General features: G+C 34.1%; 7 protein-coding genes and 2 pseudogenes across 7 annotated transcripts; 2 read left to right on the forward strand and 7 right to left on the reverse strand.

Annotated features, from left to right (window-relative positions):
• Window positions 1-7,330: 7,330 nt before the first annotated feature.
• Window positions 7,331-8,367, reverse strand: LOC125874610 (actin-depolymerizing factor 7). The gene is made up of 3 exons (XM_049555525.1): window positions 8,319-8,367; window positions 7,823-8,082; window positions 7,331-7,741 (listed from the first exon to the last, which is right to left on the reverse strand). The coding sequence occupies exons 1-3, from the start codon at window positions 8,319-8,321 to the stop codon at window positions 7,591-7,593; spliced, it is 414 nt and encodes a 137-aa protein (XP_049411482.1). The 5' UTR covers window positions 8,322-8,367; the 3' UTR covers window positions 7,331-7,590.
• Window positions 8,368-14,500: 6,133 nt separating this feature from the next.
• On the forward strand, window positions 14,501-17,377 carry LOC125874607 (tubulin beta-1 chain-like). The gene is made up of 3 exons (XM_049555522.1): window positions 14,501-14,987; window positions 15,836-16,105; window positions 16,565-17,377. Exons 1-3 carry the CDS (start codon window positions 14,594-14,596, stop codon window positions 17,242-17,244), a joined length of 1,344 nt encoding a protein of 447 aa, XP_049411479.1. The 5' UTR covers window positions 14,501-14,593; the 3' UTR covers window positions 17,245-17,377.
• A 297-nt stretch (window positions 17,378-17,674) lies between these two features.
• On the reverse strand, window positions 17,675-21,965 carry LOC125874605 (probable CoA ligase CCL9). The gene is made up of 5 exons (XM_049555521.1): window positions 21,424-21,965; window positions 20,872-21,328; window positions 20,178-20,768; window positions 18,134-18,237; window positions 17,675-18,020 (listed from the first exon to the last, which is right to left on the reverse strand). The coding sequence occupies exons 1-5, from the start codon at window positions 21,625-21,627 to the stop codon at window positions 17,802-17,804; spliced, it is 1,575 nt and encodes a 524-aa protein (XP_049411478.1). The 5' UTR covers window positions 21,628-21,965; the 3' UTR covers window positions 17,675-17,801.
• Window positions 21,966-36,983: 15,018 nt separating this feature from the next.
• On the reverse strand, window positions 36,984-48,815 carry LOC125873608 (homeobox-leucine zipper protein HDG1-like; annotated as a pseudogene).
• A 5,857-nt stretch (window positions 48,816-54,672) lies between these two features.
• Window positions 54,673-57,067, reverse strand: LOC125873609 (cytochrome P450 71D7-like; annotated as a pseudogene).
• Window positions 57,068-69,367: 12,300 nt separating this feature from the next.
• On the reverse strand, window positions 69,368-73,503 carry LOC125873610 (homeobox-leucine zipper protein ANTHOCYANINLESS 2-like). The gene is made up of 8 exons (XM_049554502.1): window positions 73,301-73,503; window positions 73,094-73,211; window positions 72,337-72,999; window positions 71,936-72,037; window positions 71,631-71,843; window positions 70,326-70,488; window positions 69,875-70,233; window positions 69,368-69,781 (listed from the first exon to the last, which is right to left on the reverse strand). The coding sequence occupies exons 1-8, from the start codon at window positions 73,501-73,503 to the stop codon at window positions 69,401-69,403; spliced, it is 2,202 nt and encodes a 733-aa protein (XP_049410459.1). The 3' UTR covers window positions 69,368-69,400.
• Window positions 73,504-105,121: 31,618 nt separating this feature from the next.
• On the reverse strand, window positions 105,122-106,379 carry LOC125873611 (uncharacterized). The gene is made up of 2 exons (XM_049554503.1): window positions 106,181-106,379; window positions 105,122-106,074 (listed from the first exon to the last, which is right to left on the reverse strand). Exons 1-2 carry the CDS (start codon window positions 106,377-106,379, stop codon window positions 105,122-105,124), a joined length of 1,152 nt encoding a protein of 383 aa, XP_049410460.1.
• A 4,277-nt stretch (window positions 106,380-110,656) lies between these two features.
• Window positions 110,657-115,546, forward strand: LOC125874624 (remorin-like). Its single transcript, XM_049555588.1, has 5 exons — window positions 110,657-110,928; window positions 114,307-114,348; window positions 114,441-114,528; window positions 114,907-114,988; window positions 115,183-115,546. The coding sequence occupies exons 1-5, from the start codon at window positions 110,781-110,783 to the stop codon at window positions 115,378-115,380; spliced, it is 558 nt and encodes a 185-aa protein (XP_049411545.1). The 5' UTR covers window positions 110,657-110,780; the 3' UTR covers window positions 115,381-115,546.
• A 2,053-nt stretch (window positions 115,547-117,599) lies between these two features.
• Window positions 117,600-123,693, reverse strand: LOC125873612 (homeobox-leucine zipper protein ANTHOCYANINLESS 2-like). Its single transcript, XM_049554504.1, has 6 exons — window positions 123,436-123,693; window positions 123,188-123,289; window positions 122,875-123,087; window positions 118,550-118,712; window positions 118,096-118,457; window positions 117,600-117,992 (listed from the first exon to the last, which is right to left on the reverse strand). The coding sequence occupies exons 1-6, from the start codon at window positions 123,691-123,693 to the stop codon at window positions 117,600-117,602; spliced, it is 1,491 nt and encodes a 496-aa protein (XP_049410461.1).
• Between the last annotated feature and the right edge of the window lie 4,266 nt (window positions 123,694-127,959).

Genomic DNA, 127,959 nt, shown 5'->3' on the forward strand with positions numbered 1-127,959 from the left:
AAATGTGAGCTTGAGGTGCATTACTCCTCGTGTTACTCTAAGAACAATCAAGTTCACCTTACCAAATTAACATCATAGCCTGCTTTAGTGAAGTACTTTTTTGCCTTGAATTTTTTTATATTTTCATTTATGTAGGATGACAACTAACCAAACACCTAAGGTTAGAAAACCATACACCAAATGGAGTGAAGTTCAAGATGACCACTTCATTTACTTTATTGATGAACAAGTTAAGTTGGAAAGAACGCAACCAGGAGGCTTAACCACATAAAGATGGGATAGTGTAGAAAAAGAAATGAACAAGCTATATGGGGATAAATTAGATAAGACTAAAATGAAAAATAGGATGAGGACTTTGAAGAAGATATATGCAACTATGAAGAGAATGTCACAACACAGTGAATTTGGGTGGAATGAAGAAACTCGAAAAGTTGATGTTGAAGATGATGTCTGGGAGTCATACCTTGCAGTGAGTTATATATATTGTTATTTTTTTTCCCGATATAGTTTAAATTTATGTTATTTATTTTTCTAATTTAAGACTATTGATAATATAATAGGCACACCCAAAAGATTCTAAGTATAGGACGAAGACGTTGCCAGACAATAATACTTTGGCCTTAATTTTTGGAGATATTGTCGCTGATGGTAGGAATGGGTGTGAAATTAATGATGTTGAAGATTTTCAAAGTGAATTCACCGACGATGATATAGCTGCTGAAAAAGTTACCACACCTGCTCCTGAAGATACACAATTTGTTGACCAGGACGATGGATATTTTGTTCAGAACATGAACTTTACTAGTCCTGAAATAACTCAATCCTCTAATCAAGAAAAGAGAGCAGGAAAAAGGCATTTAGATGAGCAACCAACTCTGACATCACGTCCCAAGAGAATTAAGAATTCTATTGGAAACAGCTTGGCCAAATCTGTTGATAGATGGACAGCAATAGCTAAAGAACAAATAAGGCTACAATATGAATCAAAAACCACTTCTGCTAAAAAATTAATGCCTTTGATATTGGAATTGGACTTCGATGATGAATGGACTATGCAAACTGTTGACCTCCTTGCAGATAAGAGAAATACTGAATTTTTTGTTGCTATGCATGGCTCCAGAGCTTAGAAAGAAATGGGTTTTGCGCAAACTTGGTTTATATTGAGTGATGTCATTTAAAAGCATATTTTGTTGTTTGAATGATGTTTTGGGCTAGTATCTTATTTACTTCCAGATTATCTATTCTAGAATTAAGCCGAAGACTTATCTTATGTTTTGTTGAATTTGTATATGATATTATTATTTATCTCTTCTTTGTTTTTAAATTACGTTACATATTTGTTCCAAATTGTCATCATAAGAATATTCCGCTCTTTCTTATGCCATTACAGTTTTAAAATTAATTCATTTTACTTGTCAAATATGATGGCAAAGGAAGATCACATCATGGTGTTTCTGGCAAAATGTGTACTTTTAATTAGTATCATTGCAAATTATTTTGGTGTTGGATAAAAAAAAAAGAGTGCACAGATCAATTTTAACTGGAGCGGAGTTTATCAAATATTTGATTGAAGGACATCCTCATGGATGCTATGACCTACTACGTATGAATGTTGGATGTTTCTTGCAACTTGCAGATGAGATGAAAACAAGAGGTCTATTAACTAATTCAAGAATGGTTAGAGTTGAAGAACAATTGGCTATATTTTTATTTACATTAGCTCATAATGAAAGGAATAGAGTTGTGCAAAATCGTTTTCAACATTCAGGAGAAACAATTAGTCGTTATTTTAACAAGTGCTTGAAAGCTTGTCTTCGATTAGGGAAACACTATGTGAAGCAGGCAGGAAAAGATATCTCACAAGAAATATCCTCTAATCCATTTTTTTATCCTTGGTTCAAGGTTAGTTTTTAGCATTACATTTTACTTTTACTAGTTAAAACTTTGTAATTGTTTTGGGTCATATCTCAAAATTTATTGTAAGCTTTTTGAAGGATTGCGTTGGAGCTATAGATGGAACTCATATTCCTGCACTAATACCTATAGAAGAACAATCGAGATATAGAAATCGAAAAGGAGTTCTTTCTCAAAATGTCCTTGCTGTTGTAGATTTTGATATGAACTTTCAATACGTGCTTAGTGGTTGGGAAGGCTCTGCTTCCGATTCTAGAGTGTTAAGAAATGTTGTTTGGGAAAGATCAGAAAATAGATTGAAAATTCCGAATGATAATTTACTAATAATTCAGATATTGATATTGTTTATTTTTCTAAAGAGTTCAAGTTGATACTTGTAATTTTGTAGGAAAATATTACATTGTTGATGCAGGCTATGCAAAAACTCCAAAATGTCGTAGAGAGGACATTTGTTGTTTTGAAAAAAAGATTTCCTATATTAACGACTCCTCATCCATATTTCATAAAAAACAAGGTTGGATTGTGCTCTCATTGTCACGCCCCAAACTCGAGGGGTGCAACTGGCTTCTAATGCCAAAACTTAGGCCCGAGCTGACCCTGCTGAACCATTTGCTACTAGCGCATGGCAACCACACACAATCAAGAAAACAAACAAGTATATCTCGGCTTAAAACTAATCCCTCAGCTGGCAAGACCCTGTCAACTGATCTATAAAAGAAACAACTACTCCCAGGAGATCATATAAATAAATAGCCAACTAGCACAGAAGTCTTGATTGGGCCGTCGAGGCCACCATGATATCTATACCAAAACTAAAAGCAGGTATATATCCATACAATACATCAAACAGCTCACAAGCTTCAACAAACCAACAACATAGGCCAGTATGGCCATAACGTAGCTATACACCCCACACACTAGTCTGCAAGCCTCTAAGAGTAGTAAAGATTAGCGGGACAGGGCCCCAGCCTACCCATAAAGATATATACAACAAAAGGTAACAAACCTCCCAACTCTGACAACTCCGGATAAAAGTCAATCCTGCTGATGAGGAGGTCTACTCGGTCGTCTGTCAGGACTTGCATGCATGAATGCAGCGCCCCCAAGGCAATGGGGCGTCAGTACAAAATAATGTACAAAGTATGAAAGACAATAGACTATGAAGAGGTATCCTGATATACTGAAATAATCTGATAAATAAATCAAGGATAAGATAAGTGTACTGACCTACTCCTAAATCTAAACTTATCAAAATAATAAAACAACAACCTACCCAAGCCCACATAAGCTCGGCAGGTACAAACAACACACAATACCACCTACTCAAGCCCCCATAAGCCCGAAAGGTGTCAATCAACCTATATACCCCTATCGGTAGTCCCCTAGCCCTGTAGGCAGTCACATAGCCCTCTTAGGCATTAATATAGCCCCGTAGGCAGCACATAACTCTCTTAGGCATCAATATAGCTTATAGACAACTCATAGCCCTCTTAGGCAACAACATGGCTCTGTAGGAAGCACATAGCTTTCTTAGGTGTTAATATAGCCTTGTAGGCAACTCATAGCCCTTCTAGGCATCAATATGGCCCCGTAGGCAACTTATAGCCCTTTTAGGCATCCATATAACGCTGTAGGCAAAACATAGCCCTTCTAGGCATAGATCACATTCCTGCAGCTAACCACAATAGCCCCAAGGGTAACAATAACAATACAATCGCTAAAAGCGAGCAATTTAGTTATAAGCAACCTATACAAATAGCCTCTAAGTCGTGTCCAACATAGGGACGCTACTAACTGAATAAGAATCCTGATAAAAGAGGATTATATCAACTCGAGCAGCCAACAATCAACGATAATGGCTACAAGTGTAACAAGGATAACAACCCAATTACATTGCTCCTAAGCTTTAAGGAAACATGCCGTAAGTAGGGAATATCATTAACATACCTTTCCAATGAACGCTCGAAAGACTGTAGTTCCTTCACGAAAGTTATTCTTTATGTCCTAAGCTTCGCAAACACTATATATACACAACTGGTACACACCTATAAACAGTTCATAATTAATCTTAAATCGGCAGATTTGTCATATTGCCCCAACTTGTCGAAACATCTGTAGAAATTTATTAAAACAACCATAAAGGGTCCCGAAATGATTACCTTAGTTAACCAAGTGTAAACCTTGAAGAAACACCAATAACTACAAATTTATATCTTCAAAAACCAGCTCCAAACGCAGCTAATAGAAGGAAAAAACGATTGCCAAGTGTAGGGATTACGTTTCTAGGCACGAAGGTAATGTTTAATGGTAGAAATCGTCAAAAACTAACCTTCATCATGCTAGAACTCCATAGGAACTCTCTCTTAAGCTTTCTCTCTGGTTTGGAACTGAAATGTAATGTTTTCATGGCTTAAAACGTTAAATAAGCCGACATACCATATTTTTGACCCGACCCGGATTCTGCCTCGACAGTCCGTAGTAAAACACTCATAATTTTTTGCTCTGATGTCTGTTTGATACGGAGTTTTGTGCATTGCAAACTAGACTTGTAGAACTTCAATTTAATGGGTCATAGGACTTCTAACTCTTTATATATTGGGAGAAAACATCCAAGACATTTGACCCAAATTTTAGACAAATCTTTAAAAAGGAACTTACTATAACTTTCACCAACTTTTATTTTGACACTTACTTAACTTCAAAACATGAGATACAACTCTTGAACACTTAAAATATGACATACCACATCATTTTTAATTTATTACTCACCCTCCTTGTCTTTCCACGAAAATACGAGTTAATTTAGACGTTTTGGAAAGTTGGGGTGTTACACTCATGTTGCATACTTCATAATTTCATCCGTAAATGGAATTGACAGGATTCATATTTTGAAGAACACATGAAAGAGGAAATAGAAGATTCTCACGATTTGAATGATATTGACTCTGATTCTGATGAAGAAGACCTTGGACGAGGGCCGACAGATGCTGATAAACAATTTATGTGCAATATGAGAGATGAAATAGCTCAACAAATGTGCAATGCTAGAGCAATTAGGTGAATATTATATACAAAATGACTCTCTTAGTTTTGTTGTGACTTGACTGGATAAGAAGGGTTGTTGTAGCAAAAAAATATACTTCTAACTATGTATATGCCGTATAGATCAAGGATGTTAATCATGTGCAATACAAGTTGCCAACATTGTAAGGAATTGCCTCTTGTCAATTATCCTAGTCGCTGGACGGATTATGTTCTACGGAATCATGGTTATGCATTTATATTCATGATGATTTTGTCAAACAATTAGATAATTATGAATATCAATTTGATAAGATTCCAATGCTCGAGTCCGATGAAATAAAGTGTTTTGGTTATACGGAATCATGGTTATACAAAGATGGCATGATAAGTTCAATAATATTCTTAGCATGATAAGTTTCATTATTTTGTTTGTCATTGTGGCTAGAAGAAAACTTTGTATTCATTAATTAATTAAGTCGTAATATTATTTATTCAAAATATGATCTATTTTAAAATTTAACTGTGTAATTACATTCGTCCAACCAAACAGGACAAAGGAAATTACACTGTAATTACACTGTGACAACCAAACAGGTCAATGTAATTACTAGACTGTGTAATTACTACCCTAGTAATACACCAATTCCAATTATCATGTGGCTTTCCAAACAGATCCTAAGGGTTCTTACCCTAGTGGTAAAACATTTGATTGCAAATCAAGAGGTCATCAGTTTGATCCTGGTTGGGCCCTTTTTAATGTTCGCTTTCTCTTTTTCTAGTTTGCACATTAAACTCGTGTTTGGACATGCCATATAAAGTCATAATTCACCATCAACGTTGGACACATGTAATTTGGGATCATAATTTCAAATTTCAAAATTCTAAAAAAAACATGATTTGGAATACCAAATCATAATTTCAATCATGATTAGAGTCGTATATGATTGCATTGCATGAATTATAAGGGAGGGTGGGGTGGTGAATGCGATTGAACTACATGAATTATTAGTCTAAATTACAGATCTAATTGGACCCTTTTTAATGTTGATATATATATATATGCGCGCGTTAATCCGTAAATATATATGATATTGAATAATATAGACCATATACATTGTCGTAGCTATGTTTTAGAGGTCGATCTTAAGTTTGAATTTTGATTCCAAACCAGTCCAAAGCACCTCCAATTTGATTTTGTATATAGCTTTGTCCAAGTGTTTCCGACGAATTTCAACCACGCCCACTCAAAAACCAACTTCTAAATATGATTAAAGGCTAGTCATTGGTAAATATTTCGTAATTGTTGTATATTTACAAAACTTTCCGTTGGTGTAATATACCATAAATATAATAAATTGCGGTTAAAAATAAAATAACAAAAATAAATAAATAATATTAAAATGCTCAAATCACCAACAATTTCAAACATATTAATTTGAAAGCTAAAAAAGGGGTCTTAATTTGTGTATTTCATTTGGGAGTTTTTTTGTACTTTTTCTTCAAAGAACTTGGAAGTATACCTGCTAAACGTTGGTAGCTGCATGACCCTGCTGGTTGTACAAACTAGTTAAGGAGATCTTATCAGAGGTTAATCTAGCGGGGTAGGAGGGTTGTTCACCCGAACCATCTCAGCAAAAAAAAAAAATACACACTATATATAAGGTAGATTTTATGTGTTTATGTACGTATACAAATTTTGAATCTCTTGAACAACATGTAAAAGGTTAGCTCAGTGGTCCAGGGCATTCAAAATGCACCTCAACATCCCAAGTTTCATTATTAGGAATGTGAAAATCCTGATTCCGCAACTGAATCTAATGGTGTTTGAACCTTACTCTCTTCCATGGGTGGAATCATTTATCTTGCAGCTTCAGTTTGTTGCTAGAATATGGTTGGTACCAAGAGCTATATATTACTTTCTATGATTGTGATCACATTTCTTACACAACTCATTTAAAGGGAAAGAAGAATAATGGAGTTAATATCTTATATGGTCACTCAACTAATACTTCTTTTCACAGAAAGTGACTTTGTAGGTTAAATATTCATAGTTGAGTGACTTTGAAGTTATAAAAGAAAATTGAATGACTTTCTAGGAAAAGAACTATTAGTTGAGTGACTTTTTGTGAGAAAAATCCATAGTTGAGTGACTTGAGCTTATAAATGAAAGTTGAGTGACTTTCTGTGAAAAGAAATATAAGTTGAGTGACCATTTGAGATATTAACTCAATAACAATGCAAACGAAATGAAGTATTCATTTTCACATTCTCAGTTATTCTTTCATTGCATCTATTCAGTAATTATAATTTGTAATGAAAATTGGAAAGCTTGTCTTCAGACGTGCTGGCAAATGCTGTTGGTACACCGCGTCAAGGTAATAGAACAGGACAGTTTGAATTGTGAAATGAAGAAAAATTCTCTATGCATCTCTTACGCGCAAGTTATACAAAAGAAATTGAAATGAATGAGATCACAATCTGATGTTTCATTTAGGGGGGGAAAAACAAAAGAATATCCAGAAATGATCAGGCTGCTGAAAATGGAAGTAACACAGAGATAAGCTTATGACTAGGAACATAATCAAATAGGGAAAACACTAAAATACAAACAGCATAGCGCATCGGCTTGGAGACGGACGGATATGATGAGATTCAAAGTGCTCGCGATTTTATAATGTCAAGGCTCATTTCACTAGGATCTGTTGCTTGCAATTCAACTTGAATTCCATCTATTTCTCTCTTGAATCTGTCCTTTGAACTCGCGTACACCATCTTCATCCTCACCTTTGATGTGTCGGGAGACCTACAATTAATCCATGTCAGTATACAACATAACATTGGTAATCAATTGATGTAACTTAAATTCATAAATAGTGTAGTGTACCAGGCAATGAAGAAAATCTTGCTTTTCTGGCAATTTTCATTAGTAACGAAGTCGAAATCAAAGACAGCATATCGGCATTCATCTGCAGGGAGAGCGTTAGTGAAATCTTCGTAGGTTTCTTCGGGGTTTCCAAGCTTCTCCACGACCACTTGTTGGGCGTCAATTTTGAAAATGATGAACCTGTAGATTCTCTTTGCTTTTAGTTCCAAAAATTTCAGCTTACATTCGTCATGCACAGCCATTCCAGATGCAGCATTCGCCTGCATTCATTCATTAATATGTCAAAACAGAAAAGGGAGAGTCACCACCAATATGTCAAAATTACACTATTTATACATGATAAACGAATTTCGTATATGACTTTTCCCCTGTTTATAAGTATTCTCTTAATTTACATGAAGGATTCCCAAGAGCAAGCACCAAAAATGTATGATATAATATGAAATCGAAATTAATTAATTAAGCTAAGTAGTGAGATTGAGTGAAAGATATATACCATGATGTGGTGTTGCAGGCAGGAGAGATCCTTGAATCTGTAAGAGAGATAGAGGAGACTGATTTGCATATGCATGTTTTTTCAATGTATATAAAAAGGAAGAGAATATTGAATAAAGGGTTGACAATTTTGGCATGTCATGTCCACCACGTCTAACTCTGTTCTTCCTTCCCTCATGTCATGCCATCACACTTCCAAACGATCGTGCCACGGACTCCCCCCACCCACTCTCACATCCAATCACTCATTTTTCCATCCAATGATTTTCATTCTAGGACCTAATGCTATTGTCTCAAGTAGCCTCTTGATGAATAGGGAGTGAACATTCCTTTTATGTGATCAGTGACTCCATTCCTGATTCCACCAAGTCATTTATCGAAAGTAACATACTCTAAGCTATAACTAAAGACAAAATTTGAAGTTTTTAGGGAAAATGGTCTGAAATTTTTTTCAACTTTGGCCGAAATTGTTGTTACGATACCAAATTTTATGGAGGACATTTTACCTCCTGCACTATTTAATAGCGTATTTTAAAGGTGTATATATGCCCACGTGGACCACGTGGGCACATATATACTTTTAAAATACACTAGTAAATAGTGCAGGGATAAAAGGTCCTCCATAAAGTTTGATATCGTAACATCAATTTCAGCCAAAGTTGAAGTATTTTTCAAACCCTTTTCCCAAGTTTTTAAGTTTAAAATTAATTTGTAATCAAATTATAGCTCATTTTAGTTACTAAGTTATAACAAATTTTCTAATATAAATACAAAATTTAAGCAAAAGCTACTAAATTGATTCAAACTCATTCCTAGTACTATAACTTCTCCTCTTCGCCTTTTCATATTAACTTCTATATTACTCCTACTTTTCTTTTTCTTGTATAAAATTTTAAAGGATTTCTTTGGTTTCATTTTAAGGACACCTTTGTTATTCGATTGAAATTGGAAAAAAATATATAATTAAAGTTGAAGTTGAGAAAAAGTATTGAAAGTCAAAATTATATTTAGGCATTAATTTCAGGCAAAAAAAAAACATTTCACTTGAAACAATCAAACCAATTTCAAATCAATATATATTTTAAATTAGTTGAAATATAATTAGTCTCGGAACACTTCCAATCTATCAAAATCATACTCTACACATGAGTACAAGTCCATTAATACTCATATCTTAGTATAGAAGTTTGGATCAAAAAGTCAATCGTAAGAATCGGGTGACGAATATAAAAATTCTTTCGAAATTATTTTACCCGTTAGATAAGGAACTCACATATAAAATTTCTTCATAAACGGAATTCAAATTTGATCTCAAATCATCGATTTATTTCTTAAAACTTTGGGGGAAAAGTTCCAAAAAAATTCATTTTTTACCCGCGATAATTTGATGAAATTAACGAAGAATCATTGGGCAATTACCAAAAGAAGGGTTAGACACTTACCCCTACAAAGAATCTTTGTATATCCCATAAAATTCATCTAAATCTAAGCTTTAGAACTCCCAAATTTCATTGCAAACGTGAAGGGTGTCTTGCGATGGCGTAGAAGGGTGTTTGGCACAAATATCAGCAATTTCAAACTCAACCAAAAACCCAAAACGGACCCCGAAACTCATTTGGAACCCCCTAATATAAATCAATTGTGCAAATCAATCGTAAAACACCCTTTGGACATGTTGGAATTGTCAAAATACATTCCAAGATTGTTCAAATCAAAAGTTGACCGAGGTCAACTCAAGAATTCAAAAAAATTAAAAATCCAACCAAATAACCAGAACACCCCTGAAAGCCTCGAAAATTGAGCCAAACTTCCACTTAGGCCAAATATCACAAGGTGTACCTAGTGAAACAATCAAAACTCGGATCCAACCTCACCAACATCAAATATTGACTTTGGTCAAACTTTCTAAGTTCTAAACTTCCAAATCTCAAAAACTCCAAAAAAAAAAAAACTCATTCAATCACCTCAAGAATCAAACCACTCATTTCCACAAGTAATAAATACCAATTCAAAGCTATGGAGAGGGTCACACTAGAAAAAATAAGTAAAAAATATGAAACCACCTTGAGGGTCGTTACATTTAACCTACTTGTCTCCTAACCAACATTAAACTAGGTGAACAAAATTTGATGAGTTGGAGTTTGTCTATGAGGTTAGAAGGTTATAATTTTTTCATTTGATTGGGTTAATTTGTATATCATGCATGATGATCATGAAGTATACTATATATTTGATGCTGTAAGTTGCTAAAAGACCTAATTGTTAGTATCAATCAAAGTGGTGTCACTCCCTAGGCTTGATTTATTGAGATAAATTTTATATTTTCTTGAGGACGAGCAAAAATCAAAGTGTGATCCACTTAAGTAATTCAAAATTGTAATCATGAACACAATAACAAACCTATACATTTTGATTTTACAATACATCCCCGATTGCTAAGCTCAATTATAGAATCTTACAATACTATCCCCAAGTTTCACTTACACAACGAATTCTACAACATTGTCATGAAATTTCAATTACAAAACTATCTTGACAAATATATATATCTTCAATTCAATTTGTTCAAACATGACGTTTTGGACGCATTGCAATTTGAAGTACAAAACTTGATGGCCTTAACTAAAAACAATATACGAGGAAAGTAAGTTAATTAATATCAACTTTACAAATCACCAAATTCCAACCTAAAAACACTAGTAGACAATTTCAACCTCTTTTAGAACAGACTAAATATGGGCAATCAATATTCTCACCACATATGGGAAAAACACACGGTTCGTGATTTAATCAATTTTGTGGAGATAAGATGTCAACATCTAAGCATTATTGATAGGACAATGCAATAGGAGCAAATAAAATAGGAAGACAATTGTAGGTAATCATCAAGTATATATAAAAGGAGGCAGCTACTACAAGAAAATAATTAAAATGATGTATATGAAATGTCCCTTTATGATCTCAAGGGTCGTTTTATTCGTGGATCATTAATGAAAAAATAATTTTCACTCCTAATTTACGTGACACAATTGAAATTTAAACATATAAATTTTAAGATTTTTTGAAGTAAAATTTATATATTTAAAAACTATATAAATTTTTATTTTTATAAATCACAATAATTAACAATTTAAAAAGAATATAATGAAAATTTCGATTAAAAAAATTGAATTGACTCTCAAAATTTTTACGGTGACGCGTAAATAGAAACAGAAGAAGTAGTATACAATTATATATGAATTATTCTATAAAGATCAATTCATCCATACTTTATCCATTATTATATAAAATAATACGTAGATTAATGTACAAGTTACTAAAAATTAATGGATTAATTGGTTTGTGAGATTAAAAAAAATCAGAAATAAAATGTAAGATTATTTTATTTCATATTTGGTTAAACTTTTGGTTTCTAAAGTAGCAATCTCGGGATTGTTAGACCACAATTGTGGTATTATTATGTTTATACAAGAATCAATGTTATATAATAAACTTGGGATAAAACATCAAAATGATAAATATGACTTTCTCCAATTCTCTCCCAAAATCTTAGAGGAAAAAATCAAGGTTGAAATTGAAAATAATTTTTCATATCTCACCTTATTCCGTGTATAAAATCAGACATATATTTTATATTATACCAGCCTATATCCTATGTAATCCACTGAACCAAACATTTATGAAAAATAAAATTATATTTACTAAATAATCTCGTCATTATATAATTTCCATTTATAAACATGACATTATAATATTTGTGTAATCTGTTCACCAACCAAAGTATTTTAAGTTATATTGAAAACGAAAATGCAAACCAAACGAAGGATAAAAACTATCAAATTATATATATGATTATTTTCTAATACCTCCGACCAAGTGACTCTTAATAAACTATTAAAAAGTGGAAAATTTATTAGGTTTCTAATTTATATTTATATGTGCCTTCGATCTTCATTGATTAAGAACATGGAGACGTTTTATTGATAGGTGATGGTGGGACTCTAACTAGTGAACTCGACAAGCTAGCTTTAATACTATATTAAGTAATTATGCAAATCATCATTATCCAAAAGTTTAAAATAATATAACCATTAACCACCTCTACATAACATTTTATTGACGAAATGTTTCTTTAAGTAGTACATGAATTCTTCCTCCAAGAAGTTATGTAGAAATTAAAGTTGTCTCATAAACTATTTTCTAATTATCTATTGAAAAATATTGGATAAGCGATAAACTAATAGTTTGATTGGTAACCAATCAACTATAAAGATAAATTGATAATGAGTTAATTTTTTGAAACACATGACTTTTTGGAAAGTAACTAACAACTAACTAATCATAAAACCAACCAAGTAAACAGTTGTAACAATATAAAAAATTATTATATATATACAAAAAGGAATTTTTTGAAGAAAGAGAGTACAAATAATGTTTTTTGATTTCTGAAAAAGATTAGAAGAGAATAAATCAATACTCCTCCCCCTCCTATTAAAAAAGAATGATTTATTTTTCTTTTAAGCCTGTTTACAAAAAAAAAATTCAGTTATTCACGTGACATAATTTTAATTTAGGACCACAATTTTTTTTTAAAACTCCCTGCTAAATCAAACTAGATTTTTTTTTTTACACAAAGAGAACATATAACAAAATGTCATACTGTTTATAACACTTAATTTGTTCTTGATAAATTTTGGGAGACATACTGACCTACCATAGAGTCTGCCCTGATATTTTACGCACTCATATTTGGAGGATAAGGTGTGTAATAAAAAGGAAGCGTGGAGTGGTTTTGTTGTGTATATAATATGCATAAGAATTATTATTAGCCAGAAGTTTGGAGTTCAAATCTCCTGAATACATTATCGTTTTTATTAAAAAACACTTTATCTTTTCATATAAGGCTTCTCACATAAATCTAAATTTAATCGGGTATGAAAAAAAAATTATGCAAATGAGAGAAAATAATTTAATTTATTGCTTAAATAAGGGGTTACCAAATTAGGAGAGAGAATTGTTTGCTTCATGACAAATGTTTAATGATGGATGAGCCTTTTTTTTGGTTTTTCACCCGGTGTTTGGAGTCCACATTGGAGCTTCGACTAAATTCAAATCGCGCTCTGTAGGGCCCATTTGGGGGTGGAACTCCCAATAAAATTTTCTCCATAGCCAGGGTTCGAACTCGAGACCTCTAATTAAGGGTGAATCACTCACACCAATATACCACAACCCATGTTGGTGATGAATGGGCCCTAGTTGATTACTCCTTGTCATCTCTCTATGAGAGTTGGCATTGCAACAAGCAACATGGGGATTGTTCTGACAAAAGTCCTTTTCATTTTCCAGTTGTTAAGAGTGAAAACCAAGTTTGGGATCTATATATGTAGGCCACCCTCTCCACAGTCCACATGGTTACGTCAAACGCCGTCACTCACAATACCCCTAATATAAAATGACAATTCTCAAAGCCATTATGCATAAGAATAATGTCATGTGTACCCAAATCTTATTTTATATTGAAGAGTGATTTCGATAGATCTTTGATTCAATTAAAATAATACAATATAATCTTGAAGAAAAAAATAACGAGAGTAAAAAATGAAGACAAAATTATTGAAAGCATAACAACGCAAGCTAAAGTTACTACAACTACTATGATATGAAAAATCAACCCTTAAACTAAATATAAAATAATAATAATCTCTATAAGGTAGTAGTATTTGTTTCGATCCCTAAATATCTGCGTACTATGGAAAAATAGATTTTTATTTAAAAGTATATGACATATTTCCTAATCACATGCCATCTTTCACGTTATAAATTACTGCGTACATACAACACCTATACAAGCGCCATGATTCTGATATCCCAGCTTCTTTATTTTTAAACAAATACTCTTAGACACGAAATTAAGTAAAAAAAATATTCAAGGTTTTAAATTAAAGTTATATTCAATATATTAAAATATATTTTAATTTTGTGATGTTAAAAATATCACGATAAAAAGGTGAAATTGAAATACTGCAAAAAAAAAAAAAGAAGATTATTCTTTTTTAAAATAGACTAAAATAAAATATGATATAATATCCCCTAAAACAAAAAATTTCTGACATGGTTACAGTTAACGGCGAAGAAGCTCCGTTTACTCGCGACTCTCCAATATATATACTCTCCCTCTTCTGTGTGGCATTTCCCCAAAAATCAAATTCTCTCTTCACCAGTTAAACCCTATACTCTCTCTCCTACAAAAAGTCACTCCAAAGTTCATCAGCAAGAATGCGTGAGATTTTGCACATTCAAGGAGGTCAATGTGGAAACCAAATCGGAGCTAAGTTCTGGGAAGTTATCTGTGCCGAGCACGGCATTGATTCCAGCGGAAGGTATCAAGGAGACAGTGATCTTCAATTGGAGCGACTGAACGTGTACTACAATGAAGCAAGCTGTGGAAGGTTTGTTCCACGCGCCGTCCTCATGGATTTGGAGCCGGGAACTATGGATAGTGTCAGATCTGGACCTTATGGTCAGATTTTCAGGCCTGATAACTTCGTTTTTGGCCAGTCAGGTGCTGGTAACAACTGGGCGAAGGGACATTATACTGAGGGAGCGGAGCTTATCGACTCGGTGCTTGATGTTGTGAGGAAGGAGGCTGAGAATTGTGACTGTTTACAAGGTACTTGACAAGTCTACGCAAGTCTAGTAGAGTCAATTCCCTTGATCTAACAATTTCACTGTTTAGTTTTTTTTATACATGTTTCAGTCGTTATGTTTTATGTGTCCTCTTTGATTTCTTAAATTTCTGGTAGGATTAGTGTTTATTAAAGTCATCGCGTTTGAATTCGATTTTACTAAATCAATCCGCTGCTTATAGTGAACAATTGAGTGAAATGTCACAGAACACTTTCATTCTGGTGGTGTTTTGTTATTATGTATATTTATCTCTAGTAATTTGAAATAGATTGTTTATTGTGCTTCAGGAGTGCATTTTCTTGGAGTTTAGAGATACAGTATCTCTTTGAATGAGCGCTTTGATGTGAACTTAGGGTTCTTTGTTTGCGCGTATGAAGGACAATGTGTTTTAGTTCAATTTTTTACTAAAACAACTTTCATTCAGCAAAGAAAATTTGTGTCTATTTGGCAAATATGCTAGTTTATTGAAAATAATTGAGTTATATGGTACTTAACAATGTATTCAGGTTGAATATTGTTTCTCCTAATGGCTATATGATCATGGTTGCTGCAATTGCTTGAAATCTCTTTGCTTGGTTTATCTCTTATTTTTGGTCCATAACAAAGTACATGAATGCAATTTGAAGTTTAGCAACTCAGACCCTGCTTGAATGAGAGTCCATGATCTAAATTTGATTTGTTCTGGTACCCTCTAAATGAGTAAAAGATTGGGCTGGCTACCTTTTTCTTACATCTTGTGAAAGCATTTTGAGCTCAATGTAAAATACCTTTTCAACTTGTTAGTAATCTGATATGTTAAGCAAATGAATATGGATTTTGTTTTGGTTTCAGGTTTCCAGGTTGCTCACTCTTTAGGAGGTGGAACTGGATCAGGAATGGGAACACTCCTTATATCTAAGATCAGGGAGGAGTACCCAGATAGAATGATGCTTACTTTCTCTGTGTTCCCTTCCCCCAAAGTTTCAGACACAGTTGTTGAGCCCTATAATGCTACTCTTTCTGTTCACCAGCTTGTTGAGAATGCAGATGAGTGTATGGTGTTGGATAATGAAGCTCTTTATGACATTTGCTTCCGAACTCTCAAACTTACTACTCCGAGCTGTAAGTTGCACCTCTTCTCAGTTAGCTGTTTTTTTCTTACTAAATGCATCCTGATAGTTGTGTGTTAAATTTTCATGTTGTGTTAGTTTTATCATCTATTCTTGACTTAAACTAATTAAATTGCAATAAGCTGAGGGAGGATGAGGTGACATTCTTTTATTTATGTGTTGGAATTTTTATATGTATTACTGTTCAGTTGATTCAACTACTTATTTTAGAATATTTGCATTTCTTTACAGTCAATATCATGTCCAAAAACTTTTTGATTGTGTATGATTGTGTTTTATTATCACTACGTAATAGTGCTTGTCCTTTTTTGCCCTTTAGTTGGTTTGGAAATCACACTCAGTCCTATATTGGGGCATGAAAATGAGTTCTATTACATGAATCATTATCATTAATATACTTGCTATAATGGATTTTGTTGATTTATTTACTGATGGATGATGTTTGCCTCAGTTGGGGACCTAAACCATTTGATTTCTGCCACCATGAGTGGTGTAACTTGCTGTCTCCGTTTCCCTGGTCAACTCAACTCTGATCTCCGCAAGCTTGCTGTTAACCTCATCCCATTCCCTCGGTTGCATTTCTTCATGGTTGGATTCGCTCCGCTCACTTCTCGTGGGTCGCAGCAATATCGAGCATTGACTGTTCCTGAGCTAACACAGCAGATGTGGGATGCAAAGAATATGATGTGTGCTGCTGATCCTCGTCATGGTCGATATTTGACTGCTTCAGCTATGTTCCGTGGAAAGATGAGCACCAAGGAAGTCGATGAACAGATGATTAATGTGCAGAACAAGAACTCTTCCTATTTTGTTGAGTGGATCCCTAACAATGTAAAGTCAACAGTCTGTGACATCCCTCCTACTGGTCTGAAGATGGCCTCAACTTTCATTGGTAACTCCACCTCTATTCAGGAGATGTTCCGTAGGGTCAGTGAGCAGTTTACAGCTATGTTCCGAAGAAAGGCTTTCTTGCATTGGTACACTGGAGAAGGTATGGATGAGATGGAGTTTACTGAGGCTGAAAGCAACATGAACGATTTAGTTTCTGAGTACCAGCAATATCAAGATGCAACAGCTGAAGAGGAAGGTTATGACTATGAAGATGAGGATGATGAACCACTAGAATCTTAATGAGTTCAGGCTGTGGAGAATTTTGAGTGCAGTTATATAGTAGTGATGTTAAGCTTTCTATTTTTGTTTTGTGGTTTGGAACTTTGTGCTGTTTGGCTACCTTGGTGGCACAATTATTGATTCCTTTGCATTTTAGTTGGTAATGCTTCATATACCTGCAATATTGAAATCTAATGGATGCTTTCTTTTGATCCCTATTCTAGTTCTAGATGAAATACTTCAGAATGGGTAAATGGTTTTATTTCTTGAGCAACATACCATTTTTACTTTGATTATAACTGTCCAGTGTTAATCATCTTTGTGGTCAAATTGGAAATTGCAACAAGCTCAGGTAAAAGCTATAGAAAGCAGCTCAAGTTGCAGGATATGTTGTAAAGTTTATTACTACTGTCTGCTATAGACAGCTTTCTTACATTTTAAATTGTACAAGTCTTAACAAAAATTCATTGTAAAAATAAGAGTGTTTAACAACTTTTAATGTGCCTACAAAAAATAATATTGCCAGCAACAATCATATGTTAATAATAATAATTATTTGAGAGATGATAGTATTATTTTCAAGCTCCGAACTTAGGCACTTTAGCAGTTGAGATCTGTGCAAGGAAGTGCTCTGCAACAAGTCGTCGTTGAATTTTTCCAGTTGCAGTTTTTGGAAGAGAATCAGTCATGAACACCTTTTTGGGGACCTTAAAGGCTGCTAAATTTTTCTTGCAAAATCCCAACACATCTCCTTCGTCTATCTTTGACCCTTCGCGTGGAATGACAGCACAGTTTATCTGTGAAACATGAAGGGTATCTGAATTAGACTATATATTATGCATGGCAGAAAATGAAGTTTTCTTCAATAGGTGATTTGCTTTTCCCCCAGAAATTGAGGTCATTTTGTTACCTCTTCACCATACTTGTCATCAGGAACTCCGAAAGCAACAGCCTGAGCAATCTCCGGATGAGAAACAAGGACTGCATCCACTTCAATTGGAGATATCTTTTCCCCTGAAAATTGTAAGATGGAAAATTGCAGATCAGAAACTGTTCATGAGGTGGTCGAAAGGGTTTAAGCAAGCGTTTAGACATGTAACATGAACGCAGTTAATTATGATAATATAGTTTATACTTTTCAACATTTTCCTAATTTCATTTTTGTATTATTCTGCTGAGACCTTAGGGTCTACTTAATTTTCAAGGCAGGCTGGCGGAAGCTATGTTTAGATTTTGGAAAAAGACATTATGGAATAGTTGAAAGAGGAGATGTCGATATCACAAACCAAATATTGGGCAAATAATGAAAATTACGATGGAGAAAGGCTCTAAGTAAGCTGTTACATCCTACCTAATAATAAAAGGGCGATGCAAGCCAAGTTTGATGGCAACCACACATTTGCCTAAAAACAGTCAATAAAAATAAAATAAAATACTATACTACTAATAGATAGACGGTCCATTCTAATGTCCTACTAGAATATTCTCCAGAATTTTAAAAAAAAGTTTAAAAAGAGAAGTCAATAATGCATTTCATTTCTTATGCACAATTGGGACATTGACCTTTAAATATTTTCAAATAAAATTTACTATGGAAACAACTTTTTCTATCAAATAGATCAATTTATTAACTATGTCTTAATGCCTATATTTGTCCACCTTACATCTATGAATCTTTGGTATTTATTCCTTTCTATTTGAGTTTATTTCATTCCAATACATCTTTATGAATAAAACTTTTAAAATATATTTGGAAAGCCTTAGCTGTAAAACCACTATTTAACTCCCTTTGTTTTAATTTTTTGATTTTATTTTGACTTGACATAAAGTTTAAGAAAATAATTATTTTTAATCTTGTGATCATAAATTAAAGATACTCCATCAAATGTATCAAAATACCATTTAATTTAGTGGTCTTAAACATATCATGTAAAAAAATTAGAACTAAAGAGTTGCTAAAAGAAGAAAGAGACGTTCTTTTTTAAATGGATTAAAAAAAACCAAGACAAACAAATTAAAATGGAGAAACTAGTTTTTCTTAAAGTACAAAGAGTTTGAACTTGAAATCCAAAGGAGTAATACATAAACGTGTCATCTAACTTGAGTATGCATATAGGATGCTCAAAGTTGGCCTTAGACACTTACCATATAACTTGCCTTTATACAAAGTTGAACAAGTAGACACACATGTTTTATGTGACATAATACATGTAGGACCTAAGTTGTTCAAACTCTTCACTTTTGATGCCGCACCCGTGTCGACAAGATGTGGGTGTCGGTGTGTGATCCGTACCTGATTTGGTCAACCAATTTTGGATACTTTGACCAAATTCAAGGGAATTTTTTAGGATAGATTTAATGATTTCTGTAATCAAAACTTTCCTTTTATATATAAATTGAAATTGATGAAAACGAAAAACCTTGTATATATAAATTTCTATTGCCACTACCTTTCCTTTTATCTCCTTCCAAGATTCTCCTCTTAACATTATTTTCTCCTCGAGTTCTCTACATAATATCTCATGATTTATGTTTTATAACTCTATTTTTAGCCAAATCCCAGCACTCGTATGCCCAAGTCTGAAAATTTAGGTCATAGAGGATCCGATCTCTAGATCCACACCCATATCGGACATCGCCACCCGAGTCCAAGCAACTTAGGGTAGGACGGCGGGATGCTACATAGGATGTGAATTGCCACATTGGATGCAACATTTGGCATGTATGTTTGTTTATTCAAGTTTATACAAGTTTAAGCATATACTCAAAGTTGAAGGGTATAGATATCAGCTAAAATTAAGTTACATGACACTTCTGTGGCTTATGTAACTAGGAAAAGCATGTTCATACTTCACATCAATACTAACATCATGCATTCAAAAGAAGCACTTTGATAGACAATCAAAATCACATTGAATATTAACAAGAACTTTATAAAGTTGAAATCGACATACCTCCACGGTTGATCAACTCCTTGATCCTTCCAACCAAATGCAAATATCCATCAGAGTCCAAATATCCCACATCTCCAGTATGAAACCAACCAAATTGAAAAGCAGATTTATTAGCCTCAGGATTATTCTTATACCCTTTTGTAACATTTGGACCCCTAATGCAAATTTCTCCCTTTTCATCAGCCCCTTGTACCACACCATTCTCATTCAATATCCCCAATTCTTGTCCCACTGGCTTCCCTACTGATCCTGGCAAGTGTGGACCATTTTCTGGTAATGGATTTGAACACATCAAATGTGTTGCTTCTGTCATTGCATATGCCTCTAAAACAGACGCACCAAATGCTTCCTCTAACCGTGCCAATACGGATGGTGCAAGAGCAGCACTGCAACTCCTAATGAACCGGAGTCTCGGGTAAGAAGACTCTGGGTTGCTGAAATGACGGTCCAATAGGATCTGGTGAATGGTAGGCACCGCGGTGTACCATGTGGCGTTGGACTTGATCATGTCAGACCAGAAAGATGAAGCAGAGAATCTACCGGAAGCAGGGAGCGTTACGGATCCTCCAGCACCAAGCGAGCTTAGTAATCCTGCAATTAGACGGTCAAATTAATAAAATGTTCAAAAATTTGCTAAGGTCAAAATGAATTGGATGAATTACGAGTACTAATTGATTGATTTGGTCATATTTACCTGCAATCAATCCATGAACATGAAAGAGTGGCAACACGATCACTGTAGAGTCCGATTCAGTGAGTTTGTAAACCGATTTAATATTGTTCACTGATGATGCTAAATTGTGCTGTGTTAGGGGAACGCCTTTTGGTCTGCTGGTGGTGCCTGATGTATGTAGAAAAAGTGCAACATCGGATGGATCATTCACAATTTCTGAAACCAAATCACAATCTGATAGTGGACTACTCGGGCTGAGAGACACATCGGAATCAGAATTGGGCAGAGTCACCTTAATCCGAGGAATATTGAGCTTTGCAGCCGCTGCTTCAGCTGCCTCATTTCCTTCTTTTGCAATTAACAACAGTTTAGACTCGGAATCTGATAAATAAAACTCGAACTCTTCGGGCATATACGCTGAATTCAGTGGCGCTGCTGTGGCTCGAACTCGAATCACAGCTAAAAACATAATCACAAACTGAAAAAAAAAAACACATATTTGTTATATGTTATAAAATTAGGACATACAAGAGCGCATCATTTAATTTATATATACTAACAGTGCAAATATACCTCGATAGTATTGGGAAATGTGAGAGCGACCACATCACCGGGCTGAATACCAGCAGCAACGAGTTGGGACGCGGCTTGTTCAATAAGTTGTTGTAGCCTTTCATGCGTGACAATGAATTTTCCCGAAACAGATAATGCGTTGCGGGTAGGGAATTTTTCAGCAACATGTTTCAATAACCTTGTGAGCGTCAAATTAGTTGCCATTTTTTCCAACAAATAAAACAATAGAAGAAGATTAATTAGTTGTAAGACAAAAAATTGAGATGAAAATAGAGTTGTGATTGGCAAGGCATATATAAAGAGTATAGAGTAAAAAGTGGCGGCCAATATAAATGCAAAGAAGTAGGACGGAAGGGAGGATCTAATATCAAGTAAAGACGAGGAAAGGTAGGTATGGCAAATTACAAGTGGCAAATTCTTGGAGAGTGCATATTTCCTCAATTCGCTCGCGTCCGTTAGACGCTCAATCCATAATACTAGAAGAAAGATTGTGAGAAGGAGTCTAGGGAGATATTACGAGTTAGGCTGAATTTAATAACTTTAATTTAAATATTTGTATTTTTATTAAATAATATATTAAACATGTATAAAAATTATAATCAGAATTCAACTCTTAATATTAAATATTCTTCTTGTTCCTAATTATTTGTTCTCTTTTGATTGATACACCTATTAAGAAAACAATGATTAACATAGTGAATTGACCATTTTATCCATATTAATTATGAAGTGAATAAATTAAATTTTAAGATTTTCAAGAAGTAATTAATTGAGGGTATAATAGGTTAAAAAAATTGTCTTTTCCTGATTTGTCAAAATGAACAAGTAAAAAGGGACAAATAAAATAGGTAAATTTGAACAAGTAACTAGGGATAGAGGGAGTAAGAAAGAAGTATTCAAAACACTCATGAACTTGATGCAAATTATTAGTTTCGTTCCCAAACTATTGATAACCTTAAAAACACTCTTTACTTGAATAACTAAACTTAGATACACCATGATCACTTTTGATGTGTCACATAATATAGCAAGTTGTCTCAAACTCTTGTATGAATATAGGGCTTTTAATCAAAATCCGAGAGAAGTGTTAGTATCACCCCTAAATTTGATGAAAATTTAGGGTGTATTTCACTTATATTGTAAAATTAGGATTGTATTTAAATTCAGTTAGTCAACTAAATAAATATTTTTAAGTTATCAATAATTTAAGGATGAAAGTAATAATTCACGTCTAGTTTAACCATATTTTCATTACTTTTCACATTAAAATAAATATCTTCCAAACATTTTAAAATAACACAAAATTCAAATTCTAATTCCGCCATCATAAAATAAGTTGTGCCAAGAAAATTGGGTCAAAGTGATTGGGTGAATATGAAAGGGAAAGGGGCTTAGAAAAGTTTGATCCGTCAAAAGGCCCCTTGAAAAGACCAACTTTGAATTGGCTTCATTAGTGTTGCAAGTTGAAACTTGTTTTGTCTTGTCTTTAGAGTAAGAGAAAGGACGAGGATTCCACCAAACAGCCTCGCACCACGGAACTATCCCAACTTTATTTTTCCATGTGGAGCTCAAGATATCACATTTTTTAAAAAATAGTTAAGTTTATTACTTTCTGTCTTTAATTACTTGTTCACTTTTAAATTGACATACTTATTAAGAAAACAATTATTAACATAGTGAATTAATTATTTTATCCCTATTAATTATGAAGTGAATAAATTAAAAATTTACGATTTTCAAGAAGTTCAACCTTTTTCAAAATTAATTAATTGAGAGTATAATGTGTAATTTTTTTTTATCCTTTCTTAATTTGTCAAAATAGATAGGTGAAAAAAGAAAAATTGAACAAATAATTAGGGAGAGAGTAATTCATTTAAACTCTTTCATTCTATCGCAACAATAGAAGTTGAATTTTAATTTGAATGAGATTTGAGTGGTGAAATTATATCCACCATGAATAATGAAGCATTTGGATTTTAATTTTTATTGATCGGATAGATAGATTAAAAGAGTTTAAATGAATTAATAGATTTAATTGAAAAAATGTGACATGTGGGCTCCACATAGAAAAATAAAGGCGAAGCATGGAGATTTAACGAACTAAAAGTGTAAATATGACTTTTTTGTGAAGAAGGAGACAAAAATGATCCTAAAGTTAGAAGAAAAAGACAAATATGTTTAAAAAGTATAATGAGTGACAAATATAACTTATTTGTGAGAGTACAAGTTTAAATATGATCCTTTTTTATTATATACTCACAAAAAATAGTAAATAAAGTTCATCTTTTATCATGATATCTATATTAATTGACATATACTCTTTAATAAATTTTTGAGATATACTCCCTCCGTCTATATTTACTTGTCAAATGTTTATTAATTTAATTTTCACTTTTAATTGTCATTTTTGACAAATCAAGAAAGGACAATTATCTGTTTCCTATTTTACCCTAAATTTATTAAGAGTGACTTAATGTCTTTGAAGGTGTAGTGATAAGTCTGTTTGAGATCCTATCAATTAATAGGGTTAAAATGAGAAACTTACTGTACCAATTATTATTTTATTAAGGGTAATGCTAAATGACCAGAAAATTTGACCAGAAATTTAAAAAGTATATATATATATATATATTTTTTTTTTATTTTTTTATTTTTTATTTTTATTTTTTATTTTATTTATTTATTTTTTTTAAAATTTAAAATAAACTGATTTTTTTTCATTTTTTTAAATTAAAAGGTATTAAAGTTAAAAGGGTAAAAATGTTCAAAAAGGTAATAGTGTGAAATATGTTATTTTACCATTCTGGCCAAAAGGATTTTTCCTTTTATTAATGGGTAAAGGGTCAAATATGCCCTAACCTATTCAAAAAGGTCTAGATATACCCTCCGTTTACAGTTTGGCTCACTCATGCCCTCGCCGTCCAACTTTTGGTCTAAATATGCCCTTATGGACGTTAGTTGGCCTGCTGGACATATCCAACTCATTTTCCATATCTTTAAATGCCGCATGGAATTGTCATGTCATTTTGACTTTACCACATGACATTTATATGAAAATGGAAAGAGATCAATTATGCCCCTAAAAAATTCTAACCCATAAACACCTAATCCGACCCATAAATCAACCCCCCTTTTAAATAAACTAACCGACCCGTTGTCAACAATTTTGTTTAAATTTTTATTTTTTTTCGATAAATCCCGAATATTAGTAATTGATTAATAAAAAATAGGAAAAATATAAAATTAACGCCAAAAATTCACAAATAAATATTGTAACCTTAAATTCAACAATTTCAACAATTTTTTTAAATTTTTATTTTTTTCGGTAAATCCCGAAAATGAGTAATTGATTAATAAAAAATATGAAAAACATGACAAAAAATATAAAATTAACGCCAAAAAATCACAAACAAATATAGTAACCTTAAATTCAAAAATTTCAACACTTTTTTTTAATTTTTATTTTTTTCGGCAAATTTCGAAAATGAGTAATTTATTAAAAAAAATAAAAATTAAAAAAATTGTTGAAATTTTTGAATTTAAGGTTACTATATTTATTTGTGATTTTTTGGCGTTAATTTTATAATTTTTTCATATTTTTTATTAATCAATTACTCATTTTCAGGATTTATCGAAAAAAAATAAAAATTAAAAAAAATTGTCGAAATTGTTGAATTTAAGGTTACAATAACTATTTGTGAATTTTTTGCGTTAATTTTATATTTTTTTAAAAAATATTTTTCCTATTTTTTATTAATCAATTTCTAATTTTCGGGATTTACCCAAAAAAATAAAAATTTAAACAAAATTATTGAAAACAGGTTGGGTAGTTTATTTAAAGGGGGGGGGGGTTGATTTATGGGTCGGATTAGGTGTTTATGGGTGCGAATTTTTTAGGGGCATAATTGATCTCTTTCCATTTTCATATAAATGTCATGTCGTAAAGTTAAAATGACATGACAATTCCATGTGACATTTAAAGAAATGGAAAATGAGTTGGATATGTCCAGCAGACAAACTAACGCCCATAAGAGCATATTTAGACCAAAAGTTGGACGGCGAGGGCATGAGTGAGCCAAACTTTAAACGGAAAGTATATCTAGACCTTTTCGAATAGTTTAGGGACATATTTGACCCTTTACCCTTTATTAATAGGTGTGTCAAGTCAAAATTTGACGAAATACTATTTGGAAGGAGTAATTAATGCAAAAAGCAAAATAGGAAAAATTTATTGTCCTTTCTTGATATGCTAACGTGAAGAGTTTTTGACTAAAAACATTCTTGAACTATACTCTAAACTTAAAGCATATTTTTTTTATATCAATAGTTAACAGAAAAACATCCTTCAAATATCTAAACATTAACAAATTCCATCCATTAGGTAAAGACCGTTAAAAATCTAATGGAATGGGTGAAATTCACTTAAAACTCCGCAGATTTGAGTACTTCACATTCTGTTTGGTTCTTTATTTTTATTCTCCACTAAAACATGAAATACTTTCCCATCTCAATTTGGTTCTTTATTTTTAGCAATCAAAATTTAGCTAAGAGCTAACAGCTTATTGTTATTATGCTAATGTATATGTATATATGCTCTGGAAAAATAAATCGTAGAAGTGTCAGAAATGTCAATCCAACATCTTGTGCATATTTCATCTAGTAATGCTGCTAACATATTTCTCGTTGCATTCGCATTATAATACCTATTTACGAACTCTCTTATTTTCCATCTATCATTTTGTTTTTGCTCTTTGACTACTATGAGCACTCAACGGCGTCATTAGAAAGACGAAGTGCTAATATTTAGAGATGATCGATGTTGATTCTACCGGTTAACTAGTTTAAGGAGGAAGAAGATTGACTATGATTAAAAAAAGAACCTAGTTCCAAATGGAGGAACTATAGTGGTGTCACATGTGTTTCAAAATGCTCTGTTAGATTTCTAGTAGTTCTTGACAGAAGTGAAAATTGCTAGATTTTCAATTGTCGAAGGATGTTCCTTGTTCACTATCATATTACAAGGATGTACTTTAAGTTTGGTGTATAGTTGAAGGATATTTTTAGCCAAAAACTCCTAACGTGGACAAGTAAAAATAAATTTTTTTTTTTTTTAATAAAATGGATATTTTAAAAATGAATGGGAGGAGTATTTCATGTATTTCACTCTAGCTATGACATTCTCTTTTATCTTTTATACTAGATACAAGAGTATGCTATTATTCATTCTATCTCAATATACGTGATACAAATGAAATTTGAAGAGTCTTTTAAATCTTATATGATCTTAAAATATTTTAAGTTACTATTCATTATGATTTATAATACTTTTTACGTAATTTTCAAATAATACATATTACATCTTTATGACACATATAATTTCAAGAGTCAACAAATTTTTTCAGATGGTTTTTTTAAAAAATATTTCAAGTTGTTAGTTATTGGAATTTATAGTACTTTTTACATCATTTTCAAATAATACATGTTATTTCATCTGTCCAATTTATGTGACACGAATAGAATTTGAAGAGTCAACTGACTTCTTATGTCTTCTAAATATTTTAAGTTGTTAATTATTGCAATTTATAATAATTTTAGCGTAATTTTCAAATATATAAAAGCTAAAAAAAGATAAGATAAATAAATTAAAACAAAGAAGTACCCTACTTTATCTACATTAATATGTACGCGTGCAAAGAGGGATTGACACAAATATACAACTGCTACATATAATTGGCAACATATAGCCCAATATAAATTAGCAATTAACAGACAAATAAAATACTGGCACATATTAGCCCAACAGTAATATATCGGTATTTAAAAAAAAATTAAAATAATAAAAGATATTTTGTCACGATCCAAAAGTCGAGGTCATGATGACACACACCCTGAGAACCCCAAAAGGGTATGTAAGCCGAAATAAATAACACATCCAAGACTTTCAAAGGGAAGTCAAGCCACAAGTGATAGGAAAACAACAAAAAGTTTCCAAAACCAAGTAGTATAAATATAAAAAGCATCTAATTGATTTCTAGATTCTGAAATACATCTCAGGTCTTCAATAGGAAATTAAACACCGTAAATGATAGATGGAAACCAATAACGATCGGGAAAGCAGGGTCTCACCACAACTCCGAAAAAAAGAAACCACTAGATCCGATTAGCCGCTATGAAGATCACCCTGACTAGGATCTGCATCAAAATGATAACAGAAGTATGGGTGAGTAAAATCCACATGTACGCAGTAGGTTAGACCGACTGTGTATAAGCAACTAATTAGACTTAAGAAATAAACTATGAAACGCTTCCACACAAAGAAGTCCCATTCTAGCATCGGTACTGCCGCCAATATATATATATATATATATATATATATAATGACGGTGCGAATAAAGTAAACATAAAATGATACATATAATACTCAAATAAACATTTAAGAAAGTTACACAACACAATGAGCTAGCCAATGAGATGCAATGAGATGATGTGGTCGACCCAAGGTCATCGCATAACCTGTCACATTCACCTTGCCGAGATTTAGCTTCCAGACAAGGACCCATGAGGGACTTGCAGTCTATATAACAATCTCATGATCTCAATATCTCATCAACTTGCCACCTAGCTCATGGTCAAGTATATAAGTAAGGAACCTCATTTTCTTTCTAAAAAACAATATTTCTCCACTTTCTCATATTTCCATGATCAATGATATGCTGAATGAGGATGAATGCATTTGTAACACCTCAAAATTTGGTAAAGTCGAGTTGAAAGGAAAAGGTGCAGAAAATTTATTGATGATGTGATCTAGTCCTATCTACGAACCGTAGGAAGTCCTATCCGCTCCTGCATAAAACTCCATAAATGAGAGGTGAATTGGTGACTTCTATCAGACATGATAGAAATGGGAACTACATGCAACCGAATAATCTCACGAATGTAGATCCTAACCAAATGCTCCACATTATAGTTAGTCTTCACTGGGATAAAATGAACCGACTTGGTCAACCTATCCACAATAATGCAAACAGAATCAAACTTACCCAAAGTCGAGGGTAATTCAGTCACAAAGTCCATAGAAATGTGCTCCCACTTTCACCCAGGGATGGATATCCTTTGCATCATACCACCCAGTCTTTGATGCTCTTACTTCACTTGATGACAATTCAAACACTTGGCCACAAAGTACACAATATATCTCTTCATACCACACGACTAATAGTGTTGCTTCAAATCATGGTACATTTTAGCTACCCCTGGGTGAATAACGTATTTAGAATAATGAGCCTCATCCAATATCATACACACCAAACCATCCACTAGTTTAGGAACACAAATGTGGCCACAAATTCTCAAAACCCCCTTTGGATCAAGAGACACCGACTTAGATTCACCTTTCAATACTTTGTTCTGAATTATTCTCAACTTGTCATCCTCAAACTAGTGGGCACAAATCTGATCCATCAATATAGACCTCGCCTCAACGAAGGCTAAGCACACTGAGGTGCAAAAATATCGAGTCGAACCAACTATCTAAATAATGATTGAACCTCTAAAGCCAAATGTCACTCCTCTGCCTGAAGAAAGTCTAGGCTACCCATACTAGGTGCCTTCCGACTCAAAGCATTTGCTACCATGTTTACCTTGCCTGAATGATAAAGAATGGTGATGTCATATTCCTTCAACAATTCCGACTATCTATGCTGATTTATGTTCAGATTCGGCTGAGAAAAGAGATACTTAAGGCTACGATGATCAATAGACTTCACAATGCACACCATAGAGATAATGCCTCCATAGTTTCAAGACAAATGAGAAACATATTTCTCTTCATGTACCTTTAGCTGTCAAAAACATAGGCTATGACTCTTCCCTTTTGCATCAATACACCACCTAGACCAACACTCGAAATATCGTAGATGTCACAACCCAAAGCACACCCTAGGTGTGACATTGCGTATAAGACCCCGAGAGGCCTTACACAAGACAATTGACATGCATATACACAACATAATAGAGAAAATCAAGAAATCTTATATGAATAAAATAGTTTGACATTTATGCAGAAATCTAACATAGCCTTGACAAGCCATCTAGTACATCAAATGAAGTGGTCGGAACGTAACCCATACACTACATACAACATCTGAAACATAAATACATGAGAAAGCAATAAAGGCGCGCGACATCATCCTCGAAGTATGAGGGCTCACCAAGTCTTCAAATCTCTAAGTGATCAACTAGCCACAAATGGAGAGAAAGAAATTGTCAAGCGCTACATTAGTGAAATAATGTAGGTACAAGTATGCTTTATTACATGGAATATACTAAGTATGAGGGAAATGCAATAAAACATGAAGCGTGATCATAAAATGATATAATTGAAAACATGATATGCACGATCAAACTAAGCACATTAAAACCTTTAAAGAATAACATATATATCATGACATGGTCAATGCATATTAAAATTATGAGTAAATCTTCATAAAATCCTTACAGACAACTTAATTTATTTTGTGGGATATTAACTTTAACCGACAATAGACCATGCGAGCTATACATTGAAATCGATGTAACTCCCATATCGAGAAGAAATAGTCTACTTGTCAATGTAGAACTCTGTATCATGTCATGTTCTATATGTGGATCCACTAGCTAGGACATTGAGGAAACCTACGGGGGCACGTAGTTTGGAACTAGAGGTTGCTACTAGAGACTACCCTATTTGAGCCTCCACCTCAAAATTCTCTCGGTGGTAAGTTAAATCCCAACGAAATAGTCACACACATATATATATATATATATCATCCATGGAAAAGCACAACTAATTTACTAATCCAAGTCAAAAATATTATAGAGTAGCTCATTAAATCTTGAATCAAGCATAAGTGAGAAAACCTTTCACAAAGCCATGATCCCTTAATATGTGAGAAAATCCTTTCACAATTTCATTTATGCTCTTCTTAAAGCTACCTAGATCATAAAACCTTTCTTTTCATAAATCATGCATAAGTTCGTGGAAACACCATTCATAGATTTATATTTTTTCTTCCAATTGATGCAAATTAGGGTTCATAGTCAAAATTATGATCAATTCATGAGTTCATCTGGAATTGATTGGAAAACATGTAATTGAGTCTAGATAATCATAATATAATCAAAGTCACATAATTTAAATTCAGACAAATAGAACCCATGAGGAAATGAATGAAAACCTAATCAATTTGATTGAAATTGAATTGGAGAAATAGAGAAAACCTTGAGACTTAATGGGTTAATGAAACCCATTGATGAACTCCCTACATACCTTGATCTCGAAGCTCTAAGAAACTGATGAATGAAGGAGACTTGAACTTGAAGAACCCTAGAATCCCTTGAAAGCTTTAGATAGAAAACCTTGGAAAAAAATTGGGCGTTTAATTGAATGAGAGAGTTACAAGAACTTTTGGGGTAAAAGGGTAGTTATAGGTTTTAGAGATAGGGGTAAAACGACGTAGTATATGAATTAGGTGCATAGGAAAACACCCAAATACCTTTTAAAATAACTGTCAGTAGACCCTACGGTTGCGACCTACAGACCGTAGAAATTCCTATGGATCGTATTGATCAATCGTAGGTCGAGTAACTGGGGCCTGAATTTTGTGCAAATCCTACGACTCATTTCTACGGATATTCAAACTTTATACGGTCCGTAGACCTCAACTTCAAACTCAAAATTTCATTACGTCTGAGACTTTTTTACGAGACCTTCCTACGATCCGTAGTAACGGATCGTCCTAGTCAATTTAGATCAAACTTCAAAAACTTAATTTTTCAAAATTTCTTCCAGGTGCTATGATTTTATTCCTATGGATCATTGGAATTTCTGCGATCCGCAATCTATCTTTTAGACTACTGCTTTAGAGAATTTCTGCACTTTTCTTTCCTTTCTAATTTTTTCAACTTCTGAGGTGTTAAAATAGAATACAACAAATGCCACACCCTCTTCATGTAATGCTAAAATAGGTACTGAGGTCAATATCTCCTTGAGCTTTTGAAAGCTAGCCTTTCACTTATTGCTCTACATAAATTCCTTAGTCTTTTGAGTCAACTTAGTCAATGGAGGTGCGATGGAAGAGAAACTCTGAACAAATCGATGATAATAGTCCTGTAACCCTATGAAGGTCCAAATCTCGATAGGTGAAGTAGGTTTCACTTAATAATGAACTACCACGACCTTAACTGGGTCAACCATAAACCTTCTTTGGTCACCATATGACCCAAGAAACCCAGAGACTCAAGCCAAAAATCACACTTGGAGAATTTTGCATACAACTTCTACTCTCTGAATCTCTAAAGTACAGTCCTCAAGTGACGAACATCATCGACCTCATTCTTAGAATAAACTAAGATATCATCAACAAATACAATCACAAAAGAATCCAAATAAGGCCGAAATACTTGGTTCATCAACTTCATAAAGACGGATGGGGCATTAGTCAGCCCGAATGACATGACTACAAAATTATAATGCCCATAACAAGTCTTGAAAGCCATCTTCGGGATATTAGAATCCCAAACTCTCAACTGATGGTAGCCTGACCTCAAGTCAATCTTGGAGAACACTGACGCAACCTGAAGTTGATCAAACAAATCATCGATACAAAAATGAGGATATTTCTTCTTGACTGTGGCCTTGTTAAACTGTCAATAATCAATACACATCCTCCTTCTACCATTCTTCTTCTTCACAAATAAAATTGGTGTGCCCCACAGTGGTACACTAGGTCGAATAAATCATTTTTGCAAGAATTCCTCTAATTAAGCCTTCATTTCCTTCAACTTCATCAGAGCCATCTGGTAAGTAGAGATGGAAATGGGCTTGGTGCCCGACTCCAGGTCAATCACAAAATAAATATCACGGTCTGGAGAAATACTGGTAGGTCGATATGAAATACTTTTATGAACTCTCTCATCATTCTCGTGGTTTCTAAATGAGATGGATCTTTGCTAAGATCACGAACATGGGCCAAATTAGATAAACATCCCTTCTCCATCATACGAGGGGCACAAAGAAAATATATCACTCATTTTGAATACGAACTTGGAGCACTTTTTCACAAATGTCGAGGTAAACCAATGTAAGCTAAGGTCATGATCTTTGCATAACAATCTAAGATCATATTATATGGAGATAACTAATCCTTACCTAATATCACATCAAAATCAAGCATATCATGTAAAATCAGGTCTGCCTGAGTCTAAGTATCAAAAAACACTACACCCCCGGTACACCTAATCCACCACTAAGGAATCACCTATCGGGGTAAGGACACTACTATGTATAGAAAAAACAAACACACATCATTAATACCCGCAAGAAAATAAGTAGAACATAAGAATAGGTCGACCTGGAATCAAATAATATTGTAGTAGAATGATGAATGACTAGGACGGTACATGTGATCACTACATGTGAGGCCTTTGCCTCAAATTTACTTGATGGGCTAACATCCACCTTACGGGTTCGCTACTGTCTCCTCTCCTCATCTAGTATAGACTGCCTCTTAGTTGCCTTCAATTGCTGGTGCTCCTTCTTCTTCAAACATCGAGCCTCCACAGTTTTGAAAGTGTGGTCGGAGCGGGGGCGCTTCCCAGCAGCACGGGAAGAGTCTGGTGGTGGCATAGTATCGCCAAATAAAGAATTCATCACCACCTCATCCTCCGGTGCCGCAAGTGCAAACTTTGGTACCTCCTCAACAAGGCATAATAGGGAAGCAACATTAGCATGAAGGCTAGACAACTCTGTTTGGAACGCGGTCATATATGGTAGGGGCGGGCCTCTCTAGGACTCTCAACTTGAAAGCATCTAGACACTTATGAACGACCTGAATCTTCCAATCCATTATCTGCTCCATCCTCACCTCAGATTCGCAATAGAATGCTGCATCCATGGCTTCATATGCTGAAGCATAGTGGCCATCTGTATCTCCAGTTTTTGGACTCGGGCTAGATGAATGACATGGAGCCTAAATAGGGGTGGCTCGGGAGGAGATCGAGGCCTGGCTAGTGACAGTAGATGGTGGGGCCTGTGAATCAGTAGGGGCTGGAGTAGTGGAGTCATCAAATTGGACCTGCTCCACATCAACGAAAAGATCAACACCCAAAGGCGGTACGTCAACTTGTGGCTCCCTTCGTGGTGCAATAAGGTTGACATCATCCCAAATGAAGATGATATCTACAGTCCTGTTCACCTTGAGAAACCTATCACAGTGCCAGATAGGTACAGAAGACTCCCTACAGAGATAGAATATCAAACACGGGAAATTAAGAGTGGTGGTGGTCTTGGAAGCCCTCTCGTGGATCTCCAAAATCAAGATGTAGGCAAAATCAATCTCCAACCCTGCCATAATGGCTGCTAGCAACAAGACTCGGTCCCATGTAACCTCATTGTCTGCCTAAGTAGGGGACAGTCGAGTCCGAACCAATAACGAGAAGAACTTCACAGCAAGGCTCAGAGTCGCCTTCTTAATAACCATAGTAGGAGTCCGTATTCACTTAGTGCGCTCCCCATCCACATTAATATGATGTGCCAGTTGCCTCAAAAGTGTCACCCTCTGATCAATATCTCTCAGGAAAGAGCCACTCTACATAATGCCCATATTATAGTCATAGTCTGTCGTATTAATGGGCAGAGTGTGGGCTGGTCCATATATATACCAGCGAATGGTGGCCTCTGAGATGTCAACTGGGAACCCTGCACCAAAGTGGACTGAAGTGGAGGTTGAGCTGCAGGCTTGGCCCATTTAGAGATGGAATTTCGGACGGTGGCATCATAAGAGGCATAGATCCCTCTTGTCATCTCCTCACTGTAGGTCCCGAGGCTCCATGCCAGCCACTCACATATATGCCTCCTGAAGAGTTCCTCAATAGCTGGTGCAGTGTGGAGGCTGCATGTAAGAACTTGAAGCTACTCTGTAATGTGCCTGACCATCTTCTGATGCTCATTTAGCATGCAGGCATCAGAGTATATTTGGTATTGGTCCTCCACACGCCATCTATTCGGCTCTGTAGCAATAGGTGCCAGCTGTGAACTCGAAGGTACTGGGATACCCCCCATGCTATCAGCATCGAAAGATGAAACGGCACTGCCGCTAGAACTGGAGCTGGACTGCGACTCTAAGCCAGACTGTGACTCTCCGACCTGTGTGACCCCTTCCTCAGACTATGGGGCGGTTACCTCATCAATTGTGGAAACTATCTTCTAGGACTGTCTCCTAGTGGTTCGTGGTGCGGTGTGGGAACCCCTGGTGGTCGCTGGAATGTACTTATCATCACTGGATTGCACGACCATGCAACGGGAAGGAGCGACACATTTGGACTTGCCTTTTGTAGAGTATTTCGGTGCTTGTTTAGGAGCCATGGTACCTGTGGAAGACTAGTTAGTACCCAAACAAGGCAAGAAGACTCATGGAATAATTTTAGAATAAGATTCAGACCTAGACGAAAACTCAAAAAAATTTCAGATAGAAGCTAAACCTGTGACCCACGGTGGGTACCTATAGTCCGTCGATGGAACGACAACCCGTGGTCCCCTCCGTAGGTCAGAGTACCCCAAGTTGGGTCTCATATTTGGGAACCACAGATGTGCAGAACCGTAGTCCACACCGTGGTTCTACACTTAAGCAATTTTGTGTGTGCCACTGGTCCACAGAGCTTGACCTACGGTCCGTGGGTTGAAGTCGTGGGTCAGTTCTGTGCCAGGTTATCCTCAACTTTTAGTCAATGCATAATTTTATCAAGTAATGACTCAATTTAAGTAACAAGCACATCCTTGAGTTAAATAAGAATACCAGATCACCAGGAGCAAATTCGCGCTTTTCAGTCTTTTGATCATGGTGCTTTTCCTCCTTGCACAAGGCTGAATTACCATATGCTTTTAGGTGAAATTTATCAAGCTCGTCCATGTCACCAACACCTAACTTCTCCTTAATAAATACTTTGAAATCTTGTTCCAATATATAATTTACCACTGCTACCGACTTAAGATCACTTTCCTGCTTCAGAGACCTACATATGTTAAAAGTCACCTCCTCCTTATTTAATCAGAACTTCATCTGCCATTTCTCCATGTCAACCAAGGCACGCCTAGTAGCAAGAAATGGTCTCCCTAGGATGATGGGAACCTTAAAGTCAACCTCACAATCAAGTATCACAAAGTCCGCTGAAAAAATGAACGACCCTACTTTCACACGGACAACTTTGGAGCTCTCCAATGGGCCTCTTCATAGTTCTAGCAGTCATAAGTAAACGCATCGCAATCGGTTTTGGAGCCCCTAAACCTAACTTCTTATAAATGGACAATGACATCAAATTAAGTTGGCACCTAAATCACACAAAGCCTTCAAAAAGTGCATCTTACCGATGGGTAAGGAATAGTAAAAGCTCCAGGATCCTCTTTCTTTTGCACTAGTGACCTCATAGAAATCGCACTACAATGCTGCAACCTCTCATTATTCTCAAAACTGATGACCCTCTTTTTGGTCACCTAGTCCTTCATGAACTTTGCATACCTAGACATTTGCTCCAAAGCTTCTATCAACGAGACATGATGGAAAGTTGTTTTAACATATTTATGAATTTGCGATATTTTCCGTTTTCAGTATTTTGCACTAACCTCTGTGGGAAGGGAGGTGGAGGTCTAGACATGGGGACAAGTTTCTGGGTTAACTCAGCCTCTTTTTTATGTAGCATCTTTCGACTCTCCAGTCACCTCAATCTCATCCGTATCTTTTTTTATCGCTTTTTCAACCTCAGATGGCATGGGGGGTCAATAGCCTGTTTTACTCCGCGAGTAATGATTGCCATACAATACCTATCATTTTATGGATTTTGGACGGTGTTGATAGGAAGTGTGCTAAGTTGGCGTGGATTCACAGTAGCGGACAACTGACTAAACTGCTGCTTAAGTTGCTTGATCGACACTGCATAGGCATTAACTTTTTGACCTATCCCGAACAACTCATTACGCATCTCTTTCACGTTTTCATCTGTCGCAACAAACCTTTTCATGATCTTCTGCATCATATCCTCAATGCGAGTCATACTACTACCATTCTCTCTATTACCAGATTCTCTACCAGGTGGAACATATGGCCCAACTCGATCGTTCCTATTTCCATAGTTGTTTCTATTGTAGTTGTTATCACGATTGAAGTTCCCATCCCGAACATAGTTTCCCTCGCGGTTGTAGTTGCCATAGTTTCAACCTTGGTTTTCTTGACCTTGGTACCAATTGTTCGAGTTGGGACCTTGGGTGATGGTTTGGAAACCCCCCGTCTGATAATTAACCAAATATGCATCCTCCTCGTGGTAACATTCCTCAACTGGTGGTGGTGGAGTTCTAGTTAAATAGTTGACCACATTTACCTTTTCTGCACTTTCAGTCACATACTTCAATACCAAGCCCAGTTCTGTTCTTGTTTGAGCAATATCTTCACTCATATCATCATTAACTGACTAGGTGCAGTTTGGACTGCATATGTTTTCCTTCCAGTATTAGCCTTTCGAGTGCTCTATGCCTAATTGTTTTGGGAAGTCTTCTCTAGTTTTTTAGTGATCTCCTTAAAAGTGCACTCACCATATGATCCTCCCGCAATAGTATCAAGCACAACCTTCGCATTGTCATCCTGACCTCTGTAGAAGTACTCCTTCAATGACTCATCATCTATGCGGTAATTTGGAACACTTCTTATGAATGCACTGAGCCTATCCCATGAATTGCTTACAGACTCTCTAGGTAGTGCTACAAAATTGTTCAATTTATCCTTGCGATTTAGCTTCTTAGACACCGGAAAATACTTCGCCATGAACACCTTGTGCAATTGGTCCCATGTTTGAATTGAATTAAATATAAGCTCTGAAAACCACACTACAACATCACCGGTCAATGACATAGGGAAGACTCTCAACCCTATAAAATCCATATCCAATTTCGGTCGCCCCATATAACTCTTACAGACACTTCTCAATTTAGCCATGTGAACATGCAGATCTTTCGAAGCTAGACCAGAAAACGATTCTCGTGCTGTAAGCATTTGCATCAAACTGCTGGTTACCACAAATGTATGCCCTGGAGGTAGAACTATAGGCCCTTCAGATTCAACTGTATTGTAGTCAACCCTGTAGTTATTAGGAAGCCTCGGTGCTGACTGATTCTGCATCTTCTCTGCATATCTGAGTAAATTACCACCATGTCCCTGAGCGTTCAAATTACACCTGTATTAAAGAAGTATAAGCAATTGTTGTCAAATAAAGAACCCAACTTGTAGGTTAGGGTCGATCCCACGAGGAATATGGTTCAGACTTAAACTTAACTCACTATTATATCCATTTAGTCAAACTCTTTCCGAGAAAAGTAAACAAAGGGGGGGGGGGGGAGTAAGTAAGTAACAAATTTGAAAGCTTAAGTAACAAGTAGACAAGATTCAAACTTTGAGTTATCAATAAGAGAGAGAAACAGGGTATATGTGTTCCCCATAAGCTTTTAACGCAATAATCCTAATAATAGTAATCCTTTCCTAGTGTTTAACATGCAAAGTTGGTAAGTTGGGTATCCCTAAGTGATTGGTCCTCCAAATAGGGAATTTCACCACGCACCTTGGTCCGGCTACGGGTGTATACTTTACTAACCCTTACCTTTACCTCAGATTAGCCATCACAATAATGTATGGCTTAGTTTTCACTCTCACTCCAATTGACATTAGACTATTAGAAAGCATCTTAAATCTCTGTTGTTTAATCCTTTTCTCGTTCATTACCTTCTTTGTCCGACAAGTAGGAATGAGGCGAGTTCTAACGCGTGCACTCATTAAAAAGACTTCTAAACAAAATGATTAACAATACAACAATACATGAATAAACACTATTCAAGAATTATCTAATTATTATTCATACTTTGTTAATTGTTCATGTTCCCACAACCCTTGTTGTGGATTTAACTACTCTTGCTTGAAAGATCACAATTCATAATTGGGTAAAAAGAATTCATGAACTTACAAGAAGAATTGATGAAACCTGAAATCCTCAATTGAAATTTAAAGAGAAAATTGTATAAAATGAATTCCGGAAAGTTAATTGCAAAGAGTTTGCAAATTAATTCCCAAAGACCAAGAACGAAGAGTTTGCAGTAATGTCTAACCCCCAAAAATGAGGTTTACAACTCCTATTTATAGAAAACAAGTCCTAAATAAAACAGAAAACAAAATAAAGAAATAAACTGCTGGAACACGACTTCTGTTGATGGCACGACTTACAGACCGGGGGTCGACTTACGGTTCATAGGTCACCCTCCGTGGTTTAACACTTAGAAACTTTCATCATGTATTGGAACCTTCAACTCTTAGATCATCAATGACGGACGTGCATGGCGAATCGTGGGTCGACCTACGGTTCGTCGTCTGCTTCGTGGGTTCACCCTTGGTTAGACTTCCCTAATGTCCACCTACTGTCCGTCCTGCCATTATGTGGACTGACTACTGGAACTTCAACCCCTAGACCAAGACCTACGATTGCCCATCCACGGTCCATCGAAGGGCCTACGGTCCGTGGGTGGCTACTTTTGCACTTTTCAGTTCACATTTTTATCAACCACATCCAAGCCTATTTCTTGCAAAAATTACACATAAAACATTATTCCTAATAACAAAATAGCTCAAGACGCACACAAATTCTAAGTGAAACGTATCAAAAATACCATAAACACATGGTATATCAATAAACAACTAATCAGACTGAAGAAATAACTATTAAACGCTTCTACTTGCCCACAGAAAAGTTCCATTCTGGCAACGGTGCCATCAATTTATATAGAATGACGCCAATAAAGTAAACACTTAGAGTTCAAATAATAATTAAATCATCACATGAGATTATGTAGTTGTACCAAGGTCGTCGTAAAACTTGTAGTATACATCTTCTCGAGCCTCTAATTTCTAGAAAAGGACCCATGGGGGAATCATAGTCTATCTACCAATCTCAATATCTCATCAACTTGCCACCTCAATGTGGTTAAGAATATAAGTAAGGTATCACATTTTCTTTCTCAAAAATAGTATTTTCCCACTTTTTCATATTCACATGAACGATAGAGTAATGAATGAGGATGAATGCACATAACACATTAACACAAAGTCTTAATTAATTCATTAAGGATTTTGAATCACATAAGTTCCCAAACTTAACAAGTTATGAAACACGTCTCAAATGATAGGGATAGTGGAGAAATCCATTTAAAATTAGTCTTTACCACTTAGAAAAACATTTCTTTCATTTTTAAGATGTTTCAAAAATATACTCAATCCCCTAACTCGGGCATCTCATTGTCAAATATAAGGATAAGCCACACAACCTCTCGCTTGAGTAACTACTCACATATCACAAATTTTCAGTAATAATTACCAATTTCACCCGAGCTTCCACACAGGGTAAACATCACAAATATACATCACACTGACTAAACAAGAATGTCAACACTTAACAACCTCTAAAACACATACTACAACTCATTTAACAGTTGACTCCCTAACAAAGATCACGTACTCATCTCAGTCTAAAAGAGGGATAGCCAGACCTACCTCGAAGGTCGAAACTTCACTTGAACAACTCTATCAAAGTACTTCCTTAACCACACGATCACCGACATGATCCTCAACTATCAAGAATGGATAGAGTTCATCAAAAGAAGCTCAATGATACCCATATTGATAGGATTGGAAATTGGAGGAAAAATAATCTAAAAATCACTTCGAAAATCAAAAGGTTAAAATTATATTTTAGTTGAAAATCAAATTCTACAAGTCAAGAGGAGTTCGTGTTTGAAAAACCCATTGAAAACAAACAATAATTGAGCTCCAAATCTAGAATTTGCTACTTTTCCAACTTTGGGAGAAAACCTCCCCATATTTGAAATGCGGTTAAAAATGAGAAATTTTGGGAAAGCTTTGTCAAAATCAGTTTACCCACAATACATGGACCTTAAATCCTGAAAATCAATGAATACCCATTCCATATCGACCGTTAAATCAATAATTTTTTATTTCTCTACTTTGGGGTTTAAAATCTCTATTTTGTGGATAGAAATTATGTAATATGAAAGGGATATTCCTAGGGAAAGAGCGAAATAGAAATAGCATACCCAATGATTATGAAAGAAAAACGCATAAAAAATCACCCCAAACCAACCTTTTTAGCTGCCAAAATGTTAAAAATACGAAATAGGTTCAAATATATATATTTAACTCAGTAATTTTTTTCACTAAAACCCTTTTTCCGTCGCTAAAGTTCTATTTGTTCGTCGCTAAAAGTGTGCACAAACAAGCTTTAAACATTCTTTGATCCTCGAAACTCATCCGGAACCGTATAAACACGAATACAAAATAGCATGCCCCCATATTGAAACAAACAATTTTGTCCTTATTAGCAATGGTCTAGCTATCAATTGGCGGTGCTTAATCAAAGATTCTGCTAGACTATTTTGAGTGTGAGCGTGAGCAACCATACGTTCAATTGTTATCCAGTGGTCAAACAATAATCATTAAAGGCATGTGATGTAAACTCACCAGCATTATCAAGATGAATTGTCTGTATTGCATAATCTGAAAATTGTACTCTTAACATTATTATTTGGGTCAACAACCTCGTAAATTCATATTGCGAGCTGATAATAAGCACACATGTGACCCACTTGGAGATGCAACTATCAAGATCATGTGATGTTTAAATGGTCTACATGAACTTGTCACTTTACGGGAAGAATTAAAATTATGTAATTAAAAAGAATTTCTAGAATACATACCATAAATAATGAAAAGTAAAATTAAGAGAATATATTCATAAAATTCCTAAAAAAAAAATATATCTTTTAAAAAAAGACAAGAAACTAATTTTAGTTGCAGGATCATTGATCTCAAGACTCTAGTATGAAAATTATGAACTAAAATAATATGATAATTTCAAAGATTTTCTATTTTGAATATTGAGTATTTGGTACCGATCCAATAAAATTTTCTATATATATATTTTGAAATATTAAATCCTAATAATCATATAAAAATGTTAGTTAAAACGCATTTGGCTACTAGTTTCACAAGTAATTTTAACTCACGAGAAATTAATTTTGTTCCAATCATAGTATGATTATTAGCGAAAATTGGGAATGATAATTATCATTGAGAGTTTTGGTAATGAAAGGTTTAACATATAAATTTAGAGATTCAAACTTGTTGATACAATGGAAAGTTGTCACGTCCCGAGCCTACACCTTGGACGCGACAGACACTCGAGAACTATTTTTGACCCCAGGTGAACCCTTGGTCTGGCTCAACTCTCAGCGGAAGACTTTCTCAATAATAGATAAACTCAAAAGTAGAAATTTTACTCATAGTCTTAAAATAGATCACTCATAAATGTATTAAAACATTCACTGGCCAAAAGAGACAACTCAAGTCTAGAACATTAACAAATGAAAATAAACAAACTTCTGAAAACTCTACTATCTATGAAGCGTCTACTAACTTAGATGGATGTCGGGACAAGACTTACGACATCCTAATAAGCAAAAACGGAAATGTAAACTCAATGTGAAACCCTCTGGAAAGCAAGGAGGCTCACCAAATCTAGTTGGAACTCGAATGGATCAACGGAGTGCCGATTGATGATCCTGATTACCTGTATTTGCATCATAAAATGATGCAGACCAAATGACATCAATACATTGAATATACGAGCATGTATGGGGAATACTGAACATAACATAAAAGCTTGAACTTGAAAAGAAGGAAATATACTCACCTTGACTCTACTCAACTTATGGATACTCAACTCAAAGTAGTATAAAAACAACAATAAAGATGCAGTTTATATAAAACATTCAAAACACTAGATAACGACTCAATGTATTCAAATATACAATAATAACTCAGTTTGTATGTAAAAATACAAACTAACTCTATTTGGGAGATTCTCTAACCGACAACCATCACTATGAGCTATGTGATGATAGAGCGTCTCGCCCACGCTGCCAAAACTGTCCTATACCTTCTCGGAGTATAGAACTCCTCAACTATGTGGATCTACTAAGATATCTTTGAAAAACAATAAGGATTCATCTAAAAAGTATGACCCTTTCTACCCACATTGGCTACATGGTTTATGAGGACTTTGAGTTATTTGAACTCGTCCCCATATAGGTGCTCAATAGTACTCCCAAAATATAACTTAGCTCATATATTTAAAAAACTTTCCTCATCCTCAACTTTGAGATTATTACTCAAAAGATTTCTCCTAAAAGTGATAGTACTCAAAACTCCTCATGAAACTCCTTTGGAAATCAGTGTTTCCCCTAATTTTAATTATAAAAACATTTACTTTTGGGAATACTTAGTTAAAAAATAAACTCAACTCTCCTCATCCTCAAACTCAAGTACTCATCAAGTCTTAAAACAAGTTTTAAAAGATTGTAAACGACTTCTCGAAAAGACTTGAAAGAACTCTCAAGACTTAGCTCTTAACTCTACCTTGAATTTGAATTATGAATTCAAGGGTTATGAGTCATGTTATGAATGATCTCTCGATGTTTAGATGTAGTTTAGATTAGTTAGAACTAATAGGGAATAAAGGTACACTTTAAAAGGACTTAGACAAAGCAAACAGTGGAAAAATGGTGGGAGGCACGCGATCCTGGCGCACTGTTGGCGCCAACCCCTAAACTTCAGAGGATCGTTTGTGGTGCACTGCTTAGGCGCCTCCCCAGACACCCCAGTGTATCTGGGGGGCACTGCTCCTGGCCTCCCTTAGAACATTGCGATGATTTTTTCTTCTCATTTTCTGACCCTAATTTGTCTAGAATCAATTGTTTTCCTCAAATTTTCCTTAGATTTAATGTCCCAATACAAGTACACAAGAATCTACTCAAAAGTAACCCTCAAACTCATAACATTTATCTCATGAACTCATCAAACCCTCCTAATTCAAGAAAGAAAACAACACTTCAAGAACACTTATCAAGAACTTAAATCTTTCAATCTTTATGGATGAATTCAAATATGTAAATCATGATTGACGTGTGAGTGAACGAACCCAACACTATGAAAACTTACCAACCTCAATTTGGCGAAACAAATCCTTGATTCGCAGAAACCTCGATCGTTCTTCCTTTTCTCCTCTTTTCTCTTCTTGAACGCCCTTCTAAAACCCTAAGCGTAAATTAGGATTATTAAACTGAACAAAATCAGTTTTGACCCCTAAAATATTATTAAAATCATTTTAAGCTGATGGGGTAAGGAAAAAACAAAATACACTTCATTAATTCGGGTAACTTTCCTTAACTGGACAGACTAACTTCAAACGGGAATATATCCCTCATCTGAACTCAAAATTTAGCAAACTCGGTGGTGTTGGAAAGAGGATTCCAAGATATTTAATTCGATATCTTATGGGGCACTTAACTCACATGTACTAAAAGTTATGGTCATTTGAAGTTGACCCCAAATTCACAACTTAAGCATAACTTGCAAAATTCTCAACTTAGCTATTTCCAATTTAGCGCTTTCTAAATTTAGCTCTTTCTAAGGCGGGATGTTACAAAAGTATCTTTTTTCATCTTAAAATTCATCAGTTTTAATTATTTTATATTACAAGAATATTTTTACACCAAAAGCTACTTAATTTACTTTTTTTTTTGGTGAGGATAAGTTGTTTTACTTTACAACAATTTCAATTCATTTCAATTGTTTTAATATTCAAAATGTCAACCTTAAAACTATTATAATTCTGAAGACATCTCTTGCAAATGTTAGTACTTACCATTTAATGTGGGATTCATACCATTGTTGATTTCACTCATTTTATTATCAAGTAAGCTTGAAATTAAGACTATTCATAGGCAGAAAAATAATAATCAAACAAGCAATAAATCATCAAAAAGATACTCCCTACATAAACTCAATATAGCGTAATACAATAGTGTCATATATACTATTATTGACATTAAAAACATTGTAATGTTATTCAAGACTCTAGACAAAAAAAGAAGAATGATTCAATAATATCTCATTATTCGAAAAAAAAAAACATAACAAATAGGAATCAAGAGCTAGCTCTTAATCTTCAAGAAAACAAAGTTGAAACTAAACTATTACTTATTTATTTGTTATGTAGTTTCACACACAAGTTTGATACTTAATATCCCTCTTCTATGAATCAAAATACGAAAAAAATTAAAAAGAGACAAAAAGAATTAATGGCTTATAAATGGATAACAATTCATCTTAGAAGAATCACTTGCATTTGAGAGCAGTTGTGATCTTATGAATTGTATGGGAGATGATGTCATTTGCGTCTATGATTGACTTCTCTAGAAGATCTACTGTGGAAAGATTGTCCACCAACATTTGAAACCTGATAGTCACCAGTGATCCACTACAAAATTCATTATTATTTCCACTGTTGTTAGCATTAGCAGAATAATCTTGAGATAAATCAGGAACTATCAAAATTCCATTGGGCAAGAGTTCCACACAAGAAGAGTCTCCCTCTTTCATCACCGTGTTCATTTTGAAGAATCAACTATTGCATAGACTAAAAGAGAACCTGTTGCATCCGTGCAAGTGTCTTGAAAGATCAACATGTTATTTTGATTAGCAATGATGTCATCCCCCTACATTTTCAAATTAAAAGAAAATATTATTAATAAATCAACAATAAGATATAAGAACAAACTCTGTCATGTTTCTAAAATAAGTAATAATTGATTACTCACATTAGCACATAACAGAGAGACGCTACTCTCAAGATTTTGACCCTTAATAATATGGATAATATTTTTCATGGGACCACTGTTGGATAATATATCCCATTGGCTTCTCATATTTTTATTAGTGAAGAATTCAAATAAATATTGTGGTTTTATCGGTAATTGAATTGTCTTTATGGCACTTAAATCACACCGATAGGTTCACCAAGGTCACTAATATTCTTCCTCATCATCAAATTTGCATCTTGTCCCTTTTCTATTTGAATTGTTTTCCACTTGTTAGAGGTTGCACAAATTCCCGCACAAAAATTGCGTGTTATGCGTTGAGCCAATATTCCCATACCTATCTCACCCTTTGAATCAACTGCTTAAAATAAAAATTTATCAAAATTCAATTTTTTAATTGGTATTCAAATGTGTATGGACTTGGCGAAATAATAAAATATTCTTGATTACCTGTGGAATCAACAAATGACGCCATCACTCTCAAGAACTCAAAATGCTTTTGCAAAGAGGACATCCACCTTTGTGCGCCAAATCCTAGACCGGTTCTGATCAAAGGGCGATGCAAATGATGAACAAAAATTTCATCATATTCCACATGCTTGATCCAAATAATCTGAAAATATTATATCAATATTAAGCCACTAAATAAAAAAATATGAACTTGTATGAAATATTAATCTAATTACCAATTAAAGTAAAATAATTATTGTGTTGGACAACTTAGAAAACTCAGCAACCAAATCATGGATTCAATCACAAGGATTGTATCCTTCAAAAGATTCATGATGGTGTTACAAATAAATATTATAGAAGGGGGCGTGCACAATATTTTTGTCTTACATGTTGGCCTTGGCCTGACACAAGATCTAAAGTGTAGAGGAAGATTGTAGGCAATTTTTTGCAAAAGAAAGTAACATATTTGTGTATCTAAATATATTAATTCAAACAAACCTGAAAGCAACAATAACAAAATTGAACAATGAGAGCTTCATTATAAGGTTAGAAGGTCAAGCATTAAAACAATTCTTTTTAAAGAGGATAGAATACACTCCATACAATTTCAAAATGGTTGGAGTTATCAATGTTAGAAGAAAACCAACCTTTTTCCTTTTGAATAAAATAAAGTATAAGGAAGATAAGGTAATAAAAAATAGAATAACTATATGTTGATCATGAAAAATAATGCATAGAAAATATTACCCTATTAATAATGTTTGGGATTATAATCATCTGCTATTGAGGTGGGAGAAAGATACTTCAGTATGTAGCTCATATATCAAACATGAAAAATATAGAAGTTTTACCTTCATTTATAGGTCATAAATTTATGATTAAAAGATATAAAATATGCTCAATAATATCATTTCTAATTAAAAGTAGACTAATTAGGAAAACACAAAATATATAGCTATAAAATTAGATAATACTATAATTTCACGAATATATCACTTGTATATTAATGGTGATAATATAGAAGTTCTACCTTCATTCATAGATTATAAATTTATAATTAAAAGATATAGAATATTCTCAATGATCTCATTTCTAATTAAAAGTTTACTAAATATGAAAACACAAAATATATAGTTATGAATTTGATGATAGTGTAATTTCATGAATTACAAAAGCATCTTAAAACATAAGGTTCAAAACTAAGATACAACTTTCAGTGGACTCAACTGATTCTATATAAGAAACTGTTAACAAAAATAAAAGCTAGAAGCAAATGTCAAGAGAATAATTTTTAGAAAATGCTCAATATAGAATGAACAAGCAACACAATCATTAAAAAAAATTTAAAATTATGAAGACCTGCATGGGACGCAAATGCAAAAAACAATTTAAGTTGAGTTACCTTAGAGTAACCATTAGACATATCTTGAATAATGCAACCTGAAGGGAGCCTTCGACATTTTTCAATTTTATATTGTTGTGAGCCTTCTTTGATTGTGTGGACAGACACATTCACAATAATCCAAGTACCTTCAACATGTTTTTGACAAAAACGTAGAAATTGTATTTTGCGGACATGAACCACATGTACTCTTGCTTTCACCTATGCCAGTAGAAATAACATCAAAAGTATTGACCTTATAATGCATGGAAACATGTCTACCCATTGACTCTGAAAATATAAAAGACAATAATTTAAAAAAAGAGAGAATATAACAGGTAAACATATTCTTATGTTTATGACTTCAAAGTTAAACTTAATTGAAAAAAAAATGTAATAATTTGTTGAAGAACCATTAATTAAACAAATATGTTAAATATAATAAAAGTAAGAATAATACTAAACATAAAAGAAAAACATGAAGCAATAATTTTTCACACCAAATAGGGGGTATAAGTGGTTAACAACTGAATGTTCTTAATGAATTTACGTGAGAAGGAAATTGGGAAGAAAAACCAAAGTACCACATTCATCAACATCTCTACCAATGTCAGACTATTTTCAGCCACTGTACCAAATGACCTTGTGGCTTCTGTTGTGAAATGGCTAGGTTTTATGCCAATAATTGGAATAAATGATCTAGCATGTTCTTCCATATTTAATATTTCCCTACCTCCATCTAAGCTTCTAACCCAGAAAGGTTCATCACTCATTGCCAACTTAAGCAACTCATTCAAGCCATTCAAAGTGAGATTTAGTAACATTGATTTATCAAGTGTTAAATATTTGTTAACTTAGTTTGTGGATAGAGGACTTGATAAATATTTTCCAAAATCAACCCCGTTTAATGATAAATCATCCAGAACATTTATATCACTAGTTTCATCTCTTTCCGTAAGTAATTCTAACCCAAAATTTTTCGTCATGGAAGTTAATGATCCTTCTAAGAATGTAGAAGGACCCAAAAATTTATCTGCATGGATAGCAATCCTCGTAAGTTCATTTTTCAGGCGGGAATGCTCATTCAATATTTCCTTATCATCAATACTTTTGTTCCTTATAGTATCTTTATTATGACACGGATCACAAATTGAATTTTTCATGACTTCCTTCATTGCGGCATACTCTATACAAAGTTTGTCATTTTCTTGTTGCAACACTCACTTATCATGTCGTTCCAATTGAGTCTAAATAAACAACATAATTCACTTTCATTATACACAAAAAATTACACAAGGTTAACATGAATGAAGAAAAAGACGACATATGACCATCACCTTGAATATGGATCTTTTATTTTGGAACCAAAATTGCACTTGTTTTTTGCCCACAGACAAATTTGTTGCTAGTTCTAGTCTGTTTTTTCGTCAGGATGTGAATTTTCTTTGAATACACTGATACCAGCAGGGCAATAAATTAAAAAAAAATAATGTTAATTAGCATAAACATATTGATAAATGTAATACAATTTGGAATGATACACGTACACTTCAAGTTCTCGAATTTGATTTGCACTGTATTTCTTCCTCTTTAATGATGTACCAAGTGACAAATTCAATTCATCCACAATTCATCCCTAGATGCACCACCATCTGTATTGTTAGTAACAAAGTTGTCCTCATTTTCATCCTCTCTAGGTCCTCCTATCATAACATTAACCAAACTTTCTCTTCTCTCACTCGTATCACTATGATCTTCCATTGCTGACTTCTGCACTAATTTATGATATATCAATTCAATCGAATATCACATGTGACAATAGAAACACCAATATTTATACACTTTTTAGATTGATAAAAGTTATGAAAATCAAAATTAAATGATTTTTGAGTTATCCAAAGAGACCCCCAATATCTCTAATTAAGGTAAAATAAAATAAAATAATTCACTGATCTTATTAAATCTACATACCTAAATTTTGTAGAATATATTAGATAGCACGAAGTCACAAACTAATAAAGAACTAATTTCAGAAAGAATTGAAAACATAGAATTCCAACTCATTGACTTATATAATTAATTAGATTCACATTTTATAAGCTTATAAAATGATAAAACGTTATTAAATCGAAAGATTCTTTACTCTTGAGTCTTAAATTCATGTTACACTTTTATCATTATATCAAATGTTTTCTCAAAATACCTCATATATTTCTAATTAATTAATTTATTTATAAAATTCTATGATCTCACAAAAGCTACATCGATAGCTTTGCAGGGTCTTTAATTATAGCAGAAAGTCATAAATTAATTTTTTTTTTAGAGAAAACAACCATGTTGATTTTCACAAAATTAATTATTTTCTACTTTTTCATACTGCTAAATTCTAATAAAAAAAATTATGTACAATTGAAAAAAGACATCACCTTTTTAATTTGATAAATTTCAAATGCTATAATAGGAAGTAAAAAAAGAAAAGAAATAGAAAATTTACTTGATCGATAACTTACTTACAAATTTCCTGATCCAAATGGATCCTTCTTTGGCTGTGTTTGGAGAAATTTAAGGGCAATCTCAAGAAACAATTAGTCATTTTTATTTAGATTAAGAAGTAACTTTAGAATGGTAATAAAAAATGTATTAGTAATAGCTATTTATACTACAACTTTATATTTGATAGACTTGAAAAAATGGGCCCACTTTGAGTTGTTTCCTACTCAGTTGGAAAAAAAGAAAATGACCAAGATTCTTATCTAGGATTCATTTGATTTTAAAAGTCAAACTATCAGTAACTGTTATTTAAATTCTATATATGTATTAGAAAATAAGGGTTAAAATTAACTCACTAAAGTAACTTTAGAATGGTAATAAAAATATATTATCAATAGTTATATATAGTACAACTTAATTTTTGATAGACCAAAGAAAATTGGCCCACTTTAAAGTCAAATTATCAAGTAATTATTATTTATATTTTATATTTGTATTAGAAAATCATGATAAAGATAAATAGATTTTCTATTTGTATTAAAAACATCAGGATGAAGATCTAGCATCTTAGACGGGTTCAACAGAAGTCAATAATTTTGATGCAGTTCTATAATTGTGTTAAAATGTAGCATGATAATTTTGACACAAAACTCAATAATTTTGACGAAGATCTAGAATCTAGCATCTAGCATCTACATGATAATTAAGATACTTTTATTTCGATATAGTTTTATACCTTTAGCATGTTTCCACTTAAAAATTTCTATTAATTTCAAATGGTTTTTATGATTAGTCAAAAAAATTGAAAAAATAAAAGCAAAATCATTCTAAACATCAAGTATGATACAATGTTTTTTTGGATGCGAAGTACATTATATTTCTCTATTTAAAAAACGTTAAATATGAACGTTCTTGTTGATTGTGAAATAGTTTCAAAAACTAGTTTCAATTTGATAAACATATAAAATCAGTAATAATAAATTTAATATTACCATATGGTAGTGAGTGTCAACTAGCTCCAAGTGACGGCATAGAGGGAGATGGGTGGGAGTTCAAAATGGAAAGCCCTACTTCTTAGGGATGATATATAAAAGAAGGTGGCTCTTTTGGACTGGGCCTGTTTGTTGCTTTTAATTTTGTTATATTTCTTTTTGGGTTCACTTGGCCCATTCTGTATAGATTTAAGATATGAAAAATTACATAAATACACAACTTAAGATATCATAATCTCTAAAATTTCTTACCATTTATAAAATTACAAAAATCTCCCCTCGGTTATATCCCTATCCCCCTCAGATACATCTCTATCCCCTCTCAGATGCATTCCTCTTATTAAGTAATATACCTTTTGCAATATATCAAACAACCAATAAATGTATCCGAGAACAATGAAATATCTGGGATTTTTATTATTGGGGAAACTTCCAGAATAAAATGTAATTAACCCCATATGTATGAGATTTATGTAAGTTATACTTTGAGATATGAATAAAATGGAGTGTTTAGCTCCACAATTTTATTTTATTCTTGAAAGAGTCCACTATATTGATAGAAATGGTAAAGTAATAATCAAATCAACAAACTAAGATCAAAATAATCTATGTGGATTTTGAAAATAGGATATTACTCCTTTTTCAAATATAAATTAATAATATTATATATTAAATTATAACACGCCGTTATTTTGTTATGTGTTTTAAAAAATGAGTATACGATTGATGAGCGAAGTTATCATATTTCGTGTAACAGTCGAGGAGATGTTAGGTGATTATTGTCACATCCCAAACTACCCCTTAGACGTGACTGGCACTCGTTAACACCACCTGTCGGGAGTACCAAAAATCCATACACTTACCAAATCATTTAAGAACAAAGATAAAATATGTGCAACTCCAAAACTCATCAATACTCATTAAAACAAAATAATGATCCAAATAAAATCATATATCGATTTATGAAAGAAAAATATTACTTAAAGAATATATTTCTAGCCCAAATCCCACAATAAGACCATGAAACATCTATTAGAGTTACATGAGTTCAACTATCGGGCATGCAAACCCCATGAAAAGAATTCATAAGCAATAATTAGATAGAACTGAAGCATTAGCCTCCATGAACAATGCAAATGTAACACCCCAAAAATTTCTAAGTTAAGACTCGAACCATTCTTCATTTGTGAATAAGATTGTACTGAGTGATTTTAAATTTTCTTAGGTGTTAAGGTCAATTCTTGAGTGTGAGAATGATTCTGGATACAAATTAAGGTCATTAGAATCCCCTGGCATAAAGTCGAGTTGAAAGCTTTCTTACCGATTGAGTTTCAATATGAGATTTTACTTGGGTCAACTTCAAATGATCATAACTCTTAGCAGATAAATAATTAGGTGGCCCATGACCTATCAAATTAAAGGTCTTTGAGTCCTCTTTTTAACGCCGCCAAGTTTACTTCATTTCGAGATCGAAATAAAAATATATGTTTGTTTTACTGCAGCCTTCTTTTTAAGGCTCCTAAATCGTTTCTAGAGGGGTAGTTTTCTCTTTTCCCATTCTTTCTAAGACTAAGCCACGTTTTTTTTTATCACCCAATTAAGGTTTGATCACGGTTAGAACTATTTTTCATGTTCTTTAACACTTAGAAGAAAGTTCTAAGAGGAGAAAAAACTAGGGTTCAAGCGTTCTTCAAGTTTCTATCGATTTCGCCAAGAACATTTATTCTTTCCAGGTACGTAAGGCTTTTCACAGTGATGGACTTGTTCTTCCTCATGCCCTACATCTCAATTTAGTCAAGAAATCGTTAGATCTAAAAGATCCATTCCTAGTTATTGATAATGAGTTCAATTTTTTAAGAATGGAGGTTTTGATTCTTTTGTTTTGTGAATCTTTGGTGAAGTTATGTTTCCAAAGAAATTGTATTAAAGTTCTCATGTATTTGTGTTGGGTTTGATAATCGGAAAGAGTTTAGGAGAAATTTTCCCAATTCTAAACTAGTTGGGGGTCCTTATTTTAGCTTGAAAATTTATCCGGTTGCTGGACAGGGGTGTGGGGAGGCGCGTCATGAAGGCGCTAGAGCTAGCTCCCAGAAGTTTGGGGCATGGGGCCCTACACCAGCAGTGCACCCCAAACCTGGGGCTAAATTTTTATGCCTGGCTCTCCGCGCTAGCAGTGCGCTAGGGTCGCCTGGCTGATCCCTTCCATGTTTCATCCGGATGTGTTCCTTTGAGTTGTGGCTACGTTTTCCTTCTTCGTATTAGCGCCTATACGCTCCATATACCTTCGAGAATTCCTGCATGTTCTAATCACATGTCTTATGCACATTCAAAACTAAAGTGAGTTTAAGAGAAAAGTTCAAAAGATTTTATTAAGGTGATTTTGAGTCCTTGAGTTCCTGATTCTTTTTGAAATTCTATTCCTAATGATTGAAGTGTTATATGTTATGCATAAGATCCTTGAGTTGGTTCATTCATGTCTATATTTCAGCATGAATACTATGAATCGAGTATTCTTGAGATGAGTAGTATCGTTGAGTTCTGAGTTCTTGAGTTATGAGTATTGAGTTTTATTTACTGTTATTGATATCCTTGAGTTGATTCATTTATGTCTATATTTTAGCTTGAACCCTATTTGAGTTATGACTTTTGAGAATCTTTTAAAGTCAGTATTTGTGTTTAAACGGAGTTTTGAAGAAGTAAAGACGAGTTTGAGAAAGAGTATATGGGAATTAAGTATTTCCCAAATGTTTCATTTTTATGAAGAAAGAGAGTATTATTTTGAGAAAAGAGAAACTTTGATTTCTAAACGAGTCTACGAGTTCAGAGATATTATAGAGCAGTTACCTCTTTTAAGAGGATATTTTGAGCAATTATCTCAAACTAGAGAAAGAGTATGTTTTATACATTTGAGCATGATTTTATATATTATTGGGAGTAGTATTGAGCACTGATATGAGATGAGTTCAAACAACTCAAAATCCTCATAAACCATCTATGCCAACATGGATAAAGGATCATACTTTTCAGATGAATCCTTAGTGCCATCAGACAGAGCTTAGTAGATCCACTTAGTTGAGGTGTTCTATACCTTGGCAAGGTATATGACAGTTCTAGCAGTGTGGGCGAGACGTTGTATCATCATGTAGCTCTAGTGATGGTTGTCGATTATAGAATCTCCCAAATTGAGTTAAAAGTATTTTATTATATCACTTAATATGTTGGGTTCATAGATGAGTAAGTAATTTTTGTAAAGTTTTAATGATTTAATTTCTTTAATTCTTTACATTTAGAGTTGTATCATCATGTAGCTCATAGTAATATGTTTGTTTTGATTTATTCTAAGGGCTGAGCAGCGCCAAAGAGATAACCATCATTTTTTTTTTCAAATTACACAACAGACCAACATATTGAGATAATGTTGCTCCATGTAATTCAAGCGTCTATGCAAATTACGTTCATTATTTTTGAATCATCAAACTAGATCTGCTACATTTTGAGTCTCAACAAAATAGATTTAAACTAAATATGAACCACTATAAAAACTGGAAGACGTGCCTCCATTTACTACCAGAATACCTCTCCTTCCTCAAAAGACCTCCAACATTTATGTGCTTCAATTTCAGAAAAATCTAGAGACAACGTCAGTCCCTCATTTTCTTTGGGTCAATTTTTGACTTTTTTTTTTGTAGTATATACATATACTACTGATACATTATTTATATATTTGGATTTGTGAGGGGATGACTATTGGTTCTTCATCCTTTCTATATTTAGATTTTTTGTTCTTTTATTTTTTTGGTTGTTGGAACTTGTTTCTCTTTATTTTCAACTTAGCCACAATAATAGTTACAAGAGTAGCAGGTGTGAAGTTATGGTGAGTTCTAGCAATTGAAATTAATTATATCGAGGATTAGCCCTTAATATAATAGTATTAGTAGCTAATTCAGAATTAACCCAATAACCAGGAGATTTAATAACCTAGAGTTTTATCAAATGGAAATTCTTTCAACAATCATAGTAAATTAAGGAATAAATTATTTGGTAACCAACTTTAATGCATAAATGGATCTTTTTCTTTGGGCATTTTCATATGATGAAGGATTGTGTAGACGTGCTCAGAATTCTTCATATTATTTTCATGATCTGGCAACTAAATACAGATCATTTTGTTTCGCTCCACTTAATCCATGTGTTTCCGTCATATCCAAATCTTTTGGATTCATTCCATATGGTAGTTCCCATTCTAAATGGTAGAGTAACTGAGCCAGAGGAAGTTTAACATTAAATAAACCAAATAGAATTCTTGGACAAATCCTTCTTCCAGCACCAAATGGAATAAACTCAAAACGATTTCCCATAAAATCAATTGAAGAATTCTCAAATCTCTCTGGTATAAAACTTTCAGGATCATGCCAACTTTCTGGATCTCTCGCAAGTGCCCATGCATTGACCAGTATCCTAGTTTTAAGAGGTATGGTGCATCTATCAATATCTGTTTGCTCCCTCCATTCTCTAGGTGGTAGAAGAGGAACTGGTGTATGTAACCTTAATGTCTCCTTAATCACTAAGTTTAGGTATGTCAATTTTTCTAGATTTTCTTCATCATCATATTTTTCTTTCCACTAAAGACTCGTCTCACTTCCTTTTGAGCCTTCGGCATAATATTTGGATTTTCCATCATTTCTGATAGTACCCAAATAGAAATTGCAGCTAAAGTTTCACTTCCAGCAACAAAAATGTCCTACATCAACATTAAGTAAATAAAATTAAATTCATACATAAGGTAAAATATAACTTGATGAATTTGGGAACTAAATTATTAAGGAGAAATTTTTGAAGGAGTCTCGAGCTATGAACTTCTAACTTTGATATATTAGCAGTAAACCTTTGAGAGACACCGAACACATATTGAACTTGTCCCGAAAAGTATATCAATTTCACATTTAAACTAATTGAGCAACTTATTATATACCCTCTGTAATGGTACAGAAGTTCCTTCGTACTGATCAGGTTTGGAAAGCGAAGAAAAATAAAGGTTACAAAGTTTTCTAATACAGATCGTGGATGTGTTTATGGGTCGTGGATAGGCCTCGTAGATAATGTCCTGAAACCTCAGAACCCAAGACTTTCTTTTATAAGCCAACAATATAAGTCCTTGAGTGACTTTCTATGTAAACTACTTTAAGTTGAGTGACTTTCTAAATAAACTATTTTATGTCGAGTGACTTTGGGTTATAAACAAAAGTTGAGTGACTTTCTAAGTGAACTATTCAAAATTAAGTGACCATATGAGATATTAACTCCTGGTGATGCCGATGTTAGAGTGACATTAGTTCCACAAAATAAAGGGATAACATAGATCACCCAATTAGTTTGAGTAAAATCGACTTTTTAGAACAAGTTCAAAATACATTTGACGTCTTTTCTCAATGTTTTTGGTTAATGATTATCTTTTGAATATTTATGTTCGGCTTGCAAAAATAACCCAATTAGCCTGTAAAATTCAATCTACTTCGTTATTAAATAGATAGAATTTAGTAAACCAGGTTATTTATCGTGAGCAAGAAAAAAAGAAGAAGCTAAAGCAAGAATTAAAACAAATCGGAGGGAAGGAGATTATGAGATGGTAGCAAACTTACAAGAATCATAGCTTTAATATGGTCGTTTGTGATTGGAGATTCAAGTTCAGCGTCCTCCATAACCCTAAGTAAAACATCAACCAAATCTTCACCTCCGAATTCACCAATTCCCTGGTTCCTAGTTGCTTTATTTTCAAGATGCTCCTTTAAGATGTCTTCCATAATTTCATCGACTTTTTTATGGACATTCATCAATCTAGATTCAACACCACTAAGTTTGTGAAGTAACTTCCAAGAAGGGAACAAATCAGCCACATCAAATCCTGACACTAATATGAATATATCCTTCAATAATTTTATAAACTCATCTCGATCTTTGAACATTTTCCCAAAGGCTGCGCTACAAGTGACAGATTTGGTAAACCAAAAGATCTTTTCTGTCATGTTAATTAGAGAACCCCCTCGTGGAACGAATTGATGAAACCAGATTTGAAATCTCATCTTTTCTAATCGCACAAAAGGACTTGACCATCTTTGCACTAAGAAGTTGTACATTACAAATTTTACGCATTTGTTTCCAGTAATTATCATGTGGACAAAATGCAATGTCTTTATTATTGTAAAATATGATGTTTGTGGACGTAGATTGTGGTCTATCAGAAAAAGCGAGATCGTGAGTTGTTAGAAGTTCTTTTGCAATAGTAGGTGATGATATGATCACTACAGGAATTTCCCCGAGTTGTAAGTACATAACACCTCCATACCTGTGTACTAAATTTCTAAGAGTGCGATGCAATAGTCCTCTTCCGATTAAATGATGCAAACTTCCAATAAAGGGAAGTCTCCATGGACCTGGAGGCAACTTTATTTGTTTTTTGCTTTTACTAACTAGAATAACAAGGAAGGAGAAGAAGAGAAGCAAAGAAACTATGGTAACAAGAGAAAAGTACATTTCTTTTTATGAATGTTGCTTCAACTAATTTTAGCTTTTTTTTTTATAATTTTAACTCTTTAAAGTTATTACAATAATATGGAAGACTTCCAGAGCCAGCAACTTTTTATACATGAGTTTAAGCTCCAATAAATTTCACCCATGGTCCATCCAACATTAAGTTTATCATTCAAAAGTCACTTCTTTTTATTTCATTTATTTGGTACAGTTTGAATTTCAAGAGTTAGCTAATTAAATTTAACCATGCAGATTAATTTAGGCATGGAGGGTTAAATTTAACCATGAAGGTTTTTGAAATTCCATTGTTATATTTGCTAACTAATTTTTGGTGGCTTACAATATTACATTTATATTTTTCTTTTTTTTATTTTCATAGCAAGGTTGACATGCCCTCCTATAAAATCATAGACATGTTGGTGGGTTTGTCAATTCACGTCCGATTGTTATTTTCTTTTAGGTTTCTCGCTCGACTCTCAGTGTTCAATTTCCACATTAGAGATCGATTATTTTGGATTATTTCAAATTTGTATCGTGTAGGTGCCTATTGGGGTGAACTACTCCCTACCAAGGATTTTCATACCAGAAACTTGAATTTGGAGAGGAGCAACCTCATCCTATATCATATCCTTTTGTGGTCCAATTGTTATTTTTAATTCCCCACATGTCTAATCTTATGCATTTTCTATGTGTGCAAGTGATTTCAAGGATGCATTTGTGGTTGTAAGAGCTTCCTCAAATTACGGATACTAAATTGCTTGAACACATTTGTAATGATCCGATTGGTCATTTTTAGAAATTTTCATAAAATTACCATTTTGCCTCTCCCGATATTGGCCCTGAGTTATTTTTACTTGAGTTTTGGAAGTTGGTTTCAATTTTTGAGTAAAAAGGTTGTGAATTTTGTAAGTATTGAGTTTGAAACTTGAAAGACTAAAGTTGTTAAAAATGAGTTTTTGGTGTCTTTTGGAGTTTCGTGTATCGGAATGAAATTCCGTTGATTCCATCCATTTTGGAATGTGAAAATTGGTCTATGAGAGTTATCGGTTTCAGATTCAGAGTCGTTTTGAGGAATTAAGGTTCTAAGTTGGAATTTGTGAAATTTTAGCCTCTGGGTTGACTTTGGTCAACCTTCGAGGTTCAGACGCTCGGATCAAAATTCCGAAAGTTTCATTGGATTTGGAGGGGGGTGGTTTTAGGCCTATATGAGGTCTTGGTTGAATTTTCAGAGGTCCCGAGCTTTATTTTGCCTTTTTAGGCGTTATGTTGGTTTCTTGTGACTATCATGAATTTCAGGTCAAGGAGATATCAGATTTGTGTTTTGATATTTTCATTGAGTCTGGAACGTAGAGTATAGTCAACTTTCTTATATGGGTTATGTGTACCGGACTCCGAACGAATTTCGAGGATCCTTTCGATATTATGAGTGTTTGTTGGTTTTCTGATGTTGGTATGCTTCGCTTTCGCGAAAGGTACCTCATGATGGTAAGGATCACCACGAAAGCGAGATCCTGGCGAAAGTGAAGGCCTTCTTTTAGGCGGGGTTCGCTTAAGCGAACTATGGGTGACGATCGTGATGGTCGCAAAAGCAAGACCCAGTCGGGGTTCTCTTTTGTGACCTGTAACGGCCCAGCCCGCTAGTGATATTGTCCGCTTTGGGCCTAGGTCCGCACGACTTTAAAATGCATCACTAGTTGGTAAGGTCTGCTTACTTATATACCCAACATCTCTCCTGTGTTTTGCCGATGTGAGACTTCTAATCTTAAGCTGGGGGGTCACATACACCTCCTCTATGGACTCAGCGTCCTCGCTTAGGTTTGCCCCACCGAATGGGATTTGCCTAGACTCAGCATTGAGGTTTGCCCCGCCTTATCAGAATTTTCCTAAACTCAGTTGAACTTTGACCCATATAAACAAGGCTGACACAGGAGTGACTCTAATACCATTTGTAACTATCCAGCCCGTTAGTGATATTATCCGCTTTGGGCCTAGGCCCGCACGGCTTTAAAATGTGTCATTAGTTGATAATGCCTGCTTACTTATATACCTAACATCTCTCCTGTGTTTTGTCATGTGGGATTTCTAGTCTTAATTTGGGGCGTCACAGAACCGAGGGTCGCTTTTGAAACATCTGAGACCCCTTTTGCCTGCCATTTTTGGGGTTTTAGCCATTTCCCCCCATTTTAAGCTTTGTAAAATTCTTGGAGGCGATTTCGAAGAGATTTCTTGTGCTAAATCATTTGAGTAAGCTTTAGTGACCCTAAACTTCTTTTCCATTCGATTATTTATTGATTTTAAAATCAAAACCTGAGATTTTGATTGGCAAATGACAAGATTTTTCAACAACTTGAGTTCTAAACTAAAATGATGATTGTGAACTGATTGATACCAAAAACCACTTTTAACTAACTTAAACCTTTCAAAACTTCAAAACTTCTAAAACCCACGACTTTTCAATCAAATTTCAAAACCATCTCCACAAATTGATTAGAAAAGACTCGGGGCATGAAAGGGGTAAAACATTAATTTTATGAAATTTTCTGAAATAACCTTTCGAATCATTACAAAAACTAGATAGCCAATTATTAACTAGAATTTATACATAAAATAAAATTTCAATTCAAAATCATAATTCTAACAACTGCCTTAAAAAAGGGAAGATGAAAGACGTCCATGAAATTTATATTACATATATATCATTCAAGGTGTAATTATTTAGGAAATTTTAAACCATAAAACATCATGAACGTCCTTTTAAGTTAATTCTTAATAGGAATTCTTTACACCTTCCTGAGAAAATCAAAAGCCTGTAAGTTGTAACATACAACGATTTTAATTGTTTTGAAATGGGTTCCACATTTATTTAAGTATATTTCTTATTTTAAACAATTCTTTTATATTTATTAGAATTCTCGAATTTTTATATTTCTATACAAAAAAATCCTATTGCAATAGTGTTCGAGTGATAGTTGTATGTGTCATAATATCTTAGCTTTTCTTGAAAAAATGGATTAGGATTCCATAAAAGAAATTTTCATAAAATCAAGGTGCTAACCCTTCTTTAATAGATTTGATTAGGAATGAGTTGAAAACACATGTCATAATTAGCTATTCTTATCTAATTACTCGTATGGTTGTAGGAACATCATATTGAGATAGATTCTTTAACTCTTGAGAAAGATTAAGTGATACTTTAGGGATTGAGTTCATATTTAGAAACCAAATTATTTATAATTGCATTAAAACCAGAGAAAGGTGCATTTTATTATAGAGACATAATCTTGCTTTAATCATATATTTTACATCTCAAAGTTATTACCGCAATCTTTATTCTTTACACTATGTTATAGGAACTTTGTTGAAATACGTGGTAATTGATGGATTGAATCCACAAGTGCGGTAGTGTACTATTGTAAATAAAATTGGAGTTTATGCTTTCCTAAGATATCTATGTTGGAATGTATGCGTCCACTTAAGTCGATGGGATCAGGTCCTCAACACAGTTACAATATTTGACAGTAGAGAACAAATGCTCAAAGTAAAGATTAACAAGAGAGTTTATGTGGAAACCTCCTTGCTCAAGGGAGTAAAACCACGACCTGGCCTGCCAGGACTTTTAGAACTGCTTTTCACTAATTTTCTCCAAGCAAAAGTAAAAGCCAGTTACAAACTGAGATTTGCCTGCTAATCCCAACTCTAAGTAACACTTCCTCTTACTTAGACGAGCTAGAGTTCAGATTAATATAGACTTTTAGAGTAAGAGCCTAAGTTATCCTTAACCTAGTTCTTACAATGAATCAAATAGGTTGAAATGTTTCTTATCACAACGAAACGAATTCTACAATGTAAGCACTATTACAAGCAAACAAAATACGACTGCTACAGAAAGTAAATCGCAACACTTCTATCAAGTCCCTTGCGGGTTTTAAGCTTGAAAGTATCTCTCTTTGAATGAATAAGTAATATTGTTGTTTGTTGTTGAATATATTAGACAAGAAGAATTATTGTCCAATGAACTAGCAACCTCGTCGCTTCTGATTGGTGGAGTACTCTACAGCTTCACCAACTTTCTGACGCAGTCAACTTTCCAGTTGTACAACACTTTNATTGTTGTTTGTTGTTGAATATATTAGACAAGAAGAATTATTGTCCAATGAACTAGCAACCTCGTCGCTTCTGATTGGTGGAGTACTTTACAGCTTCACCAACTTTCTGATGCAGTTAACTTTCCAGTTGTACAACACTTTGACCACTGGACGAGTATTCATACTCTGCAGAGGACCAGGTCCTTGCACTTGTGAGGAGATTATCAAAACATCTAGGAACATAAGCACTTTAGGGATACAGATACATATTTGCTATGAGGATTTTAAGGGGGTTCTATTAGTCTGCGTCATTGAAACTTTGATTGGACAGATTAGAGAGTATCTTAGAGGAGTCAGTCCATTTTAGGGAGTGACTTAACTCCTCCTTGACCTTACTCAGATCCTTTCTCAGTTGAGAATTTGTTTCAACAGAAGCAACTAGCTTAGACTCAGAAATTTTTAGTTTTTCTTCCAGTTCTTCCTCAAGAATGCTAAGCTTTCTCTTTCCTCCTACTGAGGTGCCAGGGTCCTTCTCAGGTGTTATGTTACTAGCCTCTAGAGTACCTATCCTTTCACTTATTTTAGCAACTTGAGACATAAGAGCAGAGTTCTTATCTTCACATAAACTTAATTTTTTATTCAACATTAAGTTTTCAGTGATTCGTTCATCAACACAGTCAATAAGCAGGGCAATAAGTTTCCTTAGGTTTTCAATAGGCAGATTATCTAGATCATCCTTAAGATAAGAAAGAGTTACCTCGTCTGAATCCTCTTCATCATCATAATTTGCCATCAAGGAGAAAATAGAGTTGAAAATGCTTTCATCATCTTCAATGACCATCATTGAAACATCCTCATGACATTCTACATCTTCTTCTGATTCATTTGAGTCATTTCCGCACACATCAAAGGCTTTCCTCACTAGCTGATCAACATGCGCCTTTCTTCGAGCATGGTCTGGGACGATGTCCCTCTCGTGAGGTCTGGTGTCATGAGTTTCGTGCTTTTGACTAGGGCAGGTCCTCATGAAGTGACCAGCCTTGCCACACTTATGGCAAAGATCATTTGCAGTAGCAGTTCTGCTGGCAAGGGTTTTCTTTTGGAAGCCTCCATGCTTCTTTTAGATCTTCTGAAATCTTCTAGTGACATATGCCATCTCATCCTCCTCTTCAGTCACATCACTTTGAGATGTTTTCAATGCAATGGACTTCTCCTTATTTCCTTCCTTCACAGTCATCCCCTGTTTCTTGTTCATCTGGTAGGTCTGTAGATTCCCAATCAGTTCATCCTTGGGAAGCGTCATTAGATCTTTGGCTTCTGTTATGGCATCCACCTTGCTATCCCAAGATTTCGGAAGCACCTTAAGGATCTTGCGAATTTGCTTACGGACAGGAATAGGTTCACCCAAACCTCTCAGCTCGTTGGTGATAGAGGTGAATCTTGAGTTCATCTCAAAGATGGTTTCCCCTTCCTTCATAATGAAATTTTCATACTGAGTGGTAGGCATATCAACCTTAGACTCTTTTACTCGCTGAGTTCCTTCGTGGGCTGTTTGAAGATAGTCCCATATCTCCTTGGCAGTCTCACAAGCAGAAATCTTGTTGTACTCATTTGCTCCAATTCCACACACCAGAATCTTCTTTGCTTTGTAGTTCTTTTCTATCTTCTTCCTATCTGCTTCATTGTACTCTTTTCTGGTTTTGACAACAGTAGTAGTGAGCTCTCTATCCTTCACCTCCTTTGTAGGAATATATGGTCCATCAAGGATAATGTCCCACAACTCAGTATCCTCAACGTTGATGTAGTCGTGCATTCAATTTTTCCACCATCCATACTAATGACCATTAAAACGAGGTGGCCTAGTAGAAGACTAACCTTCCTCCATATTGGGTGGGGCAACCATTTCTTCTGGATCTTTTCTTTTCTAGGTATTAACCAAAATGAATAGTCAAGCTCTGATACCACTTGTTGGAATGTATGCGTCCACTTAAGTCGATGGGACCAGGTCCTCAACACAGTTACAATATTTGACAGTATAGAACAAATGCTGAAAGTAAATCGTATCACTTCTATCAAGTCCCTTGCTATTTTTAAGCTTGAAAGTATCTCTCTTTGAATGAATAAGTAATATTGTTGTTTGTTGTTGAATATATTAGACAAGAAGAATTATTGTCCAATGAACAAGCAACCTCGTCGCTTCTGATTTGTGGAGTACTCTGCAGCTTCACCAACTTTCTGACGTAGACAACTTTCCAGCTGTACAACACTTTGACCACTGGACAAGTATTCATACTCTGCAGAGGACCAGGTCCCTGCACTTGTGAGGATATCATCAAAACATCTAGGAACATAAACACTTATCAATCTAATATAATGCAAAATATTCTTAATGAATCATATGGTTATAAGTTATAACCAAAGTGATTTGGTTGGATTCGCTCCTTTATTTTTGGTTGTATTTTAATATTTTGATAATCATGTGGTGTCAAACTTTTGTATTTACTTTCCATTACAGTTAGGTGCTCTTTGGGGTATTTATATTGTATTATTTCTGCACTTGTGTTACTTAAAGGCAAGTTTTAGGACTTATCACTGTTTGTGTTCACATTATGCATGTCAATAATGAAAATAAATTAAAATAGAGATGATGTACGTCTATCAGATTGGATGAGGTTCTCAAAGACGAAATCATATAAACGAAGATAATTAAATTTTAATTTAGAAGAATCAAAATTAAGAAGCAAAAATGATTCTTTGCCTACATGAATTAAATAAACTTGTCACTTACAAGAAGAATTAAATTTATGTAATTAAAAAGAATTTCTAGAATACATACCATAAATAATGAAAAGTAAAATTTAGAGAATATATTCATAAAATTCCTTTAAAAAATAATATATTTTCTAAATGTCACTCCCTGAGCCTACAACCTGGACGTAAGTGGCACTCAAGAACCATTGTTAGTCCCAAGCGAACCCTTGGCCTGACTCAACTCTTAGGGGAAGACTTACTCAACATTAGATGAACTCAAAAGTAAAACTTTAACTTAAATGTCTCAAATACTTATATCAGAATATTTAGAAATAAACATTCAATTGGCCAAAAGAGGCAACTCAAGTCTTAAACATTTAACAATGGAAATGAAAAGACTTCCTCAAAACACTACTATCTATCTATGAAGCATCTAAATGACAGAGATGAAAATCGGGACAAGACCCACAACATCCTAACAAAACTGAAAAGTAAATGGAATCCTCCGGAAGCAAGGATGCTCACCAAAGCTAACTCGAACTGCAAGTGGTATCAACGAAGCGCCTATTGATGACCCTAGTTACCTGTATTTGCATCATGAAAGATGCAGGCCAAATGACGCCAGTAAATGGAATGTACAAGCATGTAAGGGGAACACTGAACATAACCTGCAAGCTTCAACTGATAAAAGGAAACCATACTCACCTCAACTCAACTCGACTCAAGGATACTCAAGAGACTCAAAGATACTCAAGAACACAGAAGTACTCCACTCAGTTCAATATAAAAGCAACAATAAGATGCATTATAAGGAACAGTAAATAGTAACTCAATGTATTTAAAAATACAATAAAACTCTTTTACTCTTATTTTGGAGATTCTCTAATCGACAACCATCACTATGAGCTATGTGATGATACAATATCTCGCCCACGCTGCCAGAACTATCCTATACCTTGCCGGAGTATAAGACATCCTTAACTAAGTAAATCCACTAAGCTATGCTTAAAAAGCAATAAGGAATCATCTAAAAAAGTATGCCACTTTCTACCCATATTGGCATACATGGTTTATGAGGACTTTATATTGTCTGAACTCATCCAATATTGGTGCTCAATACTACTCCCAATAATATACTCATGCTCATATGTTTAAAAACATTTTCTCATCCTCAAACCTTGAGATTATTACTCAAAAGGCTGTCTTAAAAGATATTATACTCAAAACTCCTCACGAACTCATTTGGAAATTGATATTTCCTCTCATTTTAAATGCAAAACATTTACTCTTGGGAATACTTTGTTCCCATATATTCATTTTAAAAAAATGAAACTCAACTTTCCTCATCCTCATACCGAAGTACTCAAGTCTTAAAACAAGTTTTTAAAAGCTTGCAAAAGACTTCTCAAAATGACTCAAAGAATTTCCTCAAACTTTACTCTTAACTCTATCATGAATTTGAAATGTGAATTCAAGAATTATACTTTTGATATATAGGATCTCTCAGTGATTATTGAAGACTTACGTAATTGGAAATAAGAAACGAGCGAAAACCCAAATTAGAGAACACTGGCGCAACGCAGAGATGAAATTAATTTTTTGGTCGCGAAATTATATTTGAGGCAAAGGACTCTGTATCCTCTCCGCGATGCGGAGAAGGAGAGATTATCTAGGGACTGAAATTCTAAGCGCCTCCACGACGCTGACCTAGGCGCAATTATTTGCCCGATCTTTTCCTCTCCTCCCATACTCGATTCAAGTCATACCCATTGCAAATCTAAGGTCAAAATTCATGAATTTTCATTACTCAGATCAGCTCCAACGAAATCCACACATGGACCTATCAATTAACTCAAATTATTCGCAAACCCTTGCCTCAAGAACTCAAAACAACACTAAATTACCAATTGAATTCAATAACTTCGCAAGAACTCAACAATTTGACATCAAGAATGAGTTCATGGGTAAAAGACTGCATGATTGGCGTGAGGGCGAATAAACCCAACACTATGGAAGCTTACATATCCTGTTAGGATCGAATCCTTGGTGAAAACCCTCGAAAATTGCAAGAAATCCTTGAGCTCTTGAATCTTTTCCTTTCTTTCTCTCCTTGAACTTCTCTCCGAAACCCTAAGCGTGTTTTAGAATTGTGAAAACTGACCCAAATCAGTTTAGACCCCTAAAATATTACAAAACTGTTTAAATCTGACGGGGTAAGGAAAAGACCAAAATATCCCTCATTAATTTGAGAAAATTTCCTTATCTGGACAGGCTGAACTCAAATAGGTATATCTCCCTCATCCGAACTCGGATTTTAGCAAACTTGGTGGTGTTTGATAGAGGATTCAGAGATCTTTCATTTGATATCTTCTGGGTCACCTAACTCATCATGTACTTAAGGTTATGGCCGTTTGAAGTTGACACAACACTCACAACTTAAGCTTAACTTGAACAAATCTCAAATTAGCTCTTTCCAAATTAGTTCTTTCTAAATTTAGCTCTTTTTGTGGTTGAGATGTTACAATATCTCTCCCTTGGTAACATTCATCCTCGAATGAGATCACTCTAATTTAGGACTATGGTAACATCTAACACCTCACTCAAAAACCTAACATTGAATTTAACACAACATAATTCAACACCTCACGCAAAGAGTACCAAGAAAAGAATTAGTACCTTGGTTTGAAGCTTCTCCAGAATCAAAGAGATATGGTTATCTCTTCTTCATATCCTTCCCAGCCTCCCGAGTAGCTTCCTCAAAAAACTTATTCCTCCATAAAACCTTGACTGATGCAACCTCCTTGGTTCTCAACTTGCAAATTTGACGATTGAGAATCTAAACGGGAATCTCCTCATAAGATAGGCTATCCTTAATACCAATATTATCTGTAGGTATAATAAGTAAAGAATCGCCCATAAACTTCTTCAACATTGAAATGTGGAATGCCGGATGGACTGCTGGTAATTTTGGTGATATCTCCAACTCATAAGCTACATTGTCGGCTCTCTTGGATATCCTGTAAGGACCAATATACCGAGGACTAAGCTTCCCCTTCTTGCCAAACCTCATAACACCCTTCATGGGTGAAACCTTCAAATAAACCCAATCGTCCACCTCAACTCCAAGTCTTTTCTCCGGACATATGTATAGGATTTCTGACGACTTTGTGCTGTTTTCAACTTTTCTTGAATGATCTTCACTTTCTCCATAGCTTGATGAAACAAGTCCGGTCCTATCAACCCAGCTTCACCAACCTCAAATCATCCAATATGAGATCAACATCTTCTCCTATAAAGAGCCTCATAAGGAGCCATCTGGATGCTAGAGTGACAACTATTGTTGTAAGCAAACTCAATGAGAGATAAGTGATCATCCCAATTACCCTTGAAATTGATCACACACACCATCAACACATCCTCTAAAGTCTGAATTGTGCACTCTGCTTGACTATCGGTCTAACGATGGAAAACAGTACTCAAATTTACCTTCAAAACCAAACCTTTCTGGAAAGACTTCCAGAATTGTGCGGTGAATTACGCACCTCTATCTGAAATAATGGATCTAAAATAATGTACACCAAAACTCCAAGAAGTATGACTTTCTCTTGAATATACAACCTGGCATAATCTTCTACAGAAAATGTCGTCTTTACCGGTAAGAAATGGGCTGATTTAGTCATCCGATCTACAGTCACCCAAATCGAATCATGTTGCCTGCGAGACCTCAGTAAAACAGTAATGAAATCCATATTGATCATCTCCCACTTCCATTCCAAAAGATCTATGTTTTAAGCCATGCCTCCGGGGCTCTGGTGCAGTACTTTGACTTGTTGGTAATTTGGGCACCTAGCAAAAAACTCTGCAGTACACCTCTTCATTCTACTTCACCAATAGACTTCCCTCAAGTCACGATACATCTTTGTAAAACCCAGATGGATGAGTATCTGGAACTGTGAGCTTTCTCCTTGATCCTCTTTTGGAGTTCATCCATTTTTTATATACAATCTACCTTGATACCTCAAAACACCATCTCCCCCTTGTTCAAAAGCCATCACTTTATGCTTATGAACATTTTCCTTCAATTCGAGCAAAATAGGATCTTGGTCTTGTTTCTCTTTCACTTCGGACACTAGTGATGATTCAACCCCATTTATCACCACCACTCCACCTTCTTTGGAATCCATTAACCAGACTCCTAATCGTGCAAGTCTGTGCACATCTCTGGCTGATTCTTTCTTGCCTTCCTCAACATGGGAAGTACTTCCCATAGACAATATGTTCAAGACATCAACAAGAACATTAGCCTTACCTGGGTGATAAAGAATACTCATGTCATAATCCTTGAGTAACTCCAACCACCTCATATGTCTTAGAATAAGCTTTTTCTAACTGAATACATACTAAAGACTCTTGTGATTGGTGAACACATCAACATGAACACCATAGAGATAGTGACGTTATATTTTCAAAGCAAACACTACAACAACCAACTCTAGATCATGGGTTGGGTAATTCTTCTAGTGAACCTTAAGCGGTCTGGAGGAATAAGCTATAACTTTACCAATCTGCATCAATACACAACCCATTCCAACTCTGGACGCATCACAATACACAACAAAGCCTTGTGTGCCCTCCGGTAAGGTCAACATTGGCAGTTGTCAACCATATTTTCAATTCCTGAAAGCTTTTCTCACAAGCTTCATACCATTGAAACTTTACTATCTTCTGAATCAACTTTGTCAACAGGGATGAAATAGATGAGAACCCCTCGAAAAACCTTCTAAATAACCGGTCAATCGTAAGAAACTCCTAATATCAGTTGGAGATATGGGTCTAGAACAGTTCTGCACTGCCTCAATCTTTTGAGTGTCAATTCACATCCAATTACCAAAAACAATGTGGCCTAAGAACGCCACATACTCAAGCCAAAACTCACACTTGGAAAATTTGACATACAGCTCTCTATCTCTGAGAGTTTGAGGAACTACTTTGAGATGACTATCATGATCCTCCTCATTCTTCGAATATAATAACCGGCCAATTCATACCTTTTTTTATTACACTCATTTTATTATCAAGCTTGAAATTAAGACTACTCATAGTAAGAAAAATAATAATCAAACAAGCAGTAAATCATCAAAAGGATAATTCCTACATAAACTCAAAATAACATAATACAATATTGTCATATATACTATTATTGACATTAAAAACATTGTAATGTTATTCAAGATTCTAGACAAAAAAAAAAAACAAAAATGATTCAATAATATCTTATTATTCGGAAAAAAATCCCATAATAAATAGGAATCAAGAGCTAGCTCTTAATCTTCAAAGAAACCGAGTTGATACCAAAGCATTGCTTATTTATTTGTTATGTAGTTTCACACACAAGTTTTATACTGAATATCCCTCTTCTATGAATCAAAATAACAAAAAAATAAAAAGAGTCAAAAAAAAATTAATGGTTGATCAATGGATAACAATTTATCTTGAAGAATCACTTGCATTTGAGAGCAGTTTTGATCTTATAAATTGTATGAGAGATGATGTCATTTGCGTCTATGATTGACTTCTCTGGAAGATCTGTTGTGGAAAGATTGTCGACAAACATTTGAAACATGATAGTCACCAGTGATCCACTACAAAATTCATTGTTATTTCCACCGTTGTTATTATTTGCATAATAATCTTGAGATAAATCAGGAACTATTGAAATTCCATTGGGCAAGAGTTCCACACTAGAAGAGTCCCCCCCTTTCATCACTGTGTTCATTTTTGAAGAATCAACTATTGCATAAACTAAAAGAGAACCTGTTGCATCCGTGCAAGTATCTTGAAAGATCAACATGTTATTTTGATTAGCAATGATGCCATCCCCCTACATTTTCAAATCAAAAGAAAATCTTATTAATAAATCACAATAAGATAAAAGAACAAACTCTGTGATGTTTCTAAAAAAAGTGATACTCACATTAGCACACAACAGAGAGACGCAACTCTCAAGATTTTGACCCTTAGTAATATGGATAATATTTTTCATGGGACCACTACAGGATAAGATATCCCATTGGATCCTCATATTTTTATTAGTGAAGAATTCAAACAAACATTGTGGTTTTATTGGTAATTGAATTGTCTTTGTGGCACTTAAAACCACACCGATGGGTTCACCAGGGTCACTAATATTCTTCCTCATCATCAAATTTGCATCTTTTTCATTTTCTATTTGAATTGTTTTCCACTTGTGAGAGGTTGCACAAATTTCCGCACAAAAATTACGAGTCATGCGTTGAGCCAACATTCCCATACCTATCTCACCCTTTGAATCAACTGCCCAAAATAAAAATTTATCAAAATTAAAATTTTTAATTGGTATTCAAATGTGTAAGGACTTGGCGCAATAATAAAATATTCATGATTACCTGTGGAATCGACAAATGACGCCATCACTCTCAAGAACTCAGATTGCCTTTGCAAAGAGGACATCCACCTTTGTGCGCCAAATCCTAGACCGGCTCTAATCAAAGGGCGATACAAATGATGAACAAATATTTCATCATATTCCATATGCTCAATCCAAATAACCTGAAAATATTATAACAATATTAATTAAGCCACTAAATAAAAAAAATCAACTTGCAAAAGATTCATGATGGTGTTAAAAATAAATATGATAGCAGGGAGTGTGCACAATTTTTTGTCTTACAAGTTGGCCTGACACAAGATCTAAAATGTAGAGAAATATTGTAGGCAATTTTTTGCAAAAGAAAGTAACATATTTGTGTATCTAAATGTATTAATTCAAACAAACCTGAAAGCAAACATAACAAATTAAATTTAACAATGAGAGCTTCATTATGAGGTTAAAAGATTAAGCATTAAAACAATTCTTTTTAAAGAGGATAGAATATACTCCACCCAATTTTAAAATAATTGGAGTTATCAATGCTAGAAAATCAACCTTTTCATTTTGAATAAAATAAAGTATAAGGAAGATAAGGTAATAAAAAATAGAATTACTATATGTTGATCATGAAAAATAATGCATAGAACATATAACCCAATTAATAATGTTTGGGATTACTATCATCTGCCATAGAGGTGGAAGAAATATACTTCGGTATGTAGCTTACATATCAAACATGAAAAATATAGAAGTTTTACCTTCATTTATAGATCATAAATTTATGATTAAAAGATAAAAAATATGCTCAATAATCTCATTTCTAATTAAAAGTAGACTAATTATGAAAACACAAAATATATAGCTATGAAATTAGATAATAATATAATTTCACGAATATATCGCTTATATATTAATGATGATAGTACAGAAGTTTTACCTTCATTCATAGATTATAAATTTATAATTAAAAGATATAGAATATTCTCAATGATCTCATTTCTAATTAAAATTTTACTAATTAAGAAAACACAAAATATATAGCTATGAATTCGATGATAGTGCAATTTCATGAATTGTAAAAACATCTCAAAACATAAAATACAAACATAAGGTTCAGAATTAAGATACAACTTTCAATGGACTCAGCTGACTCTATATAAGAAACTATCAAGCAAAAATAAAAGCTAGAAGCGAATGTCAAGAGAATCAATTTTAAAAAAACCTCAATATAGAATGAACAAGCAATCCAATCAGTAAAAAAAATTAAAATTTTGAAGACCTATATGGGACGCAAATGATAAAACAATTTAAGTTGAATTACCTTACAGTAACCATTAGGCATATCTTGAATAATGCAACCAGAAGGGTGCCTTCGACATTTTTCAATTTTATATTGTTGCGAACCTTCTTTGATTGTGTCGACAGACACATCCACAATAATCCAACTACCTTCAACATGTTTTTGACAAAAACGTAGAAATTGTATTTCACGGACATGAACCACATTTGAAATAATTTGTAATTCAGTTTCAATCTGCAAATTAATACTTTCAAGCTATTAGTGCAAAAAATAATCTAAAAATTAGATATGTAATTTCCATCAAAATAATGAGTAAGAAATAATACCAATAACAGAGTACCGCTCTTGCTTTCACCTATGCCAGTAGAAATAACATCAAAAGTATTGACTTTACCAATAATGCATGGAAACACCTCTACCCATTGACTCTGCATATAAAAAAGACAATGATTAGAAAAAAAAATAGAAAATAACAGGTAAACATACTCTTATGTTTATGACTTCAAAGTTAAACTTAGTTGATAAAAAAAATATGTAACAGTTAGTTAAAGCACCATTAATTAAATAAATATGTTGAATATTATAAAAGAAAGAATAATACTAAACATAAAAGAAGAAGAAAAAGAAGCAATAATGTTTCACACCAAATAGGGGGTATAAGTGGTTAACAATGGAAAGTTCTTAACGAATTTACACGAGAAGAAATTGGGATGAAAAACCAACGTACCTCATTCATCAACATCTCTACCAATGTCAGACTGTTGCCAGCCACTATACCAGATGACCTTGTGGCTTCTGTTGTGAAATGGCTAGGTTTTATGCCAGTAATTGGAATAAAAGATCTAGCATATTCTTCCATATTTAATATTTCCCCACCTCCATCCAAGCTTCTAACCCAGAAAGGTTCATCGCTCATTGCCAACTTAAGCAACTCATTCAAGGCAGCCAAAGCGAGATTTAGTAACATTGATTTATCAAGTGTTAAATCTTTGTTAACTAAGTTTGTGGGTGGAGGACTTGATAGATATTTTCCAAAATCAACCTCGTTTAATGATAAACCATCCACAACATTTACATCACTAATTTCATCTCTTCCCGTAAGTAATTCTAACCCAAAATTTTCCATCATGGAAGTTAATGATCCCTCTAAGAATGTAGAAGGCCCCAAGAAATTGTCTGCATGGATAGCAATCCTTGCAAGTTCATTTTTCATGCGAGCATGCTCATTCAATATTTCCTTCTCATCAATATTTTCGTTTCTTATAGTAACTTTATTACGACAGGGATCACAAATTGAATTTTCCATGACTTCCTTCATTGCAGCATACTCTAAGCAAAGTTTTTTATTTTCTTGTTGCAACATTTTCTTATCATGTCGTTCCAATTGTGTCTGAATAAACAACATAATTCACTTTCATAAGTGTTACACAAAAATTTACACAAGGTTAAAATGAATGAAGAAAAAGAAGACATATGACCATCACCTTCGATATGGATCTTTTATTTTGGAACCAAAATTGCACTTGTTTTTTGCCCACGGAAAATTTTGTTGCGAGTTCTAGTCTTGTTTTTTCGTCAGGGTGTGAATTTTCTTTGAATACACTAATACCAAAAGGAAAATAAATTGAAAAAAATGTTAGTCATCATCATCATATTAATATATGTAAAGCAATTTGGAATGATACACGTACGCTTCAAGCTCTTGAATTTGATTGACACTGTATTTATGCCTCTTTGATGAAATACCATGTGGAGAATTCAATTCATCTCCAGATGCACCACCATCTCTATTGTTAGTAACAAAGGTGTCCTCATTTGGATCCTCTCTAGGTCCTCTTATCATAAGATTAACCAAGCTTTCTCTTCTCTCAGTCGTACCATTATGATCGTCCATTGTTGACTTCTGCACTAATTTATGATGTATCAATTCAATCGAATATCACATGTGACAATAGAAACACCAATATTTATACACTTTTTAGATTGATAAAAGTTATAAAAAATCAAAATTAAATGATTTTTGAGATATCCCAAAGAGACCCCAAATATCTTTAATTAAGGTAAAATAAAATAAAATAATCCACTGATCTTATTAAACCTATATACCTAAATTTTGTAGAATATATTAGATAGCACAAAGTCACAAACTAATAAAGAACTAAATTTCAGAAAGAATTGAACACATAGACTATTCCAACTCATTGACTGATACAATTTAATTAGTTTCACACTGTATAAGGTTATAAAACAATAAAATGTTATTAAATCAAAAGATTCTTTTGTTCTTGAGTCTTGAATTCATGTTACACTTTTTGTCATTTTATCAAATATTTTCTCAATATACCTCATATATCTCTAATTAATTTATTTATATATAAAATCCAATGATCTCATAAAAACTACATCAATAACTTTGAGGGATATGCAATTATAGCAAAATGTCATAAATTCAGAATTTTTTTTAGAGAAAACAACCATGTCGATTTTCACCAAACCAATTCTTTTATACTTTTTCACACTATTAAATTGTAATAAAAAATTGTGTACAACAAGCAAAAAAAAAAAAAGACACCACATTTTTAATTTGATAAATTTCAAATGCTATAATTTAAAAAGAACTTTTAAACATGAACAACTTGAGACTTTGGGGGCATTTAAAATGTTGATGTTTGAGATAAATAGAAAATTAAAGTAACTAAAGATAAATACTTGTATAATAGGAACTAGAAAAATAAAATAAATAAAAAATTAATTACTTGATCAATAGCTTACTTACAAATTTCCTGATCCAAATGGTTCCTTCTTTTGATGTGTTTGGTGAAATTGAAGGGCAATCTCAGGAAAAAAAAAACAATTAGTAATTTTTATTTTGATTAACAAGTAACTTTAGAATGGTAATAAAAAACGTATTAGTAATAGATATATATACTACAACTTTGTATTGGATAGACCAGAAAAAAATGGGCCCACTATGAATTGTTTCATACTGAGTTAGGAAAAAAGATAATGACCAAGATTTTTATCTAGGATTCATTTGATTTTAAAAGTCAAATTCTCAGTAACTTTTATTTAGATTCTATATATGTATTAAAAATTAGGGTTATAATTAACTCAACTGAAATAACTTTAGAATGGTAATAAAAATATATTAGTAATACCTATATATAGTAAAACTTAATTCTTGATAGACTGGAAAAAATTGCCCCACTTTAAAGTCAAATTGTCAAGTAATTATTATTTAGATTCTATATGTGTATTAGAAAATCAGGATGAAGATACTATTAGATTTTGTATTTGTATTAAAAACAACAGGATGAAGATCTAGCATCTTAGATGTGTTCAACGCAATAATTTTGACACAGTTCTATATTTGTGTTAAAATGTAGCATGCTAATTTTGACGAAGATCTAACATCTATCGTCTAGCATCTACATGATAATTAAGATAATTTTATTTCGATATAATTAGGTTTCATACCTTTAGCATGTTTCCACTTAGAAATTTCTATTAATTTCATATGGTTTTTATGATTGGTCAAAAAATTGAAAAATAATAGCAAAATCATTCTAAATATCAGGTATGATACAATTGTTTTTGGATGCGGACTACATTGTATTTCTCTTTTAAAAACGTTAAATATGAACGTTCTTGTTGATTGTGAAATAGTTTCAAAAAATGATTTCAATTTGATAAACATATAAAATCAATAATAAAAAATTAATATTACCATATGATAGTGAGTTCAACTAGCTACAAGCGACGGCATAGAGGGAGATGGTTGTTAGTTCAAAATGAAAAACCCTACTTCTTAGGGATGACAGATAAAAGAAGGCGGCCCTTTTGGACTGGGCCTATTTGCTGTTTTTTATTTTTGTTACTTTATATTTCTTTTTGGGTTTACTTGGCCCATTCTATATAGATTTAAGATATGAAAAATTGCATAAATACACAACTTAAGATATCACAATATCTAAAATTTCTTACCATTTTAAAAAATTACAAAAATCCCCTCTTGGATATATCCCTATCCCCCTCAGATACATCTCCATCCCCTCTCAGGTGCATGCCTCCTATTAAGTAATGTATCATTTTCAATATATCATACAACCGATAAATGTATCCAAGAATAATGAAAGATTTGAGATTTTTATACTTGGAAAAACTTCCTGGATAAAATTTAATTAGCCCCAAATTTATGAGATTTATGTAAGTTATAATTTAAGATACAAATAAAATGGAGCATTTGGCTCCACAATTTTATTTTATTTTTAAAAGAGTCCAATATATTGATAGAAATGGTAAGGTAATAATTAAATCAACAAACTAAGATTAAATAATATATGTGGATTTTGAAAATGGGATATTACTCCTTTTTCAAAAATAAATAAATAATATTATATATATGGAATTGGAAGACACCGTTATTTTGTTATGTTTTAAAAAAATGAGTTTATGATTGACGAGCCAAGTTATCATGTTCGTGTCAACCATCGAGGAGATGTTAGGTGATTATACAAGAGAATATGTGTACAGGTCATTTGAATTTTCTTTAGACCAAACTTATAGATAAAAGAGAGTCCTGAAGCAAAATCTAAAGTTCTATAGCTTTCTGTGTGAGAGATGAAAGGCGAAATTTTATTTTGTTAAAACTAAATGAAGGAAGGATTACAATATTACATTTCCAAGAAATTACTTCCAGCATTTATGAAAACTGATTCAGTTATCCTGAAGAATGTTCTTGATGGGATTTGGGAGATTCTACGGAGCATTACTTCAGAGGTGAGGTCAGAGACTCAGAAAAGCAGGGAAAGTTACAGTGGTGCATAATTCAGAGAAGGAAACCTAATGACAAATTTTTTCACTAATGTAGTTTTTTATTTTGCAGGCACAATTACCTTTTCTTCATATAAGGAATTACCAACAAAGGCAAAACAAATACAACATATGGACAAGCAACAAATTCCAAGCATGCGAATTAAGAGAGTTCAAAACACCCAATACAATAAACATGTTCAAAACAGAACACTCATCTAATACAAAAGACACAAACATGGATAATTACATAAAGGAGCAATACATGTATATAATGGTCAATTCTGAACAATTCTTTTACAATTTGGTCAAGATTTCAATTACATGTGAATTGATTACTAGCCCGTTGCGATCTCATCTGTTTACGCTTATGAAAATGAAATCTTGACTAGTGATTTACGTTTAACAATGGTACTAGCTCTCAGGGCTCAGCCTGTTGACGAAAATAACCAGGCAAATTGTACATACAAGGGAAAAGACTAACAAATCCTAGACAACAAGAAAATTTGAACCAATAAATGGAGAGTTCCCGGAAGCTTTTCATCTCTCAATGCTAGAAGATGTCTTCGTTGGCTCGGATTTCGTGGCATCTGTGAGAATTTTAGGTGTCATTTGTTCTCCGATGCAATCACTATTGAACAGTGAGCTGAAGAGACTTTGGTATCATTAAAGTTTCTTGTTGAGATATTATTCATTAGTCAATAATTCTATAAAAAGTATATATATATTTTTGTGGTATCATTAATGTTTATTGTTCACACCCTACCCATTAGTCAATGATACTATAAGTGTGTGTGTCTATATATATATATTTCACACTCTATATTCATTGGTAAATGATATTGTAAGAGTATATATTACTAAATGGTATCTCAAATATAGGAAAAGAGAAAACAAAAAATAAGAATAAATAAACAAATAATAAAACTATTATCAAATGATATCTCTAATAAAGAATAACATGAAAATATCTCTAACAAAGAATAAAATGGAAAATGATAAAGAAAGAATTAATAAAATTGTTACCAAATGGTATCTTTAATAAAGGATAATATAAAAAAAAAGAATAAAAATAATAAATGAGAAAAGAATATAAGAGAAAATAAAAATAGTTAATGAGAAAGAACAAAAGTGATTAATGACAAGACAAAAAAAATAAATGAGAAAAAAGAATAAAAATAATTAATATTAGGACAAAAAGTTTTGGGTTAAAGCGAATTGAGCCTAAATTTTAAAAGGTTAGGGAAAAATAGGCCTAAATTTAAAGATGGCTGAATGGAAATTTGGCAGAAACTAAAGGGGTGATATGAACTGTAATTTATTTTGGGTCAATGGGTATTTATTGAATTAGTTTGGGTTGTGCTATAAAATTGTAATTATTTTAGGTTTTGTGGCCCATTTATGCAGTTTCCGATTAATAAAACATGGCATTTGGCCTTTCAAAAAAGAACAAAGAGAACCTTGAAGAAAAAATCCTAATGACAGATTAATTGATAAAATATTTTGAAAATGTAGCTAACTAGTCAAAATCTCTAATATAATTATTAAAAATATCAACACTTTAAAATAATTATAAAAATGTCAATATGTCAGTATTTTAGTAAATACAGTGCATCCTAGGTTAGTTCCTAATTTATCTCAATTAAGCCCACATTTAAGTCCTCACGTTCTCTCTCATATTTTTTCCAAAAAAAAAAATCTCGCTCATCTAATTCTCTGTTTTAATAGTTCTTCAATTTTTAATCTCCTATTTCTCCCTCATCAATAGGTCCTGCTTCTCCCTCTACTATTTTAAAAGCTTTTTTTATACTACATCTTTATTGTTGCTTTTATATTGAATTGAGATGAGTATTTCTGAGTTGAGTTGAGATGAGGTGAGTATGTTCTTCCTTTTTATTAGTTCAAGCTTATGTCTGTGTTTTAAAGTTCCCCTTGCATGCTCGTATATTCAATGTACTGACCTCATCTGGGATGCATCTTTCATGATGCAAATACAGGTAATCCGGGTCATCAACATGCGCTCCATTGATACCACTTGCAGTTTCAAATTTGCTTTGGTAAGCCTCCTTGCTTCCAGAGGATTTCCCATTTATCTTTCAGTTTTGTTAGGAAGTCATGGGTCTTGTCCCAACTTCCATCACAGTATTTTAGAGGCTTCATAAATAGTAGTGTTTTGAGGAGTCTTTTCTATTTCCATTGTTAATGTTTAAGACTTGAGTTGAACAATTATGTATTGAGTATTCAAGAGTATTTTGAGTTAAACTATCTTATTAATGATATCGTGAAGTGTTGAGTTTGTTTGAGATTTCTATTTCAACTAAGTAAGTCTTCCGCTGAGTAATGAGCCAAGCCAAGAGTTTGCTTAGGGATCAACAATGGTTCTCGGGTGCCAGTTACGTCTAGGGTGTAAGCTCGAGGCGTGATAAAAATAGCACAAGAGAGAAGATCTAAACATATACACGACCCTATCCGTATGCAAAACTATAATGACTCGATAGGTCATTTTTGAAAAGTTTCATGAATTTACCATTTTGCCCCTCTGGATATCGACCCTAAGTCTTTTATGATTAAGTTTGAAAAGTTAGTTTTGAACTTTGGGTTAAAATATGAGATTTTGGTAAGTTTGTGAGTTTTTAGGGCTAAGTTGTTAAGAAAGTAGTTTTTTCGATCTTTTAGAGTTTCGAGTGTCGGAATGGAATGTTGTCGATTCCAGCGGTCCCAAAATGTGAAATTTGATTGGTGAGAGTTGTCGATTTCAGATTCCGAGTCTTTTTAAGGATTTGAGGTCCTAAGCTGTAAAATTGTGAAAATATAGTCTTTGGGTTTACTTTGGTCAACATTCAGGGATCGGGTGCTCGGATCAGAATTTTGATAATTTTGTTGGATTCGAGGGATGATTTTAGGCTTGGGTGAGGTCTTAGTTGATTTTTGAGAGCTCCCGAGTTTGTTTTATCCCTTTTAGGCGTTGAGTTAATTTCTTGTGGTTTTCACAGATGTCAGGTCAATGAGACCTTAGATTCGTGTTTTGAAGCTTCCATTGTGTTTGGAACGTTTAGTATAATCGATTTTCATATGTGGTTTGTGTGTACGGGGTTCCAAACGAATCTCGAAGGTCATTTCAATGATTTTGAGTTGGCTAGTTTCTGCATCTGATGCATGACCATGTTGGTCATCACGATCGCGAGGCTCCCTCATCACTATCACTCCCCGAACCTACACTATGGGCGGGACTGGCACTTGAGAACCATTGTTGGTCCCAAGTGAACCCTTGGCCTGGCTAAACTCATATCGAAAGACTTAAAGCATTAATACGATGATTCAAACGCACTTTAAAACAACTGTCTCAAATAAACTTAGAATGTTTAAGGATAAACATTCAAATTAGCCAAAGTGGCAACTCAAGTCTTTTAGCAAAACATCTAAAATACAAGACCAAAGGACTCATATCTAACTGTCTATGAAGCCTCTAAATACTAAGATGGATGTCAGGAAAAGACCCCTGATCATCCTAACAACTGACTAACAAAGAAATAAAAAGGGAATCCTTTGGAAGTAAGGAGGCTCACCAACTAACTCTGAGTACTCAACTGGATCAACAAGGCGCTAGATGTTGATCTTGGTTACCTGTATCTGCATCATAAAACGATGCAGGCCAAATGACATCAGTACATTGAATTTACGCGCATGCGAGGGGAAAACTAAACATGACATAAGATAGAAAGGAAACTGAAAAGAACACTTACCTTAGCTTTACTAAACTCATGTATACTCAACTCAAATGCAAAGTAAAACAACAATAAAAGTGCATTTTATACAAAGCATTTAAAACAGTATGGGACAACCCAATGTATTAAAGAAATACAATAGCAACTCAATTTACATATAAAGTAATATAATACTGTGGGAGTTTCTCTAACTGACAACCATCACTATGAGCTAAAGTGATGATACAGCGTCTCGCCCACGCTGCGAGAACTTTCCTATACCTTGTCGTGATATAGAACACCTCAACTAAGTGGATCCACTAGACTATGCTAAAAAACACTAAGGAATCATCTAAAAAGTATGACCTTTTCTTACCCACGATGGCTGCATGGCTTATGGAGACTTGAGTGTTTATGAACTCGTCCCCATATCGGTGCTCAATACTACTCCCAAAATATACTCAGCTCATATGTTTTAAAAGCAAAAACTCTTTATATGGTTTGAGATAATTACTCAAAAACTAGCTCAAAGGCTCTCTTGGAAATCGGAGTTTCATCTCTTGTTTAAATGTGAGAACATTTACTCTTTGGGAATACATAATCCTGATATACTCTTTTTGAAGAAATGAACTTCAATCTCTACTTTTTACTCATCTCAAAACTCAAGTCTTAAAACAGTTAGAACGTTTGTAAAAGACTTGGAAAAACAATATGAACTTCTCTTGACTTAACTCTCAACTTTCCTTGAATTGAATTATGGATTCAAGGCTCATGATCTCATGTTTATGGATGATTTCATGACGTTTAGACGTACCTTAGAGTGTAGAAATGTACTAGAAAACTTAGGTACATTGCTAAGGAANACTCTCAACTTTCCTTGAATTGAATTATGGATTCAAGGCTCATGATCTCATGTTTATGGATGATTTCATGATGTTTAGACGTACCTTAGAGTTTAGAAATGTACTAGAAAACTTAGGTACGTTGCTAAGGAACTCAAATGGAAAGACGTAGGAAAAGGTAGAAACCTGGCGTCCCTGTCGCTCTAAGTGGCGCGGGGAGTCAGAGCTAAAACTACAGAACCTGGCTTGTGGCGCTTTGGCTGGCGCGGCGCCCCAGAGGCCAAACTTCAGAGAAATTTATGGGGCGCTTTAAGTGGCGTGGCACCCCACCCCTTTTTCCAGATTTTTAATGAATTCTCTTGTTCATTTTTCAACTCTAAACTCTCTAAATTTAATTGAGTCTTTCCACAATTACTTAGATCCGACTACATAATCAAAATATGCAAGAATCCACTCAAAACGACATCTAATTTCATGAATCAAACTCATGAACTTCTCAACAACTTCAACAATCTAGATTCAAACGAAACTTTAACAATATTCATCAAGAACTCGTAAACTCTTCTTTCAAGAACATAATTATGATGAATCAAACATGATTGGTGCATGGGTAAACTAACACAATGGTATGTGATCTCACATACCTCGTAGGGATTACCCCTTGACGAAATCCACTATCTTAGTGTCAAGAACTTGACGATTCCTTGTTTCTTCTCCTCTTTCTCCTCTTCTTTTCTCTTCTCTCAAACCCCTAACTCAATTACAAAAGCGTAAACTGAATCCAATAAGCTTAGACCCCAAATTAATTACCAAAAATGAAATTAATTAATTGTGCATGGAAAAGACCAAAATACCCTTCTAAAATCCGGTTTTGACTTTCATTATCTAGACGGCCAACTTCAAATGGACATATCTCCCTCATACAAACTTGGAATTGAGTAAACTCGGCGGAATTGGAAAGATTATTCAAAGATATTTCCTAAGGTATCTAGTAGCACACCTAACTCATCTTGATCTAGGAGTTATCATCGTTTGAAGTTGACCCAAAACTCAAACTTAACATAACTTAACCAATTTTCCAGATTTTTCATTATTTCCAAAAATGACTCTTTCTAATTTTAGCTCCTTCTAGTTCTTTCAAATAGCGAGGTGTTAAAATATCTCCCTCTTGGGAACATTCGTCCTCGAATGAGATTACTCTTAGTAGGCTAAGGGTGTAACATCTAACATTCAACTCAAACACCCAACAAGCAAATCTAACACATTAAGCATATCAATTTAAAGTGTAGTAAAAAGAGAACTAGTACCTTGATCTAGAATTTCTCCGGGCTCAAAGAGATGTGGATATCTATTCTTCATATCTTTCTCAGTTTCCCAAGTAGCTTCCTCAACAAACTGGTTTCTCCAAAGAACTTTGACTGATGTTACTTCCTTTGTCCTCAACTTGCGAACCTGACGGTCTAGAATCAGAATAGGGATCTCCTCATAACACAAACTATCATTGATACCAATATCCTCAGTAGGTATGATAAGTGTAGTATCTCCCATGCACTTCTTCAACATGGAAACATGAAATACCAGATGAACCGCTGTCAACTCTTGGGGTAGCTCTAACTCATAAAGTACATTACCAACCCTTTTGGATATTCTATAAGGGCCAATATACCGGAGGCTAAGCTTCCCCTTCTTACCAAATCTCATAACACCCTTCATGGGTGAAACTTTCAAGTATACACAATCATCTACTTCAAACTCCAACTTTCTTCTCCTAAAATCAGTGTAGGATTTATGACGACTCTGCACTGTTTTCAACCTCTCTTGAATGACTTTCACTTTCTCCATAGCTTGATGAACTAAGTCTGGTTCTATCAACCCAGCTTTACCAACTTCAAACCATCCAATAGGAAATCTGCATCTTCTCCCATAGAGAGCTTCATAAGGAGCCATCTGGATGCTAGAGTGGTAATTATTATTGTAAGCGAACTCAATGCGAGATAGGTGATTATCCCAATTCCCCTTGAAATCGATCACAGGCCATCAACATATCTTCTAAAGTTTGAATAGTGCGCTCTGCTTGACCATCTGTCTGAGGATGAAAAATAGTACTTAAGTTCACCTTTGAACCAAAGCCTTTCTAAAAAGATTTCCAGAATTGTTCAGTAAATTGGGCACCTCTATCTGAAATAATCAATATCGGAACCCCATGAAGTTTGACCACCTCTTGAATATACAACTTAGCATAATCTTCCGTTGAATGGGTAGTCTTTATCGGCAAAAAGTGGGATGATTTTGTCATTTTATCAACAATCACCCAAATAGAATCATGCTACATGCGAGACCTTGGTAAACTTGTGATGAAGTCCATATTGATCATCTCCCACTTCTATTCTGGAAGTTCTATATTCTGAGCCATACCATCAGGCCTTTGATGGTCTACCTTGACTTGTTGGCAATTCGGACACTAAGCAACAAACTTAGCAATGCCTTTGTTCATACTACTCCACCAATAAACTTCTCTCAAATCGTCATACATATTTGTGGAACCTGGATGGATAGAATATCTGGAGCTATGAGCTTCCTTCATGATCCTTTCTTGATGTTCATCCTCCATTGGTACACACAACCTACCTTGATATATCAATACACCATCTCTTTTTTTTTCAAAAGTCATTACTTTTTGCTTATAAACATTTGCCTTCAATTCAAGAAAAATAGGATCTTGGTCTTGTTTCTCTTTAATTTCATACACTAATGATGATTCAGCTCCATTCATCACCACTACTCCTCCTTCTGTGGAATTCATTAGTCGAACTCCTAAGCGTGCAAGTCTGTGCACATCTTTTGCTAACTCTTTCTCATCTTCCTTAAAATGGGTGGTACTACCCATAGAAAATCTACTCAAGGCATCAACAACAACATTAGCCTTACCTAGGTGATAAATGATACTCATGTCATAATCTATGAGTAACTCTAACCACCTTTGTTGTTTGAGATTAAGCTCTTTCTAACTAAACACACATTAAAGACTCTTGTGATCAGTGAATACATCAACATGAACACCATACAAATAAAGGCGCCATATTTTTAAAGCAAATACTACGGCAGCCAACTATAGATCATGGGTTGGATAATTCTTCTCATGAACCTTAAGTTATCTGGAGGCATAAGCTATAACTTTGTCATTCTGCATTAACACACAACCCAAACCAACTCTGGACGCATCAAAATATATGATGAAACCTTGAGTACCTTTTGGTAAGGTCAATATTGGGGCAGTAGTCAACCTCTTTTTCAATTCATGAAAGTTTTTCTCACAAGCCTCAAACCATTGAAACTTCACTGTTTTCTAAGTCAACTTTGTCAAAGAGGATGAAATAGATGAGAACCCCTCTACGAACCTTCTATAATATTCAACCAACCCCAAGAAACTCTTAATATCAGTTGGAGATGTGGGTCTAGACCAATTCTGCACCGCCTCTATTTTCTGAGTATCCATTCTAATTCCATCACCAGAAATAATGTGGCCTAAGAAGGCCACAGACTCAAGCCAAAACTCATATTTTGAGAACTTAGTATACAACTCCATATCCTTTAGAGTTTGGAGAACTATTCTGAGATAGCTAGCATGATCTTCATCATTCCTTGAATAAATTAGTATGTTATCAATAAATACGATAACAAACATATCTAAATAAGGCTTGAATACTCTATTCATAAGGTCCATGAATGATGTAGGTGCATTGGTCAACCCAAAGGACATAACTAGGAACTCATAATGACCATAACAGGTCCTGAATGTTGTCTTTGGAATGTCACAATCCCTTACCCACAACTGATGGTAGCCTAATCTGAGGTCTATCTTAGAGAAACAGGTGGCACCATGAAGCTGATCGAAAAGATCATCAATTCTCAAAAGAGGATACTTATTCTTGATGGTAACCTTGTTCAACTGGCGGTAATCTATACACATTCTAAGGGAACCATCTTTCTTTCTCACAAATAAGACCGGAGCACCCCAAGGTGAGACACGTGGTCGAATGAAACCCTTATCAAGGAGATCTTTTGATTACTCTTTTACCTCTTTCAACTCTCTTGGAACCATTTTATATAGAGGTATAGATATTAGACGTGTATCAGGAAGAATATCTATACCGAAGTCTAACTCTCTCTCAGGAGGAACTCCAGGTAGATCATCAAGAAAGACTTCTAGAAACTCACTCACAACTGGAACTGACTCAATATGAGGTGTCTCAACACTAGAGTCATTAACTCGGACTAAGTGATAGACACAACCCTTAGAAACTAACTTTCTTGCCTTAAGGTATGAAATAAAACGACCCTTAGGCACTACTAAAGTGCTACTCCACTCTATAACTGGCTCATTAGGAAACTAGAAGTTGACAACTCGAGTTCTATAATCAATGGAGGCATAACAGGCATGAAGCCAGTCCATACCTAGAATGACATCAAAATCAACTCTAACTCAACTAAATCAGCCATGGTGCTCTTGTGATTGACGAAAATGGTACAATCACGATAGAATCGCTCAGCTATAATCCAACAAGTGTCGAAACAAAAAAGGGCTCACAAAGTTTCTCAGGAAGAACATCAACTTTCATTCTAACATAAGGAGTCACAAAAGATAAACTCGCTCCTGGGTCTAGCAAATCATACACATTAAGAGTAAATACTTTGATCATACTAGTGGAGAATTCTCTTGCTCTTGACAACTCGTGATAGCATATAGGCGGTTTGCTTCTCCGCCTGCCCCTAAAGTAGCTTCTCTAGATGCATCTTTGTCTGGTGGAGCAACTAATGAAGATTGGGCTCTATTGCCCCGATTCCCATTTTCTTGCTAGTTCTTAGGGCATTCTTACATGAAGTGACCCTCGTGACCACACTTGAAAAAACTAGTGGAGCCATCACGACACTTACCCGGGTGGTTCCTACCACACTTAGCACATGCAGGATCCCAGTTACCTCATTGTGCTACACTACCTTGAGACTACGCAGGTCTAGCTCTGAAGTGCTCTGAATTCTGACTATTGTACTCACCTTTGTTCCTGGGTGCAGGTGCACTAGCAGATGATGGAGCAGGCCCATTTTGCTTTTGTTGAAAGGAAGAACGATCACATTACTTATTTGCTGCCCAAACTAATTCCCTGTCTTAGTTTTCTTGTTTCTAAACTCTTCCATATCCCTCAGCTTCTCTTCCTCAACATGTTGCACATAAACCATCAACCTTTCTATATCTATGTACCCTATTAGCATAACTACCTTTCCCTCTTTGCTTGACAGATGGGACAACCCATCAACAAATTGACTCATCATGCTCCTCATATCCGCAACCATCTCTGGAGCATATCGGGAAAGTTGGGTAAACTTCAAATTATACTCATGAACACTTAGCGAATCCTTCTACAGGGTAAGGAATTCCCGTACCTTGGCTACTCTCAGTTTGCGGGGAAAGAAACACCCCAAGAAAGCCTCCTCAAACATAGCCCAACTCAAAATTGGTTCACCCTCAGCTCTACCCTTCTTCCACTAGTCAAACCAAGTCCTAGCAACATTCTTCAGTTGATATGCAGCTAGTTCCACTCGCTCAGCATTGACAATGTGCATAACCTCAAATATCTTTTTCAATTCCTCAACAAAATTTTCCAGATACTCAATAGTGGTTGAACCAGTGAAGCTTGGAGGATCCCTCCTCATGAACTCACGGATCCTCAAAGTATCAGCCTCTTATTGTCGAGCGCCTCTTTGTTTCCCAACTTGGTTGGTCATAGCTTGACTTAGCATTCAGATTGCTTCCTGAAATTCAGCATTGGTGACTACCCCTTGGGATTGCACTTCAAGTGCATTAGGTACCCCTTGCTCCTAAATGTTCCTCCTACAGGACGACCTCGGAAAGCTCTTTGTAAAGTCATGATTTGAAAGACACACACAAGCATGAGTTAGAAAGAGACTTTACAGAGATGAACTATATCGCACTAAATGAGTATGAGAGAAGTGAAGGAATTTCCTAAATGTTGCAGCCTCCTAATTATAGATGTGGCGTGCTTCACACCGATAACTAGGACTCTACAGACACGGCTTCACAGACTCCCTAGGACCCTTGAACTCTGGGCTCTGATATCAAGTTTGTCACGCCCCGAGCCTACTGTGAGACCCTGTGGTTCTTCCGCATAGTATGCACATCATTGCATGAGTGTATGAAGTTTATATGACTTGGTGTATCACGTTAGAAAAATACGTTTGCGTAGGGGTGGTAAAAATGAAAGAAATAAACTAACATTATGGGTTAAGGATGCCCTTAAACAATTTTGAGTTAAAGAATGTCTCTTATAACACCCCGTTTGTTCGTAAGGTTTAAGTTAACCAGTACCTTTAGGGGAAGACAAAGAGTGTCTTATATGCTAATAAGGATGTTTTATAAGGTGATATAGTCTCCCAATGATCGTAAGTTAAGTTTTGACGTCAAATAAGTTGGGAAATAAAAGTTGGCAAAGGTTAGAGTAAATTTCTTTAATAAACCTTCTGAAATTTGGGTTAAATGTCTCAGAGCTTTTCTCCCAATATATAAAGCTTTAGAAGAACCCCAATATATGAAATTGAAGGTCTACGAGTCTACTTTCCAACTCACTAAACATTTTGTCCATACAACTTTAGAATTGAGAGATATTCAGATTTTAGTGAGACTGCACAAGCAGGCACGTGAAGGTGGGTCCCTCGCCCCTATGTCGGTTTAGCTCTAAAGATTTGGTTTCCCTTCGTTCTAACTCATTTTTTTTTACCAAAATAAGAAGAAAACAGTCCTAAATCCTCTCTAAAGGTTCCCCTATCATCCAAGCAAATATCTACAAGATTTCAACGTGGTTTCACCATCGGAACGTTCATAGAGATTGTGTTACTTCTTTCCTCCTCGTTGGTTGTGATTTGAAGGATTCTTCATGGTGAAGGAGTCTCGTTTTTAGGTGGTGTTGCTGCTGTTTGGAGGTAATAATTAATTCTCACCATTCATTTTATTGAGTGATTCCAAGTTATAGCTATGCTATATAAGCAAGAACATGAATAGACGGCTGTAAAATCTTATTTTGGTAGTTATGTGATGTTGGGCTGTTTTTGAAGTATTTTCTGATGTTGTTGTTGCTGGAATTCTTGGAAATGATTTGGTTGTGTGTGGTTGTTGTTGATATGAGTCTAGAAGAGATGAAGAAGTATAGATGGGGAATTAATTATAAGATAAATAAGTGTAATATTTGTTTTATTATTGCATTGCAATTTTCAAATGACTTCTTCTTAGTTCAACGTCTTGTGTTTGAGGAGACTCTTTGTAATTGAGGAGATATGCTAAAATATTATAAGCTCCATCAATTTTAAGTTAAGGTTCTGCCCTTTTATTCTCGTATTTCTTATGAAGATAAAGACGTGATTCCAAACGTAATTATTGGACGAACTCACAAGATGGTGATTGGAAGCCGTAAGTTCGAGTTATTATGGTTATATTGAACAATTATAGGACTGTATTACATATATTTTTCTGGCTTTAATGGTTTGAAGACTCATGGTTTGGATTTGGTTGTGGTTATTTTATGGTTGGAGAGGAGGGGTGTGGCGATACGCCGAGTTTTTATTATTGTGCAGGAATACTCTATTTGGTTGTTGTTGACTATTCTGTAGGCCTCCACTTGTTAATAGATGCTGCAAAAATGTATGTTACGTCATTAATTTGGGGTTGTAATTTGGAGAAGAAAAGGTAATGAAACATCTCATTACTCTTCTAGTAAGATCTAAATTGCTACTTTGACCCTGTCGTGTTAATATTCAGCCTGTAATGGTTGTGTGACATGATTTTCTGTAGATTACATATTGTAAGGAAGGGGTACAATCTATATTGATACAACAAGACCCAGAATTGAGGTATGTTAAGGCTAAGCACTGTACTTCCTTTAAGCACGAATTTTGGAATCCTAAATCGTCAAATATTGTTTTACTACTCTATTATTAGAAAGACCTTTGGTGAAAGGCATTGATATTGCAGCTGGTGTATTTTTGTGACTCCATTATGTTGCTATTCCACTCGTTCGGTTAGATAGGGTATTTGACGTCATTTTGTTGATTCTCTTGACTATAGGTCCATGTGTACATATTCTTATTCTTCTTTACGTGTAGTAACTTAAAAAGATTAGAGATGAACAATATGAATTTGAAATCAGTCCTCCTTCCTCGCTAATTTATATTTTTGAAAACTTTAAAATAAAACGTCAATCTCCAAAACTCTTAAATATAAATCGTAGGTTTAAACTACTAAGGTACGAGTTTTTCTGAAATACTTTCTTTTACAACCCACTAAGGAAACATATATAGATACTAAGTGAAGAACTTTAAGCTCTTTATGAACATCCTCAAGTTTAAGTTGCCTTTCTAAATCCAAGTTAAGTGTTCCAGTTTAACCTACAAGTATATATGTTTCACGAGATATTTACATGTGATACGAAAGTGATTACGAGATTATGAGGACAAGAGTACCAATGAGCCAAGATTGGAAACATGATTCAGGTAACAAATGCATTACGAATCCGTGACATTACATGCTATGCATTTTATTTTCGAGCTATAATCGGAAGGTATGGGGTCTATTTCCTATATTTATACGTATGAGACACAGATGGCCACAAGTTGGCAAATATGATCCCGGTTCGCTACCGGAAGGCACCACCATTGCTAGCACTTGGTTGGGTATGACATGCATTTGCATATATATATATATATATAAATATATAAATACGATTATGCGAGCATACCATGCATATTTAATTTATATAAGGTTTGATGTCAACCATGGCGGCTACCAGAGTTTTTGTTTGAGGTGCTAGCTTTATTCCCCTTTTTATAGTAACTATTTATTATTCTATTTTTTGCCTTACATACCAGTACATTTTTATTCGTACTGACGTCCCGTTAGCCGGGAATGCATTTTTGTTTCGTGCGTGTAGGTCTAGGTAGGGATTCTGATTGACCCCTCTGCTAGGATTCGGGGTTCAGCTGTGAGTTGGTAAGCTCCACTTCTTCTTGGAGCTTTCATAGGATGTTACTTTTATAGTACAGTTTGGGTATATTCGGGGACTTGTCCCGACCAGTGCTTATGTCACTCAAAGAGGCTATTGTGGACACAGTATTCTGGGTTTCTTTCTGCAGCTTCCAGTTTCCAGCCACTTAGGCTTGGCATGTATAAATATGTATGTATGTGTATATATCTTCATTGTAGCCTTGTTGGCTAGCTAGTACCCTATTATGTTTGGCTTGTCTACTTTCGTCTATATGACTTACCGATATTCATGTTATGACCTTAAGTGTCCAGTCATAGTATTTTAAATGTTATGCTACCCGACCTTCTAAGCCCTATGTTAAGTCAGTAGGTATGTTTATGTGGCTAACTCAATTGCTTAAGGTGTCGAGTGCCAGCCACTCCTTCTCTAGTTTAGGGCGTGACACCTACACCCTGGGCGGGACTGGCACTTGAGAGCCATTGTTGGTCCCAAGCGAACCTTTGGTCTGTCTTAACTCATAGCGGAAGACTTAAAAACATTAATACAAGGATTCAAATGCACTTTAAAACAACTATCTCAAATAAACTTAGAACGTTTAAGGATAAATATTCAAATTAGCCAAAGTAGAAACTCAAGTCTATTAGCAAAACATCTGAAATACAAGACTAAAGGACTCATATCTAACTGTCTATTGTTGCTTCTAATTGCACACGCAAGTGTACGTGGTTGCGCAAGTAATATAGTGGCTCTTAAAAGAACCGGATTATTGAACCCAAAAGACTTGTGAATTAACTATTTACTAAATTATACTTATTCTAATTATTTATTTAAGGTGGAGAATTTCAAAGATGAATATATATTAGCTAAACTAAAAATAAAGATAAATAACTAAAAATCAATTAACTAAGAAAAGATAGATGTTTACACAATCAATGAATGAATCGATCTAGGATTATGATTTAGCTAACAATCATGTTTAGCATCAATTTCATCAACTTATTTGATTATCTAGTTATTGATTCACGGGGTTGAAAATATAGTCATGGTCTCCCGACCTCTAAACGTCTACCACAATTGACAACCTAACTACATCGTTGAGTGGGGATAGGCTGGACTAACTATGGAGCATTACGGTGTCCTCCCGTATTTGAGCCAAGCAAGGTACCTAGGTATATCCCTATCCTAGACACAAATCAATTCAAGTGATATGCAAGAAAAGATCATGCTCCTTATATTCCACGTTCTATCCCTCTATTCCTCTCACGAGTTCAAGAGTAGACAATATATTTATCTCTTTGTAAGAAAATATAATCCAAGAACGAGAAGTTTAACTCCACATAGACATAGAGCAATTACAATGAATCATTCAAATAAAAGATGTAAAATAAATAAAAGAGAAAGAAAAGATAAAATCCTAAATCAAAAGTTAATTTCTACATTGTATCCTCATCTTCTAATAATTATTCTTATGGACTATTTATAGATGTAGGAAACCCTGAGTAAAATAATTGAGTCCAAAGTAGATTAGGAACCCAAAACCTAAAGGAATTGGAATTGTTCTACGCGTGAAACTTCGCTCGGCTGCCCACAAAACTGGAGTTCTTGAGATGCTTCCACGTGGCACAACTCTAATGTGCACTTCTTTTATTTTCGGCCAACTTTTGCATATATAAAAATATTAATATAATATTTGATTTAATCAATTAAGTTGCTTGCTTGATTTCCTTCTTCAACCTTCCATCTTTAATTTGTTTTAGCTCCAAACTTCTTCATTTTTCCACCAATTTAATCCTACAAATAAAATATACTCCCTCCGTCCCATTTTATGTGGCAACATTTGACCGGGCACGGAGTTTAAGAAATAAATGAAGACTTTGAAATGTTTACCAAATTGCCCTTCAAAAAATAGTCATATTAAAAAATAGATTCACTTTTCTCTCTCCTCATAACTGTATTGGAGTACTATTTTTAAGATTAAGTGGGACCAACAAGGATAAAAGAGGAATTGTACCTTTAAATACTTACCATATAAGGAAATGATTCCTTTTGGGACTGACCAAAAAGAAAATGGTGCCACATAAAATGGGACGGAGGGAGTACTATTTAGCACAATATTCCATAAAATTCATGCTCAAAAAGGACAAATATAAATAATAAATGTGAGACAAATAATGATTAAAAATATGTATTTTGGCCTCACATCATCTATGAAGCCTCTAAATATTAAGAGGGATGTCAAGACGAGACCACCGATCATCAATTGACTAACAAAGAAATAAAAAGGGAATCCTCTGGAAGCAAGGAGGCTCACCAACTAACTCTGAGTACTCAACTGGATCAACGAGGCATTGGATGCTGATCCTGGTTAACTGTATCTGCATCCTAAAATGATGCAGGCCAAATGACATCAGTACATTGAATGTACGCACATGCGAGGGGAAAACTAAACATGACATAAGCTGGAAAGGAATCTGAAAAGAACACTTACCTTAGATTTACTCAACTCATGGAGACTCAACTCAAATGCAAAGTAAAACAACAATAAAGGTGCAGTTTATACAAAGCATTTAAATAGTAGGTGACAACTCAATGTATTAAAGAAATACAATAACAACTCAGTTTACATATAAGGTAATATAATATTATGGGAGTTTCTCAAAACGAAAACCATTACGATGAGCTACAGTGATGATACATCATCTCACCCACGCTACCAGAACTATCCTATACCTTGCCATGATATAGAACGCCTCAACTAAGTGGATTAACTACTCTATGCTAAACAGCACTAAGGAATTATCTAAAAAGTATGACCCTTTCTTACCCACGATGGCTACATGGTTTATGGAGACTTGAGTTATTATGAACTCGTCCCCATAGCGGTGCTCAATACAACTCTCAAAATATACTCAGCTCATATGTTTTAAAAAAAAACTATTTCTGTGGTTTGAGATAATAACTCAAAAACTAGCCCAAAGGCTCTCTTGGAAATCGGAGTTTCCTCTCTTGTTTAAATGTGAAAACATTTACTCTTTGAGAATACATAGTCCCGATATACTCTTTTTGAAGAAATGAACTTCAATCTCTACTCTTTACTCAACTCAAAACTCAAGTCGTAAAAAAAAATTAAAATGTTTGTAAAAGACTTTTGGAAAAACTCTATGAACTTCTCTTGACTTGACTCTTAACTTTCCTTGAATTGAATTATGGATTCAAGGCTCATGATCACATGTTTATGGATGATTTCATGATGTTTCGACGTACCTTAGAGTGTAGAAATGTACTAGAAAACTTAGGTACGTTGCTAGGGAACTCAAACGGAAAGAAGTGGGAAAAGGTAGAGAACCTAGCATCCCTGTCGCTCTGAGTGGCGCGGGGCTCCAGAGCTAAAACTACAGAAACTGGCTTAGGGCGCTTTGGCTGGCGTGGCGCCCCATAGGCGATACTTTAGAGAACTTTATGGGGCGCTCTCAGTGGCGTGGCACCCCACCCCTTTTCCCAGATTTTTGACAAATTCTCTTGGTCGATTTTCAACTCTAAACTCTCTAAATTCAATTGGGTCTTTCCCCAAACACTTAGATTCGACTACATAATCAAAATATGCAAGAATCTACTTAAAACAACATCTAATTTCATGAATCAAACTCAAGAACTTCTCAACAACTTCAACAATCAAGATTCAAACGAAACTTTCACAATATTCATCAAGAACTCACAAACTCTTCTTTCCAGAACATAATTACGTTGAACCAAGAATGATTAGCACGTGGGTGAACTAACCCAATGTTACGTGATCTCAAATACCTCGTAGGGATCACTCCTTGATGAAATTCACGATCTTAGCTTCAAGAACTTGACGATTCCTTGTTTCTTATCCTTTTTCTCCTCTGCTTTTCTATTCTCTCAAAACCCTAACTCAATTTCAAAAGCTTAAAATGAATCCAATCAGTTTAGGCCCCAACTTAAATACCAAAAATGAAATTAATGAATTGGGTATGGAAAAGACCAAAATACCCTTATAAAATCTGGTTTTGACTTTCCTTATCTAGGCAGCCCAACTTCAAATGGGGATATCTCCCTCATACGAACTCGAAATTGAGCAAACTTAGCGGCGTTGGAAATATAATTCAAATATCTTTCCTAAGGTATCTGGTAGCACACCTAAATCATCCTGAGATAGGATTTACGGTCGTTTGAAGCTGACCCGAAACTTAAACTTAACATAACTTGACCAATTTTCCAGATTTTTCATTCTTTCCAAAAATGACTCTTTCTAATTTTAGCTACTTCTAGTTCTTTCAAATAGTGAGGTCTTACAATCACAATCACCTAGCATCATATTAGGGTGCATCACGATCGTAGGTCTTGACTCGATCGTGATGGTCAACTTTAATGAATTGACTGTGTTACTCATCACGATCACATGACTCTGGGTCGCGATCGCGATGAGAATTTTAGACCAGGGTAAAATGTCTTCTAAAAGTTGGGGCTTAAACCTCATTTCACCATTTTTAAGTTTTAGGAGCTTTGGGAAGGCGATTTAGACCAGATTTTCAAGTAAAATCTTTTGGGTGACGTATCTTTAACTCTAAAAGTTTGATTACCCATTATTATCATTGAATTTATGAGTTTAAATCAAGATTTTGGATTGATAAATTGGGGTTTCTTCATGAACTTAAGTTTTAAAGTAAAAGTGAGTTTATGAACTTATTTTACGCCCATTTTTTAAATGATTTTCCTAATGAGTTCCTAATGCCTTAAGTAATGTTTCAAGTATTATTTTTCGAATTCAAACCTACATTTTGATACTGGGTTTTCAGTGGTTCGACCCATTTCTCTATACATTGATATGTGAATTGTTGTTTCTGATGGGTGATTGTGAATACTTGGTTATTTTAGATTGTTTGTCTTTGGAAGTGATTCGAAAGGGGAAGACTCAACTTTTGGAGTGATTGTTCTTTGATTTAAGGTAAGTTTCTTTCTAAACCATTGCTTGAGTATTAGGAGTAATGGGTATGAGGTGAAGGGTTAAACTGTCCACTTGTTACATCTAAATGAATAGAAGGGGTTGAAACAAAAAAGTCTATGTGTAGAAATTTAAGATGTGAGTTGCCTTAATGTAACCCTTGTTAATCGATCGATCAAATGCTTGAAAGCATGAATATGGACTTAAATTGTGCAAGTTGTTGTCTCTTTCATGTGGTATGATATATCTTTTGTGCATTGATTTTGAACACCGTTATGAGACATGTGATGATTTATGATATCGAGGTATTTGTTGGTGAGTATTCTGATGTCAAGGTCTTTGTTGACGAATGTTGTGATGCTGAGGTAATTTTCGGCGAGTGTTATTATGCCGAGGTAATTGCCGGCAAATGATATTGTACCGATGGAAAATGATTTCGGCTAGTGATTTGATTATGTGACTTTATACCTTGATGTTTATGCGTGACTAGCTTGATACTTGATATTGATGTACTTATTGCGTGTGAATGAATTACTTGACTTGGAGATTGACTTATTTAACTTGTTTAATCGTTGAATTGTGCCTATAAGACTATCAATATTAGGCCTTATGAGTCGGGTATTGTAGATTTCTAGGTTGGGCTGATTTTTGTGTAGGTTGTAGTTTGAGGAGGCTCGATTGGAGAATCAGGGATATTCCTTTTCTAACCAGTTGATTTGTTTAGTAGGCTGCTTGCTAAGTACCATGTTGTTTATACTCACCCCTTGCTACTACACTTGTGTAGGTTCTGAGCCCGAACCCTCGTGATCTTCTTATTCTCCTGATAGTCGAGGCTCGTGAAGGATTCGAGTGGTAGTTGCTCGTCATCATAGTGGTCCCTCTTTTCCATTTTCTTTTAAGCTTTATAATTCTACTTGAGAAACAAAGACTGAAACTTGTATTTATCTTTTCAATTCAATATCTTCATTAGTGGCTTATGCATGTGACAACCAGGTTTTGGAGTATTGGTTAGAATGACTAAGTTTTTCTTTTTGTCTTGTTCTGTTTTATTGCATTTCCATTTTTCTTTCATTTTTGTTGGGTTAAAGTTGACTTGTCTTGGTGGGAATAGACAAGTGACATCATGTCCATTATTGGGTCAAGAAAAAATGGTATCAGAGCCAATTCATTGGTCTCACGTGTATACAATTGAAGTCTAAGTAGAGTCTTGAGAATCGATACAGAGACATATGTACTAATTTTCAAGAGGCTACAAGGATTGGTAGGAAACTTCTTTTTATCCATCTTTCCTTATCGTGTGTGGTTATTTTCGCTAGTGCTGAGTTGCCACATTTTATTTTGGCAGATGCCGAGGATCAGAGCTTCTTTTTCCAGTGGTAGAGGAGAAGCACTCCCCGAAAATATTGTCGAGACCCCAACTAGAGGTAGAGGTAGGGCCCGAGCTAGAGGTTGTACTCGTGGAGCAGCACTAATTAGAAATTGTGCCCATGGAGCAACACCAGCCAGAGGTAGAGCTAGAGAGGTATTTCCTAAGACACGTGTTAGAGCTTCATTTTTTCAGGAGAATTGTTGAGGATGCTTGGTGTGTTAGAGAACCTTTCTCCGGGGGAGCAGACTCCAGGTCAGCAGCAGACTCCAGGTGTTCATGTTCAGGTGGGCTAGCCACCAATGGTTCCTGCAGCAGCTGTTGATGCATAGATTGCTCCTGAGGCTATTTTGACAGCGGCAGATCAGCCATGCTATGAGAGGTTTCAAAAGATGAAACCACACCAGTTTCAGGGTGGTAAGAATGAGGATGCTTATGAGTTCCTGACCTTGTGCCATGAGATGCTTGAGGCAGTAGGTATGGTGGATGCTCGTGGCGTCTAATTTGTTGTACTTCAGGTTCGTAGTCACACCAGAGAGTGGTGAAGGACTTTTGTGAGGTCTAGACCAATTGGATCTCCTCCGGCAGAGTAAGATGTATTTTATAATGCTTTCTAGGACCACTTCATTCATTGGAGAGTAAGGGAGGAGAGTTGTCTGAGATTTAAGAGCTTAGTTCATGGCAGTTTGTTTGTGATCGAGTATGAGATCTCAATAAGTTATGTTGTATTGTGAATCGATACAAAGTAATATCTCGTCGATGATATTTTTGATACAGTATACCACAATATTGTAATATATTATGATAATATAAATTCCAGTCTATTAAAGCATGCTGGAGTAGAATAATTATCAAGTGAAAAGTAGAATTATACATCTTGATAAGCATAAAGCTTATTTGACTTGCAGTCTAGATACTACAAGATGTCATACATTTAATATTGAATAGTTGTCACTTGACAAAATTGATATCAAAATATCTTAAGGATTTAAAATGCACGAAGCATATACAAGTTATTGAAAAACTTATTTATAATGCTCATATGTGTTAAATCAATCAAGAATATTTTGTATTGTTATGAAAGTTAATAATTTGAGTTGAACTGTTGAAGAGTTTTCAAAAGGCAATAGATTATTTGCATAAAGAGATTGAAGTGAGGAACTTGCAGAATCCTTTGATCATGAAGGATGATTCATAAAAGGAGATAGTTTGGAACACATTTCGCTAAAGATTTTCTACACACATTAGCTCCAAGAGAATGGTGATAGCAATGTGCAAAAGATTCGTTCGAATGACAATGTGGCTGATTTGTTCACCAAGTCTCTACCAACTACAACTTTCAAGAAGATGATGCACAAACTTGGAATGTGAAGATTCAAGTCTCTGGATTGATGTTCTCATTACATGGAGTTAATACACACTACTCTTTTTCCCTTACGAGATTTTGTCCTATTGGATTTTCCTTGTAAGATTTTTAATGAGGCAATAATTAGATGTATAATATTAGATATGTGTACTTACCTTTACTAGAGTTGCTTTTTCCAAAGTTTTTTAGTAAATTTTTAATGAGGCACATCATCTACGAGTTAGACATTCAAAGGGGAGTGTTATAAATATAGTGAATGTTTATCTTTAAGAGAAAATTTAGAAACGCTAACTTTGGGACCAAGTCAATTTTCCTCTATAAATAGAGGGGTTTTCTTTATGGTAAAATCATCCAAGAGAAATAAGTCTTCTTTTTTCTCTCTACTTTCTTCTCATTGTTTTATATAGTTTCATGACAAAAAATGATTTTATTTTTTTTAAATAAACTAATAGATAAGAGAAAAAATTGAAATGTAGTTATAGCTAAACTCATATCCAATTGCAAAGACGTGGGATATGACCCTTTTTCTTCTTCCTCCTAATAATAACTTATAATTCAATTAGGGGTATTGAATTGTAATATATCTGCAATTAGGGATATTAGTTCACCATAAAACTATACCGTCAAAATTCATTAAATCTCACAGCAATTATTAAATTATTATTTTTTTAAGCTTCATAATAAGTGCAATTAATTTGTGTGTATAAAATATAATATAATGCAATATAATATAATATAATATAATATAATATAATAAATAAAAGGAAAGCTTCAAAGTGCAAAATTGGATTACCATTTTACCCCTACACTAAATTAGAATATTATTGTCACGACCCAAACCTACACCCTGGACGTGGCTGGCACTCAAGAACCATTGTTGGTCCCCAAACGAACCTTCATCATGGCTGACTACAAGCGGAAGACTAACTCAAGCATACAAAGCTTAACACGGAATAAAGTTCAATAAACTCAAATACTCAACCTTTTTAAAAGTCTGTACAATATTCAAAATAATAAATACAGAAACTCCTCAACTCTGTATATCTATGAAGCCTCTACTATTACAGAAGGCTATCAGGACAAGACCCACGACATCTCTAAACTACTAACTGTAAGATAAAAGTGGAGTCCTCTAGAATATAAGGTGGCTCACCAAAGCTGACTGGAATATCACATGACCTCAACGAAACCCCTGTTAATGATCTTGAATACCTATATCTGCATCATGAAACGATGCAGGCCAAATGGCTCAGTACATGGAATGTACGAGCATGTAAGGGGAATCCTAATGCATAAACATAAGCTTGAACTGATGGAAAAGAAATATACTTACCTCTTCTCAACTCACTAAACTCAACCCAACTCAATGAAACATGGTTCATCTCAACTCAAAGAAAATAGGGCTTAACTAAATAATAAGATATTCATCTCAAGATAAAGCAACAATAAAATATGCAATATTTGTAAAGCTATTAAAATAGCAGATCACAACTCAATGTATTGAAGAATACAATAATAACTCAGCTTGTATATAAAAATACAATATAACTCTATGGGAGATTCTTTAACCGACAACCATCATTATGAGCTATGTGATGATACATCGTCAAGCCCACGCTGCCAAAACTGTCCTATACTTTGTCAGGGTATAGAACCTACTACTAAGTGGATCCACTAAATTATGCTTAAAAGCAATAAGGAATCATCTAAAAAGTATGACCCTTTACCCATGTTAGCATACATGGTTTATGAGGACTTTGAATTGTCTGAACTCATCCCCATATCGGTGCTCAATACTACTCCCAATAATATATGATCGTGCTAATATGTTTAAAAACATAACTCTTCCTCTAATTTGAGATAATTGCTCAAACTACCCTCTTAAAAGAGGTAACTACTCTTGAAATATCTTTTGAACTCATAACTCATTTAGAAATCAAAGTTTCTCTTTTATCAATGTAAAAATGGATATCTTTGGGAATACTTAGTTCCCTTATACTCTTACTCAATTCATATTTGAAAACTCTTCTAAAAAATATATCAAAATCATATTTTAATATGATCATTGATGACTCGGGAAGCCATACTACATAAACATTGATGGTATATCTAGATACCATATTGATTAAGCATTGATGGCATAACTAGATACCATACTGCTTAAACATTGATGACATAACTAGATACCATACTGCTTAAACATTGATGGCATACTCTATTGTCATACTTATCACGTTTTAGAAACACTTTTCTCAAAACTCATCTTTACTTTCTCAAAACTCAGTTTAAGAACTCAAGTGTTGGCTTTAAAAAAAAATCAAAATTTATAACTCAAAATAAGGTTCATGCTGAAATATAAACATGAACGTATCAACTCTAGGATCTCAATAACAATATAGAAACTCAATAATTAGGAATAGAATTATTAAAAGAAACATGAACTCAAGAACTCAAAATCAACTTATCTCAAGAATACTCAAACTTAGGAAAAGAATCATAGATTACTCTTTTACTGATCTGAAAGTAGATGTAGGGAATGAGGACGAACTAGTACAACACTATGATAGACTTACATACCTGGAAGAACAAGGTTCTTGAAGAATCTTGAAAAAGAACTTTATTAGAAGCCTTGAAACCCTAGCTTGAAGGTAAACGATCAAGAAAACCTTTCTTGAGATTCTTGAATTAGTTTCTTGAAACATCTATAGCCAAGAATTATGATTTTCATTAGTGATTCATAATTGTATGGAGGAATTTGAGTTGAAAAGAATGGAATTCTTGGAGAAAGACTTACCTTGAAGAAGAATCTTGAAAGAGATTGAAAGAATCTTGAATGGAGTCTTCTACTTTGATTTTTCCTTAGGGTTTTTCCCTAGGGTGTCACGCCCCGAGCCTACACCCTGGGCGGGACTGGCACTCGAGAACCATTGTTGGCCCCAAGCGAACCCTTGGCCTGACTTAACTTATAGCGGAAGACCTAAATAACAAGAAACAACCTCAAAAGATAACTCTTGCAATAACTTAAATTGTCTTAAAAGAGCATTCAACTAGCCAAAATGAATACTCAATGTTTTAGTAGAAACAATTGAAAATGGAAAGACCAGAGAACGATAACTATATGTCTATGAAGCCTCTAAAAACAATGAGGATGTTGGTACAAGACCCCCGATCATCCTAACAACTAAAATACTAAAACAATGTAAAAGGGATCCTCCGGAAAGCAAGGAGGTGCTCAACTGGAACAACAGGACGCTGGATGTTGATCCTAGTTATCTGCATCATAAAACGATGCAGGCCAAATGACATCAGTACATAGTAAGAAAAAACTCAATATACATATATAATAAGTAATATAAGTCTATGGGAGTTTCTCTAACCGACAACCATCACTATGAGCTATGTGATGATACATCGTCTCGCCCACGCTACTAGGATTATCCTATAACTTGCCGGGATATAGAACGCCTCAAATAAGTGGATCCACTAGTCTATGCTAAAAAGCACTAAGGAATCATCTAAAAAGTATAACCCTTTCTACCCATGATGGCTACATGGTTTATGGAGACTTGAGTTATTATGAACTCGTCCCCATATCGGTGCTCAATATTGCTCATATGTTTTAAAACAAAACTCTTTCTGTGATTTGAGGTAATTACTCAAAAAGCTTATCTCTTAAAAGAGATAGAACTCAAAAACCACTCATGAAAACTCAGTTGGAAATCGGTGTTTCTTCTCATCTTAAATGTGAAAAAACATTTGCTCTTTGGAAGTACTTAGTCCCCATATTTCATTTTTAAAAAAATGAACTCGACTCTACTATTTCTCAACTCAATGCTTAGGTTTTTAAAACAAGTTTAAAACGATTGTCCAAGACTTTGGAAAGATTCTAAGAACTCTCTTGACTTGACTCTTAGCTCTTCCTTGAATTTGATTTATGGATTCAAGGATCATGATCTCGTGTTATAAGTGATATCATGATGTTTAGACGTACCTTAGAGTGTAGGAATCAACTAGGAAACATAGGAACGATTTAAGGGAACTCAAACGGAAAGAAGTGGGAAAGGGTAGAAGACCTGGCGTTCCTGGCACTCTGATTAGCGCAAGGCGCTAGAGGCAAAACTTCAGAACCTAGGTTGGGGCGCACTGACTAGCGCGGCTCCCCAGAGTCCAATCCAAAGAATATGATGTGGGGGGCTTTGAGTGGCGCGGCGCCCCACCGCCTTTCCCTAGAAAATCTCAATTTTTCTTGCTCGTTTTTCAACTCTACACCCTCTAGATTCACTTAGTTTCTTCCCCAAACGCTTAGAATCGAATACACAACCAAGGTATACAAGAATGCACTCAAAAACAACCTTAAATCTCATCAAATAACCTCAAGAACTCCTCCAAAACTCAACAATCAAGATTCAAACGAAACTTCAACAAAATTCATCAAAAACTCATAACCTTTTCTTTCAAGAACATAAATACGCTGAATTAAATCATGATTGGCGCGTGGGTGAACTAACCCAACTCTATGTGATCTCACATATCTCATAGGGATCAACCCTTGGCGAAATCGATGAGCTTAACTTCAAGAACGCGACGAATCCTTGCTTCTTCTCCTCCTTTCTCCTCTTCTTTTCTCTTCTCTCAAAACCCTAACTTAATTTTGTAAAGCATAAACTGAAGTTTAGACCCCAACTTAATTACCAAAAACGAATTTAATTAACTGGGTAGCGAAAATACCATAATACCCTTCTAAAAGCTGATTTTGACTTTCCTTATCTAGACAGCCAACTTTGAATAGCCATATCTCCCTCATACGAATTCGAAATCGAGCAAACTTGGTGGCATTGGAAAGATAATTCAAGCATCATTCTTACGGTATCTGGTAGAACACCTAACTCATTCTGATCTAAGAGTTATGGTCGTTTGAAGTTGACCCAAAACTCATGCTTGGCTTAATTTTGTCAACTTTCCAAATTTGATTATTTCCAAAAATGGTTTCTTCCATATTCAAGTTCTTTCAAATAGCGAGGTGTTCATAGGGTTTGAGAGAGAAGAGAATGATGGATTAAAAGATGAAAATCTGATTGTTTTGAGCCTTTTATTAGTCAAAAAAATAGTTTAGGGTTTTCTTGGAGGTAAAAAGAAAAAACGAAGCTTTTTAATGTTTTCCCATCGGCTAATTCGTAACAGCACTGTATCAAGTTACTAAAATAGTCATAACTTTTTACTCAAAAATTGGATTGACGCGAATTTGATGGCGTTGGAAAGTAGATTCAAATACCTTTAATTTGATATGTTACGGGCCACGTAACTCTTTGTATTCTAAGAGATATGGTCATTTTGAAATTGACCTAAGTAAAATCTTACATCAAAACTTAATCGATAAGGAAACTTTAAGAACACTCATCAAGAAATTACATTGCTCAATATTTATGGATAGATTCGTAAAAGAAACTCATTGGCGTGTGGGTGAACAAACCCAACACTATGGAAGCTTAATTACATACCTCAAAGAACTAGGTTCTTGGCGAAATCTTGAATTTCTTGAACGAATGCTTGAAACTTTGAATTTTTTCTCCTCTTCAATCTTCTCTCTAAACCCTAAAAGCTTTGGGGATGAATGAAACTGATTCTAATCAGTTTAGACTCCTAAAACCTTACTAAAAATGTTTAAATCCGATTGGGTAAGGAAAATACCAAAATAACCCTCATATTTTTGGATAACTTTTCCTATTTGGACAGCCCGGCTTCAAACGGGCTTATCTCCCCCATACGAGCTTAAAAATTAGCAAACTCAGCGGCGTTGGAAAGAGGATTCTAAGACGTTTCATTTGATATCTTATGGGTCTCCTAACTCAATTTGTGCTAAAAGTTATGGTCATTTGAAGTTGACCCAAAACTTAAAAGAACTAAGGAATGACTTGAATGAATTCTCTTTAATTCTTTTTTGAACTCAAGGTGCTATATCTAGTGACCTTAACACTTAAGAAAAATTTAAATTCCTTGGTAAAAACTTACTTACTACGAAGGATGGTTCGAGTCTTAGCTCAAAAAAATTTCCAGGGTGTTACAATTATAAACCATCTAGTTAATTATCATCTATATCATAATAATTAAAAATCTATACATAATATAAAGCTACAAAAAAAATAGTGATGTGACATCTCTTTGGTCAAGAATCCAATTTATCTTTATTTCTCCTTTTTAAAAACTTTTTCTCTCATTTCTTTTAGTTATTTTATTTTGTAAAATAATCTCCTTAACTGATGATACCTCTTCAATTACATAAATTTGAATCTTAACTAGTATTCGTAATATTCATAACTTCAAGCCTTTCATATTCATAACCTCCAATAATTTATTCATCTGTCTATAACTTATTTTATTTTCATTTTTTTATATAAATAATTTATTACCCTATTTTAGAAATGGGAGTTGGGATGTACTAACACTGCTACATGCAGTTGTACAAAATGTAATAGAAGTTGTACTTTTTAAGGATAACTTGGTAATTTAATTTTTTTCAAAAAATATTCCTTCAATGACAACACGTGTGTTATAGATGTAACAACAACCTTTATCGTATATTTTTCTTCTTCCACATACTTCTGGAGTGTAGCAAATTGTCGAACCTTTTCCATTATCACAGTAATTTTTTTGTCATTCTCTCTATTTTTGCCATCCTGTGATTCATGTCTTCGATATCTTATAGATCCAATGGATTTGTTATTGTTGTTGTTTTAGTTCTGTAATACTTTGAACCGCAAAAAGAAGTTCTGTAAAACTAAATTCGGTGAAGGCTATTATGAAATTTCTTGAGCCTTTGATTTTTTGTAAATTGATTTCACATGCTCTCATTGACTTGCATTGAGAAAAATTCAATGAGAATAGAGCAAGGCTATGTCAAAAAGAAAAACTCAAAACTTGGTAATTCACTTATATTTTGCCAATTATTTAGGTTACCTCTCTGCTTATTTATTTATTTATTTTATCTTATACTAAGTACATTAGCAAGCAAATTTTTCTAATTTGACCATTTAACTGAAATAAGAAACAATTGAGCTTGCATTAGAAGCAATGAGATTGATGAAAATCATGGAGAGGAAGCTGAAGAGTGGATCACTAGACGTCATCTTTGAATTTCTGATCTTTTAAACTTCCTGGCATTTCAAATATTTATGTTGCTTCAGCTTTTGTTGATCAGTATATATGTTATATGTTTTGATTTGTAGTTTGATGTTCAAGTGTTCTATTCCATGTCCGAGAAGTATTTCGTGTCGTGAAATATATTTTTAATGGGTGCTCAAGGTACTAAAACATCATGCGACAATAATACAATATAAATCAAATGCAGTCGTCAAATCTCTAACATATTTAATAATTTATGGTGGCACCTTTCCAGCTAGCTCAAGTCATCATGAAGTTTTAAAGTTATACGTCCTCTTTAAAATCATGGTGAGATTTTGAAACTCTGTAGCTGATTNAAAATGCTGCAGGAGATTCATGATATGAGCATATTGATCCTTAGTAAGTGTGGCATTTTGATTGTGATTGCCCTGTGGACAGTCTTCTCCCTGAGCAGGCATCATGTCATCAGGAGATCCATGCACATTAGCCACAACTCTCTTTCCCTTATATTCATGATTGTTGTTCTGTCTAGCATGAAATCCATTGTTCCTGTTAGCCTGGTTGTTGTGTCCTTGTGGATATCCATTTAACTTGTAGCATTTCTCCCTGATATGTCCCGTCTTTTTGCAGAAATCACAAAACATAGCATTCATATTGCTACTGCTGCCTAAGTAATAATTGGATCCTCCATAGTTATTGTTATTTCCTAAGGTACTGTTACTTCCGGAATAGTTGTTGTTGGAGAATGATGTCTTATAGTTCCTTCCTGCTGGGCCCTTTCCATTACTATTGGAAGTATTTACACTCAAAGAAGCTGACTCCATAGGAATTCGACTAGAAGGTCTAAATTCTCTCTGTTTCTCCTCTTGGATCAGTAATGAGAAAGCATGCGCCATGGATGGAAGAAGATTCATCATAAGAATGTTTCCTCTTACCACAGTGTATGCCTCATTCATCCCCATCAAAAACTGTACCAAACGTCTATCCTGTTCTGCTCTGTGTAGCCCATCCTTGGCTCCACAAGTGCAAGTGCAAGAGCACTGATTTCTCATATTCAGAGTATTCAATTCTTCCCAAAGCTTTTTGATTCTAGTGTAATAGACAGTGATGTCCAAACTACCTTGTGTGAGATCATTAATTTCCTTCTGGATCTGATATAACTTTGCTCCATTAGTCTGATCATACCTATCTTCAAGTTCTTTCCAAATTTCCACTGAATTGTTAACATATTCCACACTATCTGAAATCTCCTTAGTGGGAATTTAAGATCCAGGAAGTTACCATATCATCACATCGTTGCCATTGACGTGACTGAGGTGAATTCGCAGTTGATTTAACACAGCTACCATCGATGAACCTGAGCTTGTTCTTCACTGACAAACCTCGCATGACTCCTCTTTTCCAGGATCGATATCCTGTGCCATCGAATTGAACTGGAACTAGTACCATTCCAAGGCTATCGGAGGGATGCACATAGAGAGCACTGCTCGCATCACCACCAGTAGAAGTTCCCTCTGTTGAAGGAATATTTTCAGCACCTGTCATGGTAAAGGATCAACTAGGAAGATGAACGAAAAATTCAGATCGAAAGAGACGAGAGCAAGTTAGGCTCTGATACCATATCAAACTACACAACAATGGTGAGCATCTAATCAAAGAACAACAGAGAAGCCATAATTGGCAATTGAGAGAAGCAGTTTGCAGAATCTGAGATTTGAGAAAATGTGAACTCACACTTTGTGTATTGATCGATACAAGTATTTATACACAAGAATGTAATGTTGACAGCTGTATCCAACTAAGCAAAAGTAGAAGATAAGAAAAGAAAATATCCTAACTAACTTTCTGATTCCCTAACCAACTTGATGTGACAGCCTAACTAACAATCTAACTAATTGACTAGCTAACGGTAATTAACACTAATTACAACTAATTACAATGCATAATTAGATTGTTAATAAAAGTGCGAAAAGAAAATGCGGAAGACTGTTAATTTCTTGATTGCCTAGAAATCTTAAAAGTTGTAGACTAAATAATCTGACCTTTCGTTCATTATAAGCTGCCACAATAGCGAGATTATTTATGTTAATTGATGTTGTCTTTGCACCAGCTGAGTTTTCCTCTTAGGTTAATGAACTTTTTTAACCGTTCTTTAGGATTATTTGCATTCCCCGCCTCCTTGGTCTGTCAGCATTCTTCTGTCTACACCATACAGGCCAGGCTTCACCTGTAGATAGGTTTTTATTTTTGTCTTTTTTGGCTATCTTTTTTATATAGGGGATTGCAAAAGGATGTTGGTATATGTTTCTGTAATTGTTGCTTGTCACGTTGCCTTATTAATTATGATAGGGATTATTTTTGGTTTCTAAAGGAGTAAATTGGTACCTCTTCTGGGTATAGACGTTTAGGAACACACATACTACCTGCAGATGATTTGATTATTATGTTACAGTGTTTTAGTACCCAGACATCATATGTCTACAATGTTGTGATACTATTCATGATATAATACTACCAATCTTTTTCTTCTAAAGCATGAGTGACACTCATTTCTGCACATATAACAGGCAGCGAAAGTAGTTCATTTCTCGGATTATCCAAGTTTATGATTTGAGGATTAGATAACCAGTATTATTAGGTATTGCTGCTGTTATTTTGTTTTGGATATGTAAAATGCATGTATTGTTAATGAAGACATTCTTCATTATAAACTTAAATACTTATTCTAACATGTTTTTTCGATATAGCTACAATTTTTTGTCATTGTATATCTTCAAGCTAAGCAATCATCACTTTAAAATGTAAATTGTTGGGCCCGTGAGTGCACGGGCATCACCATCTAATTTAATATAAACTAAGTAAGACATAAAGAAGGTGATGTGACATTTCTTATAAGCCAAAAAAATCATTTATCTTTTTATTATATTCTTTTTTACATTTTTCCTATATTTTCAATTTATGTACTATAATATTATAAAAACTCGAGAGTCTCTGTTACATTTTTCTTAATTATGATAAATATGTTATGTTAAAAGTTGTGGGGGAAATGAAGAGGTATTATAGACAATAATACAGTAAAACATCTATAAATTAACACTCGGTAAATTAATAATCTCTCCAAAGTAATATCTTTCTTCGGTCCCGACTTGGGCCAATAGAAAAAATCACCAATTTCGATAAGATAATAAGATAATATATTTCCAAAAGACCCCTATATAAATATATAGTCCCATTAATATCATAAATTAATAATTCTTTAAAAGTAAAAATATATCTAAGGCAATTTAGTGAAATATGATTTTATTGTGTTCTGTTTTTTCTTAAAATTTAAATTTAGTTGAAGCTCATCTCTAACTTTTCTTATTGCAAACAAAAAAATAAAATAACTTTTCTTATGGCATCTAAGAGCTCTAGTGTTGTCTTTCGAACTGCACCATAAAATTGTGAAGAGTTCTAGATGCGATAAGTGTTGCTTTACGTGTAACTGGTTCCAAAGGTATAGTATCATCTTCAACTTCATCATCAACAATGTTTTTCCGATGGTATCCACAATTTCTTCTAAGCTCTGGACCTCTGAACATGTATCACTTTCACCCGGATAATCCAACATGTTATTGACATTCATTTTATTGTGGTAACCGAGATCATTAGTCATGACTTCAAGTTCATGAATGACGTTTTCACAAGTGGGTTCGTTCAAATTCTTTGAGATTGCATCCTCCGAACGAATTTTACAGTGTCGAAAATAATTTGTTATTGTCCCTTGCTGAACATTTGTTGTCCAAGCAGGGATTGCAAAATTGATAACATCCAAAACATTATTCTTTGTTGGATCAATTTATCCCACTTCATAGCCTTCTAATATCCTACGATAAAATATGTTATGATAATACATCTTGAAAGCTCTTATTATCTCAGCATCATAAGGTTGAATTTTGGATGTCATGTTGGGTGGCAAGAAAAATAATTCAACATTTTATAGTCCTTCAATATTTCTATTATGGGGATCTACCATAAGCAAAACTCGTCTACCATGCATTTTGTGGTCAAATCAACGAATATATTCATCAAAAAGCACACTTGTCATCCATGCTCTTTTGTTTGCACGATAGTGACAATTCAATAAATATGATACATAAATTAGTAAGATACAATGATTTTGATGTATTCGTTGTACTTTATGTATAAAAACAAATTTATATGAACTCAATAAATATGATACATAAATTAGTAAGATGCAATGATTTTGATATAATCAAATTAACCTTCATTAAATCTCAAATCATTCTTTAAATTAATAAATATTAATTTATCGATTAAATAATATCTCTATAAAATAATAAAATTTTATGGTCCCACCTATATTAATCTATAGAGGTTTTACTGTATAATTAATAATAATGTACATGACATTATGGCTAATAGGTTAGTTATTTTAAGAGTATGTTATAAATGATAATGAAGGGCCATCATATACAATATTTCAATACTAAAAAGATTGGCCATTTTATAATCTTGTGAGGTACATTGGTTACTTCAAAAGCATATGCAGTTGGAAGTTACAAAATTTTAGAGTAGGCATTGAATTTTGCTCATAATCCAGTGTTGAGGGGATGGATGGTACATGCACAACCGTATACTTGATTTATTAACTTTCGTGCCTAATAGATTCCTTCATTTATTTGTATTTTAAGCTCTATATATGAATATGTACTATTTATATTTTAAGCTTTATATATAGATATGTACCATGTGGTTTTTCTCCTGCCTGGCTTTTATTTTTATGATAAAAATTGCACTATTCTAACCTTGAGGTAGTTGTAACATGGAGTTAACATGTAGCATGTATATAACGATGATCTAAAGAAATTTATGCTATTAGAATTTCGAATTGGTGTATTTTTGGTATTTTAGCAAATGATTTTTATTATTTTTCAATATTAATTTTACTTTTTGTAAAGAAATTTCCTTCTGTGCGCTCATAAATGCACTAAGTGGTAAGCTAGCACCAAAGAATTTGGTGCAATGGATGGGGCTACGCTTACCAGTTAGTTTTGGGCAAGTTTAATACAGATGGTATATCATTGAATATTCTCCGAAATAGAAAAATTAGCAAAAAAAAATATATATTTATAACGACTCTACACAATTTAGCATGGGAACGTGTAACACAAGTGCCCAAAACTAGTCTATTACTATAAATAGAGGTATAAGAATTCATACCAGATACACTTGAGAAATACTTCTTATTTCTCTATATTACTTGTCAACTTTCATGTTTCGTATTATTATTTTGAGTTTGATTTTACAAAATATAAGTAATTTTTGCATAATATTTTTGACAAAGAACATATTTTAATCATTTGTTTCTTCCACCTGTTGGATACTAAGTGTGAGGACCACAATTATTAACCAAAAGTATAAGGATGGGCCAATCATGTTTAGAGTTGAATTTATGTAGTGTAGTTAATGAGACTATACTGCTACTCCCTTAATCAGATATTTCAGTTTTGAGTTTTGAATATGAAAAGAAAATCCTTGAGAGCTCTACCGCTGAGGGGATCCTACTTGACATGAATCTAGATTAGTCGAGCTCAATTACGAATATCGAACACCGGATGAAAACCCAAAAACTATTTAAAGTTGAATTTGACATCCTGTCCCGTATCATTTTAGTTAGGCCAACGACTGTATCAATCATGATTATATATTTGCAAAAGTTTATGAGACTGTTGTCAATAGAGTGTGACAGCTGACAAATGGGGTCCTTTACAACAAATGTACAAATCATAATCCAGCTAAGCTTATACAAATGGGTGTCCACTCTGTCTCTAGCTTCTTCTCTTTATTCTAAAGGCAACATTTATTTCAACAATCAATTACACATATCTTCTCTTCAACCCCACTCTCTGATATAATCTTACAATTCTGCAATTCGATTAAGATATGGGTGAAGAAGAAGCCAAGAAAGTGGAGACTGCTGAACATGTCGCGGAGGAGAAAGCCATCGTCTTATCAACTGTACCTCCTTCTAAAGAATTGGAAGACAAACCCAATGATTCCAAAGCTCTCGTCATCGTCGAACCTGAAACTAGTAATTGATCTCTTCCTTTTGACTCTGTTTTCTGTTTCTCTGTTTTATCTGACTGAATTTCGTGTGTGCTCTGACTTTTGAGAGAAGTGACATTCTCTTTTTTGGGAAATCGAACTCTCACCAACAAGATGAAAGTTTGGATAGTCAAATAACTGAGTGACTAAGATTCCTCTTGTTTATTTGTATCTTTCGGTAAGGGGTTCTGTAGAAATATATTTTTGTTTGAATTCGTACAGAATTTCTGATTTTGAAAGGGGTTTTATGAGATGTCATGAGTTATGTTTGTATGTACAAACATGACCAAGATCGAACCAAAATCAATAATCCAAATCGAAAAAAGTTATTGATTTATCGGTAATGGATTATTGGTTAGTTGTTTCAGTAACAGTTTGATTTTTTAAAATATTGGAGAGTTGAGAAACACTCTTATTAGGAGTTATTCCTCGAACATGTTGATAAAAAGAAGGGTAAGAANACAAGAAGGACAACTAAGATACTACTAATACAGAAAAACACCATTAAAAATTTAAGTTTGAGTGAACACTACAAGAGAAACACTTTTTAGGAGTTATTTCACATCCTTGATCCTATGACTATATTCTAAAGCTTCAATTTCAAGTCCATATTTTGATCGTCGTCTGCTTTAACATTTTTAAAAAATGAAAGGCTTATCTAATTTCTTGATTAAAGGCTTTGTGAAATTAACTGGGTCCAATTCCTTATCTTTGTACACTTGACCCCTTGAATGTGATTCTTCAATCATTGAATGGAAAATAGCATGACCATTTGCTCTTGAAGCAAATTGAGAGTGACCTTGTTTAGAATCTAACTTGAAACGTGTCGTTCTTGACACAAGGTAACTTGCAAATTAAATAATATAATGTTGAAGTAGAAAATAACCTATCGACACAATTTACAAGATGCATTTGTTATATATATATATTTATATATATACACACACTAGCGTCTAGACACGTGCGTTGCACGTGTGTCTCATACAAATAGTATAGATGACATGAATCATAGTAAGTATACAATTAACCATTTAAAATTAATTTCAATCTATACAAACTTTGTAAAATGGAAGACAAGCAAAAAATTTGTTACAAAATCTATAAAGCACTAAAGCAGAGATGTAACCATCATGAAAAGTCTAAAATTATCTAAGATTGTGCGTGTGTGTGTGCGCGCGCGCGCGTGAGGGTGTGTGTTTCTTTTACATGCCACCAATGAGCATTGAGATGAATGAGATTCATCCACTCTTATGTAGAAGTCTCGTATTTGAACCCTAATAATGAATAACTTCTAATCAAGAGTTCTTACCCCATCAATAGACTATACGCAAGACAAATTTAAATTAATTCGGTTTGTATTATCAATATATACCAAATTGGCCTGATTGGACGCAATCCCTAACCTTTTAATCAAATATTTCTGGTAAGAGTTGGATGCTTTGACTATATTGTAAAGCTTCAATTCCAAGTCCATATTTTGATCGTCATCTGCTTCAACATTTTAAAAAATGAAGAGCTTATCTAGTTTCTTGATTAAAGGCTTTGTGAAATTAACTGGGTCCAACTCCTTATCTCTGGACACTTGACCCCTTGAATGTGATTCTTCTATCATTGAATGGAAAATAGCATTACCATTTGCTCTTGAAGCAAATTGAGAGTGATCTTGTTTAAAATCTAACTTGAAATATGTCGTCCTTGACATAAGGTAACCTGCAAATTAAATAATATAATGTTGAAGTAGAAAATAAATTATTGAAAAAATTTAGAAGATGCATTTGCTATATATATACTAGTGTCTATGATTCATTTCATCTATACTATTTGAATGAGACACACGTGCAACGCACATGTCCAGTGCGTTGCACGTGTCTCATACAAATAGTATAGATGACATGAATCATAATTAGTATACAATTACGCATTTAAAATTAATTTCAATCTATACAAACTTTGTAAAATGGAAGATAAGCAAACAAAAAAAGTATCAAAACAATTTCTTACAAAATCTATAAAGCACTAAAGCAGAGATGTAACCATGACGAAAAGTCTAAAATTATCTAAGATTTTTTTTCGTGTATACTTAGTAATTACTAAAGTGGAGGTTTTAGGAAAAACGACAAAAGTGTGAACTGATAATGTATTATTAGTTGTTAAAGAGGAAAATACAATTAATTATTGATATGTCGGTTAGTTAAATAAATTAAAATACAAATTCATTCACTTAACTAGTTTCTGGACACGTGTTTCGCACGTGTGTTCCATGTGAATTTTCATCGATATGTCAGAATGACTAAAATTCTATGAAAACATGTATCTAATGAATAATAAAATGTAACAACTACAAATAAATCTTTAATAATATGACAAAAAAAACACCAAATGAAGGGCGTATTTCAAATTAATTCTTTTTAAGCAACAAACTGTAACTTTTGAACTTTGGTTTATAGTTAGTAAACTTTTAATAAAGTGACAATGGTTAATTTAAGCCCAAATTAATAAGAGTATAGACTTACGACAATAAAACATTCAAAGGAAACTAAATCAAAAGTTTAATTGAGAAAAAACGCACACACCCAAAAAAAAAACTGAGAAGAAAAAATGTGGACTATACATCCTTCTTAACTCTTTGATCAATAATAATAATATAGATGGGAAAATTAATACAAAATTAGTATAGAATTTTCTGAATTCTTATAAACTCCTTCTCCCATAGCCAACCATTTACTTTAACTATAGAATAAAAATGCTAATCTTGGGTAAGGATTTCATGAAACAAAAAAGATGAATTTATATAGATAAAAATGAAGGAATACCAAAAGTTATCGTAAAGTTTTAGATTAAATATTTGGAGGTTATGAATATCAAATTTAAAGCTGCTCAAATTCTTGCTCACATTATCACTAATTCATTATCTTGTGGCAGGCTCATGTTGTACAAACACAATCAACCTAACTAGGGTTCTATTACCCTACTGAACTCATATTTTATGTATTTTCATATACCTTTTGTGCTAACTTCAACCAAATAAGTTGATTGTGTTTGTACAACATGTGCCCGCCTCTCTTTCTTTAGTTGTTAAACTTTTTTTAGTTGTGGTACTCCTCTAATTTTATCAAGCTGTGGTGTTTCTGATAATCCATTGGCAATTTAAATGATCAACATAGATTCATTTCAGATGACTCATTTTTTTTTCCTTCATCCCACTCTTTCACTTACAAAGTTTCCATGTTAAAGTAATATTCTAAAGATCTACTCCCTCATCTGTATTAGTGGAGTTCACCTAGAGCAACTATAATCCATACTACATTAGACTTTAGTATAGTCTTTGTCTAAGGTCTTTGTATGAATTTTATGTCCTTGGCAGAAGCGCTGGTACCCGTTGAGAAAAAGGGATCTATTGACAGAGGTACTTACGATTGTTTTATTGTGTTATACTTTTTTTTTCTTCATAATCACTCTACAGCACAATGAAAACTAATTTGCATATATAATCTTCAGATGCAACTCTTGCTCGGTTAACGACAGAGAAGAGATTGTCGCTAATCAAAGCATGGGAAGAAAGTGAGAAATCAAAAGCTGAAAACAAGTATGTTACGAAATTGCGCATTTTCATTTACATGTTGAGGTGTTAGAACTACAAAGTGATTGAATATTGAATTTGAAATGCCTCAAAAGACAATTTTTGTTGATTGTGGATAGTTACTGTCTCGAAGCCATTTTATTAGTTATTTCTTGAAGTAAAATTATCAACTGTATGCCAATTGTTTCACTTAGTTATGGTATTTGAGAGACCTGCTTTGCTATGGTAGTATTTATATTCAGTAATGACTCAAATTTCAGACCAGAGATTAAAGTTTTTTTTAGCCGAATTACAGGCTAAGTACGTGTCTCAGGAAATGTTCTTACTCATAAATTTGAGTACAGTTGGTAATTTGAATCTGGTTTTTCCCCAATTCGTTGACAGAGCTCAGAAAAAGCGGTCTGAAATTCTTGCATGGGAGAACAGCAAGAAAGCAAGCTTGGAGGCTGAGCTAAAAAGGACTGAGGTGAGAAGTCATCCTTCTATTTTGCTATGTGCGATAATCTAACGAGTTATTATGGTTACATCATCTGGTGATTTTGTTATTATAAGTCCCAGAGAGATATCGTTGTCTTTAATAACCAAATTTGTGGTTGCATTTTAGCTTCCGAAGTTCATATTTGTGGTTGTTTTAACCTTACACATCTTGTGGCTGAGCAGGAGCAATTGTTGAAAAAGAAGGCAGAGAACATTGAGAAACTGAAAAACAAGATTGCTCTAGTCCACAAGTCAGCAGAAGAAAAAAGAGCGATAACTGAAGCTAAACGTGGAGAAGATCTTCTTACCGCAGAGGAGATGGCAGCAAAATGTCGGGCCACTGGAAGTTCTCCAAAGAAACCACTCCTTGGATGTTTCTGAGATGGAAAATACTAGACTTGTATCACTGGTTATAAAAGTTGTATAGTGAAGTTTGTGGATTGAGAATTTCTTTGCATTAGAAACATTGTGTGCTTATGCCTTGTGGAATCTATTGCTTTCGTTATTACGAGTGCATAACAATGTATTTGAGTGTATATAAAAACTGGTGAAAATTATCTCTTGAATTGTATTGAAAGAAACCTACTATATTAGCAATGTGGCCAACTCCATAAGATGCCTCTTAATTCAAAAGATTTGAAATTAGACTCCAAAAATGAATCCCTTGTTACAAGGTTGTTGTGTGCTTACCACGATTGTCAAATTACTGCAGAAAGATACAACTGCAGTATCATGCTTAAGGGGAAACTATTTACACTAACAATTCAATAGGAAGTAATTTATCCCTAAAGATGATTATATAAATGACTCATATGACATTGATCACATCACTATTTATGTTGAATTCACCAGATAACAATTCGTCAAATCCATTTGCAGCAGACATGTGATCTTCAAACTCATGTTGTGCTTGAAACATATCATCATCTACCATTTCATTGTCAACCCCTTCACTCATAAATAAATCATGCATGAAAGCATCTAGGAACTCTAAATTGTTGTAACCAAAATTATTCTTGGAAAGATCTGAGTTCTGATCATTAAATTGATCTTAGCTAAAGCCACTCATCGAATAATCTGTATCTGCTAAGGATAATGAACCTTCTACCATGTGTGCAAACTAGACCAAACTAGAATTTCTGGAAGGAGAAGATACTCCATCTAAATTTTCTGCTTTTTTGGCAACTTTCTTTAGATACATTATCTGTTCGTCCAGCCAAATGTTGTGCTATCCGAGACCACCTATCTATACATAACCTTTTTCAATAATGGATCTCAACATAAACGAATATTCTTCAAATACTAAAGGTAAAATTAAATAATAGGCACCTCGGTGCATGAAGCCTCTTGCGCTCACATAGGATCTAGGAAGAGCCATACCCCAAGGGGGTGTAACGTGGACAACCTACCCAAGCATCTGACTAATTTATTGGCAAGTTTATCAATATTACAACTTACAACGTTTTCCTTTGTTAATTTTGTACTTCTAATTTCCTTTGCTGTATTTATTCCACATATTAGTGCTATGTAGTGAGGAAGTGGATGTTCTGAAAGTCCACCATAGTTTGGCAAAAAGGGCATTCGATACGCCTTTTAAATATCCGAAACCTTGTCCCCCTTCTTCTTTACGCCTTCTACAGTTTTATTCCCTCTGTTTCCATTGGATAAGTTCTTTTCTCAATTTGTGATGCCATCGTAGCTGAAGTTAATTCTATCTTAAAATTCTTTAAACTTGATCCAAGAAGGCTACAATACTTCCAATTAAATTTTATGACTGTACATCAATCCGTAGCAGCCCTATATCTAATTGTAACGAGCTTAATGTTGTCATGAGAAACTTGGAATTGTTTGTCAAAAATATAAAGTTGTGTTATGTGTTTATACATGTGTAATTATCTAACTACTTGCATTGCTACCACAACCTGGGAAGGAACTAGAGGCATTGGTAACACATCCATGCAAAGAGACGCAACAGCAGCTCACTACGATCCCTAGTGTATGTTTAAAAGAGAGGATCATATCATGAATTTAATAAGATCTTTTTTCACCCGCACTTCTCTAGTATATGCTAAAAATGCTAACAACTACGTAGTTCAAAAACATAACTTATCACAAAGTAGAGAGTAGCTTGAGTTTCAGCCAAAACAAACATGCCCTGCTGGTTGATTTGGTGGAAGAACATGATGAGAATTAAATGCTAAATATCCTATTTCATGATTAACTTAAGAAAATGATAACAAGAGCAGTTTACATAACTGCACCATGACACTTTACTATATATCTTATCACACTCAAATGGTAGAATTTACCTCCAAATTTGAGATTCAGACGGTCAGACCTGTGCCAATTTTCACTCATTCGATTATCAAGTTGATTGGAGATCAAGACATGACATAGTATAACAAAGTCAAACGAGCAGTGAACCACCAAAAATGAGAATGTCTATGTAAACAAACATTATTCAGTTCAGGATGAAAAAAGGAACACAAATTCATCTAGTATCTCATCTTTTGACAAAAAGACATATATAGCTAAAACAGGCTCACTCTTAAGACTACCTCCATCGACTCAAAAGAAGTAATGCATTTCGTCTTGGATTATCACTTGCACTTGAGAGAAGTTTTGATCCCGTTAATTATACCAGAGATGATTCCATTTGCTTTTTTGGCTGACTCTATAGTGTGCTTTTTAGAATGAAAGGTTTTCACCAACATTTGGAACCCAATGGTCACAAGTGATCCACCACAGAATCCATTGTCATTCTCTCCAAGAATTCTGTTGAAGTTATTTGCCGTATTATAATCTTGAAAAGAATCAGGCACAATTGCAATTCCACATGGAAAGAGAGCCACACCAGAAGGGTCCCCTTTTTTCTTCACCACATTCATTGCTAGTGAATCCATTGTTGCATATACTAAAAGGGATCCTGTTGCGTCCGTGCAAGTATCTTGCAAGATCATCATGTTATTTTGATTAGTACTGGTGTCACCCCCCTACAAGTCCAAAACAAAATAATAGGTTATTTATAAATCAATGATTAGTAAAAAAGAATTGATCCTATCATGTTTCTAAAAAATACAGTAATTAATCACTCACATTAACATGAAAAAGAGAGATGTTATTATCAATATTGTGATCCTTGGGAATGTAGACCAGTAGTTTCATGAAATCACTAATATTGGATAAGACATCCCATTGACTCCTCGTTTGTTCATTTATAAGGAATTCAAACAAACGTTGATGTTTCACGGGCAACCAGATGGTCTTTGTGGCACTCAACACTGTACCACTAGGTTCACCGAGGTCACTAATATTGTTTCTCTTCATCAATTTAACATCTTTACCCTTTGATAATTGAATTATTTTCCATTGGTGAGTGGTTCCACAAACCCCTGCACAAAAGTTGTGAGTCATGCGTTGAGCCAACATTCCTACATTTTTCTCACCATTTAAACCAACTGCCACAAATAAAACCTCATCAGAATCCAAAATTCTTGTTAGTAATCAAAAGTGTAAACAAATGGAACAATAATGGGACATGCATGGTTACCTGTGGGGTCATTGAATGACCTCATTAATCCCAAAAATTCAGATTGCCTTTGCAAAGTAGCCATCCACCTTTGTGCGCCAAAACCAAGACCAGACCTGACCATAGGGCGATACAGATGGTGGACAACATTTTCATTATATTTCATGTGCTCGATCCAAGTTACCTGAAAATATTACATCAATTTTGCAAGACAACTAAATAAAAATATATGAGCTTGCGTGATATGTTGACCTAATTATTAATCAAAGATCGATGATCATTGATGTAGACAACTTAGAAAACTCAACTATCAAACAAGGACTCAACCTCAAGGGATGTATCCTTCGAAAAGATCCCTAGTGGTCTTAACAATAAATATGGGAGGAAAGAGTCTGCACAGTACTTGGTTCCTTAGGGAGGAGACAGGGCAAAACGTATTCCACGCAATTTTAGGGCTCATTTAGGGGTGACGTTCCCAACAAGGTTTTCTCCATATCCGGGGCTCAAATACGAGACCTCTGATTAAGGGTGGAGCAGTCCCATCGCTGCACCACAACTCATGTTGGTATATTTTATACAATTACTAAATAGTTGCATTCATCAAAACTAGATGAAACCTAATTTTTCTTATTTTTGATAAAATAAAGTATAAGCCAGATAAACTAATTAAAATGATCAACAAAATGAATTAGTATACCTTATGAAAACTAATGCACAAAATACAGCCCAAGAAAGGTGTGGGATATCAACCATCTGCTGTGGAGATGAGAGAAATATACATCAACGTAACTTATGCATTAGGAATGAAAATAAAAATGTCTTACCTTCATGCAAAGATCATAAATTAGTAAATTCAAGATATATAATACTCCTCGATAATCTCATTTCTAATGGTCAGTTATACTAATCATTCCAACAAAAAGTGTTTGCATTATGAAATTAGATGATAGTGTATTTTCACAAATTATACAATCATTTTCAAACATAAAATACCAATATAAGGTTGAAATTATTAGGATACCACTTTTAAAGTATCTGTTATGATCTCAATCCAAGCTAATAAAATGTTGTTGTCACGATTTGAACTCGGGAAAGAGTATAAGCCATTAACAGGGAAATTAAAAGGTTGAAGGGTCAAGATTTATTTCATTTAAATAAAGCTCAAGGGATGAGATCATGCCACATGAACAGACGGTTATATATACACATCACATAGGAGAGAGAAGGCTAATTGAAATCTAGTAATTCCAATTCCTTCCTTGTGTTCTTCTCTCTCCCAAATTCCTTTCTCTTCTCATCTATTTAAATTTGATTCTCTCCTCATCAATTTCTTCTGTAGATTCTATCACTAATGGAGTTCACTATTGGCTTGTTTTCTTTTAATAGATAGTATTTCTTGTTCATTTGAGTTCAATATTTGTCTTCCAATATATAGCATAAAATTGCCCCAAAAAACTTCTTGTGCTGATTGTTTAAATTCTATAATTGGAGTTTGATCTTGATTGACATCATAACATTATCCTACTTGGGGCATGTTATTACCAGGAAAGGTGTAGCTACTTATCCTCTCAAAATTAGAGTCATGGTCGAGTGGCCTAGACCAAAAACACTCAAAGCACTTAGAGGATTCACTGGTCTTACTGGCCTTACTGGCTACTACAGGAAGTATGTTGTTAATTATGGTACTATCAATAGGCCCCTCACTGATTTGTCAAAAAGGGATGCGCCTTCAAATGGGATCTAGAGGCAGGAATAACATTTGAAGCCCTTAAGACAACTATGAGCACCACACATGTGCTCGCACTTCCTAACTATTCACAGGAGTTTGTCGTTGAGACTGATGTCAATCATGGAGGCATTGGTGCAGTACTTATGCAGAAGGGAAGACCAATTACTTATTTTAGTAAGATGTTGGAAACCCAAGCACTGAGGCAAGTCTATTTATGAGAAGGAATACATGGCTTTGTTAAGTGTTGTGGATAAGTGGAGACACTATCTCCTGTTCAAGAACTTCGTGGTGCAGACTAACCATCATACCTTAAAACATCTACAAGAACAAAAGGTAACCTTAGTTATTCGGCAGAAGGGTTTAACCAAGCTATTAGGGCTTGATTACGAGGTTCAATACAAGAAAGGTGTAGAAAAAAGAGTAGTTGATGCCTTGTCTAGGCAACAAGAAGAGCTGGATCCTTTGGATGATCAGACTACTAGAATTTAATGGCCATAATCAGTTGCATTCCAACTAGGATACAAAAGATTATTGGGAGTTATATAGAGGATGCTCATGTCCGGGACATTCTTACACTACTAGAAGTAGATTCCCATGGACCCAATTTATGGCACTGCTCAGCTGGAATACTACGGAAGAAGGACAAGATATATGTAGGATCTAATGGGACTCTCTGACAACAACTCATTTCTTCCTTCCATGACACTCCCCTTGGTGGTCATTCTGGTTAGTTAGGTACATTGAAAAGGCTATAACAACTCTTCTATTGGCCAAAGATGAAGCTTATGGTTAATGATTATGTGTCCAGTTGTAATGTATGCCATAAGAATAAGGATGATAATGCAGCTTATCAGGGATTGTTGCAACCCTTACTTGTTCCAAATCAAGCATGGTGTCATATTAGTATGGACTTTGTGGAAGGTCTTCCCAAGTCTAAGTCTAAAGATGCCATATTAGTGGTGGTTGACAAATTTACTAAGTATGCCCACTTCATAACACTATCACACCCATATACTACTGCTACTGTTGCTTCTATCTTTTGGAAAAGGATGCATAGGCTACGTGGCACTCCGGAATCTATTGTGACTGATAGGACAAGGTGTTTCTGAGCAACTTTTGGTGAGCTTTATTCAACTTACTGGGCACTCAACTCAATTATAGCTCTGCCTATCACCCTTAAAGTAATGGTAAAACAGAAAGGGTTAACAAGTGCTTGGAAAACTACTTAAGATGCATGGTGGTAAGCAAGCCTAACCTGTGGAAACAATGGCTATCAGCAGCTGAATGGTGGTATAATACTAATTTTCATACAGGGTTGAAGTGTACCCCTTCTAAAGCTCTTTATGGGTATACGCCCCCTCAGCTATGTATCGGACCTTTATTAGAAAATCTAGTGCAAGCTGCTGAAGATGCGATCATACAGAGGCAACAATTTTTACAATTACTCAAGGATAACTTACATGCAGCTCAAGCCAGGATGAAGTTCTTTGTTGATAATAAAAGGACTGATAGAGAGTTTGCAGTGGGCGATTTCGTATATTTGAAGTTGCAGCTAACAAACATCATTAGCACTAAGGAGGAACCTTAAGCTCAACTCTAAATACTGTGGTCCCTATCTGGTTAATTATTGCTAAGATTGGTAATGTGGCTTACAAACTAGTATTACTACCTAAATCTAAGGTCCGCCCTATTTTCCATGTCCCATTACTCAAAAAGAAAGTGGGCAATTGTGTAGTGGTTCAGTCATCTCTGGCTAACACTGAAGCTGATGGTCAGTTCATCGTGCAACCAGTTGCCATTCTGCAAAGGCAGATGGTTAATTAAGCAGAACAATGTTGCTGCTGTAAAGGTGTTAGTTCAATGGTCAAACCTTCCTCCTGAAGAGCTACATGGGAGGACTATCAACACTTACGCACCACCTTCCCTAATTTTAGTCCTGATCCTTGAGGACAAGGATCATTTGAAGACAGAGGGTATGTTATGATCTCAATCCTAGCTAATAAAATGTGTTGTCAAGATTCGAACTCGGGAAAGAATGCCACTAACAGGGAAATTAAAAGATTGCTCAAGGGAGGAGATCGTGCTACATGGACAGATGGTTATATATACACATCACATAGGAGAGAGAAGGCTAACTGAAATCTGATAATTCCAATTCCTTCTTCGTGTTCTTCTCTATCCCAAATTCCTTTCTCTTTCTTCTATCTAAATCTGATTCTCTCCTCATCTTTTTCTTCTGCAGACTCTATATCGCTCACTATTGGCTTGTAATTTTCTTTTAATAGATAGTATTTCTTGTTTAAATTCTGTAATTGGAATTTGGTCATAACATATATTATCCTACTGAATCCTTCTCAAAATTAACACGCCAAGGAGAAACAAATGTCAATAGAAGAAATATAATACTACAAACCCTAAATATTGAATGAGCCGACAATATCCACCAGAAGAGGGCAAAACACTACCGTGTGTGTATAGATAGACCTTACTTTAAAAAATGAAAAAAAGTCAATAAGAAGAAAATCAATGCAAATTAAGAAACATAGATCATTAAATTTAGAGAATTATGGAGGTCTGCATGGGAAGCAAAATGAAAAGACAATTTAAGTTTAATTACCTTGGAGTAACCATTAAGCAGATCTTGCACAACACAACCAGAAGGAAGCCTCAGACAATTCCTAATTTCACATTGTTGTGCACCTTTATTTATGATGTCAACGGACACATCCACTATAACCCAAATATCTTTCGCGTATTGGTGGCAGTAGCGAAGAAATGTTATTTCTCGAACAGAAACCAAATCAGAAATCATTTGTAATTCAGTGTTAATCTGCAAATCAATACTTTCAAACTCTTAGTGCATGAAATAATAGGATAAATGAGATGCGCAACTTTTTAGAAATAATGAAAAAAAAAAAAAAAAGAAATACCAATTGTAGAATACCACTCTTGCTTCCACCTATACTAGTTGAAATCACATCAACAGTAGATGTTTTTCCGATAATGCATGGAAACATCTCCATCCATAGATTCTACATGTAGAAAAACAAATACATTTGAAAGGTTAAAAACACATATATACTACGAGATGTGAAGCAAAAATCAAAGAAATATGTGAATTACATAAGAAAATGGGAAGAAAAACACTGAATATAGGATGGAGAACCAACCTACGTACCTTATCCATCAATATCTCCATTAATGTCAGACCATTATTAATCATTCTACGAGATGCTCTTGTGGCATCCGTTCTGAAATCTCTAGATTTCATGCAATTAAATTGGGTGAATGATCGGGCATATTCCTCAACATTTAGTGTCTCTACACTTCCATCCAAGCTTCTGACCCAGAGAGGTTCATCAATCATGGCCAACTTTAGCAGCTCATTCATTGCAGCCAAAGAATGATTCATCAACACCGACTTATCATACTCCATTTCCTCCACTATTTCAATGTTCACTAAAAATACATTGAAACTTATAAACAAACCATAAAAAAAATTAAAAACATGGATTATTCCAATTCATTGACTTTACGCAATTTAGATTCATAATGAATAAGTTTACGACCAGATTAAATACATTTATTTTTTATTTTTGAATCTTAAATTATTGTCTTATCATACGATTTTTGAACAGACCTCATATATATCTTATATTAAAGTGTTTTTTAAAAAATTCAATGATATCACAAAAACAACCCCGTGGAAGAGCGGACAACATCTAGCTAGCATTTGGCCTCAAGTTTTCAAGTATTTTTGTCAAATAATATTTGAGACATGTTTTTCCCAAGTTAACACCCTGTGTTTGGCCCCAAGTTTTCCCAAATATATTTAACTATTAAAAATAAACATAAGTTTGTATTATCTATTTATAATGAATATGTTCCATTCAAAATAACCTTATAACATAATTGATAAAAATCAACAACAATATAATAATAATATAGGCAAGAGCAATACATTAATGGATATAAATTTGGTTCGGTTATAATTACAATATATTAAAAAAAAATTGTTCTTTTTTTCTCAATTTTATCATTCAAATTAGAACTCGAACATTTTCAAAGGAGGTAGTAACAAACTATTCCTATAAATATATATTAGTAGAAAGTAATAAATGATGAGTATTTTTTATAAAATATAAAAGTTTGAGATAATTTTTGAATTTTTAAAAGTTCCCAAATATTTCTCAAGTTCCCAAAAATTAGTTTTTCTGGTAGTTGAGAACTTGGGATTCTTGGCAAAAAGAACTTGGGATTCTTGGCAAAAAAAACTTGCCAAGTCATGTGACCAATCGCCAACCGCTAAATTTTTCTCAAGTTTTTTCCAAATATTTCCAAATAAAACTTGGGCCCAAACGGGCCCCTGATATCTTATTTCCAACTTCTAATTTTAGCATTTTCTTGTCCTTTACTTTTTGGATCTTGGTTTGATCCTTTGGACTAGTCAAACAACTTTATTTGGTTATTTTTTTTAATTTTTTTAATTTCATATATATAATAAACCTGGCCCAATGGGTCAAAATTTTGACCAAAAAAAAAAAGGCTCACCACAAAATCAATTTTTTCTGCTGTTGTTCAATGGTATATTCTGAACCAAAGGTCGTCTACAAATGAAAAAGACCATCACCTTTTTTAATTGATAAAAAAAATCATGAAATAATTATAAACATTTATAAAAAGTTTCAGATTTTGATATCTATGAATATCTCTCTTATATATGTCAAGATTCCACCAGCAGTTGATTGGGCGCACGTGTATATATATATATACACACATATACCAACTGTTGATGGATGGAATCTTGACATACATATATAAAGGGTATCTATACCGTAATTAATTTTATAATTTCACAAATATCTTGCAAACAGAAACAAAAAAAATGAAATGAGAGTAAATTAATAGCTTACATATAGTGGCACCACCACGTCTCGCTCAGTAGTTGGAGAAATCTAAAGGTAGACTCAAAAATAGAACAAATTGATTAACTCACTGAAGCAACTTTAGAATGGTAATAAAGAAAATGTGACTAGTAATATCTATATATACTACAGGTTTTGGATATGCTGGTAGGAGAAATGTGCCCACTTTGAAGAATTTGGCTCCCCTTGGTTATATTTTTCTCAGTTTAGTTAAGTACACTTATAGATAAGAAGTATGTGTCCTATTTTTAATTATTAAAGGTCAAGGTTATATTACATTGACAAGAATTGTAACCATAGTTAAGTCAATAAATTTTGGAAAGCTACTCTCCAAATTTGGTAAGAACATTTGGAACATGAATCTACCAACATATAATCTGTTTAAATATATATATATATGTCAAACCGCTAAGTCAAATAGAATCGACGAACCAAGTCAAATCGAAGAAAAAAATGACTTAGAGATTTGGTTTGGTGTCCATAGAAAGAATTAACTCCAACCTGGCATGGTTTTGAGGTTCACTCAAGATCCAGATTTTCTCTGTGATTATTAATTACATTTACATAAGGAATATTTAACAAAGTAGACTATTACTTTGTGTAGACATTGAAATTTTGTAGGACTCTACAAGACGTGTTTAATGAGTTGGAACTCTATAAGGTGTGTTCAATTTCAATTAGAATTCTTAGAGGCTGCTCAACCCTAAACCCTAGTTCATGCCTATATAAAGGGTGCTATATTCCCTTGAAAAGGCATCTCGAATATCTCAAATATTGCACAAACTCATGGAATATTCATAATGCGATCAAATACAAATCATCTTAATTCAAGAAATACGCCACTAACGGCCGTCGAATTATGTAGATCAAGTCCAAATCATCTTAGTTTGAGAAATACGTCACTAACGGCCCTCAAATTATGTAGATCAAGTCCAAATCATCATAGTTTGAGAAATACGCCACTAACGACCTTCAAATTATGTCAAAATCATCCAAGTTAGAGAAATACACCACTAACCGCCCTCAAATTATGTAGATCAAGTCCAAATCATCCTTAGGTGAGAAATACGCCACAAACGGCCCTCGAATTATGGATAAATATCTTATGAGAAAAGAATCAAGGGATGTACAAAATTGTATCCGCATTGATTTATTTGTTATACCTCATTTTAACTCGAGGTCAAAACGTGTACAACATATTGGTGATTTCCAAATTAATTAACTTGAGAAGTCGCCACCTAATTATTTTTAAGGCAAATTAGGATACCTAAATTTTAACTATGTAATGCTAAAATTGACTTCAATTAAGGTCTACAAACTTATGTGATTCTAGGTAAGAGTTCTAATTTATCCTAAAGGGAAGGGGTAAGGCATCCTTCAAGATTAGTTTTAAAACTATTAACCGGCCAAACTTAGGTTAATTAATTTTAAAAGAAGGAAATAAGTACTAAAGATTAAGTAATTGGGTAACCAAGTTCGAAAAACATTTTTTATTTTTAAAAGCTTTTTGCAATTGTATTAGAATGAAAAAGAGTAACTTCTTTAGATCAATTTAAAGAAATTCATGGCTAAAAAGGGTAATTAAAAAAGACATTAGCTCATTGTTTGACAAAGTGCTTCCTTTGGAAAAAAGACTTTTTTTTTAGAAAAAATAAGAGTTTAAAACAAAATATTTTCTTCGTTGAAAGACATTGCCAAGTTTGAACAAGACTTAATAAATTAATGAGTTTAAAGTGATGCAAAAGGGAGTGTTTTTTTTAAAAAAAAAAAAAAGATTTGCCAAATAAAGTTTGTAAAAGATAAAGCGACTACTAAATGTTTGTCTCTAGCTAAAGATACCCAAATCCAAACTTCTATGTTATGTTACCTATTTGAGAATTCAAAAATAAAACATATTCTAATCACATAAGCAAGTATAAAATATAAAGAAAAATAAATAAACAAGTTAATGCTAATATATAAATAGCCATGAGTGACTCCAAACGAGGCTCGCTTGTTTTGCTTGCTATTCAGAATAGTAAAAATGTAGTGAAGACTCCATGTGCGGGTATGAGGATAACGTCAAGTCTATAAGACTTGAAATTTACTAGAGTCTTGAATCAAGACTCAATTTTGCTCCAAAGTGTACATGCGAAAATGGAGAACATAAGAATTAGAAAGTAAAATAACTATTAGATGAGGCAAATATACATTTTAATTATTCAAACCCAATATCAACACCTTAACAATAAGCACAAAACAAATTGAAATAAATTATGACACTTAACTAACATTATTTAATGATTATATGTTGATGGAAAGAAAAGAGAATTCCTTTAATTAATAGATTCATGGGCATGCTAGGACAGTAACCAAATATCTCATGTAGTCTCCAAACACAAGTATGCCACCAAGTATAAAATTTGAGACCGAACTAATCTTGAAATCACTTACTTATAAAACATCCTACAGTAGTATTCCTATTTTAGTCTATAAGCAAAAAAATACATCTTTTATGCCTCTTTAATATCATTGTTTCAATTAAAAGAGAATAGAATCACTGTGTACCACATAACATCCATTTATTGGGAATAATCCATTTTTTGAGTGAGGTATTAAAATACAGTGCCATGACTTCAAAATAGGAGCAAAATAAGGATATAAAAAAGAAAAAAAAAATAGCTTTAGCATTTTCATGTACTCTAGCTTTCATAAATTTTAACACCGTGCATATATATTTACAACTAAAAAAAAAACGAATACAGCAGATTCCAACAAACTCTAAAGTAAAAAAAAAA

Source organism: Solanum stenotomum, chromosome 8, assembly GCF_019186545.1.
Source record: "Solanum stenotomum isolate F172 chromosome 8, ASM1918654v1, whole genome shotgun sequence".
Classification (NCBI taxonomy): Eukaryota; Viridiplantae; Streptophyta; class Magnoliopsida; order Solanales; family Solanaceae; genus Solanum; species Solanum stenotomum.

Coding starts and splice junctions, on each gene's coding strand:
- LOC125874605 (XM_049555521.1), bottom strand. CDS start 21,627: ATGGCAACTAATTTGACGCTCACAAGGTTATTGAAACATGTTGCTGAA. Junction 21,329..21,423: donor CATTTCCCAATACTATCGAG/GTATATTTGCAC, acceptor TTTTTTTTTCAG/TTTGTGATTATGTTTTTAGC. Junction 18,021..18,133: donor ATGACAAGTATGGTGAAGAG/GTAACAAAATGA, acceptor CATGTTTCACAG/ATAAACTGTGCTGTCATTCC.
- LOC125873610 (XM_049554502.1), bottom strand. CDS start 73,503: ATGGACGATCATAATGGTACGACTGAGAGAAGAGAAAGCTTGGTTAAT. Junction 72,038..72,336: donor TAGAGATGTTGATGAATGAG/GTACGTTGGTTT, acceptor TTTTATATGCAG/AGTCAATGGGTAGAGGTGTT. Junction 70,234..70,325: donor GTCATTTGTCGATTCCACAG/GTAATCATGAAT, acceptor TATTTTGGGCAG/TTGATTCAAAGGGTGAGATA.
- LOC125874607 (XM_049555522.1), top strand. CDS start 14,594: ATGCGTGAGATTTTGCACATTCAAGGAGGTCAATGTGGAAACCAAATC. Junction 14,988..15,835: donor GAATTGTGACTGTTTACAAG/GTACTTGACAAG, acceptor TTTTGGTTTCAG/GTTTCCAGGTTGCTCACTCT. Junction 16,106..16,564: donor CAAACTTACTACTCCGAGCT/GTAAGTTGCACC, acceptor TGTTTGCCTCAG/TTGGGGACCTAAACCATTTG.
- LOC125874610 (XM_049555525.1), bottom strand. Junction 7,742..7,822: donor AAGATTTTCTTCATTGCCTG/GTACACTACACT, acceptor GATTAATTGTAG/GTCTCCCGACACATCAAAGG.
- LOC125873612 (XM_049554504.1), bottom strand. CDS start 123,693: ATGGAGTATGATAAGTCGGTGTTGATGAATCATTCTTTGGCTGCAATG. Junction 123,088..123,187: donor AGAGTGGTATTCTACAATTG/GTATTTCTTTTT, acceptor ATTGATTTGCAG/ATTAACACTGAATTACAAAT. Junction 118,458..118,549: donor GTCATTCAATGACCCCACAG/GTAACCATGCAT, acceptor TATTTGTGGCAG/TTGGTTTAAATGGTGAGAAA.
- LOC125874624 (XM_049555588.1), top strand. CDS start 110,781: ATGGGTGAAGAAGAAGCCAAGAAAGTGGAGACTGCTGAACATGTCGCG. Junction 114,349..114,440: donor AAAGGGATCTATTGACAGAG/GTACTTACGATT, acceptor TATAATCTTCAG/ATGCAACTCTTGCTCGGTTA. Junction 114,989..115,182: donor CTGAGCTAAAAAGGACTGAG/GTGAGAAGTCAT, acceptor GTGGCTGAGCAG/GAGCAATTGTTGAAAAAGAA.